Below are 144,179 nucleotides of genomic sequence, written 5' to 3'. Positions count from 1 at the left end.
TGTTTGTCTCCAGTGTAAGTAGTAGTCAAAAGGCTTTCGATACCTGTGTTTTCATGTTTCATGGTATTGCTAGGTATCGGACAAGGAACTTGGGAAAGTTGGGCCCACCGTGAGGCAGGCAGCAGGACTTTGCCATTTTCACTTTCCTAAGAAGAGAACAGATTGAGTGAGTTTGTAAGTGAATGGGTAGTAAAGCACACTGCTGCCGAACTAACAACCGCACGGAGCTCATAGTTAGCAAATAAATACATAGTCATTGTATGTACGTTTTATGTCAGGCATAAGATATTGATGGCCAACGCGATGCATTTGAAGCTTCTGATCAATTAGATTTTCCTAAAGGTGGTGAGAGGTGACTGATGAAAGCCCTTTCACTAGCATACCTTTGAAACATACTAAACTATTGCAAACATCAACCAGTTAAGTAAGAGGGTAAAACTATACTAGAAGTTGCACAATACAAGACTGAGGAAGACGCATGAGACAACAAGCATTGGCAAAGCCAATGGGACTTACTTTTGCCCCCCCGAATTGTTGATTTGCAAATGCTTATTTTAATTCGTCATTGCTTTTGCTAGATTGTATTGTCGATTGAGCCGCCAGACCCTACCAATAAAAATTGCCTAAAAGCAAAAATATTTTTGGGGACTGAAAAAGTATACATTGCGATAGTAGCCTCTGGAATTAGGGAACTACTTTATGTGTGAATGTGCTTCTTATGAAAGAGCAGAATACCGTCAATCACTGTGAATTTAATCAACGGCTGTAGTGGGATGACCAACTGTCGTATGCGGTATGCTGTAATGGCTGTAATTAAATGTGAACAACAGACCAATGGATGAAGAAGGCTGGCTGAAAGCCCCTTTAAGTATGTAAGTTATATAGCTTATTTTAGTAAAATCAAAAGGACGTGAATAACAGCACACCCCCAAAATGGGTATAGTCACTCATTCAAGAGGGAAGTGTAGGGGAAATAGTGTTTGTGATGATACCTCCAATCGAAGGCAGTGCCACTTCAGCTTTAAAAAAAAAAAAGAGATTTAAGGAGACAACTTCACTGATATCCAGAAGGAACACTGTCCAGTGGAGGGTCAGTAGAAAGAAAAATCAGAACTAGATTATAACGCCTGATGGTTTACAGTATTTAGGTGATGTTTGGAGAAGGAGTGTGACACGCAGGTGAGCTAGTACAGTCACACTCTTTGAGGTAAAGATGTAAGAGTGTAGCAGTATGACAGGAGAACTGTTGGACTAAACGCTGCATGCCTCAGTAGGTCAGCATGAGTTATCATGTGATGTTCTTAAAGGAATTGTTTGAGAGAGGCCGAAGAGGTCAGAGGGAACCTAGTGCAGAGTCCTTACATGAACACGAATAGGGATCTACAGAGCATATATCCATATCTTCTCCTGAAACGAGATCATATCTCCTCTCGAACCTAGAAACAGCCGACTTACAAAGATCACAACAAAATAATTAGCTGGGTCATGGATTTACTTCAGAGTCTTTCTTTACTGGCATTTATGTTTGCTTACAAAAAGTGCTCAGCTGATGTTTTTTAATTAACTTTATGAAAATTACTATAGATTGCATGGCTTTGGTGAGGAGGTGATGCCTGCACTCTCTGGTAAACTACTTCTCTTCAGATAGGGAAGTGAGGACAGTACTGCAGCCATTGGACCCTAATCATGGGTAGGGTCTCCCATACCCCACTTTTTTTCACTCATTCCTCAGGCTTGATGCTCACCCAGAGAATTGTAGGGCTAGAGTAGGAGCTCATTTCTCTTTTACAACATTGTTTAGCCATCCATTAAGCCTTGTAAATAAGGTAGCTAAAATAACAAGCATTTGCAATGCAATAGGTCTCGCATGAATTAAGTTCGAGCTATTGCCTTTGCTAAATATTGCAACATCAATTGCAACAAAAGTCTATAAATTGTAGGCCAAAAAAATGTGTATTGTACTAATGGTGGCATGCTGCGCTTTAGATGAATATTTTTAAAAGTAAAGTGCGCCATACTGCGGTTGATACAATAGTTAATTGTGTATGCGTTAACAATTTATGTGTGCACTAATGGCTGGTGGTGTGTGTGCCTGTAGAAATTGTGCACTGATGGCAGGTGGTGTGTGTGCCTGGTGGAAGCGTGCACTGACGGCTGGTGGTGTGTGTGCCTGGTGAAAGTGTGCACTGACGGCTGGTGGTGTGTGTGTGCCTGGTGAAAGTGTGCACTGACAGCTGTTGGTGTGTGTGTGCCTGGTGAAAGCATGCACTGACGGCTGGTGGTGTGTGCCTTGTGAAAGCGTGCACTGACTGCTGGTGGTGTTTGTGCCCGGTGAAAGCGTGCACTGACGGCTGGTGGTGTTTGTGCGCGGTGAAAGCGTGCACTGATGGCTGGTGGTGTCTGTGCCCGGTGAAAGCGTGCACTGACGACTGATGGTGTCTGTGTCTGGTGAAAGTGTGCACTGATGGTGTGGTTGTGTGTGTGTGTCGTATGTGTGTGTTTTGTGGTTGTATGGGTGTGGTTGTGTGTGGTTGTATGGGTGTGGTTGTGTTTGTGGTTGTGGTTGTGTGTGTGGTTGTGTGTGTAGTTGTGTGTGTGGTTGTGTGGTTGTGGTTGTGTGTGTGGTTGTGGTTGTGTGTGTGGTTGTGTGGTTGTGGTTGTGTGTGTGGTTGTGTGGGTGTGCTTGTGTGTGTTTGTGGTTGTGTGTGTTTGTGGTTGTGTGTGGTTGTGTGTGTGTTTGTGTGTGGTTGTGTGTGTGTGTGGTTGTGGTTGTGTGTGCCACCTCCTGTCTCGCTTCGGGACAGAAAGCGACAGCAATAGAGTCTCGCTAGCGAAACAGCGCATGCGCTGCATTCGTAGCGAGACCTAAAAAGGAAGGTTAATACCATGCTGTACAAAATAAAACATAAAAATGGAGTAAGCAAACAGTGGAAGCAAAGGTAGAGCATGTGCATATGTTTAGGTGGCAGGAGACATGGAAAACGACTTACTACCCATTTGTATTGTTTCAAGCTCCTACATACCTGTGATAGTAGTTGATACTTGTGACTGAGAGGTATTCAATTAGCGGATAGCAGGATAAGTTTATTTGTCTTGACAGAGAGTATATATTGTTGTCTAAGAGGTTACTTTACAACAGGGATTATACTTTTGCTCATATCTCTGTACCCCACAATCAGTCCTCCTACATTAAAGCACATACATACCATACTTTTAATATTTCCCCAAATCCTCTCTGCCACCTAATGGTCCTTAACCTTCAAACTGCTCTGTATTGCTATAACACAAAAGTGTCCATAAAACTCCACCATGAACATTCATCCCAACACCTAGCCCTTTTGCTCTTAAACAGTAACCTAGGCAACTCCCTTATCACGCCTCCAATCTAACAGCCAACTCTTGCTCTTTCCCAACTTGCTCACACGCTTCAAACTGCCACACTAATTAACCACACAAAAGTATCAAATACTTAGTAACAACATTCTAGCTCAACTATCTCCATGCGAAAATTTTAATCGTAACAGCAGCAAGGGAGCCGTCAATTTGCATTATCTTTATTTTACTTTAATAAAGATAATGCAAATTGACGGCTCCCTTGCTGCTGTTACGATTAAAATTTTCGCATGGAGATAGTTGAGCTAGAATGTTGTTACTAAGTATTTGATACTTTTGTGTGGTTAATTAGTGTGGCAGTTTGAAGCGTGTGAGCAAGTTGGGAAAGAGCAAGAGTTGGCTGTTAGATTGGAGGCGTGATAAGGGAGTTGCCTAGGTTACTGTTTAAGAGCAAAAGGGCTAGGTGTTGGGATGAATGTTCATGGTGGAGTTTTATGGACACTTTTGTGTTATAGCAATACAGAGCAGTTTGAAGGTTAAGGACCATTAGGTGGCAGAGAGGATTTGGGGAAATATTAAAAGTATGGTATGTATGTGCTTTAATGTAGGAGGACTGATTGTGGGGTACAGAGATAAGAGCAAAAGTATAATCCCTGTTGTAAAGTAACCTCTTAGACAACAATATATACTCTCTGTCAAGACAAATAAACTTATCCTGCTATCCGCTAATTGAATACCTCTCAGTCACAAGTATCAACTACTATCACAGTATTATCCGGTGTCACAGTATACTACGAATCACATCTAAAGTTATAGTTAAAAAAGAGATTTTATTCGAATAAGTACCTTACCTTAATATGAATCGTATAATCCCAGCAATATATGGCCATCCGAAAGTCCATAAAGTTTTGACAAACCCACCGATGAGACCTATTGTCTCTAGTATATATTCTGTAACAGAGCCACTAAGCAAGTATGTAGACAAGTTTCTTCAGCTACTGGTCATTAGCCAAAAAGCATATATTAAAGACACTAACGATATGATAGAGAAAAATGAACACCAGCCTTATAACGCCAATACCCAATGGCTAGTAACCTTAGATATATAGGCCCTATATACAAATATCCTTCAGGATGATACCATCACTATGTTAGAGGGCCTCTTAAGTGTAGATGAGGGAGACCTGTGTACACACGCAACATTTATTTTGGAATGCGTGGAGATCATACTCAAGAGTAACATCTTTATGTTTAGAAATGACTACTACAGGCAGGTCAAAGGCACCAGCATGGGAGCCACCTGTGCTCCCAGCCTGGCCTGCCTGTATGTGGCAGACTTTGAAAATTAACACATCTTCAACACAGCAGGACCCTTCTATGAGAACATAACATGTTGGTCACAATTTATCGATGACGTTTTTTTCATATGGACAGGGACAGTGGAAGATCTAAATGATTTTATAAACTGGCTCAACTTGGGCAATGCCAATCTGCAATTTACATCGAACTATGCCAAAGAAAATGTAGATTTTCTTGACATCAAGATCAAACACGTAGCAGGCAAATTAGCGGTAGAACTATATACAAAACCTACGGATCGCAATACAATGCTCCATTACAGGAGCAACCATCCTAGTTGCCAGAAAGACAACATCCCATTCAGGCAGTATTTAAGAATACGCCGAAACTGCGCAGACATAAGAGACTTTAATAGACACGCAGATGTCCTCACTAAAAAATTACTTATTAGAGGCTGCCCTAGAAATATAGTTAGAAAAGCTTATAAAAGGGCAAAATATTATGACAGCTGTTTGTGGAGAAGTCCGATGAAAAATAACAAAGCGAAAGAACGATTGATCTTTGTGACAAATTTTAGTTGCGCCAGTAACAAAGTGAAGAACATCATAAATAGGAAATAGCAACTACTAAATGAAAAAGGAAGTGTAAAACTCCCCAAACCAATGTTCAGTTTCAGAAGGAACTAAACTATTAGGAATAGATTGGTTCACACATACAGGGAAGACACTACCCAAAAACAACTCGCCATAAATAGTGCCCCCCTACCAGTGGGGAACTTTGCATGCTGTATGTGTAAGAACTGCAACAGCAGAATCAAAGGTGGTGAGGTTGTATACAACGGAATCACACACAAGAAAAAAAATGTCATCAATGGCTAGAAAAAAGACTTGATTTACTTGATAATTTGCCCGTGCAACAAAGGGTATATAGGTGAGACGTCAAGAGAACTTAAGGTTAGGATCACAGAACACAAGTCAGCCATAAGAACGAGAAAACGAACAGCCCCATTAGTAGAACATTGGATTACCCATAACCACACAATAGATGAATTAAAGTGGTGCGGGATTGAGGTAATTCCGCATAGTGTGAGAGGTGGCAACAGCTTTGTAAAGAGCAAAAAGAGAGAACAATTTTATATGTCCCACTTTAACACCTACAGGACTGGACTAAACAATAAAGAGGAATGGGAAAGATTAATTCTTTAAAAACTGTGAGATGATACCCAGTTAGTTGTATATGAACATTTCTTGATACTGCAAGAAAAGGGATTAAAACGAAATGTATCACACTGCCATTACTACCGCAATATGTTCCCCATTATATTCACCATAATGGATATGTTTATAACATTATTATTGTCATGATTAATAATGTGACCTTATGGACTATTATCCAGTAGATTAGTCATCATATGAATATGCAGAACCTGTCCACTATGAAGTATAATCATGCTAGTGTGAGAAAAATGAAGGTGGGGACAATGCTTTAAACTGGACTAATGTCTTGTGTCTGCATATGTGTTAACATCATGTAATCATTGTAAAATCCGATCGATTAGTGACACTTTCTTATTTTTGTTGGTGCAACATACTGTGCACACCCATAATATTATTATTGCCAATAGTAACATCTGGGTTATTCTATGCATGTTTTCACCTATGCCAATGCGCTTAAGATGTCCAATGAAGTTGCATAACAATGATGTTGTGAATGTCAATATCTGGGTTAAATATTTGTATTATAATACCATAAAAACATAGAGTAGAGGCATACTTTAACAATATTAATTTTTCGTTTTACATGAAGAGTTACACCCTAATCAGTGTGTTCGAATTATGTGATAAGACAGTCCAAGATGGCCACCATAGAGCCGTGCCGAACATCAGACACCGCCACCTTAGATTGTTGCCGACAATTAGACACTACCGTTCTGGCTAATAGTCTTTATAGTCAGTAAAAATTCCCCTGAGAGATTTAAAAAAATGGAACTCTAAACAAAATAAATAAATGCAATAATAAATATCGAGCATTGACACGTAGTAGAGACCGCGTATAAATAAACATCTATTTCCGGGTTGCAACATACCGCAATAGAATAAATGAGTTAGGAAACCGGAAGCAATCTACTTTGAAAACTCTTCCGGTGGCGCACGTTGGAGCAGGGAGGCCGCATTGATTTTAACAGGTACGGCTAAGAACCCTAAAAAACGCAGCTGTTTTCTATGTGGGGGCTAGAAAATACTGCACCGAGATTTAGAATATTGCCAGTTATACTATTAGGAGCTGATATGGCTCAAATAGCCTTAAAGAACAATGACTAGTTTAGCGTTCAAACGGGGACAACTTGCGGTTCTTGCAAAAGGTTGGTCAGCGCAAAAGAACCTTTTTTGTCATCATTACGCGCACTACGAGTGAAAGATAGATTTGAGCGCGTAAATGGCTTTGCTACAGTAAACCAACAGGGCATAGATTATAGAATAAAGTAACGATGACGGGAATCTAATGTTCATGATCTTGTGGGCTAATTATGGCGGACTGGTAATACCTGTCCACATTTCAAATTTCAGAACCCGGGAACACAATCCAAGTGAGGGTTAATATCGAGTGGCAAGAAGGAAAATACCCACATTATTTATTGAGGGGTAAGTTTGTGTCAACATATTACGAGTCAGTCAGGGAAACTAAGACAATAATTTGTCCCTATAATGAGAAGGGTTCTCATTCTTTTCAGCTGTCTTAATCAAGTGCACAGAGCCCATTCCCATAAGGTAACAGACAAGAGACGGTGGCTCCAACGTGTAGCTTTGATAAGGATGTGCAAGTTTTAATAATAGAAACCAACAAAAAGGTAATTACATCCCCAAATAGAGGTACAATTTCATGGTTGAAATCTATCTATTTCCAAAGTTCCAATAAAGCAGCCAGAGGATACATTGATTTACCCTGGAATTATGAAATTGATGAATCATACTCCCTAAGAATGTTATAAGGTAACTAAAGACAATATCCTTATACACATAGCTTTGTAAGCTAAACCAATAGTGAATGATGATGTCAACCCGGGTGTGAGAGAAATTGGGCACCATGTGCAGTTTTGTCTCATTATATTATGTAAATAGGATTGAGAAAATGTGATTGTGACACTTAATAAGCAATATTGTCACTTGACTTGTTATAAATGAATCTACAGACCAAAGTAGAGATATTATACAATGCAAATGTTATATTGATCAACCATATGGGTTCACAATAAACATCAGCCATCTTTAATGATGTGAGAGAAATTGGGCCCCATAGGCAGTTTTGTCTCATTGTATTATATAAATGGGATTGAGAAAATCTGATGGAGACAGACATCAAGTAATATTGTCACTGGACTTGCTTTAAATGAATCTAGAGACCAATATAGCCTTGTAGAATGCTATACAGTGTGCCAGTACATGTAGAGGTATGATATATTGTAAATGGTATATTGATTATTCTTAGGGTCTACAGTATACACCAGGCATCTAAAATGTTGTTTTTATTTTTAGATTTTTATAAAAGAAAGTGTTTTCGTCCTGATGAAGGTGGAAAAGACTAATTGTACACCGAAACGCCACGTCAACTGTTTTTAATGATATTTGTTTTTAATTGTCATTTAGATTGTAACCCAAAGGGAGGTACTTATTCGAATAAAATCTCTTTTTTAACTATAACTTTAGATGTAATTCGTAGTATACTGTGACACCTGATAATACTGTGATAGTAGTTGATACTTGTGACTGAGAGGTATTCAATTTGCGGATAGCAGGATAAGTTTATTGGTCTTGACAGAGAGTATATAATGTTTTTTTTTTTTGGTCCTCATTTTCCACCCGGTTTAACACGCTAAGGCCAACAGAAAGCGACATACTGCCACAGTCAAACTGGAAGGAACAGCCAATCAATTAGTTCGGCGTCGCCAATCAGTAATATCACTACCTCCAGAACCTCCATGCAGATAAAACCATTAGGGAGCGAAATTGCTACAATCATATACTAGCCACTAGGTCCGGACCAGTATACATAAGTGCACCAGAAAAGGCAGGAAAAAGAAACAAAATAACCAAAGCAGCGTAATCATTGGACCATGGAGAAAAAGAACCAAAAAAAACCAAACCCATAGTCGAAATCTCTATTAGTCCCACCTAAGAAGGTGCCAAAAGGCTCTTTTATCCTGATTTCCAGACCTTGCCAAATCCAGCTTTGACACTTGCAAAACAGATGCTCGCCAGTCAAGCAGGGAAGGTGGTGTCGAGTCCTTCCATTTTTTACAAATTTCCCTTCTGGCCAACAAGATGGAATAAAAAGGAAGGGGCCAGATGTAGGTAGGCATTTACCGGTCGGTAACGGCCGAATTCGGCCGTTACCGACCGGTAAATGGAATTTGAGATGTAGGGGCAGATTTTTACAGAATCGGTAAATTTACCGATCGGTAAATTTACCGATTCTGTAAAATACCGAATCGGTATTTTTACCGATTCAGTAAATTTGATATGTAGGTGGGACTCTTCAGAGTCCCACAAGCATTACAGAATCGGTATTTTACCATCAAAATCAATTTGATGGTAAAATACCGATTCCGGTGTGCATGCACATGTGTGCATGCACACCTGTGCCATATGACAGGCAGACCTGCCCTTAGGGCAGGTATGCCTGCCACATGGCACCCGAACCTGTTTTGGGGGTGCTAGAGGGTGTCAAAGTGACACCCCCTGCACCCTTGAGAAATTCGGTATTTACCGATTCGGTAAATACCGAATCGGTAATGCCCATTCATTCCTATGGGCTTCAAAGCCCATAGGAATGAATGGGCATTACCGGTCGGTATTTACCGAATCGGTAAATACCGACTTTTACAGATTCGGTAAATCCACATCTGGATTTACCTACATCTCGGTTCTTCTATTTTACCGATTCATAAATACCGAATCGGTAAAATTCGGTATTTATGAGTCGGTAAAATAGAATTACCTACATCTGGCCCAAGATCTTTAACCGGTCCTCAAACCTCATCCAAGACCCCAAATATTGCGAGAGGGAGGTTTATCGAGATTTGGAAACCCAAAGAGGTCGTAAGTGAGGCACTTATTGAGTCCCAAAAGAGAGACAGAAGGGGACAATCAAAGAACATATGTAGGTCAGAGGCAGCTATTAGACCCCATCTAGGACATGCCACAGGAGAGTCCTTAGAACATTTTGATAGTCTCTGTGGTGAATAGTAAGCTCTATGGAGAGTGAAAAGGTGGTTCCTCCGGAGGCAAGCTGGCTTAACGATGTCCCACAGTACCTTAAAGGATATAAGCCACAAAAATTCTAAGTCATGGCCAACAAAGGAGGACCCCCACAACTTCTCCGTCAGTTGGAATTCGCCATCAACCTCATCTAACATTAGGTTATACCATAATGAAACCTCCTTTCTGGCTGGAGGTTTATCAAGCAGCAAGGACACTAGATGACTACCACCTCCTAGTGGAAATCTATTCTTGACAATGATCTGTGAGTGAGCCCAACTAACAATCTGGAGATATTTGAACGTAGAAAGGTTTGGCCCAATTCTATCTTTTAAAGATTCCCATGGGAGCAAACAACCTTCTACAAACAGATCACCCCAGACCTCCAACCCCGCATCTCTCAAGGGCACAGCGAGACTGTCAACAAGCCAACCAGGGCTCCCAGGTGCGTCCCACATTGGCGACCTACTTGAAAAATACCCCAACCTTATAGAGCTCCTGAGTTTAACCCAAGTTTTCGTCATCCCCTGCAAGACCTTCAATTTTACCTTCTTAAAAAATTTTGGATCTCCAAGTTTAAACAAAAAACAGCCTGTACAGAACCTTCCCCTCTAAGCAACGCTGCAAACATGCAACCAACCCCAAAATCCGTGGGCATTTTTAATAACATACGAGCGTGGGAAAATGAAATGCCCATGCATATAATTGGAGGTCTGGAGCTGCTAGGCCACCCTTTTCTCTACGCCGCCTACGTTTTTTCCAAGCGATCCTAGGTATATGTTTATCCCAAATGAAAAAACTAATTTTGCTCTGTAATTTAGACAAAAGTGAAGGTTCAACATGAAGGAGAATAGTGTTAAACAAAAAAGTAATTTTTGGTAGAATAGTCATCTTTATTAGGTTTACCCTTCCTAAGATAGACAACGGAAGCAGAGACCAAGATCGCATAAGTCTACGACAATCTTTTGCTACAGCAGAGAAGTTTAGTGTAGCATTTTTATTTATATCCTTAACAATATTAAGACCGAGATAGCGCAAAGTTGGACTAGGCTGAACCCCTACCCCATGCTCACTATCGTTCCAAACCATAATCTCTGTTTTAGAGGCATTAACCTCATAACCAGAGATTTCCCCAAAGTCTTGAGCTAAATTAATAGCTGATGGAAGGGCTGTGTGTAATTCTGAGGAAAAGATGAGAATGTCATCGGCGTACAGGGCCACCTTCTTCTCCAATCCCCTATACTTAAAAGACTTGATGTTAACGTCGTCCCTCAGCCGTTGGGCAAAGGGTTCAATATATAAGTCAAATAGGGGAGGGGAGAGAGGGCAGCCCTCATGTGTTCCTCTTGTGATGCTAAATGGGTCTGATAATTCTCCATTAACCAACAGACAAGCTGAAGGGTTCTGGTAAAGTAATCTCACTGCTCGGCGAAATCCATCACCGATGTTAAACTTACCCAGGACCCCCAACATGTATGACCAATTCACCCTGTCGAAGGCCTTGGAAGCGTCGAGCGTAAGAACAACCAGGGGAAGAGAGTCAGTGGTTGCCATGTCGATAGCCCCTATAAGGTCGTACGTCAATTCATAGAGCTGTCGGCCCTTCACAAAACCTCTCTGGTCTTGATGCAAAATGTCGGCTGCTACCGCCCCCAATCTATTGGCCAGGACAGCAGCAAAGATTTTGTAGTCGACATTTAAAATAGAAATTGGTCTATACGACCCACAACATGATGCTGGTTTCCCCGGCTTTAAAATCAATGTTATAGACGCACTGTCCCAAGAGACAGGGGGTGACAATCCTTCCTGGAGGATCTGATTAAAAAATGTGGTAAGGAAAGGAACAATTGCCTGCTCCAAAGACCTATAGATTTCAGCCGGAAGGCCACCCGGGCCTGCCGCCTTACCCTTCTTGCTTCTTAAGATGGCAACTCTAACCTCCTCCTGTGTGATAATCCTGTCTAATGAGGCACACTGTTCTGAGGTGAGTGAAGGGAGAGAAATCCCCCTCAACCATTCATCAATACGGTCTGCCTCAATATGTTTATCTTCATGATAAATAGCTTGAAAGAATTGCCGAAAAGTTCTTTTGATGTCGTCATCCGCAGAGTAGACCACATTCTCGCAAATAATTGAATCTATGTTATTTCGAACCTGGTCCGTTTTTGCCTTCCAGGCTAACAGTTTCCCCTCCCCTTCACCATACTGGAAATGGGCTATTTTGCTAGCTTCCCATCTTTCGAGAATACGTGCATTCAGGACTGAACCCAGGTGCCCCTTTAGAAGGACTAACTTATTCTGCAATTCCTGTAAGATATCAGAGGACGCAGCTGAGTTCAGAACGATTTCAGCTTGTATCTAAGCCATCTCAGTTTCTGTAGATAATACCTCTTCTCTGTAGAGCTTCCTCCTATATGTGACCTTATTAGTTATTAGGCCCCTTAAGAAGGCCTTAAAGGAGTCCCACACGCATCCCAATGAAGCTGATCCAATATTGTTATTCATGAAGCACTGAGCTTCAGTTATAAAAAAAGTAATGTCTTCTGATGATGAAAGTAGTGAACGGTCCAACGACCAAATTCTCGGGGAAGCTTTAGGGAAACCTACAAGTTCCATAGATATGGCCGAATGGTCTGACAGATGAAAAGGAAGGTAGATAATGCTTTTGACTGAACTGACCAGTTTCTGGTTAATCAGTATAAAGTCAATTCTTCAGTGGTGATGGTACTTGAAATTACAAAATGAGGTGCCCTGTTGTTGACCTGACCTAATTCTCCAGATATCCAAATAACCATATTGGGGGAGAAACTTGCAGACTTCCGAGTGTGAGCTCTCTTTGTGCGAGGTCCTTCCTGCTGGGGCTGCTCTCTTTCACCGCCAGACCTCGCGGAACCCGCTCCGCGGGTCCCGCTTCGCCCGTGTGTTTGGGCGCACCGCTCTGACTGGGATTGGCTGTCATTCCGGATTTTGTGAGCTGGAACTGCGGAGACCAGGGCTGCGAGCGCCAGGTGAGGGACAGGGACTCCATTGCCCAGGAGTCCCTGCGCTGACATCATCACCTGCACCTGGACGCTCTCCCTGGTTGCCCCGCCTCTCGAGCACCGTTGAAAGTGCCTGCCTGCTCCTGGTCCTTGGGGAGAAACTTGCAGACTTCCGAGTGTGAGCTCTCTTTGTGCGAGGTCCTTCCTGCTGGGGCTGCTCTCTTTCACCGCCAGACCTCGCGGAACCCGCTCCGCGGGTCCCGCTTCGCCCGTGTGTTTGGGCGCACCGCTCTGACTGGGATTGGCTGTCATTCCGGATTTTGTGAGCTGGAACTGCGGAGACCAGGGCTGCGAGCGCCAGGTGAGGGACAGGGACTCCATTGCCCAGGAGTCCCTGCGCTGACATCATCACCTGCACCTGGATGCTCTCCCTGGTTGCCCCGCCTCTCGAGCACCGTTGAAAGTGCCTGCCTGTTCCTGGTCCTTGGGGAGAAACTTGCAGACTTCCGAGTGTGAGCTCTCTTTGTGCGAGGTCCTTCCTGTGGGGCTGCTCTCTTTCACCGCCAGACCTCGCGGAACCCGCTCCGCGGGTCCCGCTTCGCCCGTGTGTTTGGGCGCACCGCTCTGACTGGGATTGGCTGTCATTCCGGATTTTGTGAGCTGGAACTGCGGAGACCAGGGCTGCGAGCGCCAGGTGAGGGACAGGGACTCCATTGCCCAGGAGTCCCTGCGCTGACATCATCACCTGCACCTGGACGCTCTCCCTGGTTGCCCCGCCTCTCGAACACCTCCCTCCCTCATTAGGAGTAGCATCTCCCGCTGCGCGGGAGGGCGCCGGGACAAGGGCGGGTCCGTCTGTGGCCGTCAGGGGCTGAAGGAGGCTGGGCTGGGCTCACTCTCTTTCGCCCGCATCTTCCGATATTAGCCGACCTAAGGAATAGATCACGAACATGCCCTCACCTGCACTATGTGAAACTCCAGTAAGGGCGGGGGGGGCCACACCGGGACTCTCGACAACTATTTTAAATCCGCCAAGGGAGAAGGGGGTAAAGATAGTTCTTTGGAGAAGCGCAGGGCAGAGCGCCGCCGCTCCATTGAAATCATGAAAAGTAGACCCCTTAGCGAGATTATTCCCTATTCCATCTCCCAAGAGGAAGGTACCCCTAAAGACAGTCAGGATCCATTAACTCAAGATGGTGTCCCCCTACTGTTAAGGGATAGTATTACCACGCAGGGTACATTGTCTGACGAATTCACGGAGGTTATTCCATCTCTAAACCCTACTAACATGGCTGTTAACCTGGTTACCCAAACCCCCCCTCTAAATAAAATCAAGAAAAATAAACCTAAGCACATTGTTGTGGCGGAACTCCATGGCCCCCCACCAAACAAGCGCAGAAGACAGATGAGGAAGGGACAGGGGAAAACTAAAATTTCCCACTTAGATTTTGGTAAAAAACACAAGCCCGCACTTACCCCTGTTAGGGTTAGAGACAATGTGAGCACCTCTATTCCTACTAAGGATACAAGTGCTATCACTGCTGCCACTAGAAGTGATTCAGGGGCTAATCTACCTAATAAAGCTCCCTCTCTTACATCTATAGGGAGTATAGAATTTCTACTCCGCTCACTACTGCAGCCCATTAGTGAAAGCCTGAAAAAAGTAGAGATCAGGCTTACCATCCTAGAGGCAACTCTAACTACCCTGAACACCTCGGTCAGTAAGCAGACTGGAACTATTGGGCCCAATCCATCCACAGGAACTTTGCCTAATAAACAAAATCTCCCTTCCAATATAGGAGACTTACAGGGCACCAATCTGGGAGCCCCACAGGGTGTAACCACTGCCCCCCCCTTGCAGTCACTTATGGCTATTCCAGTCCCGACCCCACGAGGTATCCCTAATATCATGCCTCCTCAGTCAATAGACCCGGCCCTCCCCAATTTAGAGCCAGGCATAAATCTTGGGTTTCCTTCCATTGCTAGTATTCCCTCTCCCCCTCTTGGCCAACCCGCTCAAAGATCGCGGAGACCAGATCTGCCACCGGAAGCCAATACTCTTATGGTGGTTCTAGCGGGTGCCCCCTCTCTACAAAGGGGTGAAAACGAAGACTTCCAATCCCTCAAGAAGAAAGTCATTAAATGGCTCAATTGGAACAGACCCCTACCACCACATTTTAATAATGAGATTATTATGGTTAGAAGGGTGCCATGGCTGGGGAAGACGAGGAAAACAATTATGGGGGACTGTATAATGGTGACCTTCAGGGACCCTGGTACTGTTTTACACATCTGCGCTGGCTCAAATAGATCATTGGATTCCACCATACAGACCTTGCCAGTCTCCTTCTTTTTTCCACCAACCCGCATGTATGATGACCGGCTACAAGGAAACTGGACAAGGGTGGAACGGAGACCAAGACACAAAGAATATGTCCGACGTCCAAACTACCAGCCACCTGAAACACCCTATTTCCACTTCAACCGCTTCAACTGCCTGAGTGGGCTTGACGGGGTTGATTGACTGTCCACCAATAACTTAGCGTTCTTGGCCAATGGTTCCTGTAGTCTCCCTGAGTCATCTGAAACCGCAGTGGACAATGTTCCCGATGTAATAACTGGTGCAACACCTGGAACTGTCACCTCCCACCCTCCTATCCCGACAACTCCAACCATTGAGCATCTGAGACTAATTTGGTGGAATGTGGCTGGTTTAGCTAACAAGTTGGCTGCTCAAGATTGGGAAACTTATATTGAGACTGGAGATGTTTGCATGTTCCAGGAGACTTGGGCAAGGGAAGAATATGGACACTGAGGTTATCAGTCATTTTTTATCCCGGCCAGGTGGGAGGGCAAAGGACGCCCATCAGGCGGGCTCACAACCTGGGTGGCATCCCACCCAGGCTGTGAGGCTACACGGTTACCGGCCCCTTCCAACGACATCCTTGTGGTCCTTCTGTCCTGGCCAAACCAAGCGAAACTTGCCCTAATAAATATTTACTCTAGGCCAGTTGGAATTGCCAGGGAATCGTCCACCATAGATGAACTTTCGGATTATCTATCTGAACTACCTAGAGATCTACCCTATGTAGTGGGAGGGGACTTAAATTCCCATTTCGAGCCATTGCCAGGCCTATTAGAGGGTTTCCCAATGGAAGAAGAGGTTAGGTGGTCAGTGCCCTCGGTAGAAGCTCCTCCTCCGAGGGCATGGACTCCTGTAGCATTGCAGATCACAGCCCTCACCCTAAGGTTTTGAATTAGAGCCTGTAATGGGCGTATTAGATCTGACATACCAAGCAGAACCACATATAATAGAGTGGGAAGGGAATCTCGCTTGGATTATGTCCTGGTACAGATAGCGAACTGGCCAGCTATCCGGGACTTTAGGGTTATGGAAAGGCTAGACAGTGATCATAATGCCCTCGAACTTGACCTCATCCACCCCGGCCGTCGAACCTCTGCAACGTCTGGGGAGGGGACTAAACCTGAACTTCTACTGGAAAACAACAGGAGAAGAATCAGGTGGGAACAACTGGCCTCAAGTGAGGAGAAACTCCCGAGGCTTTATGCAGGGATAATCCCCATTCTGGAATCTGTGGGAGACTTGGCTACAGAGGTGGGTAACAAAGACTCACAGGTCAAACTATATCAGGCCCACGAGGACCTTGTAAAGGCTGCGGCTCCCGTCCTCTTTAGTAACGTGCAGAATTTGAGGAGGGGGCAGTCATATAAATCCTCATGGTACAACACAGCCTGCAGAAGGGCAAAGGGGGAACTCCTTAAAGCAATCAAGGAGGGTTTAAGCGGGGAACAGCTAAGAGAACGCAGATGGGCATACAAAAAACTCATTGCCCACGCAAAAATTGAATGGGAAGAGAATCAATGGGAAGAGCTCACTAAGTCCCTAGCGACAAAAGATCACCGAATGTTTTGGAGAATAGTGAGCGGGGGGTCAGGGAATCTCCATTCGGCAATTGAGCCAAACATTGCACCAGAGGTGTGGCAGGCACATTTTGAATCTCTCTATAGCTCTGAACCGGGAGAATCCACCATTGACACCGGTGCTGGTTGGCCTGACTATAAGGGAGATCCAATAACACTGGGCGAGGTTAGGGATGCAATAGCAGGATTAACCACGGGGAAGGCGCCAGGGTTGGACGGCCTACCCGGGGACCTGTTTAAGCAGGAGCCCAATGTTTGGGCGCCATACCTTGCCGCGCTGTTTAATGGAGTTCTCAACGGCATGGAAATCCCCAGTACTTGGCTGGGGGCGGAGGTGGTCCCTATTTTCAAAAAGGGCTCGCCACTTCTCCCAGCCAACTACAGACCAATCAGTCTAATCGATGTGGCACAGAAGCTGTTTGGTAGGGTATTGTTGAACCGGCTCCAAGATTGGGCAGAAGAGTCGGGCGTCCTCAGCCCGTACCAGGCGGGATTCAGGAAGGGAGTTTCCACAGTGGACCAGGTTTTCCGATTGAATATTATCTACTGGAGGGCAGCGATATTCGAGGGCGGCAGCCTATACACAATTTTTGTGGATCTGCGGGCCGCTTTCGATCTGGTGCCCAGAGGGAAATTGTGGAGCGTCTTGGCTGAGATGGGCGTCCCCCCGGACATCCTGATAATCTTGCAGAGATTACATGATAAAAACTATGCTCGAGTGAGGTGCGGGAGGTCCGGGGCTCTGACGGATAGATTCCCCGTTGACCGAGGGGTTAGACAGGGTTGTGTGCTGGCACCGACCCTGTTCTGCCTCTTTGTCAACGGGGTGATTGCCCACCTAAATGCCACTGAATACACTGACGCCCCCAAATTGAACGGCAGTAGGGTGCCTGCAATCATGTTTGCAGACGACACCCTGCTGCTGTCCAAAACCCCAATGGGGATACAGAGGATCCTCGATTCGTTTGTGGCCTTTTGCACCGATAGGGGCTTAGAAATTAATGCGGCCAAAACTAAGTTTATGGTTCTGAACCCAAGCCATAAATTGCGGCCAAATCCGCGATTGGGAGCCTCGCGGCTCGAGAGAGTTTCCACCTTCGATTACCTTGGTGTAACTCTTAATGAAACTATGTCTTGGGGATCACACCAGAGCAGGGCCAATCTAAAACTGATACAGACTACAGGGGGCATCGTGCGGATGTTGAATGGCTCCACATACCGACCACTGGGGTCGCTCATCCAGATCTATAAGGCGCAGGCCAGGGGTGCTACTATGTATGGAGCGGAATTGTGGGGACATACATCTTGTCGCAGTCTGTCCTCAACAGAGAATAAATTCATCAGACAGATAGTTGCACTTCCGCCCAGCACCCCGCTCCTCCCCCTGAGGCTAGATCTGGGGTTGCGTCCCATAGCTGAAGAATTAGGCTTGAGACCCATAGCCTTCTGGCGAAGGCTGTGGAGTAGCGATGAACTTCTTGCCTATAGGGCGGAACTAATGGAGCTATTGACCCACCCGAAAGTGCTAATGATCCCCTGGATAAAATATATCCGAAACTCCTGTATGGTATTGGGGTTCCCCGACCTTTGGTCTAACCCCGCCAATGCCTCATTAAATATCTCAAAAAGAACTCTGGCCACCGCCTATCATGAACAAAAATTAGCTACGGCCATAGATAGCCAGTGTGAAGGGTCACTAACTTTTGTTTTCACGCAGAGCAAGGACTCGTATAGGCAGGAGTGGGTCCTAGATGCCATCTCCCCCGTACTGGCCAGGAAGCTGTTCCTCCAATGGAGATATGGCACATTGCCCCTACGATCTTTTACTAGCTCCTGGTCATCACCTCCCTCCACCAAGCAGTGCCCGGCTTGCGCAGCCGCGGAGGAAAGCGATTTACACGTGGTCCTGTTCTGCCCAGCTTACAAGGCAGCGAGGAAACATTGGCTCCTACCATTGATCAGAAATCTGGGTTGTAGGGAGTATCTCCCAATGTATAGAATTTTAAAAACTGATGCCTCTAGCTTAACTGTGTTTGTATTAGCAAAATTCCTCACCAATGTCTGGCACACTCGTACCCGTATTTTGAAGATGCAGGCTACCTCGTAATTCTAAGGTTTACAGTTTTTTATGTAGTTTTATGAGTTTGTAACTTCAAGGTTTTACACTGTGATTGATTATGTATGTCGATTTTATAGTGATTTATATGTTTTATGGTATATCTTTGATGGCCAATGGCCGAAATAAAGATTGAATGATGATGATATTAGTTATTAGGCCCCTTAAGAAGGCCTTAAAGGAGTCCCACACGCATCCCAATGAAGCTGATCCAATATTGTTATTCATGAAGCACTGAGCTTCAGTTATAAAAAAAGTAATGTCTTCTGATGATGAAAGTAGTGAACGGTCCAACGACCAAATTCTCGGGGAAGCTTTAGGGAAACCTACAAGTTCCATAGATATGGCCGAATGGTCTGACAGATGAAAAGGAAGGTAGATAATGCTTTTGACTGAACTGACCAGTTTCTGGTTAATCAGTATAAAGTCAATTCTTCAGTGGTGATGGTACTTGTAATTACAAAATGAGGTGCCCTGTTGTTGACCTGACCTAATTCTCCAGATATCCAAATAACCATATTGCTTCATACTATCAAGTAAAAAAAACCCTGGTTTTAGAGGGAATTAGAGACCGAGTATTAGGAGTTTTGCCAAGAAAGGGGTCCAAGACTATGTTAAAGTCCCCTGCCAGAATAGTGGGCTCCGGAAAAGATAGTAAATGGGAAAAAATGGACTTCAGGGCTGAGGGATCATCCTGATTTGGACCATAATAACCCAGTATGGTAATTTGAGCCCCTGCAATAATTACTGTTACAATGACCCATCTGCCACCTGGGTCTACTAGTTTGGAGACTAGTCGTGCTTTTACCGATTTCTTGAAGATGATCGTGACTCCCCTAATATTCATGGATTGTGTTGTTGAGACACATAGGTCAATCCACCTATTTGTTTTGCCAAAGAAAGCATCTCTGACTCAATAAGATGCGTCTCCTGGAGAACAATGAGCTTAGCATCAGAATCACAAAGGTGCTGCATTATCTTGTCCCTTCTGGGTCTGGTGCGGAGGACATTAATATTCCAGGAGTGAACTCTCCAACTATTCATAGAAAGCAATACCTCCCACCTTCAATACACCAATTGCCAAAAAACTACCAAAAACCACCCAAGACTGTAACGACATGCGACATTGAACAGATATCTCTCTACTAAGGATAACCAAAACCAAGCAGAAAATGAGGTCATTTATCCCTTTTTTCCCTTGCAACACCCTCCCTCTTCCCCTGTGCCCTAAGCTACCCCTCCCACCCCCTTGAGAAACCCTTGCTCTATCTATCCGGACCAAGTCCAGAAGATCGTGCCCCTTCCGAGCTCCCGCCCTGCCTACTAGCTAATATAAACCAGAGACAACAAAACAACTAGTGATTTACCTAGAATAATAATTCAAATTGTGCTTAGTGTTAATTATTATATAAGAAACCCCTTTTTATTAATTTGTTTTCTTTTTTTTCTTTCCCTTTCTCCTTCTTTTCTTTACACCAATACTATTATAGCGTTAGATTCACATTTTTTTTCTTATCTTTTACCTATTAAGGTTTTTCCAAAACAGATGGTCAGGTAAATAGGAAAACACCCCAAGAAGTTTTGATACTAACTCATGACTAACTCATGACTAACCTGAGGGCCCTTTCTCATTCCCCAAAGTCATCAGAAGCTCGTCTGCTGCCTGTACAGATCTAATATTATACATTTTGTTGTTATGCAAAATCTTCAGCGCAGCAGGGAACCTAAGTTGTGCAACTGTCCCTAATTTCCTAAATGCATCAAGTCTCCTCCCAAACTCCCACTGTTTGTCCAAGGTGACCCTAGATAAGTCTGACCTAATCTGAAAGTTGAACCCTTTCCCCCTCAAAGATTTCTGCTTAAGGGCTAGATTGAGAATAGCCTCTTTAAGTGAATATGTGTGGAAATTAACTAGAATTTTTCTAGGTTTTGACCTTTGCGGGGTTCTTTCTAAAAGGGTCCCTATGAATACGTTGGAAGTCAATGTCTAACACTTCAACTGACTGCTCAAGGTTTAAAGAGTCCTTTAACAACAAAGTGACGTATTGCTTAATGTCCAAACCCTCACTCCCCTCAGGAACATTAAGAATGCGAAGATTGCTACGCCGGGCATTGTTCTCCAACGATTCCATTCTTTCAGATAAAGTAAGGTCCTCTTTTTTAAGCTTGGCGATATCAGCCTTGGCCTGATCTAGATGCAGGGAAAGACCAGCCACTGTGTCTTCTAATATCACTATTCTAGAGGTAAGGCCATCAATTTTGTTATCAAGAGATTCGCAGAAGTTCCTGATTTCAGACTGATTGGCAGCTGATACCTCAAAGCCTTTTTTAATATCTGCCGATAAAGAAGAGAACATGGACTGCAAGGAGGTAGCCACCGAACCACTATTATCACCCTCAACCAGAGTGCTGGAAAGAGCGGCCACACACTCCTGTAAAGCCTCCCCTTGTAATGCTGCTTCAGCTGTGCTTGATGCCTCTAATAGTGGGAGTGGGTGCGAGGGTTCTGAGGCCAATGAAACAGTACTCCCCCCGACTTCCACTGCAACCGCATCCTCTTCCAATAGGACATCTTTATCAGCGGGAATGCTGCTGGAATCTGGTATCTTGGGTTCTAAAGAAAGTGCCTCAAAATCCACCGGGGTGAAAGGAGTAGGGGATTGAGGAGAAGTCGAAAGTATTGGCCTAGATCAGCGTTTCCCAAAGTGTGGTCCGCGGACCCCCAGGGGTCCGTGACACATTCCCAGGGGGTCCGCAGGACTTGAGTGCCTAACTCGGTATAAAAAAACTAAACACTCATGAGCCCTCGCAGCACATAAGGAGGTGTGAATATACTTAGCGCCGGGGCGCCAAGACTGCCATTCAATCTGCCCCTCCGGCTCCCCACACAGGAGAGGTGTGAATGTCATTGCCGCTGGGGCGGCAAGACTGCAATGAAATCGGGCCAATCACCATTCAGCTGTAGGTGCAAGCTGAAGGGTGATTGCCCTTATATATTGTGCTATTCAATCTGCCCTTCACCCGACCTCGAGCTCGCACAGCAGTGTGTGTGGTTCCTGTTCTGTTTGTGACCAGGCCCCGGGCATTTTCCTATCTGTCCCCATTTGCCCTGAAAGCAACTGCGTGGCGAGATTGAAGAGCGCTGGAGCACGTTGAATGGGCAGGAGGGCTCTTCATCTGGAACTGCATGTATTTCATTTGTGTGTGCGTGTTTGTGTGTAGATTTGTTTGTTTTGTTTTGTTTTGTAATTGCATTTAAGAAAGCAGTCCAAAATCTATGACGCATCCACTCAGGACTATATTTATTTCTTTATTTTCCAGTTGACCTTTACAAAAAAAGTGTTCCACTCGAGTTCTTTGCAGTGGTTTTTCCAGTCTTATCAGAAGGCGCAATACTTAAGCCTGTTGCTTTGACCACAGCCTCTGGCTCACCAACATTACATGCTAGCCCCCACCATTGAAGTTTATGAAGGAAACGTTTTAACACAGGGCACTGTTAAGATTTATGTTTTTGCTGACTTACAACTTTGAAAAATAGTAGGATTGTGTGATTATTACCACAGTTTTCAATTCGATGATCACCTACCTCTTTGAAATAGCATTTCCACTGTAGCAGAAAGGTTTGCTTTAGTCTCTCGACTTCTTCCTGTTTCCCCCCCCACAAACCCCCTAACATAGGTTGTGCCCTTTGTTACATGCATAACCCTTCTAACATTCATTATGGCCTGTGAGCCCATTACAGAAGTGCAGTGCTTGGACCAAGATGCCCGCACAGCGTGCAGAGAGAATTCATGAATTGGACAATCCAGCGTGCTAACATTGCAGTGGGCACTCTGACTAGTGGTACCTGCCATACACCATGAGTGGAGACAAAGGCAAGCTTGTATTTTTAAACAAGCATTGGCAATGCAATAGGTCTCGCATTAGGAAAGTGTGAGCTATTGATATTGTAAATTACATTTTTTTTTAATGTGTGTTGGCTTGAAAATATATAAATGTTATTTACAAAGCCAATAGCTTACACTTTCCTAATGCGAGTCCTATTGGCTATGGCAATGCATGTTGGTAGCAAGCAAGGACAGTGCTGTTGTGGTGCTGAGTGATGTGGTGGTGCCCCAGAGTGATGTGGTGGTGCCCATGAGTGATGTGGTGGTGTCCCTGAGTGATGTGGTGGTGTTCCTGAGTTATGTGGTGGTGTTTCTGAGTGATGTGGTGGTGTCCCAGAGTGATGTGGTGGTGTCCCAGAGTGATGTGGTGGTGCCCGTGAGTGATGTGGTGGTGCCCGTGAGTGATGTGGTGGTGCCCCTGAGTGATGTGGTGGTGCCCCTGAGTGATGTGGTGGTGCCCGTGAGTGATGTGGTGGTGCCCCTGAGTGATGTGGTGGTGCCCCTGAGTGATGCCCCTGAGTGTGGCATGCAGCAGTGTGAGTAATGCAGCAGTGTGCAGCGTGCAGCAGTGTGAGGCGGGCAGCAGTGTGAGGCGGGCAGCAGTGTGCAGCGGGCAGCAGTGTGCAGCATGCAGTAGTATGAGTAATGCAGCAGTGTTCAGCAGTGTGAGGCGTGCAGCAGTGTGTGGCGTGCAGCAGTGTGAGGGTGTGAGGGTGAGAAGGTGTGAGGGTGAGAAGGTGTGAGGGTGAGAAGGTGTGAGGGTGAGAAGGTGTGAGGGTGAGAGGGTGTGTGAGGGTGAGAGGGTTTGTGAGGGTGAGAGGGTGTGAGAGGGTGTGTGAGGGTGAGTGAGGGAGTGTGAGGGTGAGTGAGGGAGTGTGAGGGTGAGGGAGTGGGGGTGTGAGGGTGAGGGGGTGTGAGGGTGAGGGGGTGTGAGGGTGAGGGGGTGTGAGGGTGAGGGGGTGTGAGGGTGAGAGGGTTGTGAGGGTGAGAGGGTTTTGAAATAAACCAAACATTGAAAAGTTAGTAGCCAAGATGCAGCACCATCCTTCCCATTAAAATGTTTTGCTTTTTGCATATTTTTCAATATAAAATAATAAAAGCTTTATTAATGCATGTATTTGTTTGGTGTGTACTTGTTTGTGTATTTTTTGCGAATTACTGTTTTAATTTTTTGAACTTGAAATTGTACAAATTGCTTGGGGGTCCCCGGCTTCCAGTAGTGATTCAGTGGGGGTCCTAAGGAGTCAAAAGTTTGGGAACCACTGGCCTAGATGATACACGCTCTTCCGTTAGGTCTAGGACTTGAGGGATAACTTTAAAATAAGATCGTAGTGACGGCGTTATCTTAGACCCAGGATTGATAGCAGTCTTGGACCCCTTTGCTGCCTTACAACTATATGAGCATTTGGCTTTAACCTCACAGCACAAAAACGTGGAGGTTTTCTTTTTGGCAACACAGGAGCCAGGGCCTAGTATCGGAGTCTTATCACAAATATTTGCCCCAGATATAATATCACTATCTTTGCCCCCTCTCACCTCCTTTCTCACCTCCTTTTTCTTTGCCCTGCGTTTACCCTTCTTCTTTGCTGAGATTTGTGCCGGCGCCGCTGAAACCTTTGAAGAGCCAGCCTCACTGCACTCACGAGGCTCACCTAACTCCCCTGACTGCTGAAAAATCAAGTCCACCGGCTCCTCCGTCTTGCTCAGGTCTCCTCCACTCACAAAGGGCCCGGTGACAGTACCGCGGGTGCCCTGGAGGAGACTGCGGATCCTTCGCCCCCTGCGAAGCTCCAGGGCGGCTAGACTCCAATGCCGCAAGCACGACAGACCCGACGGAAGACTCAGCAAACTCGATCGAAACTCCGGCCGAGCCTCCGAAGCAGGGAAACCCACAGGGAGACACGCCTCCTCAATACACATGGAGAGCGAGGAAGCGAAACGCCAACGCAGCAGTACAACAAGAAGAAACCGTCACGCCTGCAAACGGAAACTAGTCGCCCAAGCCTGACGACCTGAAACGTCCATACTCAGGTAAAAGACTTTCTCAGCCCGAATCACATCTCTGGCATCTCATGAAATTGGAGAAAAGTGAGCAGAGCGGAAGCCCAAGCCCGGAGCACTGCGGCAGCTCAGCTCGCTGCCGCCATAGTGAATGATGATATCAACCCGGGTGTGAGAGAAATTGGGCCCCATGTGCAGTTTTGTCTCATTATATTATATAAATAGGATTGAGAAAATGTGATTGTGACACGTAATAAGCAATATTGTCACTTGACTTGTTATAAATGATTCTACAGACCAAAATAAGAGCACTATACAGTGTGCGAATATATGTAGAGATATTATACAATGCAAATGTTATATTGATCAACCATATGGGTTCACAATAAACATCAGCCATCTTTAATGATGTGAGAGAAATTGGGCCCCATGGGCAGTTTTGTCTCATTGTATTATATAAATGGGATTGAGAAAATCTGATGGAGACAGACATCAAGTAATATTGTCACTGGACTTGCTTTAAATGAATCTAGAGACCAATATAGCCTTGTAGAACGCTATACAGTGTGCAAGTACATGTAGAGGTATGATATATTGTAAATGGTATATTGATTATTCTTAGGGTCTACAGTATACACCAGGCATCTAAAATGTTGTTTTTATTTTTAGATCTTTATAAAAGAAAGTGTTTTCGTCCTGATGAAGGTGGAAAAGACTAAATGTACACCGAAACGCCGCGTCGACTGGTTTTAATGATATTTGTTTTTAATTGTCATTTAGATTGTAACCCAAAGGGAGGTACTTATTCGAATAAAATCTCTTTTTTAACTATAAATTTAGATGTGATTCGTAGTATACTGTGACACCTGATAATACTGTGATAGTAGTTGATACTGACTGAGAGGTATTCAATTTGCGGATAGCAGGATAAGTTTATTGGTCTTGACAAAGAGTATATATTGTTGTCTAAGAGGTTACTTTACAACAGGGACTGTACTTTTGCTTATGTTGATTACCCCCTCCCTATCAATTGTATAGGGGTACCTTCCTCCTTTATGAGTGGGGGTACAGAGATAGGCATGGCGAGTGAAAAACATTAGGATAAGTGACAGGACAGAGTGCGGTGTAGAGTGAAAGGAAGGTGAAGCAAGAATGAGTGTAGGTATGAGGACAGTACAAGACATGCTGATGTGCGATACAGTATGGGTGGGAGAATGTGGAGGGGTGCCTTTCCACTTCTTGGGGAGTCGAAATTACTTTCCTGTCTTGGTAGGAGTGCGAGGTGGGGCGGCCACAACAGGCACACTCTCCACCAAAGCTGCATCAGGTGCAGCCGGTGGCCCTCCCTCTGGGGACATGCTAGATCCAGCGGTACGCTTGGCCTGGCCTTACCTCTGTCCCTCCATCCCGTTTATCAGGTGTACACCCTACAGTGCCCTCCCTACCCTGCTTCACAGGGGTGTGGATGGGAGTTGAGGTTGTGGGTGAATCTGCCTTGGAGCTCTTTTTATGTGGCCTCTTAGCAGGCACCAGCTTCTCAGCATGCACGGCAACTGTCTGCTTTTCTTTGTAAGATGCTTTTGGGACAGGAGAGTCCTTAGCTGGGGATGCCTCTGAGACATGTGAGCCTGAGTCCTGCTTCTCGGCTTAATGCCCCTGAGTGTCTGCTGACGGGCTCTTGCCTTTGCACTCTGGGGTGGACTTGGATTTTTGGAGGGATGGTGTCTGCGCTCTGGCCCGCTTGGGCTGCTGCTGTTGTGTGCTGCGTGTGCTGTATCTTGGGCCTGAGGTCTGTGGGGTGTGGTCACTTTCGTCAGGTGTAGGCACTGGCAGGGGTGTGGCCATAGGGACTGGAGCTGGACTCTGAGCCTGTGACAGCTAAATGGCTGCCGTCACTGTGGAGGACAAAGACTGGACAGTCCTTTTTGTCGTGGTCTAGGAAGGCATTGGGGAGAGTTGTCTGACCCACACACAGCTGGCGCAAAAGGTCCACAGCCTCAACACTGATGGCAGCAAGGGAGACAGGGGCAGGGGCAGTGATGCCTGGGGTGAAGGACTCTCTTCCCTTCTTACTGATGCATGCACGTGCAGCACTAGTGGAAGTAGCTGGGTGGGTGGGCACTGGAGGCTGTGTGGCGGAAGAAGAGGCAGAGTTCCCGCTACCTGTGCCTGCCAACATAGAGGTGTCACCACTGGCATCAGATGACGTTGAGGTTGGTATCTCTGGCTGTGATTACTCAAGCAGACTCCCGTACCTCTCCGAGGCGCTGGTCACATCAGTGTCAGTGTGCTCATGTGTAGCAGTCTTGCTTGATGCCTCACCACTGGTGTCCATCCCCTGTCCTTCTGTGCCCACGGTAGATGCTGCAAGAGACGGAGACGGAGGGTCAGTTCAGTGGCAATAACACAAACATCATATACAAGCAAAGCACTAAACAAGATGATGATATCTGCATTTGGCACACCACCCTGTGGAGTAACATTGTGCTACCTCAATTCCAAACTCGTGTTATAATGCAAAATTGGCATAAGTGAGCCATGTGATGACCACACAGCACAATAGCCTGCCCATGGCTCTGCGTAACCAAACATACAGATCCCTCTGAGTATACCTAGGTCCCTGAGGGAGGAAAATATGTACCTCCCAATATGTTGCCACAGTCACATCTGGAGGCAGCAGAAGGGGACAACACAGATACAGATTCCAAAATATCAGTCCACAATGGCCATGAGCTCATGTCATCCACCATGTTGTATTTTGGGGCACAAGTACAGTTGCACATTGTTGTCAGATGTGTAGTCATCAAAATTCTGAGGTCAGGCACTACACACATTGAAGTAAGCACACTCAGATGAGGTACACTGTTGTTCCCTTCTCGGCTACTTCTTTCATTCCTTTGTGTAAGTTGGTTTTGACGGAGTTTGGGTCTTTGGTGAGGAAGAGGATCAGTTGGGTGTCGTCTGCGTAGGAGATGATGTTGAGGTTGTGTTGGCGTGCGATGGATGCGAGGGGACTCATGCATATGTTGAAGAGGGTGGGACTGAGTGATGATCCTTGTGGTACGCCGCAGATGACTTCGGTGTCCTCGGATCTAAAAGGGGGGAGTCGGACTCTCTGGGTTCTTCCAGCGAGGAACGAGATGATCCAGTCTAATGCTTTTCCTTGTATTCCGACGTTGCTGAGGCATTGTATGAGGGTGCTATGACAGACTGTGTCGAAGGCTGCGGAGAGGTCAAGTAGAATGAGGGCAGCTGTTTCTCCGCTGTCCAGTAGAGTTCGAATGTCGTCTGTTGCTGCTATGAGGGCGGTTTTGGTGCTGTGTTTGGCTCGGAAGCCGGATTGTGAGGGGTCGAGGGATTTGTTGGATTCAAGGAAGGCGGTGAGCTGACTGTTGACAGCTTTCTCAATGACTTTGGCAGGGAATGGGAGGAACGAGATGGGGCGGTAGTTCTTCAGTTCAGTGGGGTCTGCTGTGGGTTTCTTCAGAAGGGCGCTGAGTTCGGCATGTTTCCAGCTTACCGGGAAGGTAGCGGAGTTGAAGGAGCAGTTGATGACGTCACGAAGATGGGGTGCGATTATGGAGTCTGCTTTGTTGAAAATGTGGTGGGGACATGGGTCGGTTGGCGATCCTGAGTGGATGGAGTTCATCAGGCGGATGGTGTCTTCAGTGGTGATTGGGTTCCAGGCGCAAAGGTTGTTAGAGGGCGGTTTTGCGTCGGAGGTGGGTGGAGTGGACTGGTCTTCGGACTGGTTTTCAAAGCTGTTATGTATGTCGGCGATTTTGTTGTGGAAGAATGAGGCTAGGGAGTCGCAGAGGTCTTGGGAGGGAGTGATTTCGTTGGTGCCTGCGGTGGGGTTGGTAAATTCTTTGACGATGTTGAATAGTTCCTTGCTGTTTTGGGCGTTGGTGTCAAGACGATCCTTGAATGCTGATTTCTTGATGGATCGGATCAGTTGGTGGTGTTTGCGGGTGGCGTTTTTGAGGGTGGCCAGGTTGTCAGTGGTTGGGTTTTTCTCCAGGCTTTCTCGAGGGTGCGACAGAGCTTCTTGGCTTTTTTAAGGTCATCGTTGAACCAGGGGGCTTTTTTGCTACCTTGCTTGATTTGATGGTTTTTTAAGGGTGCTAGTTCATCGGCGCTGTGGGCGATCCATTGTGTGAGGTTGGTGGCTGCTTGGTTTGGGTCCGATGATTTGGCAGGAGGGTTCTGGTGAAGCGATGTGAAGAGCTGGTCGGTGGTAATTTTATTCCAGTTTCTTCGGGGAATGTGTTGTGGGGGGTTGTGGGTCGTGGTCTTTTTGAAGTTGAAGTGAACGCAGCTGTGGTCCGTCCAGTGGAGAGCTGTGGTGTGATTGAAGGAGATGTGCTTGCTGGAGGTGAAGATTGGGTCGAGCGTGTGTCCGGCGTAGTGGGTGGGGGTATTGACAAGTTGTTCGAGTCCCAGGTTTGGAATTGGAGACGGCGACTGGTGCTTAATTCGTCTGAACCCATTGCAAGACGCAGGGTGATAGCCTTACAGGCAACTTGGATACCTGTACCCCTGCGGGAGCAAATTAGTGGCAAATTTAATCTTGAAGCCACAAGTTTGGATACAGGGGCACTTACTGTGGTTTAATACTTCCCTGTATTACCGGATTGCCCAGGAGGCGCCGGTAGGAAATTTCTGCCACATATACCACTGGTTCTAATCTTCACACAACAATTTAATTTCAATAAGAGACCATCTGAATTCCAACTAGGTGAATCCTAACCAGCGAGAAGGGAGTCGCACCTAACCAGCTGTGTTGGTGGCTGATCCAGACAACGAGAGCGATCACGTTCAGCCCCGCGCCCTGCTCTTCCCCCCCCCCCCCTCCCCCCCCCCCCCCTCCCCCCCTAGTCCTGAGGAAGACCCGCAGCCGAGGAAGCAAAATTCCCTAGAGCACAAGGGTCGAAACGTCGACAATTTTAGTTTTTTGTGCCTGTACCCTCCACCGTCCCCTTTTGTTTCCCCTTTAGAAAACCATTTTGGACAGGCCCATTTAATCAGCGGAAATAATACCGTCTGATTATGTTTTTTGTAAATAATTGAATCTATGCTCTAATGTTTCTCCTTTCTTCTCCACTTGAGCACCCCTTTTCACTTTGACTTTAATTCTCTCAGTCCTTGCGCCGTTTATTTGAACTGTTGAAGATAATGTAAATATGTGTGTCATCTCATTTTTTTGATAAATACAAAATTTGAAATGTGGGTTTGGTTTTTTGTTTTTCCTTTAACCTTTGTCTCCCATGTAGCTTGATTTCTTAAATGCAGATTGAATCGCATTTCTAAGCTATAAATTTATCTGTGGATTAAGTCAACCTAATTAATAGTCTAGGGCCATTGTTTTTGTATATTATTGATACCCAGGTCCTTTGATTTTGTGGGTGTTACCCCATTGATTTAATGGTCGAGTCCCAGGTTGGCCAAGTTGTCTAGAAGGGTGGTGGTGTTGCTGTCGTTGTTCTTCTCCAGGTGGAAGTTGAGTTCTCCCAGTAGAATGTAGTCCTCGGAGGGGAGGGCGTGTGGGCTGATGAAGTCGGTGATGTCTTCGCTGAATTGTGTGCGGGATCCTGGTGGTCTGTAGATGAGGGTGCCTCTGAGTGTGGTCTTGGGGTCGGAGTGGATCTGGAAGTGAAGGTGTTCGGCGGTAGTATATATCTATCACTACCGCGAGTGTGGCTTTGGCATTGGCAGTCACACACACCTGGGGCCAGGTGGGTGTTACCACGATATGAGTGCCATACATTGCAAAGAATGACCGTGATTTGGGTGGCGGAGCATGCCACCTGTCATTTGACCAAGAGTATATATCTATCACTACCGCGAGTGTGTCTTCGGCAGTGACACACTGCTGGGGCCAGGCGATCGCTACAGCGATATGGGTGCTATACATTGCTAAGAATGACTGTGATTTGGGTGGCGGAGCACTTTGACAGCACCTATGGACACATCATGCTGTGCCAATGGCCAATGGGCAGTTCACAACAGTGCACAGTGGCCACATGATTAATGGCCCAAGATTGTGCACACAATCCCAATGTAACATTTACCCCACTGCTGATTACACATGCCATGTTTGGGCATATGATTGTACACATTGGCATGTACCCCCTCACATGTCACTTGTGATATTGCTGGGAAAGTACACAGAACAGTGTTGTGATGGACTCTTCAATGGGAACACATGTCAATGTGTGACATGGCAGAGCAACTCACAGTGATGAATGTCTGACTACACATTGTGCATATGTCACTGTCTACTTTGCTTGGCTCATGCAAATACTTGTTGTGAACACACAGACTATGCTCATTGTGTTGATGTGTGCCCTGTTCGACTTACACAAGAAGGTGTGGCCAGAACCGCAGCTAGGTAGGAGACAGTAGTGTTGCAGTTTCACACGAATGCTGTATGAACTACTCTCAGGGCTGCTCAGGCAAGATGTGGCCAGATACCTTTGGGCATTCATATAGTCAGATATTGTTTTTGAGATACTCTCTGTGTGAAAAGTGTACAAGCGCACGACTAGTGTAGCTGAAGGTGTCCCTACATATAAGTTGTGCTGTAAGCTGAACTGCGACGACAGTCATTGTTGACGTTGTGTCATTCACAACTTAAGATGTTGGACACATAGCATGTTGGATTGCATTGACATGTGTCCCCTTTCATCGGACCTAGGAAGCGACCAAATGTGCATCGTCCTTTCACAGTGCAGGCAGACATGGAGAATGAGAAGGTCATACGGAATTTCCATCTGGATCGACCCACCCTACAAGACCTATGTGCTCTGTTGGAGCACCACCTGCGGCTTCGCAGAACATATCTGACTTCTTTCACACCAACGTCTAAGGTGATGGCAGCACTGCATATTTTTGCTACTGGATCATTCCATTAGACGGTGTCCAGCACAGGTGGGATGTCGCAACCTATGTTCAGCATGGTGCTACGCGATGTCCTGTCCGCTCTGATGACCTACAAGGACAGATACATCCATTTCCCCAGGTGGCATGAATTGGCGGCTGTGAAGGCAGATTCTTATGCCTTTGGACACATCCCCAATGTTGTTGGCTCCATTTACTGCAAACATGTTGGCCTAGTTCCACCACAGGTACGTGAGCACATCTACAGGAATAGGAAACATTTCCATTTCATCAATGTGCAAGTGGTGTGCCAGGCTGATATGATCATCTCCCACGTCTGTGCCAAATTTCCTGGCTCAGCCCATGACTCGTACATCATGCGTGACAGCATTGCTGTCACGCACTGTTCTGGCCTCTAAGGCATGGAATGCAATGCCCATAGACCTTAGACTTCTGGGACAGGAGAACCACTTCAGGAAGCAATTAAAGACCTGGATCTTTAAATTACCAGATGCCTCTGTAATGGCGGCTATTTAGTTCCCTTAATTGTTCTGCACACTTCTTTCAGCGCCAGGATGCTCCTTTCGGAGCGATAGATGCGCTTTACAAATACCCAATACAAATACAAATACATTGCGCCACAGCAGTGGCGTAACGAAACTTGAGGGGGCCCCCCTGCAGGGTCCGTGGAGGGGCCCCCTCTGGACTCAATCTGGAGCTCTCCGGACGAAGTGCGGTGCTGAGGAGGCCCCCTGGAGGTTGCCCCCCCTCCCGCACTGCGGAGGCTGAGGGGGCCTGTGTTACGCCCCTGGTAAGAACAATGACTACCCAGCTTTGTATTTACAACTGGTTGTGCACCAGTGGCCACACGTGCCATGCAAAACACAAACGCTGCAGCAACATAAAGGTGATGTAACATTGTACCGCAGTGAAAAGGCTATTGGTGAGCATTTTGTGTGATTTTTAAGAAAATTACACAACGCAATTTGCATCCGTTATCAGGAACTTTGCGCTACGTCACACAATGTCATTTAAGCCTCTGGTATGGTGCATTTATGTGCAAAAATATCTTATGGAAGTTGATCAGTACTATCATTTTATTAAGCGACACAGCACCCATTTGACTAAATCTGGGGCTAGACGTTTTGCCTGTTCTTTATTTTATGAAATGTATTAAATGTATATAACGTACTACGTATAAAAGTATTAAATTGTAGATAGCAGTAAAAAAATTATATATATATATATATATATATAGTACGGGACTCATACGCAGAGCTGAGTTAAACAGGATGTGTTTGTACAGTATTCCTGGGGGTTATATTCATATATTCTGCTAGGGTCATCATATTAAGCTGGGATACATTGCATAGTCAGGTTTGTTTTTTCCTCGTGAAAGTTGATAAATACTACTGCTTTCGTCAAGGGAGCACCATGCAAAACTATAGTAAATCTGGGGCTACAAGTTTTAAGTATCCTTCATGTTTAACTGTTTTATTAATGTGTGACAATTTCGCACATGCGTCACTATGCAAAGTATTAAATCTGAGAGGACAGTGTCATTCACAGCACCTCACATGAGTTAGGACTCGACTGCTCAGCAACAGCTGTGACTTACATATAAGTGGATATAACTGTACTCCAGGAGTCCTGGATGAGTAGGGGAGCAATGCCTTATCACCTCTCAGACTGCAAGGTGCTCCCTACTACCAACAGGACATGAAGAAACAGCCTGACAGTTTGGGGATTAACTACTGTCTTACAATGCAGGTGTAGGAGGATAGTGATTGATTGTTGTACGATAGAGCTGGTGTAGGATAGGGATTGACTGCTGTACTATAGTGCAGGTGTAGGATAGTGATTGACTGATGTACTATAGTGCAGGTGTAGGATATGAATTGACTGTTGTATCATAGTGCAAGCGTAGAATGGTGATAGATTGTTGTGATTTATAGAACAGGTGTAAGATAGTGATTGACTGCTGTACTACAGTGCAGGTGTAGAGTCATGATTGACAGCTATGTTGTAGTGCTGGTGTAGGATAGGGATTGATAGCATTATAATACAGGTGTAGGATAGGGACTGACAGTTCTACTATAGTGCAGGTGTAGGGAAGGAGTTTAACAGCTGTGTACAGTGTGCCAAACACAAAACATTAGTTTATGAATACAGGATTGAAAAGTGACGCAACACACCATTTGGAATGAATATTGCACCGTTGTGTGTTACATCTACCACATTAACACTGTATCATGAATTGTCAAATCCACAGTATTACCTGCCCGTAGGAGCTGTTCCAGGCCGCCTGTAGGGATGCAGTGGGCGTCAGACGAAGGTACTCAGTCGTCTAAGCCCCTGCTGCTATGCAGTGGCCCTGGGACCGATCTATAGGGCACAAGTGACCCTACACTCCTCTCCTGCTCCTATCCTTCCACTTCCTCCCCCTTGACTTCTACACCCTCACTCGACTACAGATAAGCAAAGTTTCGATACATTTTGGGTTGGGCAGAGTAGACGGTTATAACTATGCTTGGAAGGCATTGGGAAGAGTGAAATGTGTTAAAAAGGGGCAAAAAAGAGAAAATACAGTTAAAGGTGCCCAATTTAGGTATAAACCCCATTGCCGCTAATTCTACCAGTGTGAGTCCTTCGCGTGCTCATTGTTCTTGTGGGGGTGTTTTCAACACCAAGCTCTGCATACTGTGTGTGTACTCCAAACTTCTCACACTATCGGTTCATTTGCTCCAGGTCGCTTAAGTGTCTAATAACCCCATTGTCCTTAATCTGTCTGTCCCTGTACAACAAGCTTCTCACAATACCTGTTATTGTGCCACATGTCCCTCACACTCTCTATGTACACCAAACTCCACATGCGGTCTGTCAATGTCCCCCAAACTTCACACAGTATTCATCCATGTGCCACAGACTGCTCACACTGTCAGTGTTCCCCCAAATTATGTATGCTCTCTGTTCACATGCCCAAGCCTGCCACAAACACTATCTCTGCACGTGCCCCCGGCCACTTACACTTTCTTTGTACCTCACGCTCCTCACTCATACTGCCTGTCCATGTACACCACGCTTCTCACACTATCTGTCCACGAGCCCCAGGGCGCACGCACTGTCAATGTACCCAAAGGTCCTCTCTATGTCTGTGGATGTGGCTCAGGCCCCCGCACTGTGTGTCCATGTTCCCCAATGACTGTTTGTGTGCCCCACCATGCCCCTTCACTGTCAATGTACCCAAAACTCCCCCCACTCTCTATTTGCTCCTGGGGCCCTCATATTGTGCACCCCAAGCTCCTTATGCTGTCTGAGATTCCCGGGCAATTCACAAAGTATTTCCGTGCACCAATGGGTCCTTGCGGTTTCTGCACAGGTGTTTCCAGCTGAAGTGTTCCCCACACTGTCTTTTTATGTGACCCGGCATGGCAGCCTACCTACCCATGCCATGCACACAATCTCCTCGTGCTCCAGGCCGCGTGCATCATTTTCCATGTGCTCCAGACTCCTGTGTCAGGACTCAGGGCCTCTCTCTCTGACGCAACCCGGCCGAATAGCTAAGATGAGAGAGGCCCCAACAACTTCAAAAACAGTTTAATCATGGATGATAGTTGACCCGTGACCATGGCTAGCATCCACTGTCTCACACTGCAGCGAGGCAGCTGCTCATCGAGTGCTGCTATTGAAAATAATTTGTTATTACTATAAACACAGTCAGTGACACACAAGTGGCAGTGCCTGGTAACTAATACTTACATCAACTTTCGCAGCACTGCAGACAGCGTGGCTCTTCTTGCGTTGGCGACTCTGCAAGGCAGCAGCAGGCTCAGGCCAGGAGCCACTCCCACCGGCAATCATTTCGGTTTGCCGCCGGATGTCTTGAGTGGGTCATGTCCTTCTGATGTACATAGCAGTGTGCGGAAATCCACCCCGCCACCTGTTTCAAATATCCAGGACAAAACCGGACTTCTCCACAGCCCGAAACATGCAGTATTGGTATCTAAGGCTCCCCACCCTACCAATAGCTGATACGGGGCGGCGGCGGGCAGAAATTGGAAGAAGGGAGGGTAGGCAAAAGCAAAAATAGTGTGGGAAAGAATTTCCGGGTTACAGCTCGACTCTTAGCACGGACTCCTAGAACCGCTTTGGAGCATGTCTTTAGTAGGAGGCCGCAATTGACGCTCTATAAAGTGCTCGTTTTGCCACTGCTTGCACCAGGGCCGGACTGGGAACTGAAAGCAGCCCTGGCAAATTTTGCAAGACCAGCCCCCGTCCGGCGCGTAGCAGACCAGCCCCCGTCCAGCGCATAGCAAGCGAGCGCAGCGAGCGAGCCCGACGGCCACTAGGGGGGTTTTGGGGGGTTCTCCCCCCAAGAAAATTTTGAAAAACGACAGACCAAAATGGTGAATTTTACAGCATATTTTTCATTACATATTCAAATTGTATCAACTTTCAAAGCACAGTAAACAGTAGATGATGACCTTAAAGAACATCAGGTTACCCACCCAGTCATATGTATTCATAGGCATTCTTTCAGAGAGCACCAAAAATAGACACAAGTAGTGAATCAGAGAGAACAAAGTAAAAGTGAGACCAACCCCCACATGGTGTGTAGGGAGCAAGCGCTGTGAGCAACGACCAGGGGGAGCTTCAACCCCCCCAAGAAAATTTGGGAGACACAAAGGCCAAAACAAAGCATTGTTCAACACATTTTTCATTACATATTAGATTGTATTAACTTTTAAAGCATAGTAAATGATTACCTTTTAGAGCACCAGGATACCCAATCATAAATCACAGACATTGTTACAGTGAACACTAAAAAATTAAATGTCAAGCATTGAACATGAATTTAAATATAACCAATTTATTCTTCATATAAAATAGGATAAAGACATTTAAAAACACACTGAACTTCAAACGAGTGTGCAAAGGTTCAGAGTAAAAAGTGTACAAGACAATGTGCAAACATGAGATGAAACACTGCATTGGAAACAGCTCTTCATAGAATAGGCACTCCTTGTGCAGACACAGGACAAGCTTCCCACCTTCAGAGGAGAGAAACAGCTAGGGCAGTAACAGTAAAAGTGTTCCACATCACAGGATATGTACCACATAACAGGTACAGCATGGCAATAGCAAAGCAAGGTTGCCTCTTGCAAAGAAGGCAGCATGTGCAATCTTCCATTTCAGTGACAAGTATGTTACATTCAGATCGCTAAAGTAGGTGCGTGACTCTCTGATGAGAATATATGGATGCAGTGGTGAATATGCGCGTTCTGCAGTATTCTCACTTAAGTTATATTCTAGATCAGCAACCTGAAAGTCCAGCTGATGTCACTTGGAGACCTGCTGTCACTGCTTTTACTGCTTTTGCCATATCCTGCAGTCTTGCCTGCGTTAGTTCCTAAAGTCCAACCAGTGCTTAATTAGAACCGGTGCTTCCGGTGCTCGGCAACAGCACCCAATTGTCAGCTCTGGGCCCATGACAGTCTGCCACAGGGTGGCGTTATTTGGCTAATTTAGAGATTATCACAGCAACAGTTAATTATTAGCTGAATGTACATTAAGAGTGAATATTACCTGCCACCTAAGCCATAGCTTTGGGCGCCTGAAATAGTCCAAACTGTCACACTTGTAGGAGTGTGAATTTTAGTACATGCGTTGTTACTATCATTGGCGACGCTGGCAAGGGCACTGTGTGGTACACGCTGCAGGGGCCTCCTGTCGAGGGCCCTGACACTTATTTTGTTGCAAAGTAAGCCCTGAGTCCAACTGCTGCTACACACATTCACATTTGTCAAAGAATCTTACATCTGAAAAGATCGGCCCTTCCTACACAAATACTAAAACTGCCCTTCTTGTGGTCCCAAAGGGGATTGCTATAGAGTCACGTGTCCAGTTCATCGAGTCGAGCACAAATATAAACGCACCTCTAGCCTACTCTTTGTTCTTACACCTCTACTGCCCCTCATGTCTCTATATTCCCCTTCTTCCAATATATATTCCTCTCCCACTTTCTCTCTCGCTCACTATCCAGTCTCTACTTCTATTAATTTCCTCCTCTGATCCCCTTTCTCTCGTTCCCTTTTTCCCTCTCTCTCCCTAATCAGGGCTTAATTTGAGCCGGAGCTTGCCGGTGCTTAGCACCGGCACCTAATTATCAGGGCCGGGTCTACAGTGAGTCACGCATTAAGATGAAGTGCACCGTCACCGTCAGTAATTGATTTATTTAAAATGAGTCACTGGCACAGAGAGCGTGTGCTGCTGCTGTGTAGTAGTGTAAGTGCTGCTGATTCGGTGTCACTTATTTTAAGTTGCCGCGTTGTTGATTGATCATGTAAAACACTTACTCTGCATTTTAAATGGTGACGACGTCAGGTGAATGACTCTCAATTTCTCCTCACTCTTTCACTTTAAGACTTCCGGCGCGGATCAGGCTTTGCCTGGGCTGGTCTTCTGCGGGGGTTGGGGCTGTGCGCGGCAGAGGCAGCGACGCGTGCGCAGATTTTGCAGTTGAATGCGCGCGCATTCGCTGCTTTCATTTTGCCATGGCATGCCCGCCCCAGCATACCCGCACGGACCGCCAGCACCGTATCTACTGGTGGTTGATGAACAACAACAACTACTTCAATGCCGCCGTTCAAAGTAGCGGTAGTCCGTAGGACGTTTGACGACTAGACAGACTCACCAGGTGAGGGCGAGCGAGGCATGGCCTGGGGGAAGGCCGGCGGCGACCTATAAATAATGCTGTGCACTTGAATGAACCACAGTCAGTCCTTGCAGAGCCAAGGGAAGGGCAGCCATGAAGGACATACTAACAAAAGGGTGGTGATGGCAGTCCGTGGTTCTGTCCTTCGCTCCTACCTCCACTCAGGCTTCCCCTCCCCCCCCCTCATACGACTGTTCAGCATTGCAAGCAGCAGGACGGACACCGCCCACAAGCAAGTGCCTACTCAGTTCCTGAGTCCCTGCTGTTTCCTGCCCATCCCGAGTGAGGCCTCTCTGAAAACCTCAAGGGCGCTGGGAATTCCGACTCTCATTTAAAGGCTGAAGCTCTCAAGTGGCGTGCCTGAGGATGCCACAAAGTGCAGCGGGAGCAGGGTTCAGCAGTAATGCCAGGCAGCATGAAGGGGAAAGTATTAGTGAGGCGATAGAACGGGGCATCTTATGGACAGGACGGTACATTAAAAGCTGGGTACGGCTGAGGCGGAGTCAGTCAGATCCCAGGACAGCTCCCTTTAAAGGATGGTGGTGGCGGCGGCGTGCGGTCAGTCACGTGTCTAGCTGGCAGGTGCCTGTGGATACCCACAGAGACGGTCCATACCATTTCAGACTTTCCCTGGACGTCTTGTTGTACACGTTAGAATGGAGCATGTGAAAGGAGAGCAGAGACAGGCCAGTATAAGTAACATGAGAGGCCGGTAGGGCTGGGGAAGAATCAGTCAAATATGAAGCTTAGTCCCCTGAAATGACAGCAGGCCCCATCTGAATAAAACACATTTCGAGACTGTGACTGAAAGGTGGGGACAGACAGGCCAGTCTAAGTGACACGAGAGGCCGGTAGGACTCGAACAGAGTCAGTCGTCTGTCAGGTTGGTGACTTTGGGAGGCTGATGGGGCAAGGAACAGTCCACTGACTGTCCGGATAATCCATCAGTCACATATAAAAATACAGGCTCGGATAGGTTAATCAGACATTACTGCCATGTCAGAAGGGCCGGCTCAAAACAAGCCTCCCCCCATACACCTCACACTACCAAGGCCCTTAGACTGGAGGAGCTCAATAACGTGTCTTAAACTGCTTTATTTGTGACCATTATTTCCCTCGATTTTTTTATGGGATAATCTTTATAATTTATGAGGAGAAATGTAAAATCCTATGCAGTTTACACACTGTTACTGGTTTGTTGTTCTTTAAAACAGATCGCTTACAACAAACGGGCGATTTCTTTGGTGATCGAGCCTGTATTTTGGCCCAGTCAGTCCAACCCTAACAGGACGGTGCGAGAGAGAAGCCAATTGGGGGTGGGGCTGGGGCAGAGTCAGTGACTGCAGAGCCACCCGGCGTGAACTGAAACAGCCCATGTGCATCATGAAAGCACCCCGGGAGACGTGGCCTTGGTTATACTCACCTCGTCTCACGGCCCAGAAGTGGCCGAAGGCCTGGGTGGGGGGGCTGGGGTGACACCAAGCAAAGCGCGCGCTGGCGGCCATTCTGCGACCTTATCTCTTGATATGACCACTCTGCAACTGAGGGACCCGTCTTCAAGTTCAGCAGCGAAAATGTGGATGTCAAGACCTCCCCGGCAGCAGGGTGGTAAACAAGCAGCAGCGCCTAAGTAACAAGCTGCCTGCTGGGTGAGGGCGGTTTCAACAGCAGCCCCACCTGCTGTTACAACCCACACACCCCTCTCCCCCGCCCCTCCCCACCGAAGCATGCACACATGACCCCGAGATCTTGGCCTCACTAACTACTGTGTTGCTGTGAATGACGGGGAGTCTGCTAGGGTGCAGTCTGCCGCCCTCAGCAGCAGGGGGCACGTATTACCCTGGATGTGGAGGTGGGGACAGCCTCTGAGTGAGGGCTACAGTCTATAGGCCCTCAGCAGCAGAGGGCACGTATCCAGAGTGTGGATTTAGGGACAGCCTCTGAGGGGTACAGTCTACAGCCCTCAGCAGCAGGGGACACATCCTACCCTGATTGTGGGGTTAGAGGGAGCCACTGGGGTGCAGTGCGCAAGTGAGGCAGCCAGGGCAGGGCCTGGCAGGCGCCGTGACGTTTTTTTTTATCATTCTGTTTATTGGTCTGGTCATGATGGCCTGGGGTAGGCAGGCCCGGCAGCCAAATGATCATGATCTAAAAAATAGATAAAGCTCAGCAGGGACGGCCGTGATATACCCTAAGCCCTGTTTCAAATAAACTGTTTATAAACATGTGGCATAATGATAATCCCAGCACATTCCCTGCCCTGTATTATAGAACTCTGCTACTTCCGCCCTGCCAATACTTCAACTGCTGAGTACATTCATCATACATACTTGCATATCACAACTGCAACTGGAATACATGGCCACTGCTCTGTGCTCTCAGCAGAGAGGCCAAGGATTGAATGAGCATGTATTCTGCACCCCTTTTTGACACACTGGCAGGAACTGTAGGAAACTCGCACTGTCTTCAGCCTCAACTTCAGTACTCTGTCATGGCCTTGCACTATAAAAGAGTAATAGGCTACACGAAAAGAAACAGAACATGCTGGAAATAGCTAACACGCTTAAGGAATGCAAGATTTAGTAAAACATGTGGAATGTAAACAGGCACTACTAAATCACTGTTTTATAATTTTTCAGAAATCAGATCAGTCAAATACAAGCTGTGCTCGATTCTATCAAATATTTAGACTCTGTAGATCCGATTCACATGTTGGGTTCGTTATTAATGTGCAAAAATTTGCGGTGCGGCTGGGTGAGTCAGCTGACATGTTGGATGTACAGAAGTATGGCAGCAAGAAGGAGGTGAGGTGAAGAATAACTTAGAAGAGGGTAGGGAGTAAGGGTAGGAAGGAAGCAGAGAGAGACAGAGGTAAAGAGGGGTGAGGACGAGGTCAGATACAGAGAGAGAGATGACAGAGCAAGAGATGGGCGCGGACTCGGAGCTAATAGTGTAAGTGGGTGGAGCCTGTGGAGGAAGTGGGTGGAGCTAGTGAAGAGTAGGTGTAGCCTCCAACAAACATTTGAGCACCTGCACTTCATATTTTACAAATTAAGCACTGTCCCTAATGTTCACCTTCTTGGCTATTATCCCTCCTTTGAGTCTCTTCTCATTTTCATTTCACCTTCATTTGTCTTTACACCAGTTTCTCTTACCCTCACTTTCTTCACACTCTTCATTCACACATGCTTCATCCGCCCTCTTCTATCGCAACTTAATCTATTATACATTCTTTCTGTCATGCTTTATGCTTATCATATTTTACCTCCTGTTACATTATACTTTCTACTGTTTCTTCCTCCCTCTGCACCACCTAGGGTCAGCTCAAGCATATTTACTTTCCTAGCTCTTGGTATATTTTTTGTGTCACCCACGCTAGCAATGATGCCACATTTGCTGCTTCTACTGATAACGTGACGCCCTCTGCTGGAAACGGCCTAGGTAGAATGCGTGGAATTCCCATCCCTAAAAATTGCCCTGTCTGCTGTCTCACACCATCCTCTCTTCTGGGATCTGCTCTCTAGAATTCTATCAATCACCCTCCTTCCTCTTCTTGCATACATGATCCTCACACTTACTCGCCTGGTCCTTTGCCCTCCCTGACTCACAGACAGTCATTGAAATGTCACTCATAATTTCACTGGAATTATGAAAATGTCACACATAGCAATCTGAAACCTTGGCAGCTATGCGACTAGTTGGCGACTGGCGTCACACGCTGCCACCATCCATACCATGCAACCAGGCCTGCATCATGCAACAAACAAGTCCTGTGACTCTCCTGTCCCCCTCCGTCGTCCACTGCCACCAGGGCCTGCCTGGTCAAGTTAGCGCTGGAGAAGCAAGCTGCTTGCTCTTTACTTTCGGGGGGCTGGGCGGGCAGAAATTAAAACTGCGTCATCATTGATCATCGTCACTCACCTCACTCAGGCGGCGCCGGCGGCCCTGCTGTCCAGTGTCTGCTGCTGGGGTCGGACGGTCAGTGAGGTCACGGCAGGGGTCGGACGGTGGGGGCGACACACAGGGGGGTCGGGCTAGGCCTAGGCGGCGCCGGGCTAGTAGCCAGGGGAATAAAATTAATTTATGGTCCTGGTGGGATGTGCGCACCGACTGGCTGCAGGCTGCTCGCTCCTCTCGTCAGTCACGCGCACTAAATTGCCAATGCGCATGCGGGAGGAGGAGAAATGACACCAGCCGCACCCTAGTGAGGCGCGCCGCGCGCAGACGCGGCAGAGGAGGGAGGGGGCAGGCATAATTCTGCGCGCTGCGCACAGGCACCTCCCCCTGCCCTCCTCTATTCTCTATTTGTTTTGCGGACCCCCTGGACCCGAGTCGACTTAGTGAGTGCACCAGAGTGCACAGCACTGACACTGACTGCACACATACAATCAGGCCTGCGGGGGCGGGGGGGGGGGTCCGTTCGTGCAGGCCTGCTGCCTGCAATGCAAAACGAGTGCGTGCCGGGCTCGCTCGGGCTGCCGGCCGGCCCTGCCCTGATTTCAACTAAGAGTGACCACACGCTTTGTGCCGCCGGCGCGCCGCGGGGGCAAAACCGGCCCCCAGACACAAAACCGGCCCCCTTTTCTGAAAAACCGGCCCCCAAAACCCTCCAGCCGACCGGGGGATTGCCCGGTGCCCGGAAGCGCCAGTCCGGGCCTGGCTTGCACTTGGCACTTGCCGCCCTCTGCGTAAAAGGACAACCCCCACTGCGAGCAGCATGCTTGAGCCACGCCCTAATTGCATTAAAGACGGCGCCGCCTGCAAACCGGTAGCCTGCCAGCTGCCTTCCTCAAACTCCCGCTTGGGCACTAGCTCATGACGTCACTATGTGACTCGGACCTGCGCGGCTCCGCGGCTGCAATGTCACAATTATAGGGCACTATTTAATAAATGAAAAGGCCGTGGCGTACGTGCGCGCGCCAGTTAATTTATGGGGAGGGGAGGCCTTGCGCACCATTTTATTCATTAAGACTTGAGTTGCTTGTTGGCTCCGCTGAGTGAGGGGGCCCCGGACGGGGTCCCCTGGAGTTCGAGGCCCCCCCGCAGCGCGTGGGCTGCGGGGGCCTTTGTTACGCCCCTGCGCCACAGCTGATGGCTAATCTGCTTCCGAAGCATGCATGGATTGTGGGTGAGTATGCAGTCAAGTTGCATGCTGTGTGTGTGACATGCTGTCCTCTGCCACAGTTATATTACAAAGTTGGTCTGTGTAACTCACACCTAGTTGACTCTGCATATCCCCACCGTCCACAGCCCACTGAAGAATCCCAAGACTCCAAGTGATGTCCGCTACAAAGATGCCCATGGGAGAACACGTTGTGTGGTGGAGCGTACTTTTGGTCTCCTGAAGTCACGATTTTGCTGCCTGGACAAGACCCGAGGTGCACTGACGTACTCTCCCAAAATGGTGTGTCAGATTGTAGTTGCATGCTGCATGCTCCACAACCTGGCCTTGAGCAATGAGATCCCCCTCCTCCTGGATGCTGATGAGCAGCCGAGGCCCCCGCCTGCAAACCAACCCATGTCCAGTGACGAGGATAGTGGAGAGGAGGAAGGTGTCAACCTGCGTCAACAGCTTATTAACTGCTACTTCACTTGAAGGTGAGTGACAATGTACAACGGGGCCCTTGTCTGCTGATGATGTTGTTGGTGAAAAGGTCTTTGTGGGCTTTGTGACTGCAGCCTGTTGTTGACTCAGTGCTGGCTGCCAATGTTTCTGGGACAGGGTAGTTATGCACAACTACAGGATGTCTATGTCGGTTCTGTTGCTCATTGTAATGTGTGCAGATTGGAGTACCTTGATGACAAGTGTTGTGTGAAGGCTGTGATGCCACCACCTGACTAGTGAATGATGTTCTGTTGTGTTTTCCTAGGTCCCTTCAGCCACTCCTTGCCTACAAACAATCCGTGCTCATGGTACATTGTGATCATGGTGAACATTGCACATCCTGTGATAAACACAGAGCAGACACAACAACATAGGTGTGTAAGGTGTGTTTATTTATAATGGGTAGGTACAGGTGACAGGCGAGTGAATATTTACAAAAAGGTGATTAGTGAAGCAATGAGTTGTCACTGATGGAATATGAGACAATCGAGTAGTCACCACATTGATGTTTTGGCCCAGTCCCACAGACGGATGCCATTAACATGGCAGTATGGGGAAGGACAGTCAACAAAGTCAATGGCACGGTGAAGAGGGGTGCCATCATGGCTGGCTCCCTGACTGGCGTTTGGCAGGTGCTTTGCCATGGGATCCTCCCTGGGATTTCTTTGGACGGCCCCTTGGTTGTTTTGTAGGGGGGACCTCTGCTACGGGCCATTGGGGTCTGAGGAGTCTCCCCTCTCCGTGGCTGCAGGGGAGGATGTGTCACTGTCATCTTGTGGCCCACCAGAGGGAGGTGGAGGTGTTGTTTGTGCCACAGACCTGTCCCTCAGTACCGCCACTAGCTGGCCGAAGAGGTCCACGATTTGGCTCATGCGGATGTCGATGGACCTGAGCAGCAGGGGGAGCTCACGGGAATCCTCCTGAGCCTGGCCCATTTGTCCCTGGGCCCGTTCATAGGCCCCAAGGACTCTGGTAATGTTGTCCAGGGCTTCGGTCCGAGTGTCCGGTTGTCTTTGACTCTCCCTTGCCCTCCCACCTGTCCTGCTGTGACAGACCTGTTGCCTCACCACTGTACGCACCCGCCTACTCTCCTTGGCCTCCTCGGTGGGGTAGGGTGGTCATCCTCTGGGGCAGGGAGAGTGTTGCAGGCAGCACTGGTGATGGTGGAGGCTGCACAGGTCGTAACAGCAGGAGTCAGCGTTGTCGTTGTTGCTGATGTGGTGGCGGGGGGAACAGTGGGGTCCTGGGACCTGTTGCGCCCTGGCATGCCAGATGGGCAGGCTTCTTGCTCTGCCTCCTCGAAATCCAGGGAGTCATCATCAGAGAGTCGATGTTCCGGGGTGGAGACTGGCTCTGCAGGTTGGTGTTGTCTTCCTCTGCAATCAGTTCTTGGTCACCTGTGGGACAGAGTGGAAATGGTCATTGATGTGCACCCCTCAAACTTGGTGTTCAATGTATTTTATTTCCAGGTTATGCAACAAACTATTTACTAGTTTTCACATTGTATGTCTGCACAGTAATGTGCTTCATGACATGATGTGGAGGTACATACATTATTTTTCCATGGTGTGACATGTCAATGGGTAGCATGCCCCACGTGCAGATTTTGTGATTACGAGGACATGTTATCTGACAACTGGCGGCACTACGACTTGATGTGAAGCATCTTTGCTGATTACTCTGCCTGGCAGGCGTTACATCTGCGCATGAACTAGCCATTGTCATCCCATGCATTCCTTTGCCATGTCCTGTGCTTTGATGTATTTGTTCTACAGACCGTGCTTGCTTTGTTTTCACTTGGTCCTTCAAGCTCAGCCCCCATGGAACTTACAGATAGCATTCAGTGCTGTGCATGTGTGTGCCCTGATTTTTTTCAACATAGGATTTGGTGAGTCACACTTCTGTGACAGTTACATACGCTTAGCTGTCTGCACACTGTAATTTGTTATTGTATCTGGGTCACTTTTGGTGGGATTGGAGGGCTGCTGTTGTCATATGGCTACATGGTTTTTGAGAGGAATGGTGGGGTGCATGCACTGTCTACTTACCTGTTCTGTTATCACATCGGGGTGGACTTTATGACACATCTCTCTGGCTGTGTTGAGTGCCCCATCCTGCTCAGGGGTGGGACAGGGGGCCTGGTGGGAGTTGTTGGGCAGGCCTCACACCCCCAAACAGCCCTCCATGGGAAGATGGCTACCTACCTGTAAGTTTGTTTGTTGTAGTCCAATGGCTGCCACATGCTTCTGGGTGGGGGGTGTGCTCCATCTTGCTCAGGGGTAGGAAAGGGGACCTGGTGGGAGTTGTAGTGCAGGCCTCCCACCCAACAGCAGCCTTCCCAGGTAAGATGGCTACCCACCTCTAAGTTTGTTTGTTGAAATACAATGTCTGCCACATGCTTCTGGCTGGGTGGGTGGGCTCCATCCTGCTCATGGGTGGGTCAGGGGGGCTGGTGGGAGTTGTAGGGCAGGCCTCCCACCCACCAGCAGCCCTCCCTGGGAAGATGGCTACCAATCTATTAGGTGAAGGTGAACCATAAAATGGCTGCCACGTGCTTCTGGGTGGGGGGTGAGCTCCATCTTGCTCAGGGGTGGAACAGGGGGCCAGGTGGGAGTTGTAGTGCTGTCTGTCTGTACACATGCAACCCTGGGAATGTTGCAGGCTACCTTTGCGGCGATTTAAATGGAATGGATGTTACATCTGTGAGACCTGTGTTGGGTATTATGGTGCATATGGATGTACTTGGGACTAGGAGGTGTAGCTTTGTGGTTGTGCAAAATAGTACATAGCAGTGTTATGGTATACATTTGTTTGTCCTTACCAGCCAGCACTCCCCCGGCTATTCCTGTGAGACTCTCTGGATGCAGTATGGCAAGCACCTTCTCCTCCTATGCAGTGAATGTTTTTGGTGAAATGGGAGGGCCACCACCAGTCATCTGAGCCAGCTGATGGTTCTTGTTCTTCTTCTGTTTTACCACCCTCTTCAGGTCATGCCACCGCTTCATGATTTCCTGCTTGGAGTGCGGGGTGGTACCTACTGCATTGACCTTATTGACTATCCTTTCCCACATCTGTGCTCTGGTGGATAATGGTGTCTGTTGGACCAGGTGACCACATACTTGTGGTTCTACTCTGATTATCTCATCTATCATGACTGACAACTCACTCTCTGTGAATTTGGGCATTTTCTTTTGTGCCATGGTATGTGATGTGCAAATGTTTTCAGGTGCAGTTGTTAGGGTGGTGTGTGTGGTGTGTGTGTGTTGTGGTGCAGGTGAGATGTGTGGTGTTTTGCCTATCCAATGTGCTGAAGGGTTTGGTTCCTTCAGGGCTGGAGTAGTGCAAAGGATTCTGGTCAGGGAAGGGGCTGGTTTTATACTCAGCTATGTGGGTGTGTCAAAATGGAGTATTGCTGTCAGGTGTGTTGTGTGGGTTGGCCTGGGATTTGTATTTTTGAAGTTGCCATGGGGGAGTGTCATTGGTGTGTGTTAGGTCTTTTTGGGGGCATAGCTAGTTTGATGTGTGCACTTGGTGGCCTTGTGATGTGTTTTTTTGTCGACCCCCATATTTGTCACGGAGGGTCCGCGGTGGTGGGTATGCAACAGCCCTTGCGCGGGCTCTCCCATTCATCACTGTTTGCGATCGCGGAGGTCGAAACAGCGGAACGCACCTCTGTCACATAAGGGGATTCCTAATTTTCCGTGCGGTGACTCCGCTGGCCTGGTGGCGGTTTAGTGTGTTTCCGCCGCGAATCCGACCGCCGCAGATGGATTTTCACCAGCTACCGGCGTTTTTTTTTTGTGGCGTTGTTCCACCATGGTCAGGATTTTTTGACGGTTGATCCTAATAGGACCGCCGGTTTTGCATCGGTACCGGAGGATGGTTGATTTCCGCTACCACGGCGGTCGGCGTGGTTTTACGGTCGCCATCCTAATAAACCCCTATGGTTCCACAGTTTCAACACCAACCAGTCTTTGGTTTAACCAGGTTTACCTCACCAAACAAGGAAAGTACATCTAGCATAATGTCAAACAAACTCCACTGGTGTGTCTGTTCCTACCTCGTAGAGACACCATCTATTCAACCACACAGAATGAAGGAGGTGAATCTGTTAATCAACATAAAGGCGACAAGCTTTGATGACACTACAATGTAAAGGCGTGTCTGTCGCTGCAACAGGCTCCCTTTTATTTGCTGCACTTGCACTCCTTCTAAAATCAACATGAAGGTGTACCTGTCACCGTGATAGGCTCTGTGATATTTCCTGCACCGACACTCCTTCAACACTCCTTCCACACAGCCAATGTGATTATTAGCGCACATGACACTCTGATACTGGTATTTTCTAGTAAGTAATTGAGATGGGCACAATTTCCTGAAATGGCCACCCACACGTGACGATATGCGCCTATCTACCATGTATCGACCCATCTCCTAATAATTGCACAGGGCCCAACTGAACAAAGTGGCCACTAGTGTGCTGCCCTGTGTGCATATTTCTGTAAAATTTGCCAACGGCTTTCCACCATGTTTCGTTGTATCTGTTTACCTACCAATTGCACAGTGCCCAATTGTCCAATATGTCTGCTCGCATTCTGTCTTGCATGCGTTTTCTGCAAGCGATTGCTGATTGATTCAGAGCTGGATAACTCAGAGCTGTTCCCTCAACAACTCACGTCGCAGTTCATTCTCGAAAAAAACACACCATCACTATGCCGGTTTCTGCTGCTCCTGATCCCGCAGCCAACACTCCAGAGCTTTGTCGCCTCAGTCCCAGGGACCTACCGCCAACTGCCACTCCCATGCCCTGCTTATAATAACCAGCTGCCAACAGTGTGCCTCACTGATGTTGAGGTGCTCACTCTACAAAACTATCCCATACTCATCACCAGTATAACAAGGATATCCAACTGTAACAGGACTTAGGTGAGTACCGTGTAGAGTCTATCTTTATCAGAACCTCACCCATCAAACACCATCTGCAACTAACCATTGGCTCATAAACTGCATTTCATATTCCAGATTCTACATTTCATCACACTAGATGCTGCCGGAGATTCTCCTAACATAACCTGCTAGATCGATGTGCTGCAGCAGCCGCTAGTGCCATACTGAATGCTGATAACCCACCAAGAGGAGAAGAGCTGCGTTCAACCGTTGTGTGTTTTCTTTCAAGCAAACACTCACTCCCAGCCTTCCTGATAATCATGGCACTTTGCGATGAACGGGTATGCAGTACGTCGTCTCCTAAGAAACTCTAGAGTTCATCCACGCCATGCTCTCATAGTGTAGTGCATAGAAGTGGATGTTAGGGTGTTAGATTGATTAATTAATTTCTTACTATGTTAGAAATGTTCATATCAATCTCATTGTTGTTCATGTGCCTCAGTGCTGTATTAAACATATTTTGTCTGGTTGCTTTTCATGTGCTAGGCAAAAGAATTAGAATGATGAAATAAACACGTTTAACCATAAAGTGTCTCTTACATAGTACAGTGCTTGTGTGTGATATTCTAAATATGGAAATTGGTTGTGAATAACCACTGCATCCCTGAAATGTCTGTGGGACTGTTAATAACCTAGAAAACACTGACCCCACATCAACCAGAGAGCTGATTAGGGTTGTGTGGGGCTACAGCAACCTGCACTTTCACGTTCAAGAGTTGTTGTACGGTACTAAGTTCAGGCATCCTTAGCCGGGAAAGTCCGACCGGATTGAACTAAGTTTATAGACTTAGTTCACACAATAGTAGGAATGGAAAGAGTATTTCTTGAATTATATGTCCACAATTGAACATGAAATGTCACACCCGGAAAGGGAAAAATTAATTTTGTTACATTCCTTGAGCCCTGAAGGGCAAAGACAGGACAACCAAATGGAAAAATAGTAGACGTTCTGAGGCGACAGCTATATTTAAAATTGCTCTTGATACTTATTTTGCTCCCACTGTTTATGTAGCAGTAGAAAGATTTTTGTTTTGGCAAAGGGAGAGAAACAGTGCATGTTTATGTTTCAGCCCTTAAGAAATCAGCAGTAAACTGTAGATTCGGAAACCTACACAATAACTTTATTAGAGTCCAAATAATCATGCATACTTACAGCAGCGCAGTGCAAGAGCAATTATTGTGGTCTCAAGGTGACTCTCCATTGGCAGAAGTTGCATCTATTGTACGTAAATCTGAATTGAGTGCAAGATGTGCAAAGGCTGCAATTGAAAATGCAAAAAATTACAAATTAGTTTGCCAAGCAACTTACTCAAAATCAAGTACACATAAGAGCAGACATAGAGTGCAACATTTTAATTCTAAGAAAAAAACCAAATTAATGTAAAAAATGACAGTGATTATATGTGATGTCATATATGTCATATTGCTGATCATTTAGCTAATAACAAGTGACCTGCTATTAATCAGAAATTGTTTGGTTGTGGGGTAGCTGGGTGTTTCATCAGGGCTTGCAACAAGGATTCTGCAAATGCTTATGTGATGTGTGTGGAGGAGAGCAACTCTAAAAACATCTACTCGTAGTAACGACTCAGGACGTGATGATTGTGTTTTAAGTGGGAATGGTGGAGTTTTAGCTTTAACCAAAGTTGTACAAATAAACCTGTATGTGGACAGGTGGCAACATTTACCTAAACGTAATGGTTTTATTGGAAGCATTATGTGCATATTACATTTAGAACTGCTGATTTGCATTGAGTCGGCTGAGACAACAATTATTGCACTTATCACACTAGTAAATATACAGTTAAATAGAAAATGAAATAGGTGCATGAGTTTTGGAGATAAGACACCGCAAACACCAGCATAGGACAAAGCCCACAATAATGTTTGCAACACAGGCGACTCAGTACTGAAAGTATCACAAATGTTTTTAGAACAATGCCATAACTCGCCCTGTGAATGTAGCCATAGCAATGCGTTTCATCCCTCATAGAACTTCTTCAGGGCTACGAAACACATACAAAATATACACATTTTAAAGCCATCATGTATACAAACAGAAAATTTAAAAAATGACAAAAGAACATACACAAGAACACTGCAAGAAACAAGCGTCTTCACTTTATACATACTTCATTTGGCATTGCGTGGAACGCATTCCAAAGTATTTTGTTTAAACACAAAGGTGCGTGTCAGTTCTAAGTTACACAACCGTTATACAAGAGTCAATTGCAGACATGAATACAAATGTGAATTAAAACACACACCTCCCTTCCCCTAGAAAACAAGTACCAGGAGAGATCCAACTTTTTATAAGGACTTTCTAACAGGAATACTGAAAGAGTTGATATATACCTGATATCTTTATGCATAAACTGAGGTACAATGTTGTCCTTTTTGTTAAGCATCCAGAGAGTTTAATCATGTAGTTTTCCTATCCTGTGTAGGAAAAGACCATTTACATTCCTAAAACAAACAAAAATAAAAATATTGCCAAATCAATGAATATATTGGATGGATTAGTGAGTGAAAGGAAGGATGGACAATGTGTAAAAGGATTGGTGGGTAAGGATGGATAGATGAGTGGTTGAAAGGATGGATGGGGTGAAAGGATAGATCGATAAAATGATGGATGGAAGAGTGTGTCAAAGGATGGGTGGATGAGTGGAGGAAAGGATGGCAGAGTAAATGGACATCTGAGAGAATGAGTGGATGGGATGGTGAATCATTGCATAGCCAATGGAAATCTAAGAGGCGAGATGGGTGGATGGTGGGAGAAAAGAGGGCAAGGTAAAAGCAAATATGAGAAGATGAGTGGGTAAAAGTGTGGCAAAGTTAATAGAAATCTCAGAGGATGGATGGCAGAGTAAATGGAAGCCTAAGAGGATGAATGGGTGGATGAATAAATGTATGGTTGACAAAAAGATCAATTGATGGATGAAAGGCTTTACTGATGCATGGGTAAGTCAAATTATGGATGTATGGGAGGATGTATGTATGTATGGATGCATGTATAGATAATGGATGTGTGAATGGATAGGTGGATGAATGGATGTAATAGCCAGTGGATGGATGGAATGGTGAAAGACTGAATGATGGATGAAAGAATGAATGGATGACAGAATGTAAAGGTGAAATGGTGGATATCTGCGGGTGGATGGAAGGGCAAAAGGAAGAATGTTTAGATGCTTGGATGGAAGAAACAAGGGTGCTCTTCTAGGGCAGCTCACTTGCTTCACTTGCTTGGTGCCATCAGAGCTTTTGTTCAAAGTGAGGGGTCTAATTTTCTTGCTAATACCTTGCCCATAGTTCTGACTTGAAGCCCTCAAGGTTGGGTACCTAATATTTAAATGTGGTAAATGCAAGAATTTTGTTTTGGTATGTGCCTGCAGTGACTGGCCCACAAAAGCTATTTTCACTGTAAAGGACTGTAGCCGTCCCTATAAGAAAAGCAAACATTCAGAATATAATACTGTTTCTGCTAACTTGGGTTTGGGATAAGCTACATGAATGAACCAACCACTATTTTTTAGATTTACTAGACATCCAGTTTACCGGTGAAGTTGGATTCGTAATAAATATTTAGGAAAATTAACTTTTCACAAGCATTAGAAAAGCCAATAGGTCTCGCCTATGCAAGAGCTTTTTGGCAATGTGTTTTAGCCATGTGGTACACCAGTGTTGCTGCTGTTCATCATGGCTAAAAGGTAGGGAATGTGGTGGAGAGGAGAGGAGTAGAGTGACATAGAGTGGAGAGGGGTAGCTTGAGGTAGAGTGGAGAGGGGTAGGTTGGGGTACAGTTGAGAGAGGAAGATTGGGGTACAGTGGAGTGAGGTAGATGGTAGTAGTGTAGAATGGGGCAGATTGCAGTGGAGAAGAATGTAGTAGGGGAGAGGTGTAGATTGGAGTGGGGTAGATTGAGGGGGTAGATAAAATTGGAATGTGTAAGTGTTCTAATTAGAGCATTTACAGCGTGAGTTCAGGTTGGTATATAAATACCATGATCCCATGGTCCACACAAAATAGTCACTTCTAAGTAAAAGAAAAAAGATAATCAATTAGTGAATTAATCCATAGTTGGTGGTCAAAAGAGAGGTGCTTTACTCCGTCCATGGATGTAGATGCAACTGCACAAAAGCCACGCAGGAATATTTGGTCTTAAAACACTTTTCTAAAAGTACATTGCGCCAGGCAATTGTGGTTGTTCATAGTTATTATACACAACCAGTTCCTTAAAGTGCTAGAATACTCAAACTCATGCTGTAAATGCTCTAATTAGAAGGCTTAAACATTGGTCCCTGAATGATCAAATTTATCAAGTTGAAGCACTATGGCAGTCTATTTTGGACTCTGGTAAACTGCTGAGCTTAATATTTGAAACAACATTTGAAATATCATTTAATACTTCTTTTAGGTGTTTCAATTTTCTGATGCTTCTTAACTTAAGTCAAGAAGATCCACACATTTCCCAGTGGTTCCGATCTTTTGGTAAGAGACCTTTCGAGAACCTGTGTCGTATTCATTACTCCTGACTGTACGGGCTAAGGTTCGAGGCTTGTCATTGCACACTACTAATTTCCTTTCCCTTTTTTCATGATCTATGTGGTAATAATATACACCAATCAGTAAGAAGGAACTAGGTGCGGAAAACTTTTATAAATTTGAGCTACTCCTGACACTTTCTCAGCCTATCTATGCTCACTCCAATATGTCTTACGGTGTTTGGTTAAAACCTGCATATGTGTGTTTATTTTAGCTGTCCCATTTCATAAGAGATAACAGTATTTTGAAAGTGGTATATAAATGACTTTGCTTTCTAGCCTTTCCAAAGGTACTAACTGAGTAGATGTTATTTTTTTTAAATATTTCTCCTATGTATGTGTACCATGATACAGTGCAGTCAATTAATGAGTCTGTAAAAGACTGTATTTGGTGTGTAATTTATGAGTCTTTGTATGATTGCTTCTTGTCAATAGATCATGTATATGTTTAAGGATTTGTGACATATACACAGCCCTGATGAAGCCTTTATAAAGTGAAACACGTCACCACAGGATCATGGTATGATATACCTACCTGAACTCACGTCATAAATGCTCTAATTAGAAGTCTTACACATTGGCCCTTGAATGATCACATTTATCATTAGGACTAAACATTCAATCTCATGTGTTTCTATTTTCTGATACTTCTTAACTTAAATCAAGAACATCCATGTGTTCCCCAGTGGTTCAAATCTCTCCCTGATGAAGCCTTTGTGCGGTGAAACGTGTTGGCTATGCAATCTTGGAAAGGGCGCAATAAAGAACAATACTACACCAATATCCAAGACCCATGAGCATTTGTTTAATGTTGAATGTTGTCATACATAATTGTTTCCATTGCCTCTCTATCCTTGGTGGAAAAAATGTGTTTAATGAGTGGTCAATGTGCAGCTGGCCATTGAGGTGGGTAACGGGTTCTCTCTATTATAGTGACTACTTCAGGCGGTGCCTGGCTGATGAGAGATGTTACCTCAAAACCGGTCCCAGGATGCTTGTTTCCGGTCCAGGGAAGACCTGGCTTGGCAGTTTGGCTGGACTGTTCTCATGAGGCACAGGGCCAAGACTGATTTGCATATGGCTGGGTCTGAACTGGGGTGGCGGAGTGAGCTCCTGCCAAGGTGAAAGGCCGGACAGGTCTTATTTTTATTGTTCATGTTTGCAAACATGCTTTCTCTTTCATATGAAGGAAAGCTACGCACCAATGTTTTAAGTGGTTTGTGGGAAAGGTGATGGTGTGACCATGTATTATGTGGGATAAAGTACCCCTAGCAAGCATGATAAGGATATTGCAAGTCACTCCAGAGTTCCATAACCTTATAAAGGAGCTTGGCATTCAACCGTGGTCGTCGGCCTTGTTCTTCTATATGGTTATAGAACTCCTCGGTGACTTGCAATATCCTTTTAATATATGCCGGGGGTACTTTATCCCTTATATAATTGATGTATTGCTTATGCTAACTGTATTCATTGACTGCCCTTTTCTCTCTTAACGTTACCCTGACTGCGGCTAGGCCTTATGTCTGACCAGAGATTCTCAAAGTGCTTTTTTATTTTCAGAATAAAAATTTCTTCTTGAGTTGTTCCCATGTTTTTTTCCTATTTCAGGTATCCTTTCTAATTTGTTAGTTAGAATAGGCTTTTGTTTACAATGAGAATGAATAGATTATAGTTTAGTAATTGGAACGTGGCCATGGACATGTAGTGTGTGGGGGATGTGAGAGGGCCTCCTGTATCAAGCAGATTGAACCATTGCTATTTCCATTGCCATGCAGCTGTGTGCTTCTTTGTTCAGTGATGGGAAAGTGGGGAGTTTACCTGCTCCCAGGTAATGCAGTACCCCGATTCGTACAACCAGAGGGAGTTGGTGGGACGAAGCTTCCAGAACCATCTACTGTATTTAATTTTGTGTCTCTTCTTAGTATAGTTTATCAGGTCCTGGCCTGACTTCACTGAGGGAAGATCTTTTCCAAACTCTACTGATTTCCCCTACTTGTGTTGTTGAGCTTCATGCTTGAACACATGTGCCTATTGCCCTTGAACCTTAACTTGAGTCAACAGATGCTGACACCGTCCTCATAATTTCCCCATTGCCACTTCTGATGCTTTGTTGATTAGAAAAGTTCCTTTATGAAACCAATCTATTTTCTGTTTTGTATCTTGTTATATTTTGCATCTTTTTCATAATTTAAAATTTAGATTGCATGATCGTATATAAATATATCAAACTCCAAAACCTGGCATGATGTTCTCTTTCAGGAAACCCAGGCAAGGACCTCGTTGTGCTCCGAAAATAATCACACTAACTTTGCGATGTACAGAAGCAGTGAAATTTATTCTGGCATAATTTCCACCGAATAACCAGGCATAGTGCCTGCCCTGACGCGTTTCGCTCGCATCAAGTGAGCTTGATCACATGATGCGTCTCGTGATCAGGAAACTCAATAAATATAAAAAATACAAGTAAGTGCACAAATGACCTTAGAAACAAGCGTGACAGCAGTGAAAATATAAGACAGACTGATCAATACAACTAGAATTTCAACAGTATCGAAGATTCAATATTGTTACAAAGTGGACCAATAGCTTATTAACTAATTTTCGAATTTCTAGATGGGAAAGGAACATTAATATGTGCAAATACCCAAATTACAGTACTGGATACATTCTGAATAAAATACCTGCTAATTCATTGATTACGATGAAAAAAAAACCAATAACATAAAGATCGACGAATCATACATACATATGAAGTGCAAGTGCAAGATTGTTCTTCAGTCCTTGAATTTGTAAAGCATACTACCTAGTTAATAAACTACAAGTGCAAAATTATTAAAATATCCCAAATGAGATATATCAATTGGCATCCAGGTAGTATTATTATACATGCTAACAAAAGGACTCAATTCATATGTAAGTAAAAATAGAAGATTAACGACTAAATATATGCTTAAAATATTATTCGGTATATAGCTGACCCGTATATGGACTGAATGAATCAGTTAATCAAAGAATTAGAGCAATCACTATAGCTCATGATGGCATCAACCAGTACAAGAAAAAGCGATCCCATAAAAGCTAGACAGATGTAAAATCACACTCTTAAAATACATAGAACCAGTCTCATCTGAAATAAAGTGCAAATATATATATATATATATATATACACACACATATATATATATATCAATAGAACAAAGGGAAATCGCACTCCAAAGATACTTGTTAAGGGTTTTATTCACCACAACCACTACCACCAATGCGTTTGACCAAAAGGGTTTGTTCACGGTTGGGGAAGTCTGTCTACCATTGTAATTTATACTCTTTACCACTTTTGCCCATTATGAGGCATTGTGGGATATGTAGGTTCAACACATGCTGTAATATATAATTATTTACAATTATTTATAATGTTTACAATATTTCCATTCCATATTCCTGCTCAGTTCTGTTTTATATATGATGTTGTCATTGGGTAAAGTTTGTGAGTTCAGGATCCTATTACTTTGATGTCTGCTATATGTGTAAATGGTCTGAGTGACATGTCACTAATTGAAAATAATTATATATTACTGCATGTGTTGAAACCACAGACTTCCCCAACTGTGAACAAGCCCTTGTGGTGAAACGCATTGGTGGTAGTGAATAAAACCCTTAACAAGTATCTTTGTAGTGCGACTTCCCTTTGTTCTATTGATATGACATTCGGGCTGGATTCCACCCACCCAGAGTCTGCACCGGACGACAGAGCTCGCTGTCATTAGGGTATCACCATGTTGAAACATATATATATGTGCTATGTTAAACTGAGTTAGTGATTGATTAACTTGTAACTTTGACTAAGTCTGCTAATAAACCTTCAAGGTTTGGACACCATCCTCTCTGTCGTTATCGCAGAGGTAAATGCTTTTAGCCGCAATGGGAATATTGTGCTGATGTTAGCTCCTTTGATACATTTTCAGTCGACACGCTCCATATGACCAGTGGTGCAATCTGATACATGACTATACTACAGTATTGAGATACAAGAAAGTGCGCCAGATAAACCACCCATGGTATCTCGTGTGAAGACTTTTTCCAAATCATTTTTATTCTGTCATGGTGCGTTTTGGAATTTCTTTTCCTTTACCAATTAGGTGAGTATTATGAATGCCTTTTTATGCTCGCAATTCCATTACTAGAACACTGCAGACCTTGACCTATCCATACCAACTGGACAACACTGTCCTGTTAAGAAGCGATTTTACACTTTTATTTGATTCACAAGTCTTCGTATCAGACTCATCCATTTTTTTGCTGAGAGCGAATTGATTTCCTGCCAGTCGTCCTTTATGGGCTCTAGTTTTATCCTTGGATCTTCTTGTTCTTTTCATCAAGAAGGTAAGTGAAAGAGGAGAAGCTGTTTCCTTCCAGGTTGTTCTAGCATGGAATACTCTGCCAGCTTCTATGCAGATGCAAACAGATCATATGAAATATAGGACATTCTTAAAGCCAGCCTATATGCAGATAACTACTGTTCATTTGCCAATATTGTTTGTTCTAGAGCGCCAAGAAGCCCTCGGGTGTTTGCTGCACTGGAATCACATAAAAGAATAGAGCCGAACATGATTTTTTGTGTGATCCAGTTGATGTATGTTTTTCCGAGGGAGTATGTAAACAATCCAATTCAATAAAAAAAAAATCAGAGACTAAATTGCCCTCAGGTGTTTGCTTTGCTGAAACCAAATAGAGCAGAGCATGTTTTTCTGTGTGACCCAGTTGATGTATGTTTGTCCGAGGGAGTATGTAAACAATCCAATTCAATAAAAAAAAATCTGAGACTAAATTGCCCTCAGGTGTTTGCTGCGCTGGAACCAAATAAAAGAATAGAGCAGAACATGTTTTTTGTGTGATCCAGTTGATGTATGTTTGCCCGAGGGAGTATGTAAGCAATCCAATTCATGAAAAAGAAATCAAAGGCTAAATTGGTGATCGCCATGCACTTTTCCCCACACCAACCAAAAACCAGGACCATCCAGAAAGGGGAAATAATGCAGTTTTAATGAAGGGGCAGGATGGAAATAATAATAACATATAGGAATGACATATGTATAGCTTTTTAAACATTGCCCTTTATACATTTGTCACCTTTTACAGAAAAAGGTAATATGCATGTAAATGTCTATTAAATCACCTCAGGTAGTGCCTCACTCAGATTCATCCTGGGTGCTCACTTCTTTTTGTGTGATTTCTTGACAAACACAACATATTTTATAGCCAGAATTTACACTTCTGCTTTGTAAAATGGAGAAAGCTTACTTTGCCTTGGGTACCTACGAGACTCCAGCATATTGTGCATTCGTTTCCCAAGTCATTGTGTCTGTTCAGCGCCCCTCCCCCCCTCTTGCCGTAAAATCCCCAACCTGCATTTTCAGCTCGGAGGTCTGCTGCCATGGTAACGCCTGGTAGTCTGCCAGCAGTCTCCACTTCCTGGTGTCTGCACCTCATTACACAGGCCCTTATGTGTGGAACTAGCGAAGAGGGTGAGCTGTAAGAATAGACACAATAGAGTGAGGAGAGACTAGAGAGGGGATCATACCTCCCAAATGAAGGAAACAAGGAAATGGCTAATTAAATTACCCCTCATTGTGACCATTATTTGCTCGTGGTACAGTCTCACTAGAACAGAATAACAACTCTCACCTTAGTTTCTACACCAGGTACACGTTTCACTGAAAATGTTACTACATGGTGCATACACAGTAGATATCCAAGTGCTGTTACTACTGTGTAACCCCTTTCAATGCAGGTTTAGATTTGCATAAAGATATTTGCCAAATTGTAGACAGTTATTTTGATGAACAGTGGAAATATGACAACACAGCCCGCTTTGCACAACCCTACTTAAAGTGGAAACATCTCACCTTTCATTGTCATTATGGGCACTCTTTTCCATTTCTGAGTTTTCCCTTAACATTCTATTGTATTGTGGGAGATGTATTGCTGATTCATGTTTAATGAACTAATTGGACTTACATACCGGAAAAAAATGGTTTGAAAATGGAAAGCCTAGAAATTGATCATGGTTTCCCTGATGACATGGAGGCATCTGTTAACCTTACCATCTGGGAATTGGAAGACATTGGTGTCAGGCCTACATAGCTCAGAAATGGCTGATAGTAAAAATATCAAATAAGATGGGTGGTGAGTGGTTCTTAGCCAACTCTTTGATTGTCTCCAGTGTAAGTAGTAGTCAAAAGGCTTTCGATGCCTATGTTTTCATGTTACATGGTATTGCTAGGTATCGGACAAGTAACTTGGGAAAGTTGTGCCCACCGTGAGGCAGGCAGCAGGACTTTGCCATTTTCCCTTTCCTAAGAAGAGAACATATTGAGTGAGTTTGTAAGTGAATGGGTAGTAAAGCACACTGCTGTGGAACTAAAACCCCCGCGGAGCTCGAAGTTAGGAAATAAATACATAGTCATTGTATGTAGGTTTTATGTCAGGCATAAGATATTTACGGCCAACGCGATGCATTTGAAGCTCCTGATCATGTAGATTTTCCTAAAGGTGGTGAGAGGTGACTGATGAAAGCCATTTCACTAGCATACCTTAGAAACGTACTAAACTATTGCAAACATCAACCAGTTAAGTAAGAGGGTAAAACTATACTAGAAGCTGCACAATACAAGACTGAAGAACAATCAGAACTAGATTATAACACCTGATGGTTTACAGTATTGAGGTGATGCTTGGAGAAGGAGTGTGACGGGCAGGTGAGCTAGTACAGTCACACTCTTTGAGGTAAAGATGTAAGAGTGTAGCAGTATGACAGGAGAACTGTAGGTCTAAACGCTGCATGCCCCAGCAGGTCAGCATGAGTTATCATGTGATGTTATTAAAGGAATTGTTTGAGAGAGGCAGAAGAGGTCAAAGGGAACCTAGTGCCGAGTCCTTACATGAACACGGATAGGGATGTACAGAGCATATATCCGTTTCTTCTCCTGAAACTAGATCATATCTCCTCTCAAAACTAGAAACAGCCGACTTACAAAGATCACAACAAACGAATTAGCTGGGTCATGGATTTACTTCAGAGAGTATTTTGTTACTGGCATTTATGTTTGCAAAATAAACTCCAGATGCTTAAAAAAAAGTGCTCAGCTGATGTTTTTTAATTAACTTTATTACAATTACTATAGATTTCATGGCTTTGGAACAATTGCAACAAAAGTCTATAAATTGTAGGCCAAACAAATTTGTATTTATTTTTGTGGCAATAGTGGCATGCCGCGCTTTAGATGGATATGTTTAAAAGTAGAGTGCGCCATACTGCGATTGATACAATAATTGTGGATGCGTTAACAATTGATTTGTGCAATAATGGCTGGTGGTGTGTGTGCCTATAGAAATTGTGCACTGATGGCAGGTGGTGTGTGTGCTTGGTGGAAACGTGCACTGACGGCTGGTGGTGTGTGTGCCTGGTGGAAGCTGGCACTGACGGCTGGTGGTATGTGTGTGCCTGGTGAAAGCGTGCACTGATGGCTGGTGGTGTGTTTGTGCCTGGTAAGAGTGTGCACTGACAGCTGGTGGTGTGTGTGTGCCTGGTGAAAGCATGCACTGACGGCTGGTGGTGTGTGCCTGGTCAAACGTGCATTGACGGCTGGTGGTGTGTGCCTGGTGAAAGCGTGCACTGACGGCTGGTGGTGTGTTTGTGCCTGGTGAAAGCGTGCACTGACGGCTGGTGGTGTGTGTGTACCTGGTAAAAGTGTGCACTGACAGCTGGCGGTGTGTGTGTGCCTGGTGAAAGCACGCACTGACGGCTGGTGGTGTGTGCCTGGTCAAAGCGTGCATTGACGGCTGGTGGTGTGTGCCTGGTGAAAGCGTGCACTGATGGCTGGTGGAGTTTGTGCTCGGTGAAAGCGTGCACTGATGGCTGGTGGTGTTTGAGCACAGTGAAAGCGTGCACTGACAGCTGGTGGTGTCTGTGCCAGTTGAAAGCGTGCACTGGCGACTGATGGTGTCTGTGTCTGGTCAAAGTGTTCACTGACGGTGTAGTTGTGTGTGTGTGTGATTGTACGTGTGTATTTGTATGCGTGTGGTTGTATGGATGTGGTTGTATGGGTGTGGTTGTGTGTGGTTGTATGGGTGTGGTTGCGTGTGTGGTTGTGTGTGTGGTTGTGTGTGTGGTTGTGGTTGTGCGTGTGTGGTTGTGGTTGTGCGTGTGTGGTTGTGGTTGTGTGTTTGGGGTTGTGTGTGTTTGTGGTTGTGTGTGTTTGTGTGTGGTTGTGTGTGTGTTTGTGTGTGGTTGTGTGTGTGTGGTTGTGGTTGTGTGTGCCACCTCCTGTCTCCCTTCGGGACAGAAAGCGGCAGCAATAGAGTCTCGCTATTCGTAGCGAGACCTAAAAAGGAAAGTTAATACCTTGCTGTACAAAATAAAACGCGAGGAATTTATCAAACATAAAAAGGGAGTACGCAAACAGTGGAAGCAAAGGTAGAGCATGTGCATATGTTTAGGTGGCAGGAGACATGGAAAACGACTTACTACCCATTTGTATTGTTTCAAGCTCCTACATACAACCGTTTTTTACTTTAATAAAGATAATGCAAATTGACGGCTGACCTGCTGCTGTTACAATTAAAGTTTTCGCATGGAGATAGTTGAGCTAGAATGTTGTTGCTAAGTATTTGATACTTTTGTGTGGTTAATTAGTGTGGCGGTTTGAAGCGTGTGAGCAAGTTGGGAAAGAGCAAGAGTTGACTGTTAGATTGGAGGCGTGGTAAGGAAGTTGCCTAGGTTACTGTTTAGGAGCAAAAGGGCTAAGTGCTGCGATTAATGTTCACGGTGGAGTTTTATGGACACTTTTGTGTTATAGCAATATGAAGCATTCTCAAGGTTAAGGGCCATTAGGTGGCAGAGAGGATTTGAGGAAATATTAAAAGTATGGTATGTATGTGCTTTAATGTAAGAGGACTTATTGCGGGGTACTGAGATAGGCATGGCGAGCGAAAAACATTAGGATAAGTGACAGGACAGAGTGCGGTGTAGAGTGAAAGGAAGGTGAAGCAAGAATGAGTGTAGGTATGAGGACAGTACAAGGGGCAAAGTGAACATGATATTAGGTGGCAGGGGTGAGTGCGGGGCAGAGGGACGGCTAGGCTGAGGGTGAGGTGAGCATTGAAGCAATGGGCGAACTGTATTTTGAGTAGTATGTGTTATAAATGTTCCTGGGAAATTAGTGTGGAGAGTGCTGAAAAACGTGTATAGCTTGTGCAAAGGATGGAAGAAATAATTAGTTTTTAAAGGCAAAATGAAAGGTGCATTAACGTATTAGCATAAAGCTAGTGCTGCTGTGGAGGGTAATGTCCACTGAGAAAATAGTAATTGTAGCTTTGTGACTAGTATAAGATGGCTGTTGCTATAGTAGGAGAATGCATTTAAATATTATTTGTTGTATTGTTTTGGCACTGATGTTAAACGTTTCACAAGTTTTGTGGAAATGTCAATCAGGAAATGTAAGTGGTAGATAGGCTAAAGGCGCTTTTTAGTCTGGCTGTTTGCTGTTTGCAATTGTGATTGAAGTTTTAAGCGAGGGGAAAAGGTGCAGCTTGAAGTATAGAAACCAAAACAAGCATGTTTTAGGGGCTAATTGAGAACACACAATAGATGGTGTGAAAGATTAGAAAAGGAATGTTTCTCACAGACAGGAAACAGTGCTGCAGGGCATGAGCTTGCTATATTCCAACTACAGGCAGAGTGCGTGTTTATATGGGAAAGGGAACAGAATACGGTACTGTTGTGTATTGAGAGAAGAAAAGCGAAGAAAAGAAAAGTAAATACTATGTGGCACAAAGTAAACACGAAGGACTTAGTAAAGAAAAACAAGGCTGTGTACAATGGTAAAGTGTCAGACTTGCTTTGTGCACAGCAGGCACACACGAACTATGTTACATTACGAGCACCTGTATTGCGCATTCGCACCATTTGTTGCCCCCAGAGGCACGCCTGGAACACTGCCAAATGTTATTAAATACAACTCTAAATTAACGGGACCCTGACGTCTTCACATGTATTTGCTTTAAAAATATAAGTAGTAAACATTCCATTTAAGGCAAAATATGAATTAGCAGAGATACACATTTTTATATTGGAATGGCATATGGAATATTCGAGATCTACGTAAAAATAAAAACAGCATATGTGAGCAACCGAGATAACGAGCGTCACTGGCGCAGCGCCTTTAAACTGGAAATTGAACCTTCCACAAACAGTGTAGTCCTGTGCATGCTGCTCAGAGACAGGAAACTTCGCCAGCGTAGGACACTGCAGTCAGGGTCTGGTTGCAGGGTTATGGCGGGGAACTAGGCTGCCCTGGAGGAGATTGTGCGGGATAACAAGAATGGTGTCTGGCGGTTGGTATCCATGGGGTCGTTCCATTGTGTGGGGGGGAGGTGGGACTGGGAGAGTTGCGACACCGGGCACTGTGGGGCGCGGTGTTGAGGCAGTCCTGTGGGGGAGGGTGGAGTGGGAGAGTTGTGACACCGGGCACTGTGGGGAGCGGGTCAAGGCAGTCCTGCGGGGGGGGGCAGAAGTGGGAGAGTTGCAACACCGGGCACTGTGGGGAGCGGGTCGAGTCAGTCCTGCGGGGGAGGGTGGGAGTGGGAGAGTTGCGACATTGGGCACTGTGGGGAGTGGCGTCGAGGCAGTCCTGTGGGCGAGGGTGGGAGAGTTGCAACACCAACAACAAGATTTTGTGCCAGCAAAATTGAGTTGACATGTAAGCAGCAGTGTTCTGGCATTTGGAATGAAGCGTCGGTACCAGCTTACTCACGCGCTTTCCGGGGCTGCTTCGGCTGGGAAAGCGGCCCATCTCTTCCTCACGTGTGACGTCTGTTTCCATGCTGTTTGCTGAGATAAAAGAACAAGGGAAACAAGGACTGGGCGAGAAGGAAGTGGGGAATGCCAGCAGGGAAAGTGATGGGGTAAAAGTACACGAGTGGTGCGCACGCAAGTGTTGATCACTTTCGCGGCTGCTTTGATGTTCTCAGTGGCCGCGCGGCTCACTGAGAACATCAAAGCGGCCGCGAAAGTAATCACGCAGGCTGACAAATGGTGCGCGCGCCCGGCGCACATGCACTGTACCCGATCCGCCTGCAGCCTTTGGGAGCAGTTTCTGAAGCCCCTTACTTAATATCTCGCAGAGCATCACTTACGCGATAGCTAGGCGAGACCTAATAAAAGGGCATGACAGATCAGAAAGAAAGAGGTCCTTGTGACAAACCATGTAGAGATCAGTAAATACGATCCAATTTCAACCAGAGATGTTTGGTGCAGACTATAAATAAAAAAAATCAATGCAGGTAATAGACTTAAAAACCCTAGGAAAAGATATTTAATTAAACGGATGCATGACGTGCCTCACCAGCTGTAAATGAATGGGTAAATCACCCAATGTAGGATGACATACTCGATTTGAATGTGCAAGGCACTCGGGTATTAACAAAAAGCCCGGCTAGGTTCCCTATTTAAAATAACCTGGCAAGGGGTGGTACAACATGGGAGGAATTGTGTATCTATGCAACACGCTCTTATGTCACTATTGGCAAATAAAAAGAAAACATCCCAAAATTCATGTGACACATCAGAGTGTCAATATTATTAATTCAGATAAAGAAGACCAACTGTTTCAATGTGGATGACCTACTGCCATCAAGAACGGTTCATTGAAGCTCAATGTAAAAACGTAAAAAATATTCATAACTCTGGATATTTATTGTATTATGATTTAACTTGACTCCTGTTTGAGTACTGCATCGCTACTTTACATTGACTCTAAGATAAGCCTTTCTTCTTTGTGCCACAGCTACCAGGGTTAATTTAGTATAGTTTATCCTGAGATGAATTGTGGTTATTACTTGAGGTGGGTATTCCATACATGCCAACAGACCCAATTCAGGCGGAAGAGTCCCTACTTTTGAAGGTAAATATGGTTCTATTTTAGCTGTCTCCCACCTCAATTGTCCTATTTTTTAATAGACGTCAATGGGGAAAATAAGTTTCCCCCAATTTGTTTGGAAATTTTTCCACTTACCTTTTCTAAAATGCAGGCATGTATAGTATTCACCCCCCTCAACTAATACCCCCATTTCTTATAGTAATCTAATATATATTTGTGTAACACCAATGCAATTTGACATCTGTCTCCTCGATCAATGAAATTGTAGAGAAGTGAATAAACACTTGACCTCTCACAGAAGATGTACAATCAGCCCATTTTCTGTGTAGATTGTCAAGGTGTAAGACACATGAGCCTTACAAAGGAAGAATGAAACTTCTAAATCTAATGTGTTAAATTGTAACTAATCTTGAGCTTTGGACTGTTAACCTTTTGTGTCCAGTAGAGCACTAATGCGGCTACACCATACCATCCGGAAGATGTGCTCTGGATAAGGAGCTAAGGCTCGGCCTGCACATTGAACTTGGTAAATAATGACGAAATAATGACTGATTTATACGCCTACTCACCCTTTATATATTCATACAAAGTGTCCCTCAGCACAACTTCAGACTCAGTCATAGGTAACAGTGTAATCGTCTGCATGACATATACTCATAAAACAAACTTGGTTTCTAAACAATATCTATGAAATGTGATTTTGCCATAGATATGAGAATCTAAGTTGCATTTCTTTTCCAAGTTATTCTCCTGCCCCACCCTTGCCCTCTCTTGCTTGCTATAAAATCCATAAACAGCTTTCGAAATGCCAAGGTCTGCTGTCACTGTAACACCTGCCTCTCTGCCAGCATCCTGCACTTCCGGGTGTTTACCTCTCGTTACACAGGCACACATGCTCTGGATTTCACACAGAGGGGTGTCAGCACCCAAAATCTGGAAGACCAAATGATGACCAGTGCAAACCTGAAACACTTACAACAACTGCCTCCTATTTTGTTGCATTCCTCTATCTTCAGGCAAATGGATCTTTTCCACCTTGATTGAACGGAGCTGTAATAAATAAAATTTCAAGTAGAATCATCAACTTTCAGTATCTTAATGTTCAGTCCATGATGAGAGGTTTGAGATCATTTTAAAGCTTTATTTCTCATTATCAGCTTAGTATTATTTTATCCTTTGTATTCAGATTAGTTAGATAACAATAATATCAAGAAAAGGTTTTGTTACACGGAGAAGACTGTAGTTGATTGTTGTATACATGTATTGATAATAAAATGAAAATAAAATTTAAAAAAAAAAAGGTTTCGTTAGAGTCAGCATGAAATAGAAAATGTGTTCCATAACAGTCCTAACCTAAATAAGAACCCTTAAAGAGTTCTCTTTGAAAAAGAGAAAGATTCCGGAGCTTCTTGTTAGTCAAAGAATAAACTTCCCGTTAAACTTCCCGTTAAGTTCAGTTTCGAAAACTCAGGTGAGTTCCCCAACAAGTTGCAGTAGCAACTGTTATTAAATCAAAAGAAATTTAACCACAGCAGTATCTATGGTCAACACGATGAGAAAGTCTCCTCACAAAGGGTCAGAGTAAAAGGATATCACCATGAGCAGTAGTACACTGCATCAAGCATTGAGGAATTGAAGCATAGGGTCACAGTGGATAGAATGGAATCGACTCATGGAAAATTCGCTGTCTCTCTAATTAGGAACACAAAATATTTGCAACAATTAGCACAGTTAAGTCATTCTTGACCAATGAAAACGGGTCTTCCGATGGTCTGTCGTCTCTCTCCTCCCTTTTCCAATGGTAAGCATCCACACTGGTGAGCAGTTATCTAAAAGTTTCTAAATGTGTTGCACTAAGTACATTAGGGAAGGTTCTCATGGGAACCTTTGCAGGCCTATTCTATTACCTGATGTCAGTATGCCATTGTGTGGACAAAGGCTAGTCTAAAGCAATTAAACATTTCTATCAGTAAGTCTGGATCAAACCATGCAAAACAATACCTTCAGTAAGCTTAACATTACTAATACTCTGTTCATTATAAAATATAGTGAAATGCATTGTTTAGAGAAATAAGGAAATCATATAGTGTGAGGAAACGAAGAAATGACATTTACCTTAGAGCAGCACATTTTAAGTGATGAACGATTTGCAGCCAGATGATCAGGTCAGCAGTTCTAAAAGGCATTTTATTTAGATGTTAAACAGAAGTCAAAAGACGTTTTCAGGCATAGTCATTTAAGCACAGTAGGTAGGAGGGCCTACTACTTTATTTAAGCTTCAGTTGATTTTTTACATGCCCAAGAAGGCGTCTTCTCCTACGGTTTAAAACTCCAAAACCTATTTATCTTGTTTTAAAGAATCATTTTCTATTGTTTTCTATGTGGTTCTGACACAATGAAACACATTTTTTAATGTAAGGGCACATTTTCTTCAACGTTAGCTGCCGTCAATTTTCATGAAAAATGTAGACTTTAACAGGAGTGAGCTGTTGGGTGAGGCACAGATGGATGAGGAGAGACAAGACACAGTAAGACCACATCTGCAAAATAAAGGAACACAGCAAATGACGTTTTAAAAAATTACCAACACAGTGAACATCATCGCATCTTCTATTGGCCGGACAGCAAGCAGAGCTCTAGCAGTCTTTTCATCCTAAGGAGAGAGCAAGTGATCAGGAAATACCATAAATAATATTTGTTGGGATTGTGAGAATTACTGTGAATTTGAAGGGAAGATGAGCCAGCATAAATGTGCGGGAGTGAAATATATACCCCTGATATCAGAGCAACCTGTGATTTCATTGGTGGTGGGCTAAATGGTAGCTGCTTTACTTGAAAATATAAGCTTTGTATGACTTTCTCCACAGAGCTGGTGGTTCAGTAGCTTGATGTAAGTCAACGGAACTGCGTAGTGACTATAGAATGACGTTCACAGTTGGTAAGGCAATCTGGCCTGCCTTTGCAAGTAGCTAGACACATTATGACTGAAATGGGCTGAAAAAGCTGGGGTATGTTGGTGGTCTGCTGAAGTTTTTTTGTCTATCCTCATCCATTACTCTGCACCAGTATGCCCCCGAAATATCGAGGTAGGAATCTCATATGTCATGGACAAAATGTTGAAGGACAAAATATCGAAAGGTAAGTAAGTATAGAATTTATATATATTTACTGTGATCAAGACCAGTGTGGTCGAAACTTGTAGGTGGAGAGTTGAGCTGAGTTACTCTTTAACTAAATAAAGTTACTGGCTGTATCGTATGGCGAGTGCAGCGTTATCTTTTTGGTGACTGACAAGGTTGTAGGGGTAGTACACCCCCGATGAGTGCACCGACTGTGCTATAGTGCGCCCTTTGGTTTGGACTGCTTTGTTGAAGAATATATATATATATCAGATTATTTGGTAAACATAATGAATAATTACATGTAGTAATGTTTATTCAATGTTTTATTGTTTTAAAGCAAAAACACAGGCTTTTTAAAGGTTGATTTTAGGTATATATACTGTTATTTTATAACAGTTCTGTCAATGTGCGAGCATCTGTATCTATTCATATATTTATGTATTTAACTATATAGTTATTTATTTATTTATACATTGATACGCACAGTTTGCATGAAACATTTGAAGTCTATGGCTTAAAAAGAAACCATTCAATGTGAAACCATTTTAACATTACTATTTCTATATTTATGGTCAACCCTGTTTCAACAATGCACATGTCACTTTAAGAAAATCACGAGGTAAAAGTAAAAAAAAATGGTAGTTAAGCAACTCATCCTGCTGAAAGTGCGTGATGTGATCAAGTCCCCTGTGAGGAACGAAACGTGTCATGGCTACTGCGATCTGTTGCGAGCAACAATGAAATAGCCAGCAGAACGAACTACTGTTGTCCATGCTCTTTCTTTCGCTGAGAGAAGTGAGCAAGATGAGAAGGAGTTTCCATTCAAAAAATGTTTTTTCTTTTGCCAATATCTATGGCGCCGTTTGACAAATCTTCGCGAAATTTTCCAAACTAATGACCAGCTCAGGTCAGCTCCTGTCTGAAAAGTTTGGGGGTAATTCATCAAGCAGGGACGAGAAAAAAGGGGTTTCCCAAACCTCGTTTTTCCTATGTTACTTTCCATAGGAAACTTTAGACAAAGCTACAGCCCAAACTGCTGAATGGAATTACACCAAATTTAGCAAAAAGGTAGGTCTTGGTCCAGAAAGCGTGCTTTTTTAAAAAATGGTGTAAATCCGTTCAGTAGTTCTGAGAAATTAAAAAAATTAAAATATTGATATCTGAGCACCAAGGAGGATATTCCGAATCCTCTCAAGCACAATTCTGATTGGCTGCCAACACTCCAAACCAGAATGTGTTGGCAGCCATCTTGTGACTGGGTAACCGAGTCACAAGAAAACAGTAGAAAAAAACATAAAAAAACAAGAAAAGTAGGCAGGGTAGAAACACCCTGACCCCCTAGCTCTGCTCAGGGCGTCCCACAAGGACGCCCAGGGCCAAAAAAAGGATTAAAAAAAAGAATCAGCTGAATTCGCACTGGGTTCGCGAATCCGGACAAAATGTTATAGGACAATGAATCGTGCGCTCCTGCGCTTCGTTTGTTTTAAGCCCCCGGGTGGGTCAGGTCCGGAGGCAACTTATAATTATGGCACAGCCCTGGGGACTGCCACCTCCCTGGGGCTTTGCTCATAATTTGCTGGGGGCCCACACCCCTCCCGCAGCCTCAGGGGCCACCACCTCCCATGGACTTTAAAAAAAAAATGTGTGGGGATCTTCTGCCCCCCACGCTGGCTTGGAGACCGCCACCTCCCCGAGGCTTTGTTTTAATAGGGGCGAGAAAGCCTTGCGGGCCCTCCCAAGCCCCGTAGACTGCCACCTCCCCGGGGCTCAAATAAAATTAGACGAGTGTGTGGGGGTTCCTGCCCCTCCACACACTGCCCCGGGGACCACCACCTCCACGGAGCACAAATTATGCGAATACAGGGGTCCATTGCCGACCCACAGCCCTGGGGACCACCACCTCCTGTGCTGTGCAAATGTAGGGAGCGGGGCCGCCCATCCCCCTCCTGGAGCTCTCAATGGCCCTGGGTACTGCCATCCCCCAGGGTCCGGCTCCTGCAATGTCCAGGGGTACCCTCCCCCGGGACATTGCCATTTGCTATGGCACGGCGGGAGCACCGTTCCTGCCCTGCCATAGCAAACACTGCTTTGCTTCTTGGAAAAGAGAGCAGGAAACCTGCTCTCGCTTCCAAGACGCAAATCAGAATTGCTTTTGGGCAAGAGGAGCTACATGTCAGCAGCTCGTTTGTCCAAAAGCAATGCCGGCTCCCGCAGAAGGCTGGGAGCCGTCTGGGACCGTGGGGTCATTGGGGCAACCCCCCCGGTCGCCAAAGTGAGAGCTGGCCCGGGGGAATGGGTTCCCAGGGGACAAAAGTGGCCCAGGAAAGAAGGGGGCCCTTTTGTATTTAAAAAACAAAACATTATTATAAAAATAAATAAGGCCGGGCCATGGGGGATGGGGTCCCCATGGCCAAGACAGGCCTCAGGAGGAGGGTCATGTGTTCCCCCTCCAAGAAAATAACTATAAACTATATATCTATTATTGTAAAATAATAATTGTACAGTGAGCTGCCAGTGAACAAGGGTGCAAGCCCGAAACGAGTTTGGCTGAGTATTGTGGCATTTTGCAGCTGCCCCTCCCGCTGCAATTTCAGGAAAGCAGTGAAATCTTTCCAAGTGAGGCGTTTTCCTAAAGGAGCAATTGATTGTGATGGATTTTTAGACGGATGGGCCAGTCGTGGAAATTACCCGCCGTGGAACGGTGGATCCAAGCCCATGATGTTGTGGTGCCTGTGACTTGTGAGATCCCCCCTGGAGTCATTGGTTGTTGGCAGAGATTGTGTGAGGACTGCCAAAGCCAACCCACTGTGGTTTTTTAAATTTTGCATGAACTGGGGACTAACAGGAAACCCACTGGGGTAGCAATGTGCAAGACTAAAAATAACAGAATTCCCGTAAGCCTGAATGGGCGGGGCTAATTCAAAAATAAAATCATGTGACAGCATTCTTCATGTTTAATCCCTTGCTGCCAGTGAACAAGTGCTAGTCGTATGCTTAAAGACTTTGCTGTAGAAATGGCTTGTCCCTTTCTATCTCAATGCGGATGGTACGTGCTAATCCTATTCTTAAAGACTTTGATAGAAAAGCAGACATTTGAGGTGAGCAGATCTAGAGTGTCGCTGGTGTTGAGAGTGCTCTATACAGGAACTGCTTTCCACCTAAACTTGAGAACTACCCAGAGTTCTCTGCTTCTTTTTTTGCATATATATATATATATATATATATATATATATATATATATATATATATATATATATATATATATATATATATAAATGGTCGCCACTAGGTAGTTATAGTTAGGACCTTATTCCATAGGAACAGTGTTTTTTGATTTGCCAATATCTTAAGCAAAATTTTCTAAACTAATGGGGCGCTCCGGTCAGCTGCTGTCTTAAAAGATTGGGGGTGATTCGTCAAGCGGGGAAAAAAGGGGGGTCCCAAAGCGCGTTTTCTCCATGTTCATTTCCATAGGAAATTTTGGAACAGGCTACAGCCCAAACTGCTGAACAGAATGACACCAGATTTGGCAAAAAGGTAGTCCTTGGTTCAGAAAGCGCCCTTTTTTAAAAGTGGTGTAAATCCATTCAGTAGTTCCTGAGAATTTAAAAAAAAGAAAAATATCGATATCTGAGCCCTGTGGAGGAGTTGCGACTGCTCCCGAGCATGAGCTGACTTCTGATTGGCTGCCAACACTCCAAACCAGGAAGTGTTGGCAGCCACCTTGTGACTCGTAACCAAGTCACAAAAAATCTGAAAAAAGAAGATAAAAAAATAAGAAAAGGGGGCAGGGTGCAAACACCCAGACTCCCTAGGCCTGCTGAGGAGGTCCCACAGGGACCCTCAGGGCCCAAAAAAGCATTAAAAAAATAATAATAATCAGCTGAATTTGCGCTGGGTGCGTGAATCCGGACGAGAAAACCAAAAAAAAACGAAGTGCGGTCTACCGCACTTCATTTTGTATAAGCCCCCGGGTGGGCCAGGTCCTGGGGCAATGTCCAAATAATTAACGAGCCCGGGGGACAGCCACCTCCCGGGGGCTTGATTTATCATGTGCGGGGGCACGCAGCTCCCCACAGCCCCAGGGACTGCCACCTCCCTGGGGTTTTATTCATTATGTGCGGGGGCACGCAGCCCCCCTGCAGCCCCGGGGACCACCAACTCCCCGGGGCTTATAATAAAATGCGTGGGGGGGGCTCCTGCAGCCCAGAGGACCACCACCTTCCCGGGACTTTATTCATTATGTGCAGGAGCACGCAGCTCCCCAAGCTGCCCCAGGGACCGCCACCTCCCCTTGGCATTTCTTAATATGGGTGGGGGGCCTCCTGGGCCACCCAAGCCCCGGGAACTGCCACCTACCCGGGGCTTAAATTGAATTTTAAAAAGTGGGGGGCTCCTGTCCCCCCATATTGCCCCAAGGACCACCACCTCCCCGGGACGCTAAATATTCAAATACGGGGTTCCATTGCAGACCCCCAGGCCCCGGGGACCACCACCTCCCCGGGGCTTTAAACACATGGGAGGGGGGCTGCCCGGCCCCTCTTCAGGAGCCCCAGATGGCCCTGGCGACCACCACCCCCTAGGGCTGGCTCCTGCAATGTGCCCACCCCCGGGACATTGCCATTTGCTATAACAGGAAGTTATAGTTAATTGGACATTTCACTCATTCAAAACAAGAGAAATTTGGCCGTTATAGTTAGTTCAGCTAACTATAATTCGCGCCCCCGCTATGCACTGCTGATGACATCATTCATGACATGGTCAGTGACATCACTGATGACATCACTTATGACATCTCAAATGACATCACTGATGACATCACTGATTACATCATCCACATGATAATCTGGTACACCTCCTCACACCCTACTATAACCTTTGATACACCTACTCTAAAATACAGACTACCATTTTCGAAACCATAGACACACCAATACCAGTTGCTACACACCCACTCACTGATTCCTAAGTCGACACAAACATCCACTCATTCACCCATACAGTCACTCATACTTGCGGTCACTCATCAGGACAGCACTATCATATACACTCATACACCTACACAGACACTCACACACCGCCACTCATCCATAGCATTACTCACACACCTAGTCAGTCATGCAAAAAGTCCATCACACTTCCATTTACTCACCTATACAGTTATGCAACCACCACCTCACTTATTCATACATATACTAACACATACTTACTCTCTTATACAATCACTGATACGACCACACACTCGTTCCTACAGCCACTCTCACAATCACTCACTCTCACATATAGTTTATTTATATACTCCAACACTCACATATACTCCTTTCACATATGTAGTTACTCACACATGTATGACTGAGACATCCATTCACTCAGCAACACACCCATACACACACTTACCCACCCATACAGTCCTTCACAGATGCACCCTTGAACCCATATACCCAGTGAATCACCCATTCACACATCCATGCACAGAGTCACACACCCCCCACCCACCCACACAGACACTCAGGCACCCATACAGATACTCAGACAACCAATCAATAACCCATATAGACACTCATTTAGCTACTCACCAACCCATGCAACTGCTTACACACCAACTGACAGACTGATACAGACATTTACAGTTTAGTCACTAACCCATGCATTCACTAAGACACTTTTAATCACTCACTTATACAGACAGTCGTGCACTTACTAAATCATCCATTCAAGATCTCAGTCATGTAGCTGTGTTGTCCCCCCCTGAAGCAGAAGCAGAGTGGGCTTGTCCAACGTACGCCACTCCAATATAGGAGTATGACTAAATAGGCCGGAGCTCTGAGCATGGTTCACTTGTGAGAAGGCCAAACTGTTTCCAGAGCGGCGGCCCTCACCCTGCCGCGTAGCTGCTGCCATGACCGCGGGCCTCCTCGACACAGGCCCCCTGAGAACCCAGAGGCACAGCACCGCTTACTTATGTCTGTACACACTACTGCCTACGATCTACACTGCGGACAGCAGGGCTCACAATTCAGATGGAGTGGCGATTGCAGATGACGCAGTCCAGTACGCAAGACACATCTCTCCCAGTGCGCCCCCCAGACCACGCATCATCGCAGGGTGCCGGGGTCTGGCGGCTCAGTGGACTAATGGCGCCACTGCAGGGGCCTGTGTCATTGCCGGGTCTGATGGCTCAGTGGACTAATGCATCCATTGCAGGGGCCTGTGTTCGACCTCATGTAACAATATACATCTGTTATTTCAGTGCCAAGATGCCCCGTTGCTGGGGTGAATGTGAGCTTTACAAATACACGTGCTATGTTATGTTATGTTAGGGTGGGCATACGCTAAGCGCCAAAGCTATCACTAACTCAGTGCACCAGAAGTCAACGCAACGTGGCCTTATTAAGGCAGAATTCATTAGACAAAGGACATTGCTCCCACTGCGGTCCGCCTGGACCACACATAATTGCAGGGTGTGCACACGCTTCAGTTGCCACTAACTCAGTGCACCATAAGTCCTCGCCATGTGGCCTTATTAAGGCAGAATTCAATAGACAAAAGACATTGCTTCCAGTGCGGCCCGCCCGGACCATGCACCATCGCAGGGTGCGCACACGCTGAGTGCTTGAGGTGCCACTAAGTCACTGCACCATAAGTCATCGCCACGTGGCCTTATTAAGGCAGAATTAAATAGACAAAAGACATTGCTCCCAGTGCGGCCCTCCCGGACCACGCATCTTCGCAGGGTGCGAACACGCTGACTGCTTCAGGTGCCACTAACTCACTGCACCATAAGTCATTGTCATGTAGACTTATTAAGGCAGAATTCAGTAGGCAAACAACATTGTTCCCAGTGCAGCCCAACCAGGCCACGCATCATCGCAGGGTGCGCACACGCTGGTTGCTTCAGGTGCCACTAACTCAGAGCACCACTTATCATCAATAGCTGCACACACGTTGAATTGCCAATAACTGTGCAGCTCAACTCAATGTCACGTGGCTGTGGGCCCTTGCTGACCGCTGCCTCCGGCCTACACTGCAGTCATCAGGGCTCACAATTAAAATGGAGTCTTAATTCATTAATTACAGAGTGCAGTAGGCAACTAACTACAACGTCCCTAAAACTTACATACTATCGTTGTAGTATCCTTGCTTCAAGAACCTTTTTTATATCGATTATAGCATCATCGCAGGGTGCGCACACACTGAGTGCTTCAGGAGCCACTAGCTCAGTGCAGCACAACTCATGGACCCTTTATGATACAATATTTTGTTATTTTCAACAAAATAGATTACTGCATGCAGTTGATACCCGTGGTCGTTGTTATGAAGTGAAAAATGTCTCTCCAATTGAAAAAGAAAAGATAGGTCCTAGAAATGTGGAACAAGTAATAGCTGAGGAAGTTCAAGGGAGACGTACCCAGGCTCCAGTGTATACATGGGATTGTAGTAATATTTGTAGTATACGTCAACAATCTATTGATATTTTACTAAATTTCTGAAGACAATATGGAAGAAAAACTGTGAAACAAATGATTAAGATATTACAAGGACTGGATCCTTGCAAAGTGAGAAAAAATACAGTGTTGCAAGGTCATTCTCTGGCTTGTCTTTCTAGGAAAGTATGTCAAAGTTGTTTTCATCATTTAAGAATGTTAGCAGTACATCGTTCAGAAATGCAAAAGATAGTTACAAGATTATACTACGTGAAAAGTACTGCATTATGTCTAAATGAAATTAATACAGCTCTTTTGCATTGTTCATTGTTGGATGTAAACAAATTGTGATGATATAGAGTTACGTTTCTTTGCTGGTCAACAGGAGTGTAGAGAAAGTAAAAGTTTGATAAGTGTAGGTGTTGAAGAAGAGATGGAAGATAGTACTGATGTGAAGTTTGAAAAAGAAATAACAAAGTTTAGAGTAGTTTCTGGTGAAAATCCCAACTATGTTTGTATTTGTTGACGACGTACTCATTCTAAAATTGAAACTAGGAATGTAGGAGTGTTTTTAAAAAAGTGAAAAGGAAAACAATGATAAATGGAAAGAATTTGCTGCTTATCTGTTTGTGGAAGGTTGTTTTGAATTAGGTACTTCACAGTGTATTTGTAAATATTGTTACAATAAGTTAGAAGAAAACAAAATGCCAGCAACAGCTGTCCATAATGACTTAGAATTAGTAGATATACCTCCTGAACTTAAAGATTTAAATACATATGAGGTCATCCTTATACAATCTGTGCACCCTTTACAGGCTACAATTCGTATGCAGCCTAAAACAGGTAAGCTGTCTCCAACAGACCTACAAAGAGGTTTAAAAGGAAGAGTTATATATTTACCTTTAGATTTTAAGAAAAATGTTGAAAGTGTTGGTGTAGAAAGAGAAGATTCTGAACCTGTAGTCATTCTTGTTAATGGTGTACCCACAAAGAGTCAGAAAATATGGCAAGAGTTAGTAGATGTCAGGAAAGTCCAAAAGGCTACAAAATATCTTTACATTCAAAGAACTGATAGGAGATACTATTAAATTGTTCCAGATGAAAAAAGCAAAAGGAACTCCCATGAGTGCGTGAGAAAAAAGTTTGGAAGGTCGTTGTTTTCCACAGCTGTTCCCTACTGGAAAAAGTGGACAATATGATGATCAACCAGTTCAGATTCCAGCTTCAGAATACCATACTTTACATCTGTACTCAGAAGAACCAAGATTTCATCAGTGTATTTCATAAATGTTTCATCTTTTGTTCCATACACCTACACTGCGGTCAGCAGAACTCACAATTTAAATTGAGACATGATTTATTTATTGCAGAGAGAATTGTAGTCTATGTCCTCAAATTTTGTCAAGAGGAAGTGACTAAAAGCATTCCTCGATGTGTGTGCTGACTACTGCCTTCGATGTACACAGCGGATAGCAGGGCTCACAATTCACATCAAGTCGCAATTGCAGATGACGCAGTCCAGTAGGCAACACACATTGCTCCCAGTGCGGCTCGCCCGCACCACGCATCATCGCTGGCTGTGCACACACTAAATGCTTCTGATGCCTCTATCTCAGTGCAGCGCAACTCATGGACCCTTTATGATACAATATTTTGTGTATAATTTCACATCTGGTGCCCCTACCTCAGTGTACCACAAGTCATGGACCCTTTACGATAGAACCTTTTGTGTATTATTTCACATCTGTGCTCCTACCTTAGTGAGGCACAAATCATTGATCCTTTATGATTGAATCTCTGCATCTGATGCAATGATTACTGTTGTACTTGTTGCCAGCACCAACCATTCCCGAAGGGCTGGCTTCCACTCACCCCACACGCATCGAGCACAGACGTCACTGAACATGTGACCCTGGTAATAAAAAGGAGTCGCGTGCACGTGCCCATACCCACTTCCACTATCTATTTGTGTCTGTGTGTTCATTATGTATGCAACATCCTGCCCCTGGGCCCTACCACATTACATTGTGCTCTGGACAGCGTATGCAACCAACTTACCTTTGACAGTGGGGGAAAACTGTGGTGATGTAACTTTGTCTCGGTCATTCTACAAGTACATACGTAGAGACTGGATCATTAGAGTACTGCAAGCAGAGTATAGAGTGAATTTATAAGTGCGTGGGGATTGGCGGAGTGATTGTATAAGTACATATGTTGGCGCAGCTTAACTCCTACAACGAGCTTGTCTCTAATTGGCTACCCGCCATGTGCCAAAAACTGAAACTTGAACTTTACTTGGCACTGTATTGTTACAGCTGCAACACTCCACTGAATGTGTAACACACATTCATATCCACACAGATGTGTCATGTCCACCATCTTTCTTGTGTGTAACTATGGATTAATGTAGGGTCAGTGATTCCCCGTACCTTCCATGTTGGCCATGTTGTGGTATTTGGCTCACAGAGTGACACATTGGCGCTTGCGACCCGCGTGACAGTTGCCAGATTTTGTAAGCATTCTCTAGCCCAAAGCCAACCAAAAAGTAGCCCAAAGTAGCTCAATATTGCTAATCTAAGGAAGGAGGGGCAGGGACAGCGTCAAGCAGGCGGTGAATGCATTGGAATTGATGTTGCAGCAGGCTGCCAAGTAAATATTTGTCTAATAAAGCGCTTTAACATACTACTTTGCTGGAGCGCTGTATATATATTTATATTCTGCCAACTAGAAACCAAAATTCTAACGCACAATCTGGAGAAATATAGCCTAATTGTGCGTGATCTAGCCCAATCTGGCAACACTTCCCGCATCAGTTGATTCCTCATAGAGCTCACGACGGAGCCGCGCCCATAGCTCCGGAGTCATTCCTCACAACCTCACGCAGGACTGGCATACGCCAGGCCAGCCTTCTCCGCTTACGCTTACAGGGAAGGACAACAACGCTACATGGCCCAATGGCTGGTTACACGTCTAGTTGTCAGTATGCCACAGTCACTCCCTCATGGCTGGTATACACCCTCACCACACCCATCCAGCACAGGCGTCACAGGACACGTGACCCTTCTAATAAAAAAGACTGAGCGCACGTGCACTACGCCATTTTAGAGTTGCTCGCACCGGATACACTGCGGTCGGCACAGTCACACCACCACGGTGATAGCCCGTCCCAGTGGTCCGGACACCTCATGTTTTGTGTGCCCTGGTGGACCGCAGTGTAGGCCTGAGCCATGCAACAGCGGGGGCATACCGCCACGTGCGTGGCCTCACTGATCACTGAGTTAGGAGCACCGCAAGTACTGAGCGGGTGTGCAACCTGTGATGATGATGGGTGCACTAGTATGTCCTCTGCCATTGCAAAATCAAGACGCAAAGCCAAATGTAAGACTTGTTGGCTTGCGCAGTGGGGCTTCATGATATGGAGGGTGCCCTGTCTGTGAAAAGGTGAGCAGTAAGGCCTGGGTGCGCAGCGGCGGGCACATACTTGTGGGCGGCGGGAGTGGATTGAGTGCATCAGCCTAGATGCACAGAGGTGGCACAGCTATTTAGGCGTACGCAGTCGTATATACTCTGTCATTACTAATGCTGTACTGTGTTTCAGATGTGGGAGCTTGAGAGTTTCAGTAGGTCCCGGCACGTGGTTGGAGACACAGCGGTGGCGTAAAGGTAAGCTGTGAGGGTTTTGTGCACAGTGTGGGCACTCAGTGTCTCTCACCATTTCTTCCTTTCTCTCCCTCACACTCTTTCTCTCTCCCTTTCTCTCACACTGTTTCTCTCTTTCTCTCTCTCTTCCTATCTCTTTCTCTCTCTTTCTCCCTCTCACTCTTCCTTTGTTTCTCTGTTCCTCTTTCTCACACTCTTTACCTCTTCCTCTCTCTCTTCCTCTCTCTCTCACTGTTTCTCGCTCAATTCGTCTTTCTCACTCTTTCTCTCTTTCTCTCTTTCTTTGTCTTTGTCTCGCTTTCTTTTTCTCTCTCTCTCTTCCTCTCACTCTCACTGTTTCTCTCTTTCTCTCTGTCTTGTGCTCACTCTTTCTTTCTTTTTCTCTCTCTCTTCCTCTCTCTCACACTGTTTCTCTCTTTCTCTCTCTTCCTCTCTCTCACTCTTTCTCTCTCTCTTTCTTTCTCTCACTCTCACTCACACTCTTCCTCTGTTTCTCTCTTCCTCTTTCTCTTCCTCTTTCTCCCTAGCTTCCTCTCTCTCACTGTTTCTCTCTCTTTGTCTCTCTCACTCTTTCTCTGTCTTCCTCTCACTCTTTCTTTCCTATTCCCTCTCTCTTCCTCTCACTCTCACTGTTTATCTCTTTCTCTCTGTCTTCCTCTCACTCTTTCTTTCTTTTTTTGTCTTCCTCTCACTCTTTCTTTCTCTCTTTCTCTCTATCTCTCTTCCTCTCTTTGATGGACGCATGACACACAATCTTATCTTGCTTTTTATCTAACAGGCTATGATTCACGAATCGACGTCCCCCCAACATCATCACAGCTGAATGCATGTAGAACCTGCGATGATGCATGGCCATCCTGCCAACGCCTGAGAAAGTTGCTTCGGGCACGTGGTGGACCATCTCACACACACGCCGGTGGCGGAAGGTGAGCAGAGAGGCTTCTTTTCACAGCAGCGGGCAGTCACCTCTGGGCAGAGGGAGCGGATAGTGTGCAGCAGCCTGGGTGCACAAGAGCGCACAGACACTTCCGAGCAGTGGAAGTGGATGGGCTGCAGCAGCCTGAGTGCGCATAGGCGAAACAGAGAATAAGGCGTTTGCTGTTGTATGTACTCTGCAATTACTAATTCTATACTATCTTTCAGATGACTAAACTTGAGGGTGTACTATGTCCCGGCACGTGGTTGGAGACACACCGGAGGCACAAAGGTGAGCTGCGAAGATTTTCTCCAGTGTCAACACTCCCTCTCCCTCTCTTCCTTTCTCTCTCTCATACTTTCTCTCTTTCTCTGTCTCTTCCTCTCTCTCTCATTCTTTCCTTCTCTCTTCCTCTCTCTCAATCCTTCTCTCTCTTCCTCTCTCTCACTCTTTCTTTCTCTCTTCCTCTCTTTCACACTGTTTCTCTCTCTCTCTTATCCTTGTATCTTACTCTTTCTCTCTTTCTCTGTCTTCCTCTCTCTCGCACACTCTTTCTCGCTTTCTCTGTCTTCCTCTCACTCTTTCTCTCCTCCTCTCTCTCACTCTTTCTCTCTCTCTCCCTCTCTCTCCCTCTTTTTCTCTCTCTCTTCCTCTCTCTCACTCTTTCTCCCTCTCTCTCTTTTGTTCTCTCTCACACGTTTTTTCCCTTTCTCTCTTCCTATTATATTACTCTTTCTCTGTCTTCCTCTCTCTCTTTCTTTTTTTCTCTCTCTTCCTCTCTCTCACTCTTTCTCCCTTGCTGGATGCATGACGCACCATCTTATCTTTCTTTTTGTCTTGCAGGCTATGATTCACAAATGGTCCAACGATGACACAACATGACTGTACATAGTTTTATTTGTTGTTGTTTTGTTTTAATAAAATGTTTTATATGTAAATCCATACATGACTAAGACTCTTATTTGTCAAACCTCACAAGCATCTTCATATTAATAATTGTCCAACATTAACCAATTTTTTAAGTTCCAGATTCCCTAACATGACTGTCAAATTTGTTTGTGGGGGTTGGGGGTGAGGGGGGATTGCGGACAAGGAGCTCCTGCTGGGCGATGTCGAAGCAGTGTTGGGTGTCTGACCTGTATGATCGCTGCCTCCATTGTATCTGTTCTCAGAGACTTTTAAGCCGGCTGGCTCGTAGATGAAGAGCTGAGAGCCGACTTGCAGGCTCATAGAGGGAGAGCCGCTGCCCGGCAGTTTGCAGAGGGAGAGCTGCGGGCCAGCTTGAGGAGGAACAACTGTGGGCCGACTGGTATAGGGAAAGAGGCGGGTCGTCAGCTTCCAAAGGGATAGCTGCGGAACAGTGATGTGGGCAGAGGGAGCGTGAAGAGCGTATCTCGCAGAGAGAGACCTGCAGTATATTTCCAGTATTGGCTTCACAGATACAACTGGGGTCCAGAGAGCTCGCACCTGAAGAGCTGTGAGCCAACAAGTGGTTCACAGAGGGAGACTTGCGGGCCCAAGAATGTTGTTGGAGGTATGCAATTGATGGGGGAAAAGGGTGCGTTACCTGCTGATGTGGGGAGATGCAGCATGAAAGGGGTATCTCACACAGACAGAGTTCTGGTATATTAAATTGCCCCGGGACCTTTCTTTTATATTTTCCCTCGAGCAGCCAATCATAGAAAACTTCCTGGTTTGATGCGTTAGCAGCCAATCAGAGACAAGCACGTGCTTGGGAGTCAGGCACAGTCAAGATATATATATTTTTTTCCCTTTAATATTTCAAAAACTACTGAACGGATTTAGACCGTTTCAACAAAAGCACGCTTTCTGGACCATGACCTTTCTCCCTGCCAAATTTGGCATAATTCCTTATAGCAGTTTGACCTGTAGCCTTGTCTATAGTTTCCTATGGAAAAAGCATTGAGAAAACACTTTTTCGGCCTCCCTTTTTTCTCGGCCCCCCCTTGACCAATCACCCCTAAACTTTCAAGATAGGAGCTGATTAATTCGTAAAGATTCGTCAAACGACGCCAAAGTTATACTCACATTGAGGGCTCCAGGAAGGGGGGGGGGCACGCAACCCACCTCCCAACATGAGTGAAGCCCCGGGACTTTGGGGACCCCAGCGTGCCCCTGCAGCCACAGCGAGTACCCGCTATTATTTTTAAAATAAAATGCTTTCTTTGACCCTGAGCAAGCCCTGCCCCCTTCTCTTGTTTTATACCTTTGTTTCTCTGTTTTCTAGCGACTCGTTTCTGCCGAGCCACAAGATGGCTGCCAACACTTCCTGGTTTGGAGTGTTGGCAGCCAATCACAGGGAAGCTTGTGCTCGGGACTTAGGCTCCGCCCAGATAACAAAACTTTTATTTTTCTAATTTCTCAGCAACTACTGAACGGATTTACCCAATTTTAAAAAAAAAAGGTCGCTTTCTGATCCAAGCACTACCTTTTTGCCAAATTTGGGGTTATTCCGTTCATTAGTTTCGTCTCTAGCCTTGCACAAAGTTTCCTATGGGAAATTGATTTTTTTACTCTTATTTTTTTAAGTTGAACTACTGAACAGATTTACAGCATTTTAAAAAAAGGTTGCTTTCTGAACCAAACTCTACCTTTTTGCCAAATTTGGGGTAATTCCGTTCAGCAGTTCGGGCTGTAGCTCAATGCAAAATATCCTATGGAAATTAACATGGGGAAAATGTGTTTTGGGATCCCCCTTTTTTCTCAGGGTGATTCGGCAAGCGGGTCCAAGAAAAAAGGGGGGTCCCAAAACTTGTTTTCCCCATGCAGTTTTCCATAGGAAACTTTAGACATGGCTACAGCCGTTCAGTAGTTCATGAGAAATTAGAAAAAGAAAACGTTTCAATATCTGGGCGGAGCCTAACGACACATCTCATTGTGAGATCTGATTAGCTATCAGCACTTCATCCTGGAATTGCTGGCAGCCATCTTGGGACCAATATACATGATAGCACCCCATTGAAATGCATTGTAGTGAATGGAAGATTTACTACAAAAGGAGAACTATAAAGGGTGATAACAGCCTTTAGTTACATTAGAAGACATTTGTTGATGGTACCATACTAATTTCAGGAATTGTGGTGTGTTCTAAGGTGATTTTACCCTGTGAAAAATCTTCTGCTGGGATATCATGAATCATGTTTGAGAGAAAACTATTTTTTCACATGTTTGTCCCATAGAGTTTTGGAAGGTGTTCCAGAAGCTAAAATTAGAGCATTTTTTCTGTAAATTCACATTATCTTTCTCAGTCATGTGAGAATGAAGTCTGCCATTCTCAGTAAATCATGTACATCCAACAAGGGCAGAGACTGTCAGTTGATTCCTTTGTGTTCTACTACAGCTTCCCAGAGTGTTTTAAAGAACAACTAGAGCGCTAACAGCCTTACTTATGACAAAAGTATGGCACACCTGAAGCCATCTTGATTGGAATAAATTGGTAACACTTAAAACATTTAAAATTAAAAAGGAAAAATTGATGGGGGTAATTTTGTCATAGAAATTATGGTTAGTGCTGTAGAAAGAAAAATTAGGAAATGTTTCAGGTGTGATCTCAAATATCTTCCTGTTATATTTCAACAGGAGTAACCTGTCAGTTGATGCATTTGTGTTCTTCTGCAGCTTCCCAAAGTGTTCTAAAGAACAACTAGAGCTCTAACAGTCTTACTTATGACAAAATGATGGCACACCTGAAACCATCTTGATTGGAATAAACCGGTAACTCTTAAAACATTTAATTTAAAAAAGAACAAAATGAGGGGGTTCATTTTGTCATAGTAATTATGGTTAGTGCTGTAGAAAGAAACATTAGGACATGTTTTAAGTGAGATCTCAAATATCTTCCTGTTATATTTCAACAGGAGCAGCCTGCCAGTTATTGCCTTTGTGTTCTACTGCAGCTTCCCAGAGTGTTCTAAAGAAGAACTAGAGAGCTAACAGTCTTACTTATGACACAATTATGGCACACCTGAAGCCATCTTGATTGGAATAAACTGTTAACACTTAAAACATTCAATTTAAAAAGGAACACAATGAGGGGGTTCATTTTGCCATAGAAATTATGGTTAGTGCTGCAGAAAGGAAATTGAGGACATGTTTTAAGTGAGATCTCAAATCCTCTTCTATTTTATTAGAAAATTCTGACATGCAGACTGAAACAATCACTTTCAATACCAGCAGTAGACTTCCAGTTAACTCCCTGGTGAGCAATAGCTTTACTACAGTGATCTAATGAACAACTAGAGTGCTAACATTCTGAATTTATGGCAAATGTGTGACACATCTGAATGCCTTCTTGATGGAATCAAAGTAAAAAACTGAAAGATTTTCCTACTGAGGAGACTGCAGTAAATGAGGAAATTAGGAAACGTCATAACAAATAAGTCTCCCAAGATGGCCACCAGAGAAAAAAGAGCCCAAATGTAGCACAAATATCACCCAGATGTAGCCCACATATAGCCCGATGACAGAAGTGTGGAAAACACTTTTTATTTTTAGTTTTTCTGCAGTTTTATATAGTGCGGACTGCTCAGGTATTGGAGCGTTACATCTTACTTGGACCCCTTATTGCGTATTTTGCACGAAGTACATAAGATTGATCTTGCGAAACATTGAACTTAACAATTCTATTAACCTGAAGTTGCTCTGAACCGGGCTTTGTAACACCCATGTTTACCTACTGGTTTTAATTAATTCTCACTGTATTGTATTAGGAAAGAGGATTTACTGTTTTTATGTACACATTTATGATCTATGTTTCTAAATCAGATCGAATAAAGTTTAATAAATTCTATGGCAGGACTGATGCAAGGATTATGCATATCTTTCCTCACTTTATTTGCATAGCAGTTCAAAGAAAACGTAACACAACAAACATTAAACAAAAGACTACACTACCCATGAACCATTAGGGGGCGGTAGTCTCCAAGGCAACTATAGTCCAATCATATCACAGTCCTTTGTATATAATATTGTGACGTCCCTTCTGCTTCCTCTTTCTTCACTGCTCGTCAGTTAAGTGCATTCCTTACATTCTTGGCTTAATCTGACGTTGTTGCTGTTTGTATAGCGGTTTCTTGTGCACGTTATTAGCATTATTGCCTTTTTATTGTTTCATATTCCCTGCGCAACAGGCTCCTGCCCAAGAGTGTTCTCCCCCTAGTATTTTCTCCCGCTGTGCGCTCTGCGCGCGGTGAGATCCTGTCAGGCGCGTCTGGTCCAAGCGAGTCAGCTCTGTCTAGCGCTCCCGCTGGTCTTTACGCGCGTTTGGGAATCCGGTCACTCCTTTAGTGTCCGCTTGATTCCCGACCAACCCTCGCTTAATTTTGACACCGCTACGCGGTGATTTCCCCACATGGCCACGTTAGTGACCAGCGTCAACTGGTGGTGGTAATTGGTACTGCGCCTCAGTCTATTCTTATAAGAGCTTTGGGAAAGCCCAGCTGTTGGAGCACCGGCGAGGGGGCTGCCTTAAGGATTTTAAGGGCATTTGTTCTGTGCTAACACCCTCTGCTATCATGTCTTCTCAAGAAGACCATTTTTACTCCTCCTACCAGGAAGTGGAGGAAGAATGGCCCCCCAACTTCTCCCTCCAGCAGTGGACCAAGCTCTCTCTCTGGCTATTTCTAGGGCGCTGGCTCCTCTAAGGGATCAGGTTGCGAAAAGCATCCCTGGGGTGTTCAATGACCCAGATCTGGTGGTAGCGGTTCCCAGTATCTCCTAGATGAGGAATAAAAGGGCCGTTAAGCATAATACGGGGCACTTGGAAGGATTTGATAAACTTACTGAGACCTTCCTCAAGAGTGCGAGAATGCTAAAACATGCACCCTGCCGGGAGGAGGAGGAGCCCAGAGAAAATTGTGACGACACCATTATTGTAGACCTCAACGGCGGGTTTCCCTTAGAGAGAGAGGGTCTATCTGAGGACGATTTCTCCTCTGATGAGGATAAGGACTCGGGGCGTCCCTGGCATCCAGAGTCCCACTCCTCTCAGTCCCGGGTTGGGGACGGGGTCCACTCGGACATGTTTGAGCCTGCCCAAAGCTATCATCCTAGGTCAGCGGATTGGATCCCTGATGCCAAAGTGGCAGAGTATGTGGTGGGGAAAATCAATCAACTCCTTGAAAGGGAGGTCAGGAATAGGATGAGGGAAGAATGCCCCAGGCTCTCACTGAAGGGGAAGGTGGCACACACGCCTAAAATTGATGAGAAACTATGTACCTTTTTCTCCAAGTACATGAGGGATCCCAAGAAAGGAATTGATAGGCCTTGGACGTGGTAGGGCCCTTGACCCAAATTATTCAATTGGCGGAGCGTTCAAAAGAGTCAGGATCCCCTTTGTCCACTGATATTGTGGCTGGTTGGGCGCACTACCTTAAACCCTAAAACACTACCCAAACACTACTGCACTACCCTAAACCCTGAAACACTACCCCCAGCATGACACCCCACACTACCCAAACATAACTGCACTACCCTAAAACACTACCACCAGCATGACTCCCTACACCACACAAACACCACTGCACTGCCTTAAACCCTAATAAACTACCCCAGCATGACCCCCTACATTACACAAACACAACTGCACTACCCTAAACACTAAATCTACCCCCAGCATGCCCTTATACACTACACAAACACCACTGCACTACCCTAAACCCTAAAACACTACCCCCAGCATGACCCCCTTCACTACCTAAACACAACTGCACTACCCTAAACCCTAAAACACTGCCCCAAGCATGACCCCCTTCACTACCCAAACACCACTGCACAACCCTAAACCCTAAAACACTACCCCAGCACTACCCCTACACTACCCAAACACCACTGCACTACCATAAACCCTAAAAAACTACTCCCAGCACAACCCCCTACTCTACACAAACACCACTGCACTACCCTAAACCATAAAACACTACCCCCAGCACGACTCCCTACACTACCCAAACACCACTGCACTACCCTAAACCCTAAATACACCCAGCAGCACGACCCCCTACACTACCCAAACACCACTGCACTACCCTAAACCATAAAACACTACCCCTAGCACAACCCCCTACACTACACAAACACCACTGCACCACCCTAAACCCTAAAACACTGCCACCAGCATGACCTCCTACACTACTCAAACACCACTGCACTACCCTAAACACTAAAACACTACCCCAGCACGACCCCCTACACTACCTATACACCACTGCACTACCCTAACCCCTAAAACACTACCCCCAGCATGACCCCCTACACTACTGTACTACCCTAAACCCTAAAACAGTACCCCAGCACGACCCCCTATACTACCCAAAGACCACTGCACTACCCTAAATCCTAAAACACTACCCCCAGCACCCCTACACTACCCAAAGACCACTGTACTACCCTAAACCCTGGAAAAAAAACCTCCACCCCATGCCCAATCCCCCTTGCCTTTCACTTCTCGTGGTTCCTCTCTCCTCGTGGTTCCTGCTTCACGTTGTCTCTGAGGGGCGGTGCACGTCGTTGTGAGGAAACGGAACAGCCTCTGTGTCCTTACAACGACGTGGATCGTCTACATGTTATTTAGAACGCATGGTCATTTACCATACATACCTTTACAACAAAATTTGTTGTAAAGGCATAAGTGGTAAATGACAATGCGTTCTAAAAAAATGTGTAGTAATGACTTTGCGATGTACAACGCATGCGTGGTAATGCATGCGTTGTAATGGTATCGCGAAGTAAAAAAGTCGTTGTAACGGCTGTTTACCGATTGAAGCTGGCCCCTGTTCTTCAGTGAAACGTTTATTTGATTCATTAGGAGGAAGGAATGTGCTTTTTTTACCGAAAAGTGCATTCCCAGCTGTTGTATTGTGGAAGTGTCCAAGTGGCCTCGTTGCACTTCCGGTGAGAAAGTGGAAGAGTCTGTTTGGATCTAAAGGAGTTCTGTTGTTGGACAGGGCCGGCACGACACGTCATCAGAAAACATAACTAATGGAAAGCGTCCTCCATGAAGTGTGGAGCAGTGCCATGAGACGTCAACGAGTGTGTGTCTCACCGCAGTATGACCGTACCGCGTGACCCATGTGCCGCCTCCAGGGTACGGGAGGCAGAAGCATCATTGCAGGTCCTCTTGTAGACCGTTGTAGCACTAATTCTACATTTTGGTACTAAGGCATTTTAACTTTGTTGTTCCTGACAGATACAAAGAGAAGATCCTGTGCACGGCTAGATAGTAGAGCTCCATGTTTGGAACTGCTAACCTTCCTTTGTCTGTGGGTGTGCACCATTTCCAGAGTACTATTCTATGGCGACCTTTGTTCCAAATGTAGTCACAGGTCGTTAGTTCCAGTCTTGGAACGTTTTGGTCGGATCATGGAGGGGGAGGTTTGCAAAGTAGTACAGCAACCTGGGTAATAGTACTATTTTGGTTCAAAGCTATTCTGCCATCACATTTAAGGGCAATGTTTTCCAAAATTTAATTTGTGAACGAATGGAGAAAATAGCTCTGGTCAGGTTACCCTCTAAAATGTCAGTGGGGCTATGGCATGTGAAAATGCCCAAACTGAGGTACTGGGTTTTTAAGAACCGGCACAGAACCGGTAACCCAGCGGTGTCAGGGTACACCCAGAGACCTCAGGTTCTTCCTGATCCAGACCACAGAAACTCAGAGTCTTCTAGGTGAAGTCAAAGATCGATTTATTGGCTGCAACCAAGGTAACAAGTGTCCTAGAAGAACAACACACGGGGAAGTATATTCTCAGGAGACTGCTCGAATTTACAAAGTCAGGCTTCTCTCTTTATACAGAATATTCGGCTTCAGGCAAACATTCTTCGAATTTGCGATATATCATTTACAGGTTTTGGTTACAAAAGGAAAAGCAGAGTCATGATGACATGTACATATTTCACGTTGTGCTGCCCACAACAAATCACCCGGCAAGGCCCAACATTTCATCAGATATCGGTGGACCCCCAATAAAACAGGCACCTCCCCACCATAAAGTAAGTGAAGCAAAAAGAGTAGAGACAGATGGGAGCAAGATACGGCAGGTGTGCGCGCTGAAATGGTTTTATGGCTTGTTGAGCCTTGATGCTATCTTGTTCCGCCACTGGGAGGGGAACTGACCTAACGAGTTCGGCCTGGGGCAATGGTTCCAACTTGCACAGGTCAGAGAAAAGTCGATTAAGGAGTATGTGTCCTTGTGGAATTGAATTCAGCTGGATTAAGGCCTATGTAAAGGGCAACACATAAATGGAAGCCAAGGGTTTAGAACGCAAATAACGATTTCGAGGTGAAATCGTCGCTCGAATATGCTAAAAATATATGTACATGGTGTGCTCGTCATTCTCGGTCTTTTGATACCAAATTCGTCATGTTTCGACGAAGTTTTAAATCTCGAGTAGAGAACGATTACATGAATCCAGAATCTTCAGAACCACAAACCCTCCTTTTGCCCTTACATAGGCAATTAATCTATCCTCATGTTAATCTGAGTCCAGATCTATATTCCTAAAGTCATTGAGATGTTGCTGTAACATCATTCTAGTACTCAGTTCATCTCTTGATACAGGCTTCCTTACACATGATGTGACGCAAAGGCCGCATATTGCAGGAGCACACTGTATGCATAGACAGAACAGGAAAAGAATGGCTAAGACCATCCCAATGACCATTAGAATTTTCCATCCCCAGGCAGATATCAGTTCCCAGAACCATCCCATTAACGACCACTCTCCTTTATCCACATGAATAGATTCGGAGATCTTATGTAGTTTGGAGATGGCCTGGTACACTGTTGGAGCGTTATCAGGGATGAAGATACAGCAACTAGATTGGATCAATCTGCATACCCCACCTCGGTCTGCAAGTATGACATCTAAAGCGACCCTGTTCTGAAGAGTCATAAGTCGATCCGACTGGAGCTCAGCAGTCAAGTTACTAAGGGCACCAGCAGTTTCAATCACGGTGGACTCAACTACCCTTGTCAATTGCCTAATGTTCCTGCTGTTAGCCATGGATCCCCAGAACGGCAGAAAACCCTTTGCAAAGTCCCCAAATTCTTGACCTCCAGTGTCTTCTTCACTCAAAACACCTCTAACTATCCTTGTCCTGTGGTAGTCTGCCGCTGCTGTGTAGGTGGGAGGCAACAGGAAGGAAACAAAACATGAGCCCGAAAAGTCAGGGGGCAACCATGTATAGGCTCTATCGTGGCAGATGAAATAGGTACCCTTAGCTGCTAAAAACGCGGGGCAAGTCTGAGATCCAAAAACATATGTTTTAGTGCAGATACTCTTCCCTAACTGAGCCCTGTGATTCGTGTCATTAACTTGCAGACACAGATGACCCTGATGGGGTACAATCTAAATCGGGGACGATCTCTTAGCTTGCTGTTTCTCACTCAGAGTAGCTCCATATCCAGTCATGTTCCATCCTATGTATACCAGTGTCTCATCTCTCGGGATAGTCTCATAAGAAATACCTTCCTTAATCATGTCTACTATACCCTTGACTAGAGCACTCTATCTAGGATTGTCTGTTACAAAACGCAGGGGGTAGATTTCGTGTGCATATATGAACATCGTCCTATATGCCCATACCGAACCATTGTGACTGAATGGCAGGACCAGATAAGGGATACCTTTATCCGTGGTGTGAGGCATAAGACCGCACACCCAACAGTCAGTTGTGTTCATTACAAGTTGGTGTTGGTGTAACAACTGAACAAAGGAGTTATTAATGAACTCCAATCTCCTATTTGATTCGTGGTCAGGCAGAGGGTGGAAAGAATGAGAGGAAACAGTAGGAGGAGGTATGGGTGATGCAGTGGGTGCAAATGTTACACGAAAATAAAATAAAACATAACTTATCAAAAATATCATTACACTGAATAGCATGGAAATACACAATAATATAAAACTTTTCCTTGTCATCACGTTGCACAATTTGTGCTTAAAATTCGTCAGTTTGGCAGGTCTCTCCACATCGGGAAACTCCATCCTCTCTAAAGTGCTGCCCACGGTGGAAGGTTGCCTCTGCTAAGGGATGCTTCTGTCAGTCTAGGGTAACTCCCTTGGACCAACCAGAACTACCGACCTAACGTCGTCAGCTGCACCCCAAAGACTTTAATCAACCGCGGCCCTAGCAGCGGAACCCGGATGGCGGTTCGAAAAACAAAAATAAGCAAGTTTCTTAGATGGGAGAGCTGCACTTTAAAATAAATAGTACTTGGGGAAAAGAAATATCTCTTTTATTAGTCCATGGATCTTAGTCTCAAATTGCAAAAGAAATTGTTTTATTAGTTCATTTTTCTCGGTCTCAAATTGTATCGTTGTTTCCCAGGTATTGTCTGATCCTGGAACAAAAGGTCGGGCTCTGTAGTGTTCAATCGATTGGGCGGCGGCACAGCCTTGTGCAAAATGTTTTCACTTTCTCGCTCAGAGTCAGTTCTTATTACATGCAAATCATGAAAAGGGACGGCGTGTGGCACTGTTTTAGGTTCCGGGTCAGCGGCACCCTTCTGGACCCACTGGTCATAGGGCAGAGGGAAAGGGATTTTTTTACAATGGATCCCGTGGACCCCGTTGGCCTTCCCCTCCACCCGGACGGCTGACCTTGTAGAAAGAAGGACGAGATGAGGCCCGGTCCACCTGGGCTGGTCGTTCTTCGTTCTTTGGAAGTTGCGAACAAGAATCCAGGAACCGGGGTCAATGGCGTGACCCGGAGTCTCAGAGACTGGAGGCAGGGTGTTGTGGACCTGTTGATGCAAAACACGCAATTTAGCCGTCAATTCATACAGATAATTAAGCAAAATAGGGTGTTCAAGCTCGCTGAACTTAGTGGGTCTAGGCACTCCCCATATGTTGGCTGGCCGGCCAAAAACTATTTCATATGGACTAAGTTTCACTCGTGAATGTACAGTCATTCTAGTGGACAGGAGTGCTAAGGGTAGAGCGTCAGGCCATTTAAGACCTGTGCTCGCTTGGATTTTGGCCAGTTTAAGTTTTAAAGTGCCATTGTAACATTCTACTAATCCAGCTGATTGGGGGTGATTTGCAGGGTGGAACTTCTGCCGGATACCTAGCCCTTCACACACTCTCTTCATCACACGACCCACAAATTCACTTCCATTGTCAGACCAGACCATTCTAGGCATTCCAAACCTGGGGAAGTACTCTTTCACCAGGGCTTTCGCTGTGGACAAGGCAGTATTGTCTTTTAGGGGATAGGCTTCTACCCATCTTGAGAAGGCACAAACAACAACGAGTACGTATTTTAGGTTGTTGCACCTCTCCATGTGGATGAAATCTAGCTGCAAAACCTCGAACGGATATGTAGGAGGCGCAAAATGACCAGCTGGAGTTGGGGTACCCCTACCAGGATTGTGTTTCAGACATACCATGCAATTCTTGACAACATTCTCCGCACACTTGGGAATCCCTGAATTCTTCCATACTGGGGCCAACAACTCGCAAATCCCTTTTACGCTGATATGAGCCATTCCATGAGCCATTGTAACCACTGCAAGCACATATGCATCGGGTAACAACCATCTCTGATGCTCTGATAATTCAATCCAACAACCATTTGCATCCATTCTACCCGTACTTTCTCTCCACATACTCAATTCTTTCTCTGTGGCCTCAGCTTGAATGGACTTCACACTCTCTATTGTGTCTTCACACATTCCAACATCACCAGTCCATCTTGCAGGGCCTGCAACATACATTCGGCTCATTACATTCTTTGCAGTTTCTTTCGCGATCTCATCAGCAAATGCATTTCCACGACCAACATCATCAGTCACCTTCTTGTGAGCACTACATTTCACAATCGCCATTTGCAGGGGCAAGGTCAGTGATTCAAGAAGCTCATTCACCAACTGACCATGCTGAATCTTAGCTCCATGCGACGTCAGGAACCCACGTTCTCTCCACAATCGCCCAAAACTGTGAGCCACTCCAAACGCATACTGACTATCAGTGTAGATAGTCACTTTCATTCCTTTGGACAATACACATGCTCTCGTGAGTGGAATTAATTCTGCTGCTTGAGCCGAATTATGGGGGACACGTGCAGCTTCAACAACTGTATGCAAAGTCGTGACAGCATATGCTGCAGTCGTGTCACCACTCGGGAGCTTGAAGCATGAACCATCCACCCATAATGTACCATCACATACAGCAAGAGGAGTATCAGATAGATCTACTCTCCCTTTCGTCTCTTCCTCTGTTCTGAGAAAACAATCGTGCTGTTCTGAAACATCTGATTCCTCTGCAATTGGCAACAACGTAGCTAAGTTTAAGGTACTGCACCTTTTTATGTGCACATGACTCGCTAGTAGTGTCAATTCGTAACTGGACAGTCGAGTACTAGTTAAGTGCTGTGTCTTGGTTCTATTTAACAACATGTCTACTGCATGTGGGACCATCACGACTAGTGTATTATTCATTACTAGACCAGCAGACTGTCGAATAGAGACAGCTGCTGCTGCTGTGGCTCTTAAACAACTTGGCAATGCCTTAGCTACCAGATCCAAAGTCGACGAAAAATAGGCACATGGACGCTGCCTACCTCCAAAGAACTGAGTCAACACCGATAATGCACAGCCCTCTTTCTCGTGGACATATAATGTGAAAGGCTTACTGTAGTCGGGGGTACCTAACACAGGAGCCGAACACAATGCTGTGCGCAATTCGAGAAAACTTTTCAGACCAAGGAATGGGATTGGGTGTATTTCTGCACGTTAATGCCACCAAAGGTTTGGCTAATAACGAAAAATTTGGAATCCACTGTCTACAGTACGATGTAATGCCCAAGAAAGCACGCACTTCTCTCTGTGTTCTTGGTACATTTAATTTCGCTATTGCCTGAATTCTTTCTGGGGTCAATTTCCTTCCCTCCTTCGATAAGAGGTGACCTAGGTAGGTCACTTCTTGTCGGCAATATTGCAGTTTGGAAAGTGACACCTTGTGATGAAGATCACACAGATGACGCAACAATGACAGCGTTGCCTTTTTCCAAATTTCCTCAGTGTCTGCAGCAATGAGTAAATCATCCACGTACTGTACAAGAGTAGCACCTTCAGGTAAAACAATCGTATCAAGCTGTGTTTTTAGAGCTTGACTGTATATTGATGGACTTTCACAGTAGCCCTGAGGAGCGCGTTTAAAGCGGAAGCTGCGACCTCCTAAACTGAAGGAAAAAATATCCCTGCTTTCCTCAGCAATCGGGATGCTGAAGAAAGCATTCTTCAGGTCAATCACCGAAAACCAAGAGGCAGATGCTGGAATCATAGTCAATAATGTGGTAATGTCGGGAACAACTGGGAATTGTGGAACAACTATTTTATTCACCTCTCTCAGATCAATCACGAATCTGTACACAGGTGGCTGAGAAGGGTCAGTTCGTTTTAAAACAGGCAGAACTGGACTATTGCAAACGTTACCTCGCGTTTCTTCAATCACATCCTTTGCAATTAATTCGTAAACGATCGCTAGCAAAGCTTTTTCACCTTCACTCGAGATTTTGTATTGGGGAATTCGTGGCATTTTAACGTTGGCTCTCAATGTTACAACATATGGTGGAATTTCTAAAAGACCCACATCATTTGGACCAGTGGCCCAAAGAATATCTGGAAGAAATGACAATTCTGCTGGAAGTTTGTCCCTCGACAAATACATGGGAGAAACCACTTTCTTACCTAGAGTAAGCTGTACTCCTGAAGGAGAACAGTACAAAGTCGCATACAATCTTTTTAACAAATCCAATCCTAGCAAGTTTTCGCCACAACCTGTTGTCAGAATAAGGGGTGCTTCTAATTCGCAAGGACCAACAGAAAGAGACAAAGGGTCAGAAATTGGATTTCTAACTGGGGCGCCAGAAAAACCTACAGAAACGTTCATTTCGCCAGACAAAGGTGCGCCAGGGAGTTTGGAGTGCATAATAGAACTCTTTGTAGCACCAGTATCCAACAGAAAAGGCTCTGACACCCCTGATGTAATCACCTCAACGTAAGGTCCACTCTGATCTACTGGAACTGAAACAACTCCCTCTCTTTGTCTTTGGCTGTCCTAGCAATCGTTACCCTCCAAATACTCATTTTCTGTATAGTAATCATCAACATAGTATTGAGCTGTCCTGTCAGAGGCGTTGTTCTGCTGATCGAACCTATTCATAGAATTTTGTGGTGGAAGGGGACGTGCGTTCTGGGGACGTTTCCACGTCCTCTACCTCTAGGCGCTTGCTGAACACCACGACCTCTTACACCAGAAACACCATTTGCATGTTGTAACAAAATAGGACAACTATACTTGAAATGACCTTCTTCCTTGCAATACGAACACTGGTTGGGGCCTACAGGTACACGGGGTTGAGTATACTCGACTCTTTGCGAGTTCCTCTGATACTGTTGAGGCTGCTGAAAATTATTCTGATAGTGATTCTGACCATTATTGTTCTGATTACCACCACCACGTGGCGGATAGGCTTGCTGTAGCAAAACCTTTGTTTTCAGCTCTTTAGTTTTCTTTTCTACTCTGTCTTTCTCGTCCTTGTCTCTTTTTTCGTAATATTGTGCAGTAGCCAATATCTGGGCTGAAGATGACACAGCCCAAGAGCTTTCCGAATCCTTTAACTTTTTACACAATTCTGGAAGCAGATTGTGCACGAATTTATCGACAAACAATATCTGACCACCTTCTGTGGTCATATCTTGACCGCTGTGGTCAACAAATGTTTCTTCAAACCTGGTGAAGAAATCTGAGACTGTTTCTTCTTTCATTTGCTTGCATGCAGACAACTTATCCCAATTTACGCGTATTGCGGGCATTATCGTTTTCATGTAATCAACTATTCTACCAGGGAGTTCTGCTATCAAAGGCTCAGGCATAGCCCCACCAACTTGTCGGGCATCTGCAGCGGCAATATTAGCCCATGAGTCACCTAATTCCTGATCATGATCTGTATGACGAATTTTACCCTATAAAGGCTGTGGAACTACATTCCCAAATAACATATTGATATCGGCTAAATTCATTATGCATGACCCAGTGGTTTGTGATAACTCTTTGTAATACCCTGCAGGATTTTTACGCGGATCAGGTAATGTCTGTTTAAGTGCTAAAACTTCAGCTCGCTTCCATGGGACATGTACCCATACACGCTGAAAGTGTGGCAGAATAGGTGGGTTAGCAGTTGTGTCACCCTCTCTCCATTGTGGGGGGGACTTCTCTCATAGGGTATTGTCGCGCCTTTTTCCTACTGGATGCACCAGGCTCAGATTGTGACCCAGAACTGCTCCCCTTACTCCGATATGATAACAATATTTCAACCGCTTTCTCTACATCGGGACCTACAATCATGCCCTCTCCAAACCTAAACCGTACACGACACAATTCTTGCGGGATGCATTCCAGATCATTGTCTTCCAAATCCTCGCAAAGGAAAACGCACATCTGTTCAAAAACATATCTCTGTGTCGGTGCTTCCCATTGATGGAAGACTTCCATGACAGACTCTACATCATACTTCACGGTGTCCATAACCCATTTCCGTGCTAAACGATTCAAGGAGTCTCTCTCTTGTTAGTCAGGCAGTCGACTTCGCAACTGTCTTCGTCCCATGTTAGGGGTCGTAGTAGGTGACCCGAAAAGAGGTGAGAAAAGGTTAGTGACAGTGCTGGCCATTTTCTGCCGAATGGAAGGTGAAACTGAAGGAAGAACAGGTGGAAAAACGGGGTGAGATAAGGCAGGGGCAGAGACAATATCAGAGGAGGCATAAGGAGAAATAGAAGGAGCACTAGGCAAAATCGTTAGGGGGAGCATTAGGAGAAGTAGAAAGTACAGTAGGCAAAATTGTGGAAAGCACAGGTGAAACAGGTGTGATTGGTGGGCCTTGAGGAGGCTGCACCATAGGGACAGGAGCCAGCTGGGGAACAGCTGGTGAGTGCTGAATAGGAGGAATAGAAGGCACAGGTTGCACAACTTAAGGTTGCGGGGGCGCCGTGGCATTTTGCGCATAGGGGGGTGGCGAACTTAATAAATGTGACATTAATGGATCTTTTTCACGCTCTTTTGCTGCCTCTTGCTGAAGAGACGGCAAAACTGGATAACATTTATCTATTTCCATTTTACGTTGCCTGTGCAACTGCTCACTCATCTGCTCTTCTTCATTGTCTTTAAACTGCATAGCAGCTTGCATTACTGAAATTCCCCCTTCTCTCTTATTTTTCTTAGCTAATTTGATTTCTTTTTGTTTGGCCTCCTTACGCCATAGGCGAAAAGAGTCAAACATCGCCGGCCGGGCTTTCTTTTTGAACAGTTTTACTTCAAGGTTATCTAAAATTTCGGTATCAAAGCTACCATATTGGGGCCATTTTAAAACACCATCTTTCCTTGTGTATTTGATCCACACTTCATTGTATGTGATGGGGCCTACCCCATGTTTCACATATAACTCGTAAGTTGGAGTTCCAACCGGAGGAACCGGACATGAGTCCTCCAATCGGGAGTCCCTATTATTACAACCAAGACAAAACAAATTTCCAAGTCTAAGACTAGGCATCTCTGCTCTCTAGTCTAGTTCTGAGGTTCCGTGACAATTTTAAGTGATGTTTTCGACTCGCACGAATATGGTCGAGTCTGGTATCTAAGAACCGCAAATGACGAGTTTAGTAAGTGTGCGCAGTTTCGCTGTGCTAACTTAAACCGTTCATTTGATATGTGAGTTTTTCATCTATACCCACGGGTTCCATCTTAGATACGGCATCCATTTTGTCTCTTGCCCTCAAGTAGCCAGCGAACGGACACTGTCCGCTTCGTCACCCTGGGACTCTCAGGATATTTGTGGAAGACACATGTACTTTGTAAATATCTTTTACGATGAGGGGGATGATACTGTAAGGCAGATGGCCCCGCTCGAGGCTCATCTTGCCGTCCGGTTTATTGTCTCAGCCGTGCATCTCATTAGGCACGTCCCTTTGATGCCTGTATCTCGTGTTTCCCGATACCTCCCCTTTTACACCCTTTTCGATTTCCCCACTGTCTCCATCTCCCTCTGCACCTGTCTTTGTCCCTATTTCGATCTGTTTTTACTGCCGATTGGAATTCACTAATGTTGGGAAGATGGGTTTTTACAGTTGGGAACCGCCAAATGTTTCCGCACTTATGTTCCGGACCTTATGTGTACCAAAGTGACCAAAGCGACCCCTCTGGGGGATAATTATGGGAACCAGGTTGTAAACTTTTGTGTACCATGTTGTCCTATGAGTTAATTTTGTATAAAAGGAGCGATCCACAGAACCAATTTGAAGCAGTCTCCCCAAGTTGCACGTGTTCTACTTGTCGTGACTTCTGTGTTCCCTGCAGTAATAAACCTTGAATCTCTGACGCCGAAGGAAGTGTCCCGTGTCTCTGTAGTTTGTGCGCCGAAACAGGTATCCCATGAAGGTTATAGGTGTTGTTCCCTGGCACCGCTGGTACTGTTAAAAAGTCCAGTCCTTCAGTTGGCGCCCAACGTGGGGCGACTTCAGCGGTACCGGTCCGGTCCAAAGCCTGATGATCGTGAGGAACTTCGTGTGAAATCTCCGAGGGAAGGTGCACCCCGCTTCATCGATCCTGTTGTCGAAATAAGTGGCCCGAAGTTTTTCCCTGCGAAGATTCCCGCCTCCTGACGGCTGCGACGGACCGATGCCCTGACTGTCGACCTGTCTTCGACGCCCGGCGTAGACCTTATGTACAAGCGAGACGATAGACGGGCCTTCCTGGTGACGCCATTGAAGTTCTGAGTTAAGTATTTGTGGGTCGCTCCCAGTCCTTAGTGGTTGTTCTAGCTTTTTGAAAGCTTTGTGGTTAGCCTTTAAGGCTTTGTGGTAATAGCTCTCCGAGCTTTGTAATAGCCTTAAGGCTTTGTTGTATTGCATGGTTCCATTGCATTTGTGGTTCTTAGTATTGGTTCTTAGTATTATTTGACAGTTGCAATTGCCAAAAACCGAGGGTTTTGACTTACACGAGGTTTTATTGCTTCGGTAATCCTTGAAGTTTGATACTAGGTTAGTGTGCACGATGCCTAGCCATAGTGGTTTGTTTCGTATTTTCAAATGTTGCGCAATGGATTCCCGGTTGGAGGACTCATGTCCGATACCTCCAGTTGGAACTCCTATTCATGATCTTTATAGTCGACACGGTGTGGGTCCCATAATCTATAATGATTACTGGATCCGCTATACAAGGAAAGATGGTGACCTTAGATGGCCACCACACGGAACTTTTGAACTTTCGATTTTAGATAATCTTGAGGCTAAATTATTTTTAAAGAAAGCTAGGCCAGCTATGTTTGATTCCTTTCGGATATGGCGTAAAGAGGCCAAACAGAAAGAAATCAAACAACTTAAAAAGGATAAAAAGCAAGAGTTTGTTCCGATAATGCAAGCTATAAAAGAATGTAGACAAGACAAAGAAGAAAAAGATATGGAAATCGCTACTAGATTGCATCACATGAAAATAGATAAATGTTACCCAGTCTTACCGAATAATCTAGAAAAGAAAGAAGAAGATTTAAAGGAGGATTCCTTGCTATCATACTTGATGAAATCACCACCTCCTTATGTACAGGGTGCTACTGCTCCTGTAGCTCCTCCTATAGCTCCTCCTGTTGTTCCTCTTGTTGCTCCAGCGGCTGCGGGCCAGCCCGCTGTTAACCCTACGTTTGTTCCACCACCTGTCCTCGTTCCTACTGCTCCTGTACCTGTACCTTTGCAGACTGTTGTTTCTGCTACTCCGACTATCTTGTCCGTTCCTACTATGCCTTCCTTCACCTCTAGTGTTGTTGCTCCTGTTTTTCTTTCCCCATCTGTTCGTAAGCGTGTACCTAACTCTGTTGCTACCCTTTATTCACCTCTTCCTGGTCCGTTATTTTCGTCGGATTCATCTGATACTCCTCAGAGACGGAGTCAGATCCCTAGTGGTAGGGAGAAAGAGACGTTAGTAACAATGGCACATAGGTGGATAAGACATCCTGCTAATTACACTCCGCGTGTAGTATTTGATACGTTTTCTCAGTTTAATGAGCCAACGCAGAGATTCGTATTTGAGGAGATGTGTAACTTTTTGAGAGAAGAATGGTACAATGATGAAGTAGAGAATGTACCGTCCGACATAATTGAACTCCAGAGTCACTTTTCGAACGGTATGATTATAGGAGACGATGTACGACGTGCTGTGGAACGCTTATTAGCATTCAGACCCACAGCACATTCTCGGGTGTCATTAGATGATACCACTGAGAACTGGAAAGCGGTTCCTGGTCAGTATCCTATGAGAGAGGTTCCGCCGCTATGGGTACCTGGTGACCCCGGTGTAAACCCTCCGGTTTTACCACATTTTCGAAGGGTGTGGATACATCTTCCATGGAAACGATCGGAAGTTTTGCAAGTGAAGCAATCCTTACCCGATCCGCGTAAAAATCCGGCTGGTTATTATAAGGAGTTATCACAACTGATAGAAGCTTCTATTATGAATATTGCCGACATCGACATGTTGTTTGGCAATGTTGTACCGCAACCAGTTTGGGCTAAAATTCGTCAAGCCAATCACGCAGCTGAATTAGGGGGTGATTGGGCTGCACTGCTAGCAGCTGATGCGTTACAAGTCGGTGGGGCTAAACCTGAACAGTTGATCTTGGATTTGCCTCAGAGAATCATTACGCTCATGAAAACTCTCATGCCAGCGATGAAGGTGAACTGGGATAAGTTATCAGCTTGTAAACAAAAGAAAGACGAGAGTGTCTCAGATTTCTTTACAAGGTTTGAGGAAGCGTTTGTCGACCACAGCGGCCAGGACATGGGCGCTGAGGGAGGTCAGCGGTTATTCGTTGACAAATTTGTGTCAAATTTGCTGCCTGAGCTATGCAACAAATTAAAGAATTCAGAAAGTGCGTGGGCAGTTTCAACCCCTGCGCAAATATTAGCAACGGCTCAGTATTATGAGAATAGGGAAAAGGAAGAAAGTGATCGTGTAGAAAAGAAAACGAAAGAACTCAAAACGAAGGTTTTGTTGCAGCAAGCATACCCTCCACGATCAAACCAAAATGATGCACAACAGCAGTATCGACCACGAGCACAGCTCGATAGAACACAGCCGCGCTCTGACAACTTTGATCCCAGATCTTCACTTGGGTATAATCAGTGCGCATATTGTAGGAAAGAGGGACACCTAAAATATGATTGTCTTGCTTTACGGGACCGTCTGAATGGTGTGTCGACACGAGGAAATCGTGGCGGTGGTCCTCAGCAGGCACCACGTGGTAGAGGTCGTGGTTCATCCCACAATCAGATTGATCGTCATCAAAATCAATCGGATGCAAATAATTATTTCGACCAGCGAAATGCGGGGTCAGTTCGATCTGCACAGTATAATGTTGATGATTATTATATAGACCACGAGACTGTTGTAAATGACCACTACTAGGACAGCCAACGACAACGAGAGGGAGTAGTGTCAGTTCCGGTCGATCAGAGTGGGCCTTACGTTGCAGTGACTACATCGGGTGTAGTTGAGCCTTTTCTGTTAGACACTGGTGCGACGAAAAGTTCCATCATGCATTCAAAACTCCCTGGCGCACCTTTGTCTGGCTTAACGAACGTTTCCGTCGGATTCTCTGGCGCCCCTGTTAGTAACCCAGTCTCTAACCCTTTGCCTCTTATGATTGGACCTCGTGAGCTAACGGCTCCACTGATTCTATCTACAGGTTGTGGTGAAAATCTTTTGGGCCTGGATTTGTTGAAACGATTATATGCAACATTGTATTGTTCCCCCGAAGGAGTGGAGCTTACATTGGGAAGGAGAGTGATCTCTCCCATGTATTTATCGGTTGATAAATTCCCACCGGAATTGAATTCCCTCCCTGCGTCCTTATGGGCCACAGGTCCCAATGATGTGGGCCTGTTAGACATTCCACCCTATGTGATTCAATTAAAACCAAATGCGCGATTACCGCGTTTACCTCAATATCGTATTTCTCTTGAGGGCGAACGAGCGCTGTTAGAAATCGTTCATGATCTCATTGGAAAAGGTGTTGTTGAAGAAACTCGTGGAAACGTGTGCAATAGCCCTGTATTGCCAATTCTGAAACGAACTGACCCAACTAAATCTCCTGTGTATCGTTTTGTTATAGATTTGAGAGAGGTAAACAAAATAGTGGTTCCGCAATTTCCTGTGGTCCCTGACATTACGGCTTTGTTAACAATGATTCCGGCATCTGCCTCCTGGTTCACAGTGATCGATCTAAAGAATGCTTTCTTTAGCATTCCGATTGCAGAGGAAAGCAGAGACCTGTTCGGATTCTCATTAGGAGGTCGCAGTTTTAGGCTAAAACGCGCCCCACAGGGTTACTGTGAGAGTCCATCAATCTACAGCCAAGCACTTAAAGGTCAGCTTGATGCCTTTGTATTGCCTAAAGGTGCAGCTTTGATTCAATACGTTGACGATCTTTTAGTGGCAGCTGATACAGAAGCTATTTGCAAAACGGCTACAGTATCATTATTGCACTATCTACATGACTTGCACCACAAGGTATCACCTTCAAAGCTACAGTATTGTTGCCAAGAAGTTACCTATTTAGGTCACTTATTGTCAAGAGAAGGGAGAAGGTTGACCCCAGAGAGAATTGCAGCGATTTCCCGAATGACTGTGCCAAAAACCCAGAGAGATGTTCGTGCCTTTTTAGGTATTACGTCCTACTGCAGACAATGGATTCCAAATTTTTCATTGTTGGCGAAACCATTGATAGCCCTTACGTGCAAGGATGTTTCATCCCCAGTACCTTGGTCTGAAGAATGTCAGAAAAGTTTTTCTGAATTGCGTGATGCGCTGTGTTCGGCTCCTGTGTTGGGTACCCCTGACTACAGTAAGCCGTTTACACTATACGTTCACGAGAGGGATGGTTGCGCGTTGAGTGTTTTGACACAATCTTTTGGTGGTAAGCAACGCCCATGTGCCTACTTTTCTTCGACTTTAGACCCAGTAGCAAGGGCTTTGCCAAGTTGCTTAAGAGCAACAGCGGCAGCTGCGGCGTCCATTCGACAGTCTGCAGGTCTAGTCATGGATAATATACTCACGGTAATGGTTCCGCATGCAGTCGACACTCTATTGAACCGAACGAAAACTCAACATCTGACAAGTGCAAGATTGTCCGGATATGAGTTGACGTTGCTGGCCAGTCATATACGGATAAAACGATGTAATGTGTTGAATCCAGCAACATTGCTGCCGATCGACGCAGAATCAAGTGGTGAAGCAGTACATGACTGCTATCTCAAAACTGAAGAGGAAACCAAGGGTCGCATTGACCTAAAAGATACTCCATTGACAAATCCCGATGGTACTTTGTATGTGGATGGTTCTTGTTTCAAGTTGCCGAACGGTGATGTGACGACCGCGTATGCTGTAGTTACATTGAGAACGATTGTGGAAAGTGCAAGATTAAATCAAAATTCGGCTCAGGCTGCTGAGCTAATTGCTTTGACGAGAGCGTGTGTATTGTCTAAAGATAAACGGGTGAATGTGTTTACAGATAGCCAGTATGCATTTGGTGTGGCACATAGTTTTGGACGACTGTGGAGAGAGAGAGGATTCCTTACGTCACATGGTACGAAGATTCAGCATGGCCAGCTTGTAAATGATCTTTTGGATGCACTTACGTTGCCTAAGCAAGTGGCGATTGTTAAATGTAGTGCGCATCGTAAAGTGATGGATGATGTTGGTCGTGGTAATGCGTTTGCGGATGAGACTGCTAAAGAGACTGCCCGGAACATTAGCACTCGAATGTATGTGACGAGTTCGGTTAGGTGGCCTGCAGAATCAAGTATGTGTGAAAACACTATCGAGAGTGTGAAAGCAATTCAGAATGAGGCCACCGAAACTGAAAAGACGAAGTGGAAAGAAAGTACGGGAAAGTTGGATGCGAATGGTTGTTGGACTGACTTATCGGAACAGAAAAGATGGATGTTGCCTGATGCGTATGTGCTGGCTATTGTGACTATGGCACACGGGTTAGCACATATTAGCGCGAAAGGTATCTGTAAATTGCTGTTTCCTGTGTGGAAGAATGATGATATTACGAAATGTGCTGAACGCTTGGTTAAGAATTGTATGGTGTGTTTGATGCACAATCCTGGTAAGGGCACTCCCACTCCACCTGGTCATTTTGCCCCTCCTGCGTACCCTTTCGAAGTTATCCAGTTGGACTTTATCCACATGGAGAGATGTAATAATTTGAAGTATGTGCTGGTTGTGGTGTGTGCATTTTCTAGGTGGATTGAGGCCTACCCCCTTAAGGATAATACGGCTTTATCCACGGCAAAAATTTTACTCAAAGAGTATTTTTCCCGCTACGGAATGCCTCGGGTTGTGTGGTCAGACAACGGAAGTGAGTTTGTTGGGAGCGTGATGAAGAGTGTGTGTCGCGGGTTAGGGATTGTACAGAAATTTCATAGTGCCAATCATCCTCAGTCAGCTGGTTTGGTTGAAGGGTACAATGGCACCCTTAAACTTAAGCTAGCAAAGATTCAGGCTACGACAGGTCTTTCGTGGCCTGACGCTTTACCCTTAGCATTACTGTCAACAAGGGCAACTGTACACTCCCGAGTAGGGCTCAGTCCCTATGAAATAGTGTTCGGTCGTCCTGCCAATGTTTGGGGGGTCCCTAGACCGGGTGCCTTTTGTGAACTTGAGTATCCAATGTTAATCGATTATCTTCATGACTTGACTGCTAAACTGAGGTTAATTCACCAACAGGTTCACGAAGCATTGCCAACACAGACGGAGGGTCCAGGCCACCAGCTCCAGCCCGGAGATTGGGTGGTAACGCGCAATTTTTCGCGCAAGAACAATTTGGATCCCAGGTTCACTGGACCCTATCAGGTCCTCCTTGCCACGAGAACTGCAGTTCGTCTTGAGGGGCGGAAAAATTGGGTGCATGCCACCCATACCAAGAAAGTCCCCATTCCGTTGCCAGCAGACTCGTGGGTAAGGAAAGGCATTGCATCAACTGAAACCGAAGGATTGCCGGCGTTGGTACCTTTCAGCGACGCACAACCTGTCGGAGAATCCTCAGTGCAGCAAAAAGGCATTATTGAACACTTGTCATCAGAAAACTCAAGACCAGAACATTCAGCTGATCAACAGGGCGTTGTCCCTTCAACGGATCTTTTGTTTAACGAACAGACACGTCCTGGGAAAACCCGATATTTTTTAAGATCCAGCACTAAAGACTAATAAAAAACCCCGTTCTGTCCCTTGACAAGTGCATTATCCCGTTTTCCATGATCAGTTTGAACACTCATACCATTGTAATTATTTTGTATATATTCATTGAGCTTCGTTCCTTACACTTTTTGTTTCCACAGCTGAGAGACATTTGTTTTTATACATATATATATATATATATATTTGTGAAATAAAGGCCGTAGGGCCGCGCGTGTACTTCCTCCTGGTTAGTAGGTCTTGACGCTAGGTTAAAGACCGTCGATTCCTGGGAACTCCTAGGAATTGACTATTGCTACACAGAACGAAGTGCGTCAAGAAACGTTGCGGACGGTCATAGGGAATGGCATTTTTGAAGCTGATGGACTTGGAAAAAGCTCAAGCACAAAGATTCAAGCTGCAGCAACTCAGTCGTACCAAATGTTTTGTGTTCCAAATATTTGTACTGTTTGTGACTGGTTCTGCGTTATTAGCGGGTGGAGTGTATTACACAATGTCTTACTTCTTGCCTTCTACTATACCTACTCCTACCCCTAATCTTAAACTCATCTCCACTGACTCTCCTCATTCTTTTCACATCTTACCTGAACACGAGCAGGCTAGACGTGCAGAATTCCGCAACAATTCCTTTATTCAACTCCTTCATCAGCATCAGTTAGTGGTTAACACTACTAATTGTTGGGTGTGTGGGTTGATGCCACATACTACGGATAAGGGAATTCCATATCTGGTGTTACCGTATAGCTCCCAAGGGTCTGCTCGAGCATTTCAAACAATGTTTCGAAGCGCACTGGGTTTCCACCCCATTCGAGAACCACGTTCCCCTTACTCTGGTCCTACCTCGTACCAAAAATCTTTGTCTATAGCTCTAGAGGATTTAGATAGCGATATCTATGATCCCTCGCTTATCCCTGAAGAAGAGGTACAAGCCTATAGGGTCCTAAGTAGAGGCGAATATAGTGTGTTCACTGGTGAAAAACAGCTTAAAAGCTCGCCTCCGATATGGGTCGTACCCCACATTGGTAATTTTTGTTTAATAGGTCGCGGCCGTAGATCGAAAGCCCGACTTGGAGAGAGTGCTTGCACTGAAAATTATATATTGCCAATGGTCTCGTCCCCTGTGTTTTTGGCTGCCAAGGGTACATACTTTATTTGTCATGATCGTGCATATGCATGGTTGCCCTCTGACTTCATGGGCTCATGTTTTATCGCAAACTTGTTGCCTCCGACGTTTACTGTAGATGCAGATTATCACAAAACTAGAGTTGTGAGGGGCGTAATTAGCGAAGAGGATACTGCCGGTCAAGAGGCAGGAGACTTTTTCAAGGGTTTCCTCCCATTCTGGGGACCTATGGTTAATAGTAGGAACCTAAGACAGTTGACTCGAGTGGTAGAATCGACAGCTAATATTACTGCCAGTGCCCTTGGTAATATCACCACAGAACTTCAGGCGGATAGACTTATGACGTTACAAAACCGTATGGTTTTAGATGTGATCTTAGCAGATCGAGGTGGGGTATGTAAGGTGATCCATTCGAGCTGCTGTATTTTCATTCCTGATAACGCCCCGACTGTCTATCAAGCCATCTCGAAGTTGCATAAGATTTCCGAATCCATACACGTGGATGTAGGGGATTGGACGCTACTTGGATGGTTTTGGGGCCTGATGTCGACTTGGGGTTGGAAAATTCTGACGATCATTGGAGTCGTTGTAGTGTTCCTGTTCACGTGTTGCCTTTGCGTGCAGTGCGGTCCTGCCTTATGTGGCCTCTGTGCTACAACGTGTATGAGACAGCCACCTGTTACCAAAGGGTCTCGATTGGATAGAGCTATGCTACAACAACATCTCGAGGGTCTGATGAATATCGAATATGATTCCGACTAGTGCTTGCCTACATGAGGGCAAAAGGAGCGTCTGAGGTTCCGTGACAATTTTAAGTGATGTTTTCGACTCGCACGAATATGGTCGAGTCTGGTATCTAAGAACCGCAAATGACGAGTTTAGTAAGTGTGCGCAGTTTCGCTGTGCTAACTTAAACCGTTCATTTGATATGTGAGTTTTTCATCTATACCCACGGGTTCCATCTTAGATACGGCATCCATTTTGTCTCTTGCCCTCAAGTAGCCAGCGAACGGACACTGTCCGCTTCGTCACCCTGGGACTCTCAGGATATTTGTGGAAGACACATGTACTTTGTAAATATCTTTTACGATGAGGGGGATGATACTGTAAGGCAGATGGCCCCGCTCGAGGCTCATCTTGCCGTCCGGTTTATTGTCTCAGCCGTGCATCTCATTAGGCACGTCCCTTTGATGCCTGTATCTCGTGTTTCCCGATACCTCCCCTTTTACACCCTTTTCGATTTCCCCACTGTCTCCATCTCCCTCTGCACCTGTCTTTGTCCCTATTTCGATCTGTTTTTACTGCCGATTGGAATTCACTAATGTTGGGAAGATGGGTTTTTACAGTTGGGAACCGCCAAATGTTTCCGCACTTATGTTCCGGACCTTATGTGTACCAAAGTGACCAAAGCGACCCCTCTGGGGGATAATTATGGGAACCAGGTTGTAAACTTTTGTGTACCATGTTGTCCTATGAGTTAATTTTGTATAAAAGGAGCGATCCACAGAACCAATTTGAAGCAGTCTCCCCAAGTTGCACGTGTTGTACTTGTCGTGACTTCTGTGTTCCCTGCAGTAATAAACCTTGAATCTCTGACGCCGAAGGAAGTGTCCCTTGTCTCTGTAGTTTGTGCGCCGAAACAGGTATCCCATGAAGGTTATAGGTGTTGTTCCCTGGCACCGCTGGTACTGTTAAAAAGTCCAGTCCTTCAGTTCCAAACTTCAAAGGATTATCGATTACGATATTTTCTCGTGAAAACACGAGTCCTTCGGTTTTGGTGCTTGCAAGTACCAACAATTATCCCAAAGGATACCCAAGACTAAGACCAACTAAGGACTGGGAGACGCTCCACTTATACTTACCTGAAATATCGATGACGTCACCAGAAGACTCGTCTTAGTGTTTCGCTCTACCAAACTTCAAGGGTCCAAATCAGGGCGATAGCCAGGGCAGCAGTCCTTGTAGCCGTCGGGAAGCGGGGAACCTCGCAGCAAAGACCTTCGGACCACGTCGACATGCAGGGGTCGATGAGGTGGTTGGCCGTCCTCCGGAATTTTCACACGAAGCTCCTCACGAACCTCTGGCTGACTGGTACCACTGGAATCGCCCCAAACGTTGGGCGCCAGCTGAGGTACTGGGTTTTTGAGAACCGGCACAGAACCGGTAACCCAGCGGTGTCAGGGTACACCCAGAGACCTCGGGTTCTTCCTGATCCAGACCACAGAAACTCAGAGTCTTCTAGGTGAAGTCAAAGATCGATTTATTGGCTGCAACCAAGGTAACAAGTGTCCTAGAAGTACAACACACGGGGAAGTATATTATCAGGAGACTGCTCGAATTTACAAAGTCAGGCTTCTCTCTTTATACAGAATATTCGGCTTCAGGCAAACATTCTTCGAATTTGCGATATATCATTTACAGGTTTTGGTTACAAAAGGAAAAGCAGAGTCATGATGACATGTACATATTTCACTTTGTGCTGCCCACAACAAATCACCCGGCAAGGCCCAACATTTCATCAGATATCGGTGGACCCCCAATAAAACAGGCACCATAAAGTAAGTGAAGCAAAAAGAGTAGAGACAGATGGGAGCAAGATACGGCAGGTGTGCGCGCTGAAATGGTTTTATGGCTTGTTGAGCCGTGATGCTATCTTGTTCAGCCACTGGGAGGGGAACTGACCTAACGAGTTCGGCCTGGGGCAATGGTTCCAACTTGCACAGGTCATAGAAATGTCGATTAAGGAGTATGTGTCCTTGTGGAATTGAATTCAGCTGGATTAAGGCCTATGTAAAGGGCAACACATAAATGGAAGCCAAGGGTTTAGAAGGCAAATGACGATTTGGAGGTGAAATCGTCGCTCGAATATGCTAAAAATATATGTACATGGTGTGCTCGTCATTCTCGGTCTTTTGATACCAAATTCGTCATGTTTCGACGAAGTTTTAAATCTCGAGTAGAGAACGATTACATGAATCCAGAATCTTCAGAACCACAAAACATCGAAAGGAGGTTGTTTGGCAGCTGTTGGGTATTTCGCTAATCAGGAGGTCGGGATTCTGGGTCTCAGTCCTGAAGGGGTATAGGCATGACTTGTTCCAGGTCACCTTCAGACCCGACAATACTGCAAACCGTTGCAAGGTCTCTGCTAGGGTCTCTGGTACATTGTGCAGGTCCCTGAGATACAGCAGGAGATCCTCCACATATAACGAAACCACATGCACTTCGTCTCCCTCTGGGATGCCCCAGATGTCTCCTCCCTTACTCAGTCGCATTGCCAGTGGCTCCATGGCTAATGAAAACAACAGAGGGGACAGGAGGCATCCTTGTCTGGTGCCCTTATTTATGGCTACACTCTCTGATGTTGCACTTCCTATGCATATCTGAATGAGGGTCTGTGTATAGAACAACTTAATTAGGTTGAGAAAGGTGTTCCCAAGACCATATTGGCACAGGACTGAGAAAAGGTAGGGCCATTCAAGGGAATCAAAACCCTTCTCTAGATCAAGGACCATGCAGCCAGAGTTAGGCAAAGTCCGTGCAACATATTCTTGGAGTCTAAGGAATCTTCGGATATTTAAGGAAGTGTTTCGGGGCGGCACAAATCCGTTTTGATCAGGATGTACTAATGGCTTCACTAACTGTGCCAGTCTTGCCGCAATTATGGAAACTAAAATGTTATAGTCCATGTTGAGGAGTGCCAGTGGTTTGTATGAGCCCAATTTGGTTTGGTCGCTATCCGGTTTGGGAGGGAGATTAATTGCGCTTCACGTCATGTGTCTGTGTGCGTGCAGGCCGACAGTGTAGCGTTCTATAACTTTTTTAACTGGGGAACTAATAATGTGGCATAAGCTTTAAAGAATTCGGTTGGCAGACCGTCAGGACCTGGGGTTTTCCCTGTGGCTGAAGTGCTTATGCCTGCCTCGATTTCTTCTTGATTAAGAGGAACATCAAGCTCTAATCTCTGTTCTGGGGTTATTTTGGGGGGATGATTTCTGCGAGGAATCAGTGGATCTCATTGTGTACTGCCGTGACTGTGGATTTGTACAAATTGGTATAGTGTTGTGTATTTCCTGTTGCGTATATAGTAATGCACCTTGCGGGGAGGGGATTGATGTAAGGGGGGACTGACGTCTTCTTGTCTGGTAAGCCATGCAGGTAGCCGACCCGCCAAGTGTGCTGTGTAATTAAGGCATCGAAATCTTTCTAACAGTTGGGTGTGTTCTGCTATGTTCCCTTGCAGTCTTATTTTGTTTAGCAGATCGGTGGTTGCACGCATTTCAAGGTATGCTAACCCATTTTCAAACTTTGTAAAATCTGCTTCGATTACTCTACGAATACCAGTTTGTGTGCCTAAACACTGCCCTCGTATTACTGCTCTAAAAGCGTTCCATTCAGTAAGGGCTGACGTTGCAGAGCCTACGTATACATCGAAATAGTTTAATATTGCAGTGCTTAGGGATTTGCGGAATGGCTTGTCCTCAAGGTGTGTGTATTCCCCTAACATTCCAGGTGCATATTTTAGTTGCTGTGATGTTGGGGGGAGTTGCGCGAACCAGGGGCTAGCATGGGGCCCAGAGGCAACAATATTACATACAAGAAGCCACAGAGGTGGGGCCAGATGATATATTACTTTCATGTCATTGCTAGTGTTTGATTGAATCGATGTGTCTTGGTGAACGAAAATAATATGAACAAGAATATAAATGCCAGTAGGGCGAGAGTGCAACGTGCATTCGTCTAAATCTTCAAACAAAAAGATATGCCAACGATGGCTAGTGGGTCAGGCTACGCAAGTGCTGAATGTCAATAAGGTTAAAAGGATTTATTAGGGCTCCTGGTTTTATGGTATTTCTTTTTTTCTTTGCCATTTCCGTCTGTATTTAGCCATATTTATTTTTTTGCTCGTTTTATCTGTATTGATCCATATTCATTTTGGGTTTTGTGGGAAAATAAAAACGAAATGAGTATATGTTAAATTTTTTTTAACAGATAAATTTGCACTCATGCTTGAATGTCTGCCAGGTTTGAATGTTGTGAACTCCTGCAGAACATAAACCATTGTACTTATATGAAAATATGCAAATTTCAGTAGCAACCTTGTTCAGCTCTACTGCTGTTAAAGCCTCTTTACTAAAAGTCCTTTATTTTTTAATCCCCTTATCTATCAATCCACACATCTATTGGCCTGGCATTCATGGCAGACAGTATTGAGAAGTACTCATAAAGCAGCCCAATTTCCGTTTTTATCCACATTTAAAAATAAATACAGGCAAAAAAATTAATGTTTTCTGTCTGTATTTACCTCTAACAATCAGTGAAAACGGAAAACAGGGAGCCATATATATAATATACATATTCTAATAAATTCCATAATGAAAAAACAATGTATTTAAAACAATTACCATACTATTAAACTGAACGATCAGTACATTACATCAAAATATCATATTTTTTTTTTGTAAAAACAATTTTTATTGGCATTCCGACTCAAAATATCACATTTCAATGAGTAAATTATGCAGTAACTTCCGACATTTCAGGATAGTAATACATTTCCGACCAGATGTCTTTTATAATAACAATCCCCCAAACCGTTCCCTCCCTGGGTCCCACCCCCCTAGTCAGTGCGCCGGTGTCTTCTCTCTCAAGCAGCTGAGAATCAACGGCGAGTTACCTCCTCGAAACAATCGAAATGAAAAGGTAAGTAGTGCATATCAATGGTGGACCTGAGCTCTCGGGACCTCTGTCGTTACTTGGTACAATGGTGCGCTACACCTCAAAAGAACTACCCTACGGTGTCGCTACTTCGCCATCCTCACTTTGGTCACTCTCAGGCGACTGGAGCGCAGTCACTAGGGCCACCCACGCTCTGGCCACCTCTAAGGCCCTGTCACTATCTAGTCGCCTGGCCTGTTGCAGCCGCAACGCGCTCTCCGCCTTCGCCCACCGCTCCAGAGTGGTCCTCCAACGCAAGTAACTGGGGCCCCGGCTAGATTTCCAATGCATGGTGATCTCCCGTTTGGCCAGTATCAGGCCTAAGTCATAAAACGTACTGGTAATGCGATTGCGGGGGGTGTGAGGGAACCACAACAGTAAGCAGGCGCCCATATCCGCGTCAATCTGCCGATCCGTGACAGCATTCAGGCAGGCCATCACCGCCTCCCAGTAACCAGTTAGCCTCCCACAGGACCATAACATGTGCGCAAAGTCTGCGTCCTCCGCTCCACATCTAGGGCAGAGTGAAGATGCACCTTCAAAATATTGCGAGATCTTAACCGGCGTTAGGTAAGCTCGGTGGAGAGTGAAAAACTGGACCAGCTGGAACCTGGCATTCCTAGTGCCCTTCCAAGCCCGCCGCAAAAGCTGCGGCCAGGTCGACTCAGGGATCTGTCGCCCGATATCCCCTTCCCATTTGGCTCTCAACCCATCCAGGGGCTGCAGAGTTGCAGTCGACAGCCTCCGGTAAAGGCAGGTGACGGCCTTGTAAGTGCCAGCCGCCATGATCACATATTGACAGCACTCAGATGTCGGTGGCTCAGAGAGCCCCCTCTTCCAGTGACTCCGAATACCGGCCACCATCGAGGCGTGCAACAGATAATCACCCCTTGGGAAGCCGTAAGCGTCGTGCAGCTCCTGAAACGTGAGCAGCGATCCCTCTTTGTAGAGATCACCGAGCATTTGCAGGCCAAGTTCCTCCCAGGTCGCCAGCGCAGACCAATCTCCCCCATGCGGAAAGGCAGTGCACATCCCTAGTGGGATCTCAGGGGCATATGGGCGAGTGATGCCGGATCGCCTATGGCAACGTAGCCAGCAGTTAGGAATCGTCCGTTCCTCCCCTATAAGCTGGGAAAGGTCCAATTTCTGGCGTAGAATTATGAATGAGATGACGTGTCTCGGAAGGATTCTGCCCGCTACCCCCTCTGGACCTCGGAATTCTAAAGCCACTGCCTGGGTAAGCCACTGCAGCTGCGCCGCCAAATAATACCATTCGAAATCCGGGGCTGCAAGTCCCCCGTCTGATCTGGGGCGCATCAACGTGGTCAGCGCCACGCGCCTCCTACCCGTTCCCCAAATGAACCCGGAAATTAAGGAGCGAAGTCTGGTAAAAACCGATGTCGGGATCCAGACCGGCAGCGTGCGAAACAGATATAATAAACGAGGAAGTGCCACCATCTTCAGTAACGCCACTCGCCCCGCGACCGATAACGGTAGCGTCCGCCAAAATCCCATGCAGCCTCGTAGACTCCGGATCGCTCTTTCAATGTTACCCTCCAGGAGGTCCAACGACGATCGATATATGTGCGTGCCTAGATTGTTTTTTGTTAAATTTGTTTATTCGCAAATTGACGAAGGCAAACATCATATCAGTAACAGAAGAGTAAATGCATAACGAGGTGCCCCATTCCGGGGGCGTGGCTTGGCAGCCGATGGAAGGAGACGCGTGAGCGCCGAGCTCCGCAGCAGCCTCCCCATTTATCCTGACTATTACCGTTCTGATAGCCCCTGAGCCCTGATTTCGCCCGCGCCTCCTCCCGCACACCTGGGGGCCTGAGCGGAGATGGTGGGAGCGGATCCCCGGCTGCGCGGAACCAGCGCCGCGCCGGGAGTCTGGTGGGCGGCGCCGGCCATCTTGCGGCCTGGGTGATAGGCCGCATCCCTGACCTCGGGTGGTTGGAGGGCCGGGCCGCGGTGCTACCTGGCCGGCCGCCGGCTGCTGTGAGGGCCGGTGCCCTGAACTTTCGCGCTCGCCGCGGCGGCGGAGCTCGAGCCGCTTTACCAAGGTGTGCCCACAGAGGCGCGGCGGGGACGCCTGCGGAGGAGAAGACCAGTGGAGACCCTCGGCCCTAGGGGACCGGCGGCGCGCCAGGCTCGGAGTGCGAGATTGGGGTAGGGCTTGCCCCTGCGCGGCCTGCCGGAATTGCGACTGACCGGCGCTGACCCCTGGCCACTCGCTATTGGGAGACCCCGCCGTGTGCCAGCTGCGGAGTGCAGGCTTGAGGTGAGGCCTAGCCCTGCGCCACCTGACGGCGTGAGAACGGACCGGCGCTGGCCCCTGGCTGCGTGTCGGTGGGGGGCCTGGTTGGGCGCCATCCACGGATCCTGGGATCTAGGTCAGACCAGACCCTGTGCAGCCTGCCAGGGGGGAGACGGACCGTCGCTGTCCCCGGGCCGCTTGCCACCGTGGGACCCCGCAGACGCCGGAAGGCCTGGGGACTGGACGCTGGGGACACCCAAGGGGCCCTGATTCTTGGGGCCTGGGCGTGCTACTCCCTGGCCCTCACATGCTTGGGACTTTGAGGGGCCGCCCCTGACGCCATTTCAAACTGATAGCTTTGGGCATCGCGTCTGACCTTGGGGGAGCGACGCACTCCGGGGGGCTCCTTGTGCTTGGTGGACAGCAAAGCGAGGAGCGAGGTCCAGGTGCTGCTAGGGAGCTGCTGGTTTTGTGGGCCAGCGGAACCGGAGGAAGGGCGGCGCGGAGAGGGACCCCGGGGCTCTCGACCTGGAGAGCTGGACTTGGTGGGGGACGCCGACCCTGTTGCTGCGGAGGAGAGACCCGGCCGCCTCCATGGGAAAACGCCCAAAACCTCCCCCGGATGCGGCTGGGGGGGCGACGGGTGACCGGGGCTCCACCCTGGATGATGACCCGGCAACGGGTCTACCACAGAGCCAGCTTGAGCAGATCCTGAAGGCCATCGCCGACACCAGGGAGGCCCTGCATCACGACATCGGGCAGGTGTCCACGAGCCTGGGCCTATTGCGTGCAGACCACGGCAAGTTGGCAGATCGGGTCAAGCAGACCGAGAGCCGGATTGATGCGCTGGAACCCACATCAAAGGCGGCGGACGCCCTCCTGGGGGAGCTGCAGCAAAGGGTACAACTACTGGAGCAGAGGGCGGAGGATGCCGAAGGGCGCAACCTCCGCAACAACATTCGCGTGGTGGGCCTGCCGGAGAAGATTGAGGGGACTGATATGTTGGGCTATCTGGAGGCCTGGCTGCGTGATGTGGTTGTTCCGGAAGGGCTCTCACCGTTCTATACCCTGGAGCGGGCTCACTGCGTGCCGGCTCGTCCACCGCCCGAGGGCCGGCCTCCCCGTCCGGTAGTGGCGCGGCTGTTGCATTACAGAGATCGAGACCTCATCCTGCAAAAGGCGCGAGCGCTGGGGCCCTATAAGGTGGACAACGCCCAGGTCTCCATTTATCCGGACTACTCCTTGGAAGTCCAGAGACAGCGGTCGACTTTCCTAGCGGTCAAGAAGGCACTCCGGGAGGAGGGTGTCCGCTACTCTCTCCTGTTTCCAGCCCGCCTACGGATCATGCTGGATGGCAAGTCTTCCTTCTACGACACTCCCGACGACGTCTGGAACTGGCTGGAGTTATACAAGACAGGCGCGGATGCACTTCATGTGCCCGAGGAGCGACGGAAGGCACCACCGAGACCTAGGCGGAGTAGGAGACACAGGAAACGGCCGCCGAACGTTCGGACACCTTCGATCTCGCAGACTGCGCTGGAGCGCAGGGATGCCCTCCGGGCGGTCTCCACCATCTCTCAGACAAAGGGCTCCGCATCAGCTGTGGAGTCGGGCTCCCGAGAGGGCACCGACGAGGGGACTTCGGAAGAATCGGCGGCTGGAGGCCCCGCTCCACCACATGTCACACCTGAGACTGCTGATGGTTTGCTGGACGAATAGGGCAGATGCTCCCCTGCAGTGGTATTGTATAACCTGATGTGCTCCTGATCTGGGTTTGGGTCGGTGGCAGCATTGACCGATTGGGCCTGGAACTGGTGTTGGGTGGCCAATCGCTGGGGTGGTAGCTACCCTGATTGAGGAGGAGACGCGGGGCACATGGGGCACGTTGGGGAGGTCTGACTGGGAGGAGTGTGCTGTTTACGGTCTATCGGGAGAGGCGACAGGCCACCCCCTCTCTTCCCACACCTATTGTGGGACTCTTGTAGTTGCCAGAGACTGTTCCTTTTGGGATTAATCATTTGGATGGGTTTCTGCTGTTGGGGGCCTATTCTGGGGAGGGGTGGGGCGAGGGATTGTTGGGGAATGTTGGGGTTTTGGTCTAGGGGTGTAGCCAGTGTGTGCGCGATACTTGCTTTCTTTGGGACTGTGCTTGCTACCAGGAATGGGGACCCTCCTTGACCTGAAGTGTGTGACCTGGAATGTGAGGGGTCTGAATTCCATGCTGAAGCGTCACAGGGTTCATGCTCATCTTGTCCGCAGGGGGGTTCAGGTCGCCTTCCTACAGGAAACTCACATTGATCAAACTGAGGGGCGGGCTCTGCAGCGCAGATGGCGGGGGCATATATTTTACACCACCTACTCGGCCTTTTCTAGGGGGGCTTTGATATGGGTGCGAGCAGGGATTCCCTTCCAGCCATTAGTGACGATAGTTGACCCCGAAGGGAGGTTTGTGGCGGTACAGGGCCGTTTGGATGGGAGGGACGTGACGCTTTGCAGCGTATACGCCCCGAACGTGGACCAACCTGCCTTCTTTGCGCGACTGTCTGGGAAGCTGGCGACTGTCCTAGCTGGCACGGTCCTGCTTGGGGGGGATTTTAACTCTGTACTAGACTTAGACTGGGACCGTTCTCACCCACCACTGGCGCAGGCGGCAGCTCACAAGCTAGCGAAGAGTAGGAGGGAGTGGCAGAGTAGCTGGGGCCTGGTCGATGCATTGCGGACCCAACACCCCATGGAAAGGGACTTTTCCTTTTACTCCTCCCCACACGATCTGCATGTTCGCCTAGACAGCATTCTGTGTTCATTAGACATCCAGAGCCTGGTCCGCCACAGTGAGTACTTGACCAGGACGGTATCTGATCATAACCCCTGCCTGGTGACGGTACAGTGGATGAGGCGACGCCAAGCTATCCCGACGTGGCGGTTGAATCCACTGACGCTGGAGGACCCACCGTTTAAAGCCGGGGTGCGCAGCGGGGTGGAGGAGTACTTTGGTGCTAATGTGGGCACGGCCTCCAGCAGGGCACTGGAGTGGGACGCCTTCAAGGCGGTAATCCGGGGCGTCTGTATCTCGGCTACTGCGGGAGTCCGTAAGACCCTCCTGCAGGATGTAGAGCGCAGCGAGGACCGATTGCGCACTGAGGAAAGACGCAGCCACACGGACCCTGAGGCTCACGGAGCGGTCTCAGCAGCACGGGAGATGGTGGCGACGGCAATGGAAAAGCTGCGCTGCTTTGATTATAAGGAGTTTCTGGTCCGGGCTCACGCCGAGCGTGATAAAGTGGGCTCGCTACTGGCGTGGTTGGCCAACCCTGGGACCCGTGAATCCCCGATAGTGGCGCTCACCACTCCGGACGGGCGCATGGTTTACACGCAGTCGGACATCAACGACCAGTTCCTTCAGTATTATGAGCACCTTTATCGGAGCAGGATGCCGGATCCCCCGGAGGAACTGGAGGAGTTCCTGGAGGCGGCGCAATTGCCCAGGCTCGACCCGGAACATGCGAAACAGTTGGGCGGAGATATCTCCGAGGGAGAGATCAGGGTGGCCATCAAACACATGGCCCGCCGCAAGACTCCGGGTACGGACGGGCTCCCGATCGAATTTTATGCGGCCTATGCGGATGTGCTGGTCCCGAGATTGAGGGCGGTTTACCAAGAGGCCTAGGATTCGGGGTGCTTGCCGGCGTCTGCACGCGAGGCTTTGGTGATACCCTTACTAAAGCGAGAGGGAGACGCGAGCTGCCGCTCTGCGTATCGCCCGCTCTCCATGCTCACCACGGACTACAAGATCCTGAGCAGGGTCCTCGCGACGAGGCTACTGACCCACATGCGCTCCTTGGTACATAGTGACCAGGCGGGCTTTATTCCTCAGCGCACCACTGCCACCTGTGTGCGCCGGTTGCTCCGGGTCATGGGGGGAGAGGCCGCCGCTCGTCCGGGTGCTGCAGTCCTTTCGATTGACATCGAGAAGGCGTTTGATAGCGTCGAGTGGCCATACCTGCTTCGTGTGCTAGAGGCCTTTGGCCTGGGCGAACGCTTCGTGAAATGGACCGCCTTGCTTTATGCCGCGGCCACGGCCCGCGTCAAGACTGGGACCACCATCTCGGCCCCTTACGCGGTGAGTCGGGGGACCCGACAGGGGTGCTCTCTGTCTCCCCTGTTATTTGCACTGGCTATTGAGCCACTGGCCGCACATGCCCGGCTGGGCCGAGCGTATGCAGGACTTCTGCTGAGAGGCGACACCCACTACATCTCTCTCTACGCGGACGACTGTTTGCTGTTTCTGGCGGACGTGAATGATTCCCTGCGGGGGGCCGAGCGGCTCCTGTCGAACTTTGGCCATCTCTCGGGACTGAGAGTCAATTGAGGGAAGTCTTGCCTCTTCCCGCTGACCCCAGGGGCTGATGATTCCCAGCCGGGGGGCGCCTTGCGATGGGAGCACCATTGCCTCCCCTATCTGGGCACTCTCATATACCACTCACCAGCGGCCCTCTTAGACGGCAACATCAACAGGGCAATTCGGAGTCTACAGGGTTGCATGGGTTTCTGGCGGACACTACCGCTGTCGGTTGCGGGACGAGTCGCATTGTTGAAAATGGTGGCACTTCCCCGATTGTTGTACCTGTTTCGCACCCTGCCGATCTGGATTCCTGCGTCAGTCTTCAGCAGACTCCGTTCCCTCACATCTGGGTTCATCTGGGGATCGGGTAGACGACGGGTGGCGCTGGCCACGCTGCTGCGCCCCAGAGCGGACGGGGGTCTCGCGGCACCGGACTTTGAGTGGTACTACCTGGCGGCGCAGCTGCAGTGGCTCACCCAGGCGGTGGCCTTGGAGTTCCGTGGTCTGGATGGAGTGGTGGGCAAACTGTTCCTGAGACACGTCCTTTCCTTTATAATCTTGGGCCAGAAATTGGACCTAGCTCAGCTCACTTTGGAGGAACGAACGATTCGCAGCTGCTGGCTTCGGTGCCACAGGCGCTCGGGTGTCGTTCGCCCCTACGCCCCAGAAATTCCGCTCGGGATGTGCACTGCCTTTCCACACGGTGGCGACCGGTCAGCACTGGCGACCTGGGAGGAGCTTGGCCTGCAGATGGTCGGCGATCTTTATAAGGATGGCTCGCTGCTCACGTTTCAGGAGCTGCAGGACTCTTACGATCTGCCGAGAGGTGGATATCTGCTACACGCTTCGTTGGTGGCTGGTATTCGCCATTATTGGAGGAGTGGGCTCACCGAACCGCCGACCTCGGAGTGCTGTCAGTACGTGGTAATGGCCGCTGGCACTTACAAGGCCGTCACATGCCTTTACCGACGATTGTCGACTGCCACCCTGCGACCCCTGGATGCGCTGCGAGCTAAATGGGAGGGGGACATTGGGCGGTCTATTCCTGAAACGACATGGCCACAGCTGCTGCGCCGAGCATGGAAGGGCACTAGGAACGCCAGGTTCCAATTGGTCCAGTTTTTTACCCTGCACCGCGCATACCTAACACCGACGAAAATCTCGCAATACTTCGAGGGTGCGTCCTCACTCTGTCCTAGATGTGGGACAGCGGACGCGGACTTCGCCCACATGTTTTGGACCTGCAACAAGCTGGCCGGTTATTGGGAGGCGGTGATGTCCTGCCTGAATGCTGTCACGGACCGGCAGATCGATATTGACATGGGCACCTGTCTATTATTGTGGTTCCCTCACACCCCCCGCAATCGGGTTACCAGTAAATTTTGCGACTTGGGTTTGGTGTTAGCCAAACGTGAAATCTCCATGCACTGGAAATCTACCCAAGGCCCCAGCTACTTGCGTTGGAAGACCACTCTAGAGCGCTGGGCGAAAGCAGAGAGTACCTTGCGGCTGCGGCAGGCTAGGAGCCTAGATAATGACAAAGCACTGGCGGTGGCTAGGGCGTGGGAGGCCCTAGTTGTGGCGCTCCAGCAACCAGAGGGTGGCCAGAGCGAAGATGAGGGAGAGACACCAGGTTGAGGGTGCTGGGTACGGGGGTACCTCACACGCCCCAGGGCACACACACTACTTACACCTATCGATGGCGGATTAGGAGGTCCTAACATCCCGTTGAAAGACATTACTTACCTTTACCGAGGTCCTGTCCAGGACAAGAAAGTGATACCATGTTGATGACTAGGAGGGAGGATTGTGACACACTGGCTATGGGGGTGGGGTACAGGGTGGGATTGGTCTGTTGGGGGATGTTCTATATAAAAGGTGTCTTGTTGGAACTGTACTGATATACTGCATTATCGGCTGATGCCTTGATTGCTATTTTCCTGTATGTACTTCCTAACCTGGAACACCAATAAAAAATATTTTTACAAAAAAAAAAAAACGAGGTGCCCCATTCCGTATAGTGATATCCAGTGGTATATAAATTTTCTTTTATGTTGTTTCTGGTAATAACCAAACAGAAAAACTTCCCCTTAACTTTATGTGCGTGCCTAGATAAGGGAGGCAATGGTATTCCCATCGCAGCTTACCCTCTGGCTGGGAACCGTCCGTCCTCGACGCCAACGGGAAGAGGCAGGACTTCCCCCAGTTGACCCTCAGTCCCGATAGGCGGCCAAAATCCGAGAGCAAGCGCCCGGCCCCACGCAGGGCATCGTCCGTGTCGGCCAAAAATAGTAGACAATCGTCTGCATAGAGAGATATGTAGTGGGTGTCGCCTCTTAGCTGAAGGCCCTCATACGCTCGGCCCATACGGGCGTGAGCAGCTAGGGGCTCTATGGCTAGCGCAAATAGTAGGGGGGACAGGGAACATCCCTGTCGAGTCCCCCGCCCTACTCTGTACGGGGCAGAGATGGTGGCCCCCGTCTTGACTCGGGCTGTGGCCGCAGCATAAAGCAAGGCGGTCCACTTCACAAATCGTTCGCCCAATCCGAAGGCCTCCAGCACTCGGAGAAGGTACGGCCATCCAACACTGTCGAATGCTTTCTCAATGTCAGTCGAAAGTACAGCGGCACCCGGTAAGCCAGCAGCATTGCCCCCCATAATCCGAAGCAGTCGACGCACACAGGTGGCGGTGGTGCGCTGGGGAATAAATCCTGCTTGGTCTGAGTGCACCAAAGCGCGCATGTGGGCCAAAAGCCGCGTCGCAAGAACCTTGCTCAGAATCTTGTAGTCCGTCGTGAGCATAGACAGTGGGCGGTAGGCCGAACGAGAGTTAGCATCGCCGCCCCGCTTCAGTAAGGGTATCACCAAGGCCTCTCGAGTAGTCGCAGGCAGGACCCCGGTATCCCAGGCCTCCCGGTAAACTGTCTGTAATCGCGGTATCAATACATCCGCGTAGGCTGCATAAAATTCGATCGGTAGCCCATCTGTACCAGGGGTCTTGCGGCGAGCCATGTGTTTAATGGCCACTCTAATCTCTCCCTCAGAGATGTACCCGCCCAAACGGTCCGCGTGTTCGGGGTCGAGCCGGGGGAAGCCGCGCCGCCAGGAGGAACTCATCCAGCTCCACTGGCACACATGGCATCTAGCTCCTATAAAGGCGCGCGTAATATGTAAAAAATTGGCCATTGATCTCCGATTGAGTATAAACCTTGTGTCCCTCCGGAGTGGTCAGAGCAACAATCGGGGTGCCACGGAACCCTGGGGCGGCCAACCAGGCCAGTAGCGAGCCCACCTTGTCTCGCTCAGCATGAGCTCGAACCAGAAACTCCTTATAATCGAAGCAGCGCAGCTTCTCCATCGCTGTCGCCACTTCCTCCCGCGCGGCCGAAACCGCTCCGTGAGCCTCAGGAGTCACGTGATGACGTCGTTCCTCCTCGCGTAAGCGATCTTCGCGTCGCGTTACTTCCTGCAGGAGGGTCTTGCGGACTCCCGCGGTAGCCGAAATACAGACACCCCGAACCACTGCCTTAAAGGCATCCCACTCCAGTGCTCTACTGGAAGCTGTGCCCACATTAGCATCAAAGTAGCCTTCCACCCCAATGCCTACATCAGCCTTAAACGCCGCGTCCTCCAATGCCAACGGGTTTAACCGCCACGTCGGAATAGCTTGGCGTTGCCACGTCCATTGAACCACTACCAGGCAGGGGTTATGGTCAGATATTGTTCTAGCCAAATATTCACGGTGGCGGACCAAGCACTGAGCATCCGGCGAGCACAGAATGCTGTCAAGGTGAACATGAAGCGCGTGTGGGGGGGAATAAAAGGAAAAATCCCTCTCTGTAGGGTGTTGGGTCCGCCATGCATCAACCAGGCCCCAGCTACTCTGCCACTCTCCCCTACTCTTCGCTAGCCTGTGAGCTGCCGCCTGCGCCAGTGGTGGGTGAGACCTATCCAATTCCACATCTAGTACAGAATTAAAGTCACCGCCCAGTAAGACCGTATTGGCTAGGACTGTCGCCAGTTTCCCAGACAATCGTGCAAAAAAGGCAGGTTGGTCCACATTTGGGGCGTAGACGCTGCAGAGTGTCACGTCCCTCCCATCTAGGCGGCCCTGTACAGCTACAAACCTCCCCTCGGGATCGATCACTGTCAGCAAGGGTTGGAAGGGAACCCCCGCCCGCACCCAGATCAAAACCCCCCTTGCAAAGGCCGAGTAGACCGTGTAGAACAGCTGTCCTCGCCACCTGCGCTGTAAAGCCCGCCCCTCTGTTCGGTCAATATGTGTTTCCTGCAGGAAGGCTACGTGAATCCCCCAACGAACAAGATAGGCATGCACCTTGTGACGTTTCAGCATGGAGTTCAGTCCCCGCACGTTCCAGGTCACACATTTCAGATCAGGTAGGGTCCCCATTCATATCAGCAAGTACAGTTCTGATCAAAGAAAAAAACCTAGGCACACTGACAACACCCCAAAACCAGTTCCTGAAAACCACCCAACAATCCCGCGTCCCACCCATCCCCAGAATAGGCCCCAAACAGCAGAAACCCACCCAAAAGTCAAAAGCCCAAGTAAAACAGTCTCTGGTAACTACCGGAGTCCCACAATAGGTGTGAGATAGAGGGGGTGGCCTGTCGCTATGTCCAACAGACCGCGAGCTACACACGCCATCCGGCTGGCCCTCCCCAATGTGTCCTAGTTGCCCCACATCCCCACCCCTTCAAAGGCAGAAACCACAAACGGCGGAAGGCAGACCCCCCGCAACAACACATCTCTCCGCTTACCCGAGCCACATGCCTCCGCCCCAAACCCAAACAGGAGCCCGGCTGCAAATACAATACCACTACGGAGGGGCATTAGGATCATTCGTCCAATAAGCCATCAGCAGTTCCAGGCGTGACATGAGGCGGCCCAGAACCACCAGCGCCCGACTCCTCCGATGCCGCTTCCTCAGAGCCCTCCCGGGAGCCCGACTCCACTGCTGATGTCGATGTCACCGTCTTGGAGATGGTAGAGACCGCCCGGAGGCCTCCATGCGTTCCAGCTCGGTCTGCGAGACCGAAGGTGTCCTAGCTTTCGGTGGTCGCCTCCTGGGTCTCCTGGTCCGCCTGGACCTCCGAGCCATCCTCCGCGGCTCCCCAGACGCGAGATGATCATCCGCACCAGTCTTGTATAGCTCCAGCCAGTCCCAAACTTCGTCGGGAGAATTGTAGAAGGAGGATTTACCGTCCATCATGATCCGCAGGCGGGCCGGAAATAAGAGAGAGTAACGGACCCCCTCCTCCCGAAGAGCCCTCTTGACTGCCAGAAAGGTGGAGCACTGCCTCTGAACTTCAAAAGAGTAATCCGGGTAGATGAAGACCTGGACGTTGTCCACCCGATAGGGCCCCAGTGCCCGCGCCCTCTTTAGAATAATGTCACGGTCCCTGTAGTGCAGCAAGCGCGCCACCACTGGGCGAGGAGGCCGACCCTCGGCTGGGGGCCGAGCCGGTACCCGGTGAGCGCGCTCCAAAGTGTAGAACGGGGTCAGACCCTCCGGGACCACCACGTCACGCAGCCAGGACTCCAGGTAGCCCAACATGTCTGCCCCTTCAATTTTTTCGGGCAGGCCAACCACGCGTATATTGTTGCGGCGGTTGCGTCCCTCCGCATCTTCCGCCCTCTGTTCCAGCAGGTGCACCCACTGCTGCAGCTCCCTCAGCGAAGCCTCAGTCACCTTGGCCGTGGGCTCCAGTGCGTCCATTCAATTCTCAGCCTGCTTGACCCGGTCCGCCAGTTTGCCGTGGTCCGCTTGCAGTAGCCCCAGGCTCGTGGACACCTGCCCGATGTCATGACGCAATGCCTCCCTGGTGTCAGCGATGGCCTGCAAAATCTGCTCCAATTGGTCCTGTGGCAGGCCCGGCTTCGAGCCTTTGTCCGCTGTAGAATCTTGGCTGCACGCCGTTCCCTCCTCAGTATCTGTTGGGGGCTTCTGGCGTCGCCCCATAATGGTAGCCGGCAGCAGGTGCAGGGCGTCCTCCCAAACAGTACCGTCGAGGGTGCACGTCGCGTCGGTGGGCCAGCACTCTGGCCCTCCAGCCCTAGGGTCACCTCCCGTGATTCGCTCGCGGCAGCGCTGAGGGCCTCGGGTCCAGCACCCCACAGCAGGAAGTCAGCCAACCGGCAATTCGTGTGTTCTTCTGAGGTAATAGGTCCCGGTCCCAGCCAGGGGGGGTCAGCGCCACTGCGCACCGGACAAGAGCCACCCCCGGGGGGCCGGACCCCTCCACACACCCAGGGATCTCGTTGGGGTATCAGCTCCCACGCCGGCAGTGTCTAGTGGAGTCCCCCAGGCCCCAATCACCTCAGGGGCCCCCCGTGCCGCCCCCTCAGGGCTCTCACCGCCAGAGGTCCACGCTGGTCCCACAGGGGAAGCGGCCGGTGTCAGCAAGGCACCCTCTGCTGCACGCCGTCTCCAGGAGATGATTCGGGGTCCCCCCGAGCCCAGGTCCAGGAAGCCCCCGCAGTCACTTGCGCCGGCCTGATCACTCTCCAAATGGCTCCGCAAGCCGTCCACACCTCAGTTCTCCTGCGGGGTAGCCCGTCCTTCGCTGCCGGGGCTCCGGTCGCGAGGCCGCAGACCCGACCCTCGTAGCGGCCGGCGGCCGGGCAGCTCCTACCGCAGGTCGGCCACCCACTCAATTGAGGCCGGGGATGCAGACGAATACCCAGGCCGCACAAAATGGCCGGCGCCGTCCAGGAGGGCTCAGGCCCAACGCGTCTCCGCACCGCCGCCGGGACAACTCCGCTGCCCCAAGGTGAGCCTTAAAGTCTGTGGGCAGGGATGTGGTCAAACCCCAGCCAGCGGGGCCAGCAGGGGGATGCAGTGCAGGATAAACTGGGAAGGCCGTGACGGAGCTCAGAGCTCACGCGTCCATTCCCAACGGCGGTCAAGCCACGCCTCCTACATCAAAATATCATATGCCCTACATTCGGGCAGTTGACCTATATCTTATCCACCAAACATCAGTAGATATTTAGAGACAGGAAATACAATCTAATCATTAATATCCAAATTTATGATCCTAAGTGCTACTTTTTACTTTCTTATACCAAATGTTTGGTCTATAGGGATTATTCAAATCTTTCTAGAGTGAATGTTTGTAGGTAAGAAAAACGTTCAAAGCAGAAGAGGTTCTGGTTGGGAGTTTCATGAAGGTGCGCCTAATATCTTGATTTCGATTACTCAATCGTTCCCTTAGAAATGGATTTGGGATTGTCCCAGGCTTCATACATGTCCGGTTTATAGAACCAGCAATTGACATAATTAAACCATGATATTTTACATGACATATCCATCTCTTTTAATTCTGCAAATGCATTCATGTAGGGATGTGCTATATTGATAGATCATAGTCTCACCCACTAAATTAGGAGTTTGAGCTTTGCAACCTACCTTATGTTCCTTAATCCCAAATCTAGTCAAACAGGAGTTACTTGGGCACTTTGCCGCAGGTTAAGGATAGATTTCATAAACCTGTTATCTAAAGCAACCAATTCTGAATATTACAGTTGCTGCCTAGCTCTGTGCTATATAGCACTGCCCCAACCCATTAGCATGATATATCTCTAACACTGGTGCTATTGGGCAGTATGTGGAAGAACCTTGCAAATTTAAGGTGAAAAATGACCAGTGCTTCAAAGCCAATTGGCTTTGGTAATCTGAGGTGTCTATGATGAATTCACCAATCGCACGCTGAGATAGTTAAAATCCTTTATTCAATCAATCACAGTCCCCCCCCCCTCCCCCGTCTAACCTTCCACGTAAAGGTTATGTGTGGGTAGACTGCCAAACATTTTGTTTTGCTAGAATTCATTTCCATTCCATACTGCTTACTTACAGATGGAAATTCTGTTGAGCAGTATTTGCAGGTCCATGAGTTTATACAGAATCAGTAGGGTATCATCTGCTAGTGCAGGTATTTTCTGAACGGCCAACTTGGTAGAATTGTTGTTCCAGTCACTAAGCATGTCAACCGCCCCATTTATATACAAGGTTATTCCGGTCTGGTGGCTCGCTGTTCCCGCCCCACTAACGTGAGCATAGTTGCTGCTATATAATCGTTTCATTAGCTCAAGTAAGTTTGCAGGCATTCTCAAATTTCTTAATACTGACCATAATTTAGCATGGGAGATCAGGCCAAACGCTGCCCTTAGGTACACAACTACAACATATAAATGGTCATGAATAAGGGTAACTGTTTTCTAAAGCAATAAAATGAAACGAAACACCATATCAGTGCAGCTTGTGTGAGATCTAACCCTTGCATGGAGATGGGATAGGACTTGTGATTCTATCATCCAATCATGAACTTTGGCTAATACCGGTCAGCTCAATATTTTGTGGACATTGTCAATAAGGCTGGTCGACCTATGGTTTCAGGGATTATTTCTGTTCCCTTTTTAATAATCTGAATAATCTCTGCCCCTCTACAGGATTCTGAGATTTTGGCACCAACTGAAATTGTATTGGATAATGCATTCACATAAGGTCCCCAGACAGCAGGCTCAGTTCGGTAGAGATCCCCAGAGATCCCATCAAAACACAGGGCATTACAGATTTTCAAGGTCTCAAAAGCTTCTATTGTGTCATCCACTGAGAAATGGACCGGTGAAATACATTCTGGGCAAATGTAGGTATTTATGTAAGCAGTGTCCTCAGCTTGTTCATCTCCTCCAACTGAAGATGCATAGAGATCAGCAAAATGTTGATACCAGATCTAAATTTGTATATTGAACTCCTCGAAACTAGATGTTTTAAGGCTGCCATATGTAGGATATGCCAAAATGACTTACTGTCCTTAATTTACATGGCCTCCTCCCAACTCTTTCTGCTTACATTTTGAAACGATTTATACTGTTTCATGCTGACTGCTATAATTTCCCTAGTTCTAGTTTTAATCGGAGAGGATGTGGCCTAACGGCTAGAGCGGTGGACCTCGTATCTGGGGTACCAGGTCCGTGTCTCAGCAGGGACCACAACATCCTGTGATTCTGGGCAAATCACTTCATTTCCCTGTGCCTAACAAAATGAATGTGTCCATCTGCTCCTGTAAAGCGCTCTGATACCTGCGGATCGAGTTTACGCTACAAAAAAAAAAACCAAAAATAACATTACACAAATAGTAATTTTGTTTTCGAAGTCTACAGCTATTATTTTACCATATTGTTTCTTTTGCTTTAAATGTCCGTGGTTTTGCACTCAGTACAATTCCGTAAGAGATTCAAACAGGGAATTATGTTTTTTTATTTCTGGCATCTCTTTCTTTGGGATGTTTATGTAAGGTTCTAGCAACCGTGTAGTAAATATTGCTGTAATGCTTCATTTAGCATATTCTTCTGTTATGAGAGTATGAGTAATTCTCAGAGATTCGAAAGTCTCAGTAATATCACCAGTGAGAAGTAGGGGACATTTCACATTACTCTGATCTATATTATTATCTAAATTATGTATAATGGGCAATTTGTTGTTTCACACGGAGCGTCGGTTATAAACATTACATTGTTTAATGAAGTGTATTGAGGCGGAGGAGACGAGAAGCCCTGGAGTATCAGGAGACCTTAAATCTAGGTGTTTAATTTTAGTGCCAGGTGTAATTTTTATCCAAATAGCTAGTTCACCTGATGAGCGGCCAGCTACTGAAGGTCTTGCCTCTATGCTGTAATTTGTATAAACCCGATCTATGGATTGGAATTTCTCACAAAGTTTCCTGGAACATGCACATTTGGTCTTTTTCTGTAAGATTCCCCTGTAATGGGTCACTCAGCTTCGACCTCAATCCTTCTACATTCCAGGAAAAAAGAAGGATCCAAGAGGAATCCAATGAATCCTGACATATGAAATTGATGTAATTGTCTTTGCTTCTCCAGCTTGATACATTTGTGGTATCCAGCTTGAACCAAACTCGTATTAACCACCAAACCCCTGATATGAGAAGCAGCAGCCTCTAGAACTACACTAGTTAAAGTGAATACCCTACTAACTAGCTGATGCCCATCATTATGTCAATCATTCTCGTTGAGTTGTGAACTCATATGCTGGCTCAATAGGCAGAATTTTCCATGCCTCTCAGACATTTGTGTGGAACTCTGTTGCTTCTGCAGGGCAAAATAAATTGTCTTTTGGGGGCTGGATTAAGTTTAAATTGGATCATTGAGTCATTCGATTAAATAGAACATGTATCAAGACCCACCAAAACCCCTGCAAACTCCTTGCTATTCAGTCTAAATGCAATGTAATCATATACTTCGTTGGGTGGAGAATAACGCTTGGCATGTGTGAGATCAGATCTTATAACTGAGTAACAGTGGTGGATGTGCCTGATACAATGGAACACTTTGTTCTCAGAGAGTCATCATTCTCCCTAGCATTCAAAGAAAACTCATTGCCACTAATATGTATTTTACCTGACAGCTGGTGCCTTTAGAACATGTTCCTCTTAGAGCTTGAAGTGATCTGAAATTAAATGAAATGAAAAATGGTATTTGTGGAGCGCACGGCTACTCCACGGAGTGTCACGGCGCTACAGGACCAACTAGGACAGAGCAATCAGAGTTCAAAACAGTCGCACTACAGCCAGAACAGAGGCCTTATGTCCGGAAAAGCCAGGTTTTGAGCTGTCCCCGAAAGCCAGCAGGTCTTGAACCCGCCTAAGATGAAGGGGTAGCCTATTCCATGGGTGGGCCACTTGAAATGAGCCCCTGCCTGCCCGTGAGCGGGAAAATTTAGGAGTGAGTATCAGGGCTTGACCAGAGGACCTCAGGGCACAATGTGGCACATAGTGTTGAACCCGTCTCCTAAGGTAAACGGCGCCCATTCCATGAACGCTAGAGCCAATGCTTTAAACTGGAAACTCCTACGTATTGGAAGCCAGTGTAGGGTTTTTAGGTGAGTAGACATGTGTGCTCTGGGTCCCACCATGAGAATAGCTCTAGCTGCTGCATTCTGAGCCACCTGCAAGCGGTTGAGTAAGTACTCAGAAGACCCAAGTACAATAGTCAAGCCTGGAGGTGACCAAGGCTTGAACTACTGCCTTCCGGTGTTCAACCGGCAGCAAAGGGAGAACGTTTTTTAACATTTTCAATATGCCGAAGAACGTGCCGACAGCATTCTGGATTTGGGCTTTCATGGTTAGGGTGACATCTAACTTTACCCCTAGGTTTTTCACAACATTTAAAGGGACCACAGGAGGAGACATGTTACCAGGCCACCAATTGAGCCATGATTCGCAAGGTAGACAGCCAAAAAAGATAATCTCTGATTTTTCAGGGTTGCATTTCAACTGATTGAGCCGCAGCCAAGAGAAAACTTTCGACAAACAGGTGTTAATCTCCTCACTACTGAAGCTACAGCCTTTGTCACGCATGAATATCAGTTGAGTATCATCGACGTAAGATACTATCTTAGCGCTGTGCGACTCTGCTTAGAGAGCAAGAGGGGCCATATAGATGTTAAAAAGTGATGGACTCAAATTGGAACCATGCGGGACCCCCACCTTCATTGGGGAGATGGAGGCCGAAAAAGGAGGGGGACCAGATTTCTTGATGGCGGTCGTTAAGGAAGGAAGTAAACCACTTAAGTACCGTGCCCCTGATGCCACATTCCGATAGTCTTTGCAAGAGCCGGTCGTGGGGCACGGTATCAAAAGCTGCGGAGGGGTCTAAGAGTATCAGCACAACACTTCCTCCATCATACAATTGCTCTGTAATGATTTCAGAGACTTCCAGTGAAGCTGTTTCAGTACTGAAATTGGTCCTAAAGCCAGACAGACTATCATGGAGAATATGGCTAGCCTCTACATTTACAGTCAGTTGTAGGTAGAGATATTTCTCCAGGGTTTTGGAGAAGAATGGCAGCAGTGGGATGGGCCTGTAGTTTGCAGCCATAATGGGGTCTGCAGAAGGCGTCTTCAGCAAGAGGATGATTTTAGCCCTTTTTCAGTGGCCAGGGACCAGCCCCTGTTGCAATGAGGAGTTCAGAACCAGATTGACCGCTGGATTTAGGATCTCTGCAATATCCAAAAACGTTTTTGCTGGGCATGGATCTGAAGAAGAACCGGACTTCAGAGAATACATGATCTCGAGGGATTTTTCAGGGGAAATAGGCAGGAATTGAGTAAAAGAGCAACCGATGCTAGGGCTGACCAAGCCAACCAGACTTGCCCCATCTTGCATAGCAGACGAGGGGATGGTAAAAGACTGTTGAATAATACAGATTTTATTATAAAAGTGGTCAACAATATTATTGACCCAGGTAGACGAGGGGGTAAATGGGGTATTCACAGCACTCGGAGAGGAAAATTCTTTAACAATTTTAAATATTTCCTTACTCTTGTTTCTGACTCCCTCAATTTTGGAGCAGAGGAAGTTTTTCTTGCCCTCATGGATACTCTTATAGTGTGCTTTCAAAGCAGATTTGTATCTCGCTTTAGCCTCCGGGTCAAACTTAATCACCCAAACTCTCTCCAGCCGTTTACACATACTTCTACTCTTCCCAAGAGTTTCGGTAAACCAAGGGGCGGAAGCGCGCAGAGATATAGCCGTGCGGGAGGAGGGGGGCTAATTCAAGAGCCCGATCTTCTAGCCAGTTATCCAAGCTAAGGACATCTTTCTCGAGGTCACCACAGAAAGGAATCATGTGGTGACTCAAGGCTCTCTTCATGGTTTCTGGTGTCATCTGGCAGAACGGTCTAAAACTATGTGAAGATGGTTTGGCGTGGGATAGGGTGCGGGCTAATTCCTTCTGGATTCTGAAGCCTATCAGGAAGTGATCAGACCATACCAGCGGAAGAGGGGTGTCTGTCCGTAGGAGATATTGTAGAATATCTGATCTAAGATATGTCCCTTCTAAAGGATGGTGAGATGAACATAGGGGGAAGGTTTAAAAATCTCTAACGAGTCACGCAATTTTATGCTATCTAGATCGTCTGGATTATCCATATGGATATTGAAACTCCTAGCACCACACAATGCTTATATTTGGTGGCAATAGGAGAAACAGCTTGGTTTAGTGACTCAGCAAATTTACCAGGCGGGCCGGGAGTCTATAGAACAGTATACCGGCAATAGCCTGTTGCGCTGAAACAGAGAAGAGAAAACCTAGGCTTTCAGCAATATCAATCTTCTCTATAGGAAGAATCGAGCAAGAGAAGTATTTTTTTAAAAATGATTCCAATCCCCCCTCTCCCCCTCACCCGATTCTTCTTAATGATCAGGTGATCTGAGTACTGAGTATGTTTTATTATACTTTGTAGTGGTCTCGCCCACCGCGCGCCCTGTGCGCCTGGGCTCCATTAGCCTAGGTCTCCTGCTGCCCGTTGGCCCTGGTGCACGTCACTGTGACAGTTAGGTCGGACAGTTGGTGCCGGTCATTTTACGCCTATCCGGCTTGCACGTCGGATTCACATGTGGGAACTCAATAAAGATTACTTGTTAAACCTACACTTGCCTTCGAGTTATTACACTCGATTTTGGCGACGAGGTTAGAGTTCCCACAAAGAACTCACGAGAAATAGGAGTTCGTCACAACGAAAGGTGGAAGAGCTGGAAGAAAAGAAAAGTAACGTCCTACCTGAGCCGGCCAGTTGCGCATCGTGGAAAGTTGTGTCTTGTGGTCGGAGGTTCACGATATGGCATTGTGGCGTGGCGGAAGAAGCAGCGAAGAGACAGAGGTGAGGCAATGAAGCTGACGCACTCTGACTCGTGAGGAGTCATCGCGTCTCTGCTCCGCCTCTGGCAGTCCTCGTATCGCACCACCCCCTGCCTGCCTGAAGAAAAAAAAAGGCGTTTCTTAAAGGGAAAGGAGGCACATTACCGAATTTCTATCGGATACAAAAAAAAAGCGTCAGAAGGAAAAAAGATACATTGGAGTCTCTCTTCCTATTTAAGAAACAACGTTAGTGACTGAACAATGTGGTGTTAAATAGATTATTTAGCGTATTCAGCGTAAAACGACAGCGTGCAGCGTGCAGATTTACACAGTGGCACGCACACTTGATCCAAGGGAAATATAAAGTACAGCTTGGCAGTTGGAATGAGATTCATTTGTTGTGGATGAAACTGTAATAATGTGTTTTTGGGAATAACGGTTTGTTTGAAATAAAGGGTTTCCCTTACACCCGTAATCATCCGCACTTACCAGATTCAGTAATACTTATAAAAAGTTTTACTTTGAAAACTGGTAAGCTCAAAACATTATGCAGTCTATCCACCCTCCACCACCTTTTCTTGATACTCCGGGAGAACCACCCGTGGCGTGGAGAAAATGGTTTGACGCATTTGAGAACTATTTGAGAGCAATAGGAGCGCACAGATATAGACCTGAAAGAAAAAGGTTTTTATTGCTCCATTCACTTGGATTTGAAGGTAGGGACACCCTCAAGCATTTACCAGAGGTTGTTGATGAAGCAGGTGAGGAAACTGATGAATACCAAAGCACGGTTAGGAAGCTGAAAAAAATATATGATAAGCAACCAAGTGTTATAGTGTTGAGGCACAAGTTTTTCAAAAGGGCACAAAAGATAGAGGAGGATGTAGACTCGTACATCACGGCTCTTAGGAAAATGGTTGCTGAATGTGAATTTGAGAATTTCAGTGAACAGTTGGTTCGTGACCAATTCATAAGTAAATGCCTCGACAAAATCATCAGACAAAAATTACACTCCTTAGAAAATCCGTCTCTTGATGAATCCATTCGTATAGCTAAGAGCATTGAAACTTCTCAAACTTCAATTAAAGAACTGGAAAGTAAAAACACTGAAATGGTTACTCCTGTACGCCTCATGAATTACAAGAAAAAGAAGGACTTTCAAAAAAATAATTTTTTCAAAAGAACTGACATCTGTTTCAGGTGTGGGTATCCTTCTCACACAAAAAGTGGGAGAACATGTCCGGCTAGGAACGCTGTATGTCGCAACTGTAGTAAGATTGGACACTTTGACAAAGTGTGTCAGACTTATAAAAAAAACAACGTTCGAGTAGGATGTGTTAAAGACTCAAGTGATAGCGAAAATGATGATACCCTGAGTGAATTAAAAAATATGGTGCTTGTAGTGAACGATGGAGGGGTGAAAAGTGGAGATCCTAACCACTGTGTGGACCCGTATGTGGTTATTGAAGTTGGTGACAAAAAATTGAGACTCCTAGTGGACTCAGGTGCAAGGATCACAATGATTACAGAATCACTTTTTAGAGAAAATGGGGGGAAAGACCACTACAACCACCTGATCGCGAGCCTGTATCCTATGAAGGGCGAAAAATAGAGCTTCTAGGATATTTTGAGGATGTATTGATTTTCAAGAACAGGCATATACATGGAAAGATATACGTGGCTGTCCACGGCCTGAACATATTAGGATGGTTCCATCAAGGCTTGTTTAGCATGATGTTATGCCCAGGTGTAAGGGAACAGGTATTGGCAATCCGTGATCACTCACACGTTGAAGAACTACTCAACAAATACCCTAAAGTATTTTCAGGAGAGCTAGGAAGAATTAAAGGATGCAGACATAAAATAAAGGTAGGAGAAGATGCTGTGCCCGTCAAACATAAGATCAGAAGCATTTCCTTCAGTATGAGAGAGGACCTGGAAAAATAACTTTTGTCCATGCATAAAAGAGGGGTAATTGAACCCATTGAGTCCTCGGACTGGTCTTCGTCCTTAGTAGTTGCTCGTAAAAAAAATAATGATCTGAGAATTTGCATTGACTTACGCAGCCTAAATAAGGTGATTTGGGTGGATTCACACCCCTTATCCAATATAACAGAAATGCTGGGGGTGGTAGCAGGGGCCAAAGTTTTCTCTAAACTAGACCTGGCCTCTGCGTACCACCAGATCGAGCTTGATAAAGATTCACGCCACTACACTGCATTCAACTCTCCCTCTGGGATGTTCCAATTCTGTCGCTTGCCGTTTGGCCTGGCTTCAACAGCTTCTGTCTTCCAAAGGGTTATGGTCAACTTACTTAAAGGCATAAAAAACATAGCAATATTTCAGGATGATGTACTTTTATTTGCTAAGGATCAAAATGAACATGATGTAGTTCTGAACAAGATTCTCTCCATTTTTCAGGAGCATGGTGTGGGTCTTAAGCATGAAAAATGTGTGTTTTCAAAAGACAAGGTGGAATATCTGGGTCACACCATCTCAAGTGCGGACATCACACCCAAGCCTAGTCTTGTCCAGGCCATTTTGGATGCTTCCGTGACAAAAAACAAAGCAGGTGTTAAATCTCTGCTCGGTCTGACGGAGTTTTAAGCACACTTTCTTCAAGACTACGCCACCAAAGTACGTCCCATTTCGAGATTGTTGAAGGATAAATGAAAATTTGAATGGGACAATGGCTGCAAACAAGCTTTTACTTGCCTCAAAGAACAATTGAGCACAGTCAACGCTTTGAAACCATTTGTGCCTGATGTACCATGCACATTGACTGTGGATGCCAGTAGCTATGGATTGGGTGCAGTTTTGACACAGGATATTGGACGTGAGGAACACACTATTGGTTTTGCATCCAGAGTACTGAGGGAGGTAGAAACACATTACTCAGTAATAGTAAAAGAACTTCTTGCATGTTGGTGGGGCATTGTAAAATTCAAAAATTATCTTTGGGGACGGAAATTCACATTACAAACTGACCATAAACCTTTGGTAGCTATTTTAGGAAACACCAACAATCGAAATGCTACACCTCGCATAGCCCGCCTAGCATCAAAGCTTTTACAATTCAACTTTGAAGTAACAAACATCGCGGGGGCAAGAATGTGAGGGCGGATGCGCTGTCACGCTTGCCTCCAACCACCAGTCATGCCAATCAGTGTTGTGATGACATTGATTATGATGAAAAAGAGGATTGTATTATAGCTTTGTGGAGTTAAAGAATGTATCTTCGGTGGTGGAAGAAAGTTGGAGCGCAGTTATGGCCATAGATGAAGTGTTGAAAGATGTGAAAAAGTACACAATCCAGGGGTGGCCAAGGGAAAGGAATGTGAATGTGGCTTTACAACCTTTCGTAAAAATATGTGAAGAGCTTTCTATAGAGGATGGACTAGTGTTCAAGCTAATACCTCCCGAAAGTGTTAGACCTACTCTACTTGAAAAAGTACACGAGGGACACTTGGGAGCCACTCTTACCAAGCGTAGGGTTAGGGAATACTTTTGGTGGCCACAGATGGATAAAGACATTGATGCTATGGTGCAGGAGTGTACCATTTGTGCTAACAGCGACAAGAGTCTCCGCACATCCAATCCCCCCTCACTCCCAGACCACTCCCTGAAGCTCCATGGGAGAAACTAGGTATTGATGTGTTAGGTCCTTTTAATTCTCTACCTCATCAGTGTAAGTTTGCGATTGTAATGATGGATTATTACACAAAGTGGCCTTAGGTTAAGTTTGTATCCAGAGTGGACTCAAAGGAGATTGTTGACTTCATGAAAGAAGTCTTCATGAGAGAGGGATTTCCCTTATCCATCGTTTCCGACAATGGGGTGCAGTTTGTGTCTGCTGATGTGGAAGAGTTTCTTAAAGAATCTGCTATTACCCATCTGAGAAGCTCTCTTTACCATTCCCAAACCAATGGTTTGGTCGAGAGGCTCAATAGAGTAATTGGTGATTGTGTTAAATGGGCCATTGAACACAACAAAGCTGTTCCCCCGACTGTAAGAACAATGCTGTGGTTCTACAGGACCACCCCTCATTCATCTACGAGAGTGTCTCCCTTTGAACTTTTGAGAGGCAGAAAGCCATGTACAGAGTTTAGACCTGCATGGATGTCTAAATGGTTTAGATCCAACACAACTCCTCAAGAACTAGATGAAAGGGTCAGATGCAAAGTTGAAAAGGTCCAGTCCAAGCAAAAAAGAATACTTTGACGACAGGAAGCGGGTCACTTGCAGGGAGTTTGCTGTGGGTGACTGTGTGAAAATAAAGAAACAGGGTTTTGTAAGAAAAGGAGAATCAAAGTTCAGCAAACCTATGGTGGTAGACAAAGTGTGTAGTAGTGCGGTTCGTGTTAATGGACGCAACTGGTGGAACTTGAACAAAGTTGTAAAAATTAAAGATGTTGTGGATGAAATGCACAATTCTACTGATGTAGATGATGTGTCACACAACTCTGTTTCTAGAGATCGCAGGGTACATGATTCAGGCCATTCACCCTCTGTGTTGAGGAGGAGCACAAGAATGGTCAGAGTTCCGTTCAGGTACTGGCGTTAGTTTCTGTTCTACTATCTTCTCTTGTTATCCTTCTTTCTTACTTTCCTCCTCTCCTCTCTTCTCCTCTCCTCTTCTTCTTCCTTCTTTCCTTTTCCTTTCTTCTTCTACCTCTGCTTTGTTCTCTCTTCTCCTTGAGGAAAGGAGATATATGTAGTGGTCTCGCCCACCGCGCGCCCTGTGCGCGTGGGCTTCATTAGCCTAGGTCTCGTGCTGCCCGTTGGCCCTGGTGCACGTCACTGTGACAGTTAGGTCGGACAGTTGGTGCCGGCCATTTTACGCCTATCCGGCTTGCACGTCGGATTCACATGTGGGAACTCAATAAAGATTACTTGTTAAACCTACACTTGCCTTCGAGTTATTACATACTTCTAGCAGGATGGTTAGATCTGAGAACCCTGAAGCATTCTTTCCTATTTTGGAGGGATAATGGAATGAGGGAGACACTATTGTAGTCATCATATCCATGCCAGTCAACTGATCTATCATCCTTTAGACACCACCCATGCCAGCCTGACCCAGGCTTCCTTTTTTCAGAAGGTACATGTTTTTCTGGGCAGTTTCCCTCATTTACATTATCTGTCCCACTGCTGTATAATTTCTCTACTTTTCTACTACTGAGTTCATTTGTTCACTAATTTCACTTTGCAAAAGATTAATTAGATTCAGTTGGACATTACTATGCTTATCAGTCCTCTTGGAAATGTTGGCTTATTGAGACGTCTTATCTGGTAAGCCTGCCGACTCTGCTCCAGGGTATTGTACCCACTGCCTCAGTGGCCATCAGAGAATCTAATCACTTATGGCACCTTATAGTTCGGTCGATATAGGATTGGGTCACTGAAGATGACAATGGGAAGGAACTTGGGATCATGTACTGCAAAGGTTCTTTGAAGTGATCAATCCCTCTATTGCTAGGCACTAGTGGACTAACATTATGCTGCTCGATAGATCACAAATCCTTAGGTCCTATTCCCCCACCAGTATCAATGGGTATCGCTACATTCTCTCCTTCTTGGGGATGATTGGATACACAAGCGTTGCCTCTGGGGGGGTCTTCGCTTCCTCCCCTCGATTCTCCTCCTTCTCTCCTCCTTTGACCGCCCGCGTCATCGCCAACAGAGTCTCCCTGTCCTCCTTAGCTGTTTACGTCTTCTATTTGCTCTCTGGCCGCGTTTCTTCCGCCCTTCTTGTCTCTGGCGTCGTCTATTCTGTTTGGGGAGGAGCCTTTGACATTGGGGTGGTGCACGTCCATGTCTCTCGTATGCTGACCTCCTTTCCTGAAGGCAGTTTAGTGAGAGCCATCTTTAAATTCTTGGCCGCCAGGGCCTCGGTATCACAGGAAACTAATTAAAATGACAATTTTTTATATGAACAGATGACAATACCTTCCTCATTTCTACAAAGAGCACCAACCTTGACACTAATTGTAAACGTTGCATTACACAAAGCAAACACTTCATAAATAATATGTTAATAATCCTTAGTTTTATATAAACCCAGCCAACAACATTGGAGTAAGTCAAGATCACACATGGCCACTCAGAGGTCCTGCAACACTGCCTTGGAAAATAATGGAAGCAGGGAAATGAAATATCATTCATAACACAACCAGTATCTAGGGGTCAACTATCCATAAGGCTCAACTGGGGACTCAAACCTCAACACAATACAAATAAAGCAGTGGAGACAATGCAAACAAATGTGACATATAATTTTTGAGTTTAGGACTCAAAAACAATGGGCAATTATTCCCATCAGTAACCATACTGTACCGCCCTTTTTAACATCACTTGGGTTCTCCTTGCCCAGGAGACAAGACAACACAACACAGCCTATTGATGTTTTCGAGGCTATGTGTAGTTCTTAAATGCATGTGTTATCAAGAAGGGTGGTGTATCAAAAGAAAATGAACATAATTGTGATTACTGAATAAGCAGTGCAGACGACTGTGCGGAGACACCAACGGAGAGAGCGGTGCTCCTACAAACCTGAGCTGCAGCCAGGTGGGGTGAAGTGCTATCACCACTACAAATGGTATGTGGTTGAATATGAAACCTGAACATTGCAGGTGACTTTGATTTTAATGTTTACTTCATAAGCAATAGTTACCATCAGGTCCTGAAGAAAGCATTGGAACTATTCCATTTAAATGCTGAAACATGTCGACCAACATTGCTTGCAGATATTTTGTTAAATCTGTATTCTCACTGTTTTTTTAGATTTGGACAATTGAGAGATATCATTAAAATTTATAGTCTACTCAGCTGATCCAATTTTACCTGCACTTACACACATTGTCTATTTCACTTTTTGCACTGCTTATTCAGTAATCACAATTATGTTCATTTTCTTTTGACACTCCACCCTTCTTGATAACACATGCATTCAAAAACTACACATAGCCTCGAAAACATCAATAGGCTGTGTTGTGTTGTCTTGTCTCCTGGGCAAGGAGAACCCAAATGATGTTAAAAAGGGCGGTACAGTATGGTTACTGATGGGAATAATTGCCCATTTTTTTGAGTCCTAAACTCAAAAATTATATGTCACACTTGTTTGCATTGTCTCCACTGCTTTATTTGTATTGTGTTGAGGTTTGAGTCCACAGTTGAGCCTTATGGATAGTTGACCCCTAGATACTGGTTGTGTTATGAATGTTGCATATTGGGGTATGTATCTAGTTTGGGTCGTTAAACATACCCTTGGACCCTTCTATTAATTGGTTTGTTTTTTAAATGAAATATCATGCCATGGAAATTAATGTCCAATAAATGATATATTTTTTCACAATTAAACTAAATACCTAAATAGAAATGTATATTTTTTGTGATATAGATATATAATATATAAATCCAACTTCCGCCTTCCTCACGTAGTACAGGTTTGTTTGCTCATTGTCTGCACAGCTGACATGGACGGGTTTTCAAAAAGCATCATGAGTGAAGATTCCATTTAGAATGTGGAATCAATGCAGTCCTGAGATCTCTTGAGATTTGCAGTAATCCAATGGCATTGTTAGTGATGATGAAACCATCGGGATGCAATGATTTTAAGCAGTACATTCAAATGTTTTCTCTGGAGTCCAATATTTCTTATTTTAAGACATGTTCACCAGGTAAAACTTTCAAATCTAATAGCAAATGGTCCACAAGGTTACAATGATTGGCTATAGACTGGTCAAATTTCCAATTAATTATTGCTGAATGATTCGTGAATTATGTATGGACATCATTCACTGTTTGGCCTACATATTATTTTTTACAGCTTTGGCGTTTGCATCGAATCAAATAAATAAGCATGTTGAGCAACATTTAAAATGCTGCCTCATGCCATAGGTTTTTCTTGTAACAGAACTTATTACTGATGATGTTTGTAAAAGGTATTCATATGTGATGCACCTTTTAGAGTTACAGCAATGAGTACATGCATTTGTTACAGTTTACGTGAGTTTAGCTCTCACAATAAGATGTTGTACAATGGGGCCTCTTGCGATAAGCAACGAACAGCGGTTTTAGAAAAAAGTTTGTACTTTTTCACAAATGGAAAAAAATGGGGAAAGAAATTCATAATGTTTTTGTAGTTGTATAGTTAGGTAAATATGTCAGTGACAACATTAACATTTGAACTAAAGAAAAACACAGATATTCACCAGTTATAATTAGCAGAGCTAGCTATAACTTGCGGGCACACCTTGCACTGCTTATGACATCACTCCTGACACCATGTTCTATGACATTGTTTATGACACACTGATGACATCATTGATGACTGCCTCCTACCTGAACAATCTCAGCCTCGGGGTTCTTATCCGCCAGGGCCAAATATAATAAAAAGAGGGAGAAGGGTCACACAGACCCCCCTCTCGGAGCCTATTTTGGCCCTGGGAACCGCTGTTTCCTGGGTACTGCATTAATTGTAGGTGGGTTTAACAGTGCCCACCTGGGGCACTGCCAGCCACCACATTGGGGTGCATGGGGCAAGCCTCGCGCCCCTCGGCCCTACCTGGCTCACCTGCCCGAAGGTAGCAGCTGTGTTTTGCTCTATTTATGCAGGAGCAATATCCATTGTGTATCCCTGCGTGCATCAGTGCGGGCAGGGAAACAGAACACAAGTCTGCTCCCAGCTGGTGGGAACATGTTTAATTCTCTCATTGGTGGAGATCAGACATCAATGTTTGTTCCCATCTGGCACAACATTTGTGATTGTTCCGCTTAATGGGAGCAAACAAGCCAACGCGAGCAGGGAAACTACTGGGTCCAGGGGGTGGGGGCTTCCGGTACACAGTAAGTGAGCCAGCATCGGGGATGGGGCCCCTGGGGATACAATAGCTCGGGGAGGTGGGCAGTGCACCCCCTCCCTTTTTTAAGCAATTTGCCTTGGGGTATGGGGTCCCTGGGGTCGTGACAGGCTTGGGGGGTCATGTGGCCCCTCTCACTTCTTTATTGAAATAGCCCCCAAGGGATGGGATGCCCAGGCCTTTTTAAGGCTCAGGGAAGGGAACCATGAGACCCTCTCCCCATTTTTATGACTTTGGCTCCGGAAGATGGGGTCCCGGGGCATAACAAGGCTTGTGGAGGGGGAGCCATGTTCCTCCTCCCCTTAATTAATATACCCAGTCCCGGGTAATGGGATTCCCCGGGCCCAAAATGGGCTTAGAAAGGGACCTCTACTCATGCATCCATCCCCATATATAAATTAAAGAAACTTTTTTGTTTTTGCTGCAATACCACACGAGTCAAACAGGATTGCGGGAGAAAGTCAGATTTTTAAAATTTTGGCCCCGGGCGGAGTACGTCTGAGTCCCCGCCATAGGAGCAAGTTATCCCTACTCTGCTCCTTTATATTATCTTTTTTTTTAAACTTCAAGAGTGGCTGCCAGCAAAATTTTTCTCATATTGCTGGCAGCCAATCAGAGTGCTGCTCCCGCTGCAGTCTAAGTCCTGTGGGAGAGAATTGGCTCAAGGGGAAAAGAGAAGCTCCCTGGGTCAAACAGAAGGCTCCATTGTTTTGAAATTATGTCTGAAGGACTTGGGTAAGAATTCCTCAAACCTAATGGCCCAGATATACAAGTTTTTAACCTTAATTTCTCAGAAACTACTGAAAGGGTTTTTACAAAAAGCACAATTTAAGTAGCAAGATCCTGCCAAATTTGGAGTCATTCTGTTCAGCAGTTTTGATGGTAGTTTTAAAGAAATCTATGGAAAATGCATGGGGAAATTTGCTTTTGGGATTTCCCCTAAACAAAAAATGTCTGATCTATTGAAAACCAATCCTAACTATAACTAGCCAGTGGTGATATGTATATGTACGTATGTCTCTGTCTCTGATTGTTAAGCTGAAGTATATCGACAAAATGATAACATGCTCCCCTCCAAAACAGAGTATCAGTGTTCATTCTGAGAACTTGCATTTCCAGATGACCAAAGGCTAGCATTAAGTTTGAAACCATGCCAACCTCATCTATAATCAGAACCTTCAATTTCTTAAGAACCCTTGATACTTAATGACAAGCATCACCAATTAGCTTCTGGTACTACAGTTTATTGTCATGCTCCACTGACAACATCAGAAGTCGATGAACTTGGTGCTGTCACAACACAAGAAAGGTTGCAATCTGTATTTTTATGCACATATGCAGTAATCAATTTTATTGCGACCCCTTTGCCAGTCCTTGCTTGTCTACTAGCATAGAGGAGTGTAGGCTTGGATGTGGTGCATAAACATTCAGAAAGTATCATGCAGAATTCCATGATCCACTAATGCAGTCATTTCTTGATAAATATGTAGTTGTTCTTTATTGAGTTGAGCTTCTAAGTTGTCTAAGTCAATAAACTGAATCTTCGCATTCTCAAAATAAGACTGCCTGAGAGGATTTTGACTATGAGGCACTGCCCTCCGGGTGGCTTGTGTCGTTCACAACCTTGTCTGCTATTGTCTCCTCTTGTTGAATCTCATCATTTTGCATTTTCAAATAAGTCGGAAAAACTGGACATTCAATGTTATCTTTAACTGCATTGAAATCATTCTCATAGTGGTCATATTAACCTACCAGTTCTTATTCATGCACCAAGGTTTGAATAGTTGCAGAAAAGCCAAATAAAAGAACTCTCTCTGATCTGTATTTTGGGACTGAATTTCCGGTGGCTGATGAGACTTGCTTTATTGTGTCTCACTAAACAGCCATTAGACCCAGAGACAGTAAACCTGTCACTTTCAAAGTTTCTTCCACAGTGTTTCTGTATGTGTAGAACTGATCTACTTTATACAGGCAGAGGTTTTTTTAATTAACTCTTTGATTTGGATAGTTGGTGTCCAGCATATTTCTTTTCACAATGTCTGTGCTGTCAGGATCAGAGTGTAAAAAATATTCAATCTCATCAAAAGACTTCAGTACTCTGTTACAAGTAGAAGGAAGCAAGGCCTAAACTAATCCAGACAATGGACTTGGACTCCCCATTTAAACTAGACAAACGTAATCAATCACATGCCTCTTAAATATTGACTTCCCTAGGGGAAAGTTTTTTCTGCAGAAATCTCTTCCCACACCTCTTTCATTTCTGTGTTTTCAGACTTTGTAATGTAAGAGGTGAACTATCAAGCAACAGCAATGGGATTATCAGCTGCAAATGGAATGTCTATGTTTGCATTCCATACAGACAAAA

At 46.2% G+C, this 144,179-nt stretch overlaps 1 long non-coding RNA gene across 2 annotated transcripts; it reads right to left on the bottom strand.

Moving 5' to 3' along the window:
* Positions 1 to 66,420: 66,420 nt before the first annotated feature.
* On the bottom strand, positions 66,421 to 132,986 carry LOC144772584 (uncharacterized). 2 transcript variants are annotated; one of them, XR_013599808.1, is made up of 4 exons: positions 132,876 to 132,986; positions 68,022 to 68,090; positions 67,553 to 67,612; positions 66,421 to 66,487 (listed from the first exon to the last, which is right to left on the bottom strand). It is a non-coding gene; the product is annotated as an uncharacterized LOC144772584 (long non-coding RNA). The 2 variants fall into 2 exon arrangements; XR_013599809.1 differs by lacking the exon at positions 68,022 to 68,090 and adding an exon at positions 129,713 to 129,761 and having other exon boundaries at positions 66,426 to 66,487.
* Between the last annotated feature and the right edge of the window lie 11,193 nt (positions 132,987 to 144,179).

This window comes from Lissotriton helveticus, chromosome 1_1, assembly GCF_964261635.1.
Source record: "Lissotriton helveticus chromosome 1_1, aLisHel1.1, whole genome shotgun sequence".
NCBI classification, from domain to species: Eukaryota; Metazoa; Chordata; class Amphibia; order Caudata; family Salamandridae; genus Lissotriton; species Lissotriton helveticus.
The sequence above is the reverse complement of the archived record's forward strand: the minus strand, read 5'-3'. Positions and strand labels throughout refer to the sequence as shown.